At 38.9% G+C, this 144179-nt stretch overlaps 1 pseudogene; it reads left to right on the forward strand.

Moving 5' to 3' along the window:
- Nucleotides 1-8997: 8997 nt before the first annotated feature.
- LOC137205531 (myosin-9 pseudogene) lies at nt 8998-93808 on the forward strand (annotated as a pseudogene).
- The last annotated feature ends 50371 nt before the right edge of the window (nt 93809-144179 follow it).

Genomic DNA, 144179 nt, shown 5'->3' on the forward strand with positions numbered 1-144179 from the left:
AACAGTAACAAATCAAAGCAGTAAGGTGAAAAGTGATGGTATCAGCAACAGCAGTGGCTATTAGCATGTGTACCTGCTGTGAGACAAAGCAACACAGGGAGATGCTTGGGAAAAAATTCCGATGTTAGACCAAAAGCAAAGATGTAATTTTGAAATGGGTGAGAGTAGAAGCATAGGTTCCGGATATTTTAACATTTTTGCAAGGTCAGGATGGAAAACTGAACTGCCCAGGAGGACAAATGGACTCCAGGTAGTATTTCTACAGGCAAGTTGGTCAGGATCTTCTGAGGATTCCTAATGGAGTGGGCTAACTGTTTGACTGCTCCTCTTGGTTTTGTTGCTATCTGGTGATTCAGGAGAGTTAAGGTCATAGAATTACCCCTGGAGATTCTTTTGACAAGAGTTAATAAAATGTAGATTGTGGTTCTAATAAATATTGGGACATTAAATTATTGGCTATTTGTTACCAATAAGGTTTGGCTTTAAATAACATGGTGAAATATTTGTAAAATATTCAATTTTCCAGTACCCCACACACACTAAAATCAGTTCAAACTCATCTTCCAGCAAAAAAAAAAAAGAACAAGCTTAATAATGGCAAAGCCTCTTAAATAACACAGGTAGACATATTTGCAGCTCACATTGGGTTGGTGGAAGCTCTTTCTGAATTCTGGCAAAAAAAAAAAAATGTTTAGCATATAGCCAGGAATAACAATAGCTAACATTTATTAAGGATTTACTGTGTGCCAAGTTCAGTAGTATTCTTATGATCCCCAGATGAATAACTGAAAGAAAGTGAAAGCACTGAAAAGGCAGCAGCATGTCCCAAATCCAAGAGTCATGAGAAAATAAAGCATGTTCATTTGAGAAATGAGTCTGATCTACTTTATAACTTGGAAACATGATTTCCCCATAAATGCCATTTCTTTGGCTGTTACTTCCATATAAGAGTCAGGCTGGGCACTGAAGAAAACAGTATGGAGGTTCCTCAAAAAACTAAAAATAGAGTTTCATATGATCCAGCAGTCCCACTCCTGGGCATATATCTGGAGAAAACTATAATTTAAAAAGATACTTGCATCCCTATGTTCACAGCAACACTATTTATAATAGCCAAGACATGGAAACAACCTAAATGTCCATTGACAGATGAATGGATAAAGAAGATGTTGTACATACATACAATGGAATATTGCTCAGCCATAAAAAAGAATGAAATAATGCCATTTGCAGAAACATGGATGGACCTAGAGACCATCATACTAAGTGAAGTCAGACTGAGAAAGACAAATACCATATGATATCACTTATATGTGGAATCTAATCAAATGAACTTATCTATGAAACAGAAAGATTCACAGACATAGAGAACAGACTAGTGGTTGCCAAGGAGGGGGGGTGGGTGGGAGTGGGAAGGATTGGTAGCTTGAGATTAGCAGATCCAAATTATTATATAAAGGATAAACAACAAGGTCCTGCTGTATAGCACAGGGAACTGTATTCAGTACCCTGTGACAAACCATAATAGAAAAGAATACGAAAAAGAATGTATATATTATGTATAACTGAATCACTCCGCTGTACAGCAGAAATTAATACAACCTTGTAAATCAACTATACTTCAATAAGATAATTTTTTTAAAAAAGTCAGGCTGGGGCTTATGTCTAATATCTACAGCATCGCTTCCTTTCACCAGCTGTTCACTAGTCCCTAGGGATGCCTTTTGTCCATCCTGAACAGATAGGTTCAAAACCTACTGAGATAGATTACTTTCTTTCAGTTCTTCTCTTCTCCCGTCTGGCTGCTAATCTGATCTTCACCTCACCTCCTTGCCCCTCGCTGCCGCTGCTTTGATCCTGGAGCCCTTTCACCCTGGCCACTTCGCAACAACCACAATAACAACAATGACACAACAGACTGGCTAGAATGCGTGGTTTGGTTCCAGGCAGTTTTCAAAGAACAAAACATAAACAAATAGGTAATGAACAGAGTCTCTTCATGGTGATTAAACTTAGCCGTCAGGGATTTCCTACATGCGAACCACAGTGCTAGAAAATAAAGTACAGGAGTGGAACATAAATATCAAAAAAATTACTTAATGAATACTGTGAAGAAGCTGAGACATCAGCTGAATCAGGAGAAAGCATTGCTGATTGCAAATCATTAGACTGCTACTCAGCTGAGCAAATTATTATATAAGCCATAACTCACAGTGGGGAGTACCTGCAGTGCCCAACTCCTGCATTTACACCCCGAAGGGGCCGAGGTTTCAGAGGTGATGTATTGCCTGACGAAGGTCCACCTATGGTTAAGCAGTGCACGTACACGTGTGTGTGTGTGTGCATGTATATGTATATTTCTGTGTATACTTATAAATATTATACTTATCCCTTAGTAAAAACATTTACATGGCTCATTGAAAGCAAAGTTGAATATTGTTACTTAAACAGCACTATTCAAATTGCTAATAGCAGATTTCTGCTTTCATTGATGATATTTAATTTTAGCAGTAAGAGCTCAGAGCCTTGGGTATACACTTAGGGAATCTAACACTCAATAAGAAAATTGCTAACCTAAATAAATCAATGAGAGGAGAAGAATCTCCCTTTTATTTAAAATTTGAAAGTTCTGTTTCTATTTGAGATTCACCGCATGTTATGACTCCTATCAGGGGTTCAACTCTTTGCAGGGAATGGGTGTGTTCTCTGCTACAACCAAATAGTGAGTAGATGTGAAAGGGACCCAGGGATTCAGGAATGCACATCTCTTGTCTGGATCTGCAGCTCACAAGTATGTATGATGTGGGGCTTAGAGCTTGTGTTGCCCTTGGACCTCATTCCCCAGGCATATATGATGGTGATGTTAGGACCAAAGGGAGATGTGTGTAAGATGAGAGAGGAGTTACCAGTGGACTGAATATATCAAGGCATACAGGATGGCATTTAATTAAAACAAAACAAAAAAATCTCAAAAAGCAATTCTACATTCCTCTTTGGAAAGAGGGTTCCACAAAGCCAACTGCCATGTATATTAGATCCTACCAAGGAGAGGGAAGACAGGCTCCCCATACCTTTTGGAACCGAACATAGGAGAGGTTTAAACAGGGACTTGGAAGAAGCTGACGAGACATATTTGGATGTCTAACAGAGCCCATCTTTTTACACATTTTTTTGCTAGATGAAGGACATCAGAGCAGATGCTTCAGTGTCAGTCACTTACAGGACATGTGCTTGGGAGAAAATCATGGCTTGCAGATGCTGGCTGGAGCTATTAATTGACAACAGCCTACACTGATCGAGTGTTCACTATATGCTGGGCGCTGTGATTGATGATTTATAAGGAACATCTCATTTAACCTATTTACTTTTTAATTGAAGTATAGTTGATTTACAGTGTTGTGTTAATTTCTGCTGTACAGCAAAGTGATTCAGTTATACATACATATACATTCCTTTTTATATTCTTTTCCATTATGGTTTATCACAGGATATTGAATATAGTTCCCTGTGCTATAGCGTAGGACTTTGTTGTTTTTCCATTCTTCATTTAATCTATATAACAACACTATGAAGTAGTTTCCATTATTATTTTTATTTTTAGGAAGGAAAATTAATCCAGCAAACTGCTAGAGCTGGGGTTCTCACATAAGCAGTTTGATAGTACAGCTGACCCCCATAAGCAAAAAACTGCCCTGCCTCCTGGATTAGGGTGTGGCTATGATCTTTTGGCGGGTAGAATGATACTATCCCTTGTTAGTCTATGGCATGATCTTTCAGGCTTCCCCTACTATCTACTTTATGCTTATAGTCACAGTATTATTATCTCCTACATATGCCCTGGTGTCTTCCACCCATTGTTATTATTTTTACTGATTTCACAGCTCTAGCTGCACGAGGGGGTAATATGTGGGCACTCAGTTGCCTCTGGCCAAGGGACTTAGTATATGGGGGCACAGTGACAAAATGCTCTAGGAAGATCATTCAGAAGAGAAAAAGCTATGGAATTGTGTAAAAAGATCTGCTGCCTAGGAAACAAGAGACAAGGGGATGGACAAAAACCAGCGATTTGTTCTCAGATAAGCAGAGCAGATAGGCAGCCTGTTGAAAGGGGGGAGCAGTAAGTTCCCATTATAGTTTCAAAAAGTGTTAGATCTGTCTGATAAGCCTTGTGCCACATATTACTTTAACCATCATCACATCATCTGTTATTGAAATCCAGTAAGTACTAGTCTCTCCTCTTCCCTTGAGATAGGGTAATACACTCTTTTAAGCCAATTTGAATCAAACACACACACACACACACACACACACACACACACACACACACACACACACACACACACACTACATCTCCACTGAAGGAAAGACAGTAATACAACATATTCAAGTCACTCCGTATATCAACGTAACTTACATTCAGACAGGAAAAAAAAACACTTGTGAAAGCAACATTCTTTAAGGGGTCTGGGGACTTTACAGAGTTGGACCTGCTTGTCCCCAGCTCCTCTACACTGTGTCCCAGAGTTTCCCAATGGATCGAATTCCACTAGCTCACAGAGGAAGCTGGCTGATAACCCAGCTTGGATTGGCTCCCTTCATTTTCTCAATTCCCCACTCCTTGACTGGGTTTCCTGTGATCATTTCCAAAATAAACTACTTACATTCAAATTCTTGTTCTGGGGTCTGCCTCTGGGATACCAATCTGAAAGAACATCAGAGACACGTACTTGAAATATGTCGATATGTAAGTGGATAATGAAAGCATGGATATCAAGGAGATCACCTACGGAAAGAATATGAAGGAAGAAGAGAAGAAAGTAAAGAATCTTTCTTGAAGAGCACCAACATTTAAGGGTCAGGAAGTAGATACATCAGCAGAAGGAGAGTCAGAGGGAGTTGCAGAGAGAAAGGAGGAAAAACCAGGGGAAGGGTTTCCAGTGAAGATTTTTTTAAGACCAAAAGAGACTTTTGAAATTGCTTAAATGTTGATAGAAAGAATGTGGTAGAAGAGTTTGAAATGCAGGTAAGTGAAAGGATGAATATAGTCAGTCACTGGGGTCAGATTCCCAAGGGAGTAAGATAAAATTGGATCCAGATCTCAAGTAGAGTGATAAAGTCTGTAATGGACTTGGTGGGTTTGGTCATGGAAAACAGAGGAAATTTCTATCCGATGTTTTGGATGATTGGGTATTTGGGAACAAGAAGATAATAAATTGACTTTCTCTCCTAGTTTTATCTGAACATTTTACAAAATAAAGATCATTGGCTTGACCAAAACTCAGAACAAAATGAATTTCGTTTTTTTCCTGCTAGACTGCTCTGTCATTTAAAAGAACAAATTAGATGGACATGGAATTTGAGGAGAAGGTTTGTTTTATTTAATATTAAATTAAACTCCCTTTCTCTGTTCATCAAATTGAATTGGAATAAGGGTCTCTAATTACGGATTCCCAAATAGGGAAATTGTTTAGTCATTCTAACAGGTTTCACGTCCTATGTGGGTATAGAAAATTTCAGATGAATCTTATTGAATTATATTATTTTAAAATATTTACCTGAAGCCTAAAATATTTTGATTGGAACTTTTTTTTTTTTGGTCCAACTAAAAATGACATCTGATCTATATGACTGTAATGGATATTCTTGCAACCCTAATAGAACTCTTGATCTCTGGTCATTATTGAAACTAAAATTACTGTGAATATACAATGATTATTTACCTCTTAGTTCCAGATTTTTCTTAAATATCCAAATCTTTCTGTTAATGTTACATTCCTTTCTATTACACAGACTCAATCTATGTTGAGCAGGATAATTGTAGGGCTACTTAAACTCTGGTCCATTAGCCATGGTCCATTAGCATCCATATCATGGTGCTAGGGGTTAATATGATCCTGGCTGGGGGATTAGATTAAAAATTAAATTTTTAAATGTAGTATGAAACACTAAAAATTGTTAGAAGCATTAAAAATATAAGTTCCTGTATATGGGTTAGAAGACTATGGCCTTTACTTTGATCCTTGGGCCTGCTAGGCAGTAGCAAAATATATGCAAGGAGAAGAAAGTGTGATCGTGGTCTCTTTCTCTAAGATACTTGTAATTAACTCCAATAGCCTCTCCATAATAAAAGGATGGGCCTTAATTATTCTAGTATAAGCACTGCAATATTATAAAGATTGAAGATCTATCAATACAATCAAATTTATAAAAGGAAACTATTTGAAGTGGCTTGAAATTTCACATAGAAATCTAGTTCTTTATTATTTCATCAACAGAGTTTAGGAAAATCAGATGGCAGAACATTGTAATAATTCAATTATTGAAACAAATGGATTTTGGAAAGGTTTTTTTCTCTCATGTGGCATGTGTATGTGAGAGAGAGAGAGAGAGGGATTGAGATTGAGAGATTGAGAAGATTATAAAAGCAAAAGGGAGGAGGTAGGTGGGGAGGAAATCTGAATTGTTTAAACTGTATAAAAATGCTAGAATAAAATGAACATTCAAAACTCCGGTTGAATTTAATCTTTTGTTCAACTCATTCGCCAAGAAAATCTGTCTTCAAATGGTTCACATTGCAGAATATGATGACACCAATCACCTATCCTAGAGTCTACATTTGCTATAAAGACTATTGCAGCTTGACGATAGATGAGGAAATTTACTCCTATCGTCTGCATGGGAGTGACGTGCCAATAATTTAAGACTTTCGGTGATACGGTACTAACTTTATATTCTAAGCAATCACAACCTGTATTTATCCACCTGCTGTTTTTATGGCTTAGAAATCACACTTTCAGTTTGCGATCGTAATTTATTATATTTATATTATAGAAGAAGATTTTCAAATTATAGACTTGCATTGAGTTAGGGAAGGAATTAAAATACTTTGCCCCACTCCTGTTGATTAATAAAAATAGTCCATTCGATAGATGGAGTGTTCTCAAGGAAATGGACTCCTGGTCATCTTTAGAGTTTTCATTTGGGAACAAAATCTGTGGGAACATATTTAAGTTTTAGACAAGAGAAGTATGGAAATCAGTTTTTAGTAAGTAGAGAAGGGTAGTACCTACAACTCTTTGAAGGATTTTATCATGTGTAATATCTTCTCATTGGATTTTTCAAAATAATGTTTGCTAACTACCGTTAAAACAATATTTCTCTTACTTTAGGCATCTGACAGCTATCTGTATAATTTCAACCAGTCTGTGTTACATATATACTATTATTTGCCTGATTTTTCTTCATATACACCCACTTTATAATTATTTATTGTAGAAGCCAATACTACTAGTGATATATCTCCTACACTTTGGAAAACACCGCATTAAAACATAATTTGCAGCTAAATTCATTGGCACTGTTCTATCCCCATTTTGCCAGAATTTGATAAGACCTAAAAATGTTTTGCTTCTTTTTTTCTCAATATCTCAGTGATGGCTGATTTCAACTGAATACTGTTTGAAATGTATTTGAATCATTCTGCCATCAGTAATATGGATCCATCCATAGCTAAACTATACGTTGCTCATAAATTTCTCTCCATCTTCCTTTAATTTAAATAGTTTTTTATAATTTTGTTGAACTCTATGCCCAATTGCCAGATATACTTAAATGTCTGTGAACATACATTTTTCTCTTTCGGTGATATTACTTACATAAAAAAAATAGATGGCACACTTCACAGTTTTTTTTTAAAATACCCCCATGTAAGTGGATATAAGGGTGTTCACTGTAAAATCATTTCAACTTTTCTGTATTTTTGAAAATTTTAATAAAAAAAAACATTGGGGAAAAAAACCCAACTTCTACTCCATGAGAACCGAAAACATGCACCTTTGAATTTGTTCTGTAGTGGTTAAAAGCAAGTGAAATATGCAGTAGCTAAATGAGAATATTACCAAATTTTCTTCATATAGGTTGTGGGTCCTTAAAGTCTTGGTTTAAGGAAGGTCAGAAACACCTACGGATGGTTATGAATTCCTTGAGGTACTGACAGTTATCCATAAGTGAATATATTTGGTTCATTTCCTCTATCAATAGCTGAAGGTAAGGAACTTCAAATATTAAACTCCCTTTTTTTATTTTTTCTTTTGATATTTGTGCAGGATATTTATTATAGTGTTAGTCACATTGAACAAAAATGGAAGACAAATTTATTTATTTTATTTTTTTGTATTTTTTTAAATTGTTATGTATTTCACAGTTGATACCATCACCATTTTATTTTATTTGAATTATACTTGATTTATGATATATTAGTTTCAGGTATACAGCATAGTGATTCAGTATTTTTATAGATTATACTCCATTAAAGTTTATTATAAAATAAAGGCTATAATTCCCTGCATTGTACAATGTATTCTTGTTGGTTATCTATTTTATACATAGTAGATCGTACCTCTTAATCCCATACTCCTCTCTTGCTCCTCCCCAGCTCCCTCTCCCACTGGTAACCACTAGTTTGTTTTCTACATATGTGAGTCTGTTTCTGTTTCACTATATACATTGTCTGTTTTATCTTTTAGATTCCACATATAAGTGATATCATACAGTATTTGTCTTGTTCTAACATTTCACTAAGCATAATATTCTCTAGGTCCATCCACATTGCTGCAAATGGCAGAATTTCATTGTTTATGGCTGAGTAATATTCCATTGTTATATGTATGTATGTATATATATGTGTGTGTGTGTGTGTGTGTGTGTCTATATATCACCATTATATATGTAAGCATATATATACCACATATATGTATTGGGTTGGCCAAGAGGTTTGTTCAGTTCTTTCTGTAAGATGGCTCTAGTAGCACTTAGTTGTCTTTAACTTCATTGGAAACAATTTTGATAGATTGTATGTGACAGCTGTCATATCAGTGTGCATTTTAAAAAAAGACATCAAAATTGGTGAATTTTTGTGTAGCCATTTTAATATTGAAGATGGAAGGAAAAAGCAACATCTTCAGCATATTATGCTTTGTTATTTCAAGGAAGGTGAAAATGCAACTGAAACGCAAGAAAATGATCTGTGCAGTGTATGGAGAAGGTGCTGTGACTGATCGAACATGTCAAAAGTGGTTTGCGAAGTTTTGTGCTGGAGATTTCTCGCTGGGCAATGATCCATGGTCGGGTAGACCAGTTGAAGTTGATAGCGATCAAATTGAGACATTAATTGAGAACAATCAACGTTATACCACATGGGAGACAGCCGACATACTCAGAATATCCAAATCAAGTGCTGAAAATCATTTGCACCAGCTTGGTTATGTTCATCACTTTGATGTTTGGGTTCCACATAAGTTAAGTGAAAAAAACCTTTTTGACTGTATTTCCACATGCTATTCTCAACTTAAACGTAATGAAAACATTCCGTTTTTAAAACAAATTGTGACAGGCGATGAAAAGTGCATACTGTACAATAATGTGGAACAGAAGAGATCGTGGGGCAAGAGAAATGAACCACCACTAACCACACCAAAGGCCAGTCTTCATCCAAAGAAGGTGATGTTTTGTATACGGTGGGATTGGTAGGGAGTCCTCTATTATGAGCTCCTTCCGGAAAACCAAACAATTAATTCCAACAAGTACTGCTCCCAATTAGACCTGATTGCAGCACATGATGAAAAGCGTACAGAATTAGTCAACAGAAAACACATAATCTTCCATCAGGATAACGCAAGACCTCATGTTTCTTTGTTGATCAGGCAAACTGTTACAGCTTGTCTGGGAAGTTCTGATTCATCCGCTGTATTCACCAGACATGGCACCTTTGGATTTCCATTTATTTAGGTCTTTACAAAATTCTCTTAATGGAAAAAAATTTCAATTCCCTGGAAGACTGTAAAAGGCACCTGGACCAGTTCTTTGCTCAAAAAGATAAAAAGTTTTGTGAAGGTGGAATTATGAAGTTGCCTGAAAAAAGGCAGAAGGTAGTGGAACAAAAGGGTGAATACGTTGTTCAATAAAGTTCTTGGTGAAAATGAAAGATGTGTCTTTATTTTTACTTAAAAACCGAAGGCACTTTTTGGCCAACCCAATATATATATATGTATATATGTACCACATCTTCTTTATCCATTTGTCTGTTGATGGGTACTTGGGTTGAGTACACATCTTGGCTATTGTAAAGAGTGCTGCTATGAATGCTGAGGTACATGTATCTTTTCAAATTAATGTTTTGTTTTGTTTCAGATATATACTCAGGACTTGAATTGCTGGATCATATGGTAGTTGTATTTTTAGTTTTATGAGGAACCTCCACACTGTTTTTCCATAGTGGCTATATCAATTTACATTCCCACCAACAGTGTACTAGGGCTCCCTTTTTCTCCATTTGTCATTTGTGGTCTTTTTGATAATGGCCATTCTGATAGGTGTGAGGTGATATCTTATTGCGGTTTTGATTTGAGTTTCTTTGATGACTAGCTATGTTGAACATCTTTTCATGTGCCTGATGACCATCTGTGTGTGCTCTTTGGAAAAATATCTATTCAGTTCTTCTGCACATTTTTAAAAATCAGGTTGTTTTTTATTTGTATATGTTTTTATATTGAGATGTATGAGTTGTTTATATATTTTTGGATATTAACACCTTTTCAGTCATATCATTTGCAAATATTTTCCCAGATTCAGTAGGTTGTCTTTTCATTTTGTCGATGGTTTCCTTTGCTGTGAAAAAGATTTTAAGTTTAATTAGGTCCCATTTGCTTATTTTTGCTTTTGTTTTCTTTGCCTCAGCAGATTGATCCAAAAAACCATAAATCGGTACAATTTATGTCAAAGAGGGTGCTGCCTGTTTTATCCAAGGAGTTTTATGGGTTTTGGTCTTACATTTAGGTCTTTTGAGTTTATTTTGTATATGGTGTGAGGAAATGTCCTAATGTCATTTTTTTACATGTGGCTGTCCAGTTTTCCCAGCACCACTTATTGAAGAGATTGTCTTTCCTTCATTGTATATTTGTGCCTTCTTTGTCATAGATCAATTGGCCATAGGTGTGTGGGTTTATTTCTGGGCTGTGCATTCTGTTCTATTGATCTGTGTGTCTGATTTTGTGCCAGTACCATGCTGTTTTGATTACTGTAGCTTTGTAATACAGTCTGAAGACAGGAAGTGTGATACCTTCAGGTTTGTTCTTTTTTTCTCAAGATTGCTTTGGGAATTTGGGGGGTTTTGTAGTTACATATAAATTTTGGGAATTTTTCTTCTAGTTCTGTGAAAAACATCATGGGTATTCTGCTAGAAATTGCATTAAATCTGTAGATTGCTTTGCGTAGTATGGCCATTTTAACGATACTAATTCCTCCAATCCAAGAGCTTGAAAGATATCTTTGGAAAGGGATATCCTTCCATTTCTTTGTATCATCTTCAATTTCATTCATCAGTGTTTTACAGTTTTCAGAGTATAGATCTTTTACCTCCTCGGTTAATTTTATTCCTAGATATTTTATTCTTTCTGAAGCAATTTTTAAATGGGATAGTTTTCTTGATTTCTCTTTCTGATAGTTCATTATTAGTGTACAGAAAAGCAACAGATTTCTGTATATTAATTTTGAATCCTGCAACTTTACTGAATTCATTTATTAGTTCGAATCATTTTCTGGTGGAGACTTTAGGGTTTTCTATATATAGTATCATGTCATCTGCAAATAGTGACAGCTTTACTTCTGCTGTTCTAATTTGCATGCCTTTTTTTTTTTTTCTTGACTGATTGATGTGGCTAGGACTTCCAATACTGTGTTATTTAGAAGTGGCAAGAGTGGGCATCCTTGTCTTGTTCCTGATTTTAGAAGAAAAGCTTTTAGCTTTTCACCATTAAGTATGATGTTAGATGTGGACTTGTCATAAATGGCTTTTATTATGTTGAGATATGTTCTCTCTATACCCAACTTTGATGAGAGTTTTTATCATGAATGGATGTTGAGTTTTCTCAAATTCTTTTTCTGCATCAATTGAGATGATCACGTAATTTTTATCCTTCCTTTTGTTAATGTGGTATATCACATTGATTAATGTGTGAATATTGAAATATCCTTGCATCTCCTGGAATAAATCCTGCTTGATCATGGTGTATAATACTTTTTATATATTGATGGATTTAGTTTGCTAATGCTTTGTTAAGGACTTTATTCCCTATATATTCAACAAAGTATTGGCCTGTGCTTTTCTTTCTTTCTTTCTTTCTTTTTTTTTTGGTATTATCTTTCTCTGGTTTTGGTATCAGGATAATGTTGGCCTCATAGAATGAATTTAGGAGTGTTTCATCCTCTTAGATTTTTTGGAATAGTTTCAGAAGAAAAGGTATTAGTTCTCCATTTATGTTTGGTAAATTCCTCTGTGAAGCCTATCAGGGACTGTGTCTGATCCCAAGTTGCTGGAGCAGAAGCCCCGAGAGTCAGGCCAGATTCTGTTCCCTCGAAGTGTGTGTTTCACCCTCTCCCAGCACTGGGACCTTTTCCCCAGAGTAGGGGAGTGGTGAAGCAAGGTGGGCCTATACAGGCTTTCAGCTCATGTTGGCTACAGACAGAGGTCCAAACTGTCTCCAATGTGCTGTCTATGCAGGTGCCCACAGTTATTTCCCTTGCTCTGCTCAGAAGCAGTCTTAGGTGCAAATCACCTTTCTCCCTCAGAGCCAATCAGTGCCCCAACCCTCCACTGCCCCTGGCTTGCTGTGGAGCCACACCACAGGGCAGGTGACGCCCACATGGCCTCTTGGAGTATATCAATCAGACAGCTGTGATGGACCAGCTGCCGTCAGAGTTCTGGGCTCCTTCTGATGCACTGCTTGAGTGAGCACCAACAATGGCCAGTCTGCCCCACTCAGAGGCTGTCCTGGGACCTAGTCACCTCTGCATCCCATGGCTGAGCTTTCTCCCCAGTTGTGGCAGCTCTAAATCCAGTTCCACACTGTGATGTGGAGTGAGTAGGGCTGTAGTGTTCACTTGGCTCGGGCTGGGGCACACATCAAGGCAGTCACGGGAAACCTAGCAGCTGCCAGAGCAGACTTCCCTCTGCCCTCTCCACACTGCCTGGGGGAGAGCCAGCATGTGTTCCTCATGAGCAGAGTCCAGGCTTCCCATAGCCCTCCTGTTTGTCCCAGCGGTCCTCCAACCAGCCAAGGGGATTCATCTCCCCTTTGTAGGACCCCTGGACTAGGGTACCCAGTCTCGAACTGCTCACTCCCTAGGGTAGGTCTCCACCTGTATTTTTCCTTTTCCTCTAAGTCCTCTCCCAGGGGCACAGGTCCAGACCTGATTGCTTCACTTCCCTTCCTACCTGATTACATGTGTATCTTTCTCACAGCCTGGTTGTACAGGTGTCTTTCTGCCAGTTTCCTGTTAGTTTTCAGTGAGACTGCTCCACGTGTAAATGTATGTTTGATGTGTTCATTGGGGGAGCTGAGTTCTGCATCCTCCTACTCTGTCATCTTGATCAATTCCTTGCTATCAAGGAGTCAGATTTGAGCTAGCCTCCTGTATCCTGCTCAGCCACCTTGCAATAATCTTTTTTTTCTTTTTAAAATCTATGGTCCACATTTTTGTTATAACAAAATTTTCCTGATTTTATTATTGGAAAGATACAAAAGGTAATAGTCAGATATACGAGAACATGGACTTTACCTAGTATATAAGCATTAGCAGTTCATCCCTCTCTGTTCCTTCTGTCTCAATTTACTTGACATATCCTCACAAGGAAATATTTCAATCAGTTTATTACTTGATAAATTTTTACCGTAATTTCTAGTGGTAAAGTTTCACCCAAACTCATATACAACTGTATATGGGGAACATTTAAAAATCTTTGTGGTGATTTTTTTTGAGACATTTTTAGTATGATATGGAATATTCTAATACATAGCAAGCAGTTTCCTGAATACAGAATAATACATATGACAGTTCTGTGGTGTGAAGAGTCCTCATTATCTTTCAGCAAATAATAGTGAGTCATCAAATAAAAATTAATGACTTTAGTGAAGAATCATTGGAACTCACTGTTGTTAAAGAAAGACAGATGAAGTGATTGATGCACGTGGTCACATGCCTTGAAATATGACTACACTAGGGCTTTAGTCTTCTCGACTGATATGCAAGCTGTAATAAAGCTTTACTGTTATTCCATACCAGCAATGGCATTAACAATACAATTTGAGTTGCTTGGTGGAGAACAAGCCAAAACAAAGATCACTGAATATTGTTTAATTTCAAGTTTTAAGACCTTAACTTCATTCAACTCGGTCACATCAAATTCCTAGAGTGAGAAAAGCAACTGAACAAAGGGAAAGAAGCAGAATATGTGAAATATATTCACATGCATTTTTATACTCACAACAGCTTTTCAGAAACTGAGATCTCACTTAATTATTTGCAGCAGGGCAAGCACAGAACATTCTCTGACAAGTATTTTAAGTCTAGTACTAAAAAAGCCTATTTAGACAGGTGGGTCATGCAGCATCCTTTAAATTTTATTTCATGTTTTTTTCATTATAATGATTAATCACAATTGCTATGGTTAAAACAAACAAACAAACAAAAAAACAGCACCTGCTTTTTCTAATACCCAGTACCTTAAACCAGCATTGTGTAGTATATATAAATAAAGATTGCAGATGCTTGCTGGGACAGCACATCCTTCCTCACCCCTGAAATTTCTAATCCTTGACTCCTGGTGTAAAATGATCCACTGTCCACCTGGCACACGGATTGCACCATATCTTGAATTTTAAAGTTTCATGGAATTAGCTTAACCCACAAAGGTTCTCAAATGTTTGAACTTCAGCTGACATCCTTGAGGATGGATGGTTTTAAGGAAGTAAGGTCATGGTCAACGCCAGAACACACTGAATTTGTCTGTACCTAAGCCATTTGTCTCCAGATTTTTGTTTTTAATTGAGAAAAGTCCCAACCATATAATCTATGGGTCACCTACCTGAAGGTGTTGTATCTGTTTACCACAGTTATTTTTACTCCCAAACAGTACAGTTCAACATGCACAAATAACTTCTTTAAATGTATACCTTCTTTTTTAAAATATTCTGTCCCATTATGGTTTATCACAGGATATTGAATATAGTTCCCTGGGCTATACAGTAAGACCTCGTTGTTTACCATTCGCTATATAATAGTTTGCATCTGCTAATCTCAAACTCCCAATCCACCCCTCCCCCAACATGCACAAATAACTTGGTACTCATTAAGTCAAATGAATTTTGAAGCAAATAAAAAGCAATATGGCTTACGATGTGCACTGATAAATGCCATTGATAACCCTTAAAATCCTTATGCCCATTTGAGGACAACATTACAACATATTCCAGAATTGTTTACAGCTTTTACAAATAACCAGGGAAGTTGGTTATTAACCAACTGCATTATAAAAGTGTAGATGGAAAATGAGGAAGTTTTGCAAGACTGAGAATAGTTACCATAGAATTCTAGACTCATAGAACTAAAAGGAATATAATAGAAATCATAATAATGCCTGGCTCTTCATCTCTTTCTCCAATCCACAAACATTTATTAAGCATCTACTGTATGCCAGATGTTGATGATAAAAAGATATGCTTAAGAGCACAGAGTTGAGGAGGAGAGATACGTACACAAGGACACAATAAAACAGGGAAACTGACAGGAGCTTTGTGGACACAGACAAGAATACAAATCTGTTTGAGGGCTGGAAGTCACTCCTTCCTCTAAGGTCTATTTATTTCCTTCTCTTGGTCACATCTAAAGAGTACGTGTGATCTACTTAATTTTTATATGATTATAAGTCGTTGACGAAGGCATTGGATAGGAGCTTGCTATTTATGGTAAAGAAAGACAGAAACTTCTCATCGTGTGGTAATTCACATTAAAACATATGCATTTGACAATTTTTAACGGGAAATTCTTGACAAGGAATGTATTAAGGATAAAAGTACATGTACTGTCTCTAATTAACTAGATGATTATTTTGAGTTAGACTGTTGTCGTCCATCATGGCTGCACATTAGATTCATCTGCAGAACTTAAGAAAAAAGAAAAAACAGTGGTTCTCACCCCAGACAGTCTGATTTAATTGGTTTGAGATGGACTGAGAGCATCATTATTTTTACATAGTTCTGCAGTTGATTTTGTTCTGCCAAGAGCTGAGAGACTTTGGTTTAGAGTAATAGCCTTTCTCAACCCATTCTCAACTCGATTTGAGTAAATCCTTACACTTTCCAGTACCACATTAGTGGGACACACTTCTTATTTACTAAGATACTCAAGATACACAGCCTGAATTAACCACCTCTGCTGTTTCTGGCGCCTCAGAAGAGCTGGTATTCTCCTGTTCTACTGTCCTTTCCTTGAACAGCCTGTCATAATTCTTCCAGTTTCTAGTGTACTTGCCTTATTCTTAGCAAGTTGCCTCATCTAGTTTTTTTTTTTTTTTCTTTTTTTGCGGTACGCGGGCCTCTCACCGTTGTGGCCTCTCCCGTTGCGGAGCACAGGCTCTGGACGCGCAGGCTCAGCGGCCATGGCTCACAAGCCCAGCCGCTCCGCGGCATGTGGGATCCTCCCGGACCGGGGCACGAGCCCGTGTCCCCTGCATCGGCAGGCAGACTCTCAACCAGTGCGCCACCAGGGAAGCCCTCGTCTGGTTTTTAGATGCCTTTTGGTTGTGAACTGCCTGCAATTTTCTCTTTTTTTTGAAAATAATGTAACTTTTATTATAAATTATGTTTTTATAGAAAATTTATAAAATATAAGCCACAAAATTAAGAACAAAGATTTTCCCCAGTACTACAAGAATAGGCAACACTACAGTGGCACATATTTTCTTTTTTGTGTTAATAGACATAGTAACACTTTATTTATAAATTTAGAATCCTACTGTATCAAAATATCTTTTGTAATCAATGCTTCACCTAAAAAAATCTTATCTTGAAGTATTTCAATATTTCTAAATTATCTGGTAGATTGTAATTTTTAATAGTTGCTTGGCATTCCATTGACTATATAATAACATATTTTTTTAAATTTATTATTTTTTTGCGGTACGCAGGCCTCTCACTGTTGTGGCCTCTCCCATTGCGGAGCACAGGCTCCGGATGCACAGGCTCAGCGGCCATGGCTCACGGGCCCAGCCGCTCCGCGGCACGTGGGATCTTCCCGGACCGGGGCACGAACTCGTGTCCCTTGCATCGGCAGGCGGACTCTCAACCACTGCGCCACCAGGGAAGCCCTAATAACGTATTTTTAAGCAGTCTCCTAAGTCTCCTATTTGGGGCATTGAATTGGTGTCATTTTTTCTTTTTACTTGAAAGGGTCCACAGTTGGATTTTGGGTTTTGGTGCCAGGTTCGAATCTTTGGAGATTTTAATCCATTCATGCCAATTTTAGTATTTTGCAATTTTAGTGTGCTTTTATGTCATTTCCTCTTTTCTCCCTCTTTTTAAGAAGCTATCTTCCCTGATTTCCTTTTCGTCTCCCTCATCATTTGGCCATCAGTGATGAGGTGATTTGGGCTGGGAGCAAACACCATTGGCAAGCTCCTTGCTCACTGCTGGATTATCCTTTGCGTCCAACTCACCTTATTCCAGGAAATATTGAGAATATTCTTCTGTCTGTATTTCTTCCTCCCTTTTCATAGGCCATATGCTCTTTCCCGTACAGGTCAGAACTGGATTTACTTCAATGTGGTCTATATCTTGCAGAATTCTTAGAAGTTTCTGCTGTTTGTGTACCATATCCCTGGTTCTGACTGCTGATATAGGTTTTCCTGTATCCCATGAAGTGTCTATTATGTCAGTCATTAAAAGTAGTGCTATGTAGAGATTCCAGACTGAGACATAAATGAATACAAATCAAGTGTCCCTAGTTTATTCATTTTAGATGTTCATGAAATAATTTAACTCTCTAAGTCTTAGTTTTCTTATTTATAATAGGTAATAGGACTTGTACTTAGCTCATAAAATTATTACAGGGATTAAACAAAATAGTGCTGGTGGTGTGTGTAGCACAATTGTGTGTGTAGCACAATTGTGTGTGCTTAATAAATGTTAGTTTGTTGGTGAGGATGATAATGATGAAGATGATGATGAGAATGAGGATTTCAGTGAACACTTCAGGTTGCCATTGTGCCCAGAACCCATTAATGAGGAATGAGTAAAAAGTAATCTGATTCTTTTATTGAAAGCACATTGTTTTGAATGAGAATGAACACGTGTTAAATTACAAAATCAATTAATAAGCTATTGAAAGCAGATTTTTTTTTTTTTTTGGCGGTACGACGCGCAGGCTCAGCGGCCATGGCTCACGGGACCAGCCGCTCCGCGGCATGTGGGATCTTCCCGGACTGGGGCACAAACCCGTGTCCCCTGCATTGGCAGGCAGACTCTCAACCACTGCGCCACCAGGGAAGTCCGAAAGCAGATTTTTTAATTGTTTGTTTTAAAGTTGAATCACTCTGTACCTGAAAAGTTTTCTTTTTTATTTCTTAAATACAAGTATGTTTCTAATATTTATAATCCCCAAACTTATGCTACAGCTTAAACCACCTTATGGGCTGAGTTGTGTCCCCCCCAAGCTCAATTCACATGTAGTTCTAACTCCTCATACCACAAAATGTGACATATTTGGAGACAGGATCTTTAAAGAGGTGTAATTAAGGTTAAATGAGGTCATCCAGGTGGGCCATAACCCAACGTGACTAGTGTCTTTACAAAAAAAGATTAGGACACAGACACATACAGAGAAAGCCCACATAAAGACACCAGAAGACAGCCATTTACAAGCTAAGGAGAGACGGCTTAGTAGACTCCAACCGTACTAACACATTGATCTTGGCCTTCCAGCCTCCAGAACTAGAAAAAAAAAATTTCTGTTGGTTAATCTGTGGTTCTTTGTTATGGCAGCCCTAGCAAACTAATACAGATTTAATTTTTGCCCTCTGTAGAGTTTAAAAATTTGTGGGCTAACCTGGCTTTTTAGAACATATCATTATCATCATCATCATCACCATATTGCTTTTCAGCAAAATAGCCTTAGTTTATATGTTTCTCATAAATTCTACTTTTTAAGTATTTTGGCAAAAGCTACAAAGATACAGAAAAGAGTTGCTTCAGTCTAGATATTTATTTTCTTAAAAACAGTATTTCTTGTTTAAGTCTTACTGAATATCTTACTAAGATACTCGTATGCTGAAAAGTTGATCCCAAAGCTTTTTTGTCAGTTTACCTTTCCTGGTTAGACCACAGAAGGATCTATTAAAGTGACCAAAATATACATATCAATGCATTTTTTCCCTTAGAATCTCTTCTAAGAGCTCATTGTCTCTCTTAAATCTATAGAGATAGTGTATCTGAGCGCTCAATAAAATTCACTCGTTTAAGTGAATGTATAGAAGAGATTCAATGAGCAGATGAAGTTGCAGCTGTGCAAGGCCAAAAGCGCCAAAGAAGGATTATACCTGATTGTTCAGTGCTCTATAGTCCACAAAGCTGAATTTTTGTATTTTGTTGGAACTTATCTCAGTTAGCAGCCTCTGAAAGATAAACTAGCTTTATTTACTTATTTACTCATCTCTTCACCTAGCAATGAAAAGGAGTCAAGGAAGCACTATCTCTCTTTTCTCATTAAAAGCGAGCTCTTTGAGATTAAAAAAAGTACACACTGCTATATTTAAAATTGATAGCCAACAAGGACCTACGGTATAGCACAGGGAATGTGCTATACAGTACAATGTTACGAGGCAGCCTGGATGGGAGGGGGGTCTGGGGGAGAACGGATACATGTATGGCTGAGTCCCTTTGCTGTGCACCTGAAACTATCACAACATTTTTAATCGGCTATACCCCAATATAAAATAAAAAGTAAAAAAAAAATTAGGCCAATTAATAAACCTACAGTGGCCTCTACGTGTTCAAATAAAATAAAATAAGTAATAATATATCCCAGTAACTATCCAGAATTCAGACCATGGAGGGTGTCCATTAGTGGGTTTTCTTTTTCTTTTTTCCTGGTTGAGAGATTTGCCAAATGTGAGAGGCTACTGTCAAGAACTGAAAAAAGTATGGCCATTATAAGATAATGTCTCGGCTTATATATACTACCAAATGTAAAATAGATAGCTAGTGGGAAGCAGCCGCATAGCACAGGGAGATCAGTTGGGTGCTTTGTGACCACCTAGAGGGGTGGGAGAGGAAGGGTGGGAGGGAGACGCCAGAGGGAGGGGATATGGGAACATATGTATATTTATGGCTGATTCACTTTGTTATAAAGCAGAAACTAACACACCATCATAAAGCAATTATACTCCAATAAAGATGTTAAATAAAAATAAAAGAGATGATTAGTTAAAACAAATAAATAAATAAAAAATAAGATAACGTCTTGGGAATCTCCTGGCGGTATGGTGGTTAGGAGTTGGTGCTTTCACTGCTGAGGGCCCAGGTTCCATCCCTGGTTGGGGAACTGAGATCCCACAAGCCACACAGCATGGCCAAAAATAAATAAGATAATGTCTCTCTTCATCTGACTAATTGTTAATAAAGTTTCTGAAAATGAGGGGTGAGTATTCTTGAGACTTTCATGCTTAGCAGTTTCCTCCTTAGAATCAGAAAATAGGTGTAAACTTCCAATTAACTTAAATATTTCCTATTTTACAGTGTTTTCCAAGGAAGGTGTTTTAGAAGTATAGAATAATTAGATAACTAGATGCTTTCTTAAGAGCCAATTTTGTCTATTTTCCAAAGTTTTAGGAAATATAACCAGATCATCTTGGATGAATTCTTATCTATAAGTTTTAAAAGAACTTCATAAACAGTGATTCTACAACCATCCATAAATTTTCGTTTCATGTCTGTACTTGAATTATGGGAGGAACTGGGAAACATTACATTGCTAGAGTCTTAAAAATGTTAGAAAAAGAAATCCATATAGGAGGTGTCTGCCCCCTAGTTTTTTCCTTTTTTTCCCTCTACATATGTGAATATAGCATTTAAAAAAATTTTTATTTTATATTGGACTATAGTTGATTTACAATGTTGTGTTAGCTTCAGATGTACAGCAAATTGTACACCTGAACTGTGTGTATAGGTATACATATACACATATGTATTCTTTTTCAGATTCTTTTCCCATATAGGTTATTACAGATTATTGAGTAGATTTCCCTGTGCTACACAGTAGATCCTTGTTGATTATCTATTTTTATATATAGTAGTGTGTATATGTTAATTCCAACCTTCTAATTTATCTCCCCCCCACACCATAGTTTTTCTATTCAGGAGATCTCATTCCCTGAGTATGGTATATAGTATTTTATGTTTTCTTCCTCCTGTCTCCCAATTGCAAGATAATTATTCTTAATTTGTTTTATTGCATGACAACATGTCTGAGTAAAAATTAATATCCCAGTTTTAACTGTTTCTTATCAATACCATACATCCTTCCCCATCAATTTTACTCCTACTACTGGAGGCTCTGCAGTTGGGTATGTACTTCTATCTTATCAAAATTTAACATACTGGCCCACTTCTTTATCATATTTGAAGCTTACTGTGTTCTGGGGTGTTCTCACCGCCATGTTCACTAGATGCCTTTCCTTTAGTGTAAATTAAGTCACTGAATTCAGTTATATTCATTTCCTGGCAGAGAGAGGCAATTAAACTGTGTGGGTCCAAAGCTGGTAATGACTTCACAATTTTAAAGCAACCACAGACCATGGTTTCCATATAAATGATCACAGTAGACCAACATGGCTTTTCATGTAAAAGCCTGTACCCAAAAATGTACAGCAAAACTCTTATAGCTGACTGCATCATTTTAGCTTATGTCTCTTGACATTGGAATCCTCTTTGTTAAATTTACGAGCAAGGTTCCTCTTCATTGGAGCACTACAGAGTATTTTAATTCTAACCGCATATTGATTCATCTAATTTCATACTTGAATAGTCATAATTTATCAAATTTATAGAGTTTTAGATATTCAGTTTGTGTTGTTTACTTGTTTTTGTGGTTGGATTCTTTTCCTCTTTTTGAATGGAATTTCTAACTAAAATCTCAGTTCATATGTCCTGACACTGCCACAGGACACTCTGTGTGCAGCAGCTTTGGGTGGTTTTGATTTAATCAAGAGGAAGAGGAGAGTGGGTGTCCATTTCCTTCAACTCCTCAGTTCTTTCGCCATCCATTAAGATGTGTGGTTACTCAGGACACTGCATTAATGATAGCTGTCAAAATAATATTCTGTGGGTTACAGGTCAAGAAAAATATGTAAAAGACTTCAGGGTGAACTGATGATAAAGTAATTAATTCATTTAGTCATTTAAATGCTAGACTAGCCTGGCCTTGGTGGGATCAGGAGTTAGTGGGAGCAAGGAGAATAAATGCGGACATCTCCAACTAGTTTACTCTTGTTAAAAGGAAGAAAAAAAGATGATAATAGCATTACCCAACAAGCACGCTAGAGGCAATTTTCTTAATTATAGTGCTGACCCAGCAGCGTACACAGAGTGGTCTTGGCATGAAAGCTTTTACTTTCAAATATTAACCCTTCATGGTACTGTATGTCTAATTAAGATAATTCCTGGAAGTGCTGCCAGCGTCAGCAGTTTTCTGTTTCTGTCGGTGTTTATAAACCAACTTTTTTGAATGAATCTAAGAGAAAAGTTCACAACATTCTATTAGATTAGTTAGTTAATAGCACAGTACACAAATTCCTGAGAGAGAGATGAATTGTTGTCTTGGTCCTGTAAAATCTTCTGAAACAGCCAAAACCATGCCACATGATCCATACAAAAAATACATTATTTGATTTTAAATATAAAATTGGCATTTATAGTCTTGCAGTTCAATTGTTGGGTATAATGAATTATAATACATTCTTATTTATAGTGTATAAAAGTACTAGAGGGCTTCCCTGGTGGCGTAGTGGTTGAGAGTCCGCCTGCCGATGCAGGGGACACAGGTTCGTGCCCCGGTCCGGGAAGATCCCACATGCCGCGGAGCGGCTGGGCCCGTGAGCCATGGCCGCTGAGCCTGCGCGTCCGGAGCCTGTGCTCCGCAACGGGAGAGGCCACAACAGTGAGAGGCCCGTGTACCGCAAAAAAAAAAAAGAAAAAGTACTAGAGCAATTGTAGTAAATTATACAAGGAAGAATCACTGAAATCTCATTCTAACATCGGAGAAACACTGGACTGATATAAATTTTAACACATTCTTTAAATACATTTCTTTATCACTGCAGGGCTGCAGGAAGGAACCTTTGACATTCCTCATAGAAGCACTGTAGTTGATTCATGGGCACTTGAAGAATTGCTTTTGAAAAGAGAACTGTGATGTGTAATGTCTCTCCGAAGTATGTTTTTCTGATTTCTCTACATGGAAATGTGAAATTTGGCCTCTGAGAGAACTCGTGGTTCATGTAAATAGTAGGCACATCAAGAATCAAACAAAAGAGAAACTGAACACTGTTTGACAAATTTGAGTTCCTGAGTGTTCTAGAGTGGGGAGGTATGCGTTAACTACTCTATGGACCATAGCCAAGTCCTCATGTTACTTGACTTTCATTAGAAAGAGGGATAAAATTTTCCCACGGGTTGATTTAGAGAGACTAGACCTATTCCGTTTTATAAATTTTTCTTTTATAAATTTATTTAGTTTTTATTTACTTATTTTTGGCTGCGTTGGGTCTTCACTGCTGTGCGCGGGGCTTTCTCTAGTTGCTGGGAGCAGGGGCTACTCCTGATTGCGGTGCGCGGGCTTCTCATTGTGGTGGCTTCTCTTGTTGCGGAGCACGGGCTGTAGGCGCGCGGGCTTCAGTAGTTGTGGCTCTAGGGCTCTAGAGCACAGGCTCAGTAGTTGTAGCACATGGGCTTAGTTGCTCGTGGCATGTGTGATCTTCCTGGAGCAGGGATCGAACCTGTGTTCCCTGAGTTGGCAGGCAGATTCTTAACCACTGAGCCACCAGGGAAGTCCCTATAAATTTTTACTATGGTTTCTTTAGATCTCTATTATCTTATAGTGATGATATTACACTACATTGAGTGCAAGCCTATTTTCAAACTCTTGTTCAGTTTATCAGTTTTTTTCAAACTTAACATGCCAAATATATCAGCAAATCTTTTTTTTTTTACAGTCTATGTTATGAGAATATGAGATGATGCAAAAATACATCAATTATTCTGTTGAAATGAATTTCTAGGCCAAATTGGAGCTACTTCTGCTTATGGGTGCCAAGTTGGCAAACTGAGCCTTAGATAACTTATATGTCCCTGTAAATGCTCCTCTGGACCAGAAATTGAAAATATCCAGTCAGCCAGTCTCCAAATGTCAAGCCAACTCTGGGCTCTGTACTTATTTCTTTGTCCCTTCTCACCCCAAACAAGGTTGACTAGGTGGCCCCAGCCAATCAGATATTTTGTTTCTCTACCTTATTCTTTGTTCTTTATCCTAGAAAAGCTTCCTGACTTCTGCCCTTTTTTTCAATTCTCAGGCGAGTCTCCACTTCGTGAAGTGTTAAGTAAAGTTTGTTTGTATCACCTAAGTTGTCTTCCTTAATAATTTAAAATAATTCTTTTAGTTGTTTTATGTACAGAAAATGCCTACTATAAAACAATGTTTTTCAGCTTCATAAAAATGATTTTCCTTTGGTAATTTTTTCCATAGGGCACTAAGACTCAAGTATTGTCCTATGAGTCTCCCTTTGAGAATTCCTTCTTTCAAGAGATGACTTGATGCCTCTGGCTCTCTAGTAACTTTTGCAAATGACATTAGAGCCATGGGAGACCTGCATTGGCTCTTAATTGTATAAGGTTCCCAGAAGCCAGGAATGACTACAGATTTTGGTAATTGAAAATAATGAAAACTTTCCCCTTAGTGTAAATATTCTCACTTACAAAAATCCCCAAATAAATGAATTATAATAAAAGAATAAGTTCTTTATAGTTTTTAAGACTATGATTTTTGTCCATATTCTAGAAAAATCTTGGTAGTGTAGACAGTTTACATTACATAGGTGGGAAAAAAATCAATAGTACATTTTTTTTTGAAATCCAAATAAAATAAATAGCATGGTTGTTAACCACACTTAGCCATAACTTTTGAAAACCAGTCAGTAGTAAGACGTGCTTCCACCTGCTTTTTTTTTCCCATTTCTTATTGATGTAGGAAGTATTACAGTATCTTATAGCATCAGAATTCCAAAGGGAAAAAAAAATCTACATTTCTCTTAGTAGAGGTGAGCAGGAGAAGGCTAAGCAGATGTGATTATAATTATCATTTAAAAAATGAATACTATAGTAATGGGTTAAGTACAAAAACAAGGTCAAATGTCTCCAAAGATGATAATCCAAATAAATTTAGGGCCTCTGTGGACTATTTGAACAGTAGCAAAAATAAAATCTTATTTCCATTTCATAAGACATAGGGTGATTTAAATCACGTGGACAGTGTTTCAGTGAAATGTAACGATCTCAGGGGGATGAAATTTTAGTGGAATGGGATGGAATGTGAGAAAGGGTCAAATGTAAGAATGAGGGAATAGGAAATGACTTAGAAACATTAAAACATGCATCTAGTAATGAATTTGTAGTTAGTAGCAAAAGTCATCTTTCTCTTCTTCAATTATTTATTCTCCTATTCATTTCTTCAGTTAGAATTTACAGAAATTCTATTCTATTTCTAAGTTTTGTATTTTGGAAAAAAATGCTTCATGTTTATAATTAACAGAACCTCAAATGTTTCTAAAATGTTTCTTTAGGTAGAAAAGAAGAAAGAAAGATTTTAGCAATAAAAAATATGGAGAAACAGTTAATAGTTAATCAATGTATTAAATATATGTTCTTGAGCAAGTAATAACCTCTCTGGATCTAAGTTTCTTCCTCTGTAAAAATGAAGTAGAAGTAGATGAAATTTACTATCCATTTAAGCTGCATTTGTCAACTATGAGAGGAGCCGGACTTGCTGGTAGGCTGGCCCCCTTTCTGAAAGTTGCAAATTCTCCATTTTTCTGGACAAATTATATCTCAACATGTCTACTGCTCTGTGAAGCTGTTAGAATAGCCATAGTCTCAAACCTTAGAACAACCTCCAGAAATCTTAATAGAAACTACACCTTGAGCGAAGTCTTCCTCTTCCAAATTGTAGCTTGCCAAATTGATGAACTTGACTCATTCTGACTCAGCTAAGGGACCCAAGATCTCAAGCCTGTTTTCTCTTCCATCCAGAGAGTGACTGGGAAACACTGGGAGTCTCTGTCTACATGTGTGGTGGAGGAGGACAGCAGACACCTCCTTTTCTGGCTTCAGGTTGAAGGACAGAGAATCATGAATAAATGACCGTGGGGACAAATACACACTCTGATTTGGGGACGCTGGAAAAGGCTGCAAAATAGCTGGACTGTGACTGTGCTATAAATGACCTGGTTAAGGATAGCTTAAATGTGAGAAACACCAGACCTGTCGAGGGACCCTGGATTTTCTGAATGAAAATATGAGTTACTATGAAATGTTACTGTTTTGTACCAGAACGTTGGGTCCAATAGACAAAATCATAAAGCCTTTTGGAGCCCCAAACAGACAAAATTCTCTTTAAAGAATTAAATTTGGGGCTATGAATAAAAAGTAGTGAAAATCTCTTCTCTGTGATTGTATGTCCAGATTCCTGTAGTCCTTCCCTGTGATTATGCTTTTATCTTCATCTTTTAGTCACTAAATTCCTTTACATCCTCCCCCTCATACTTCCATTCTGCCTCCTTGACATGGAGCTAAGGACTTGATCTGGTTTCCCCCACTCCCAGACTTTCTTGCCTGTCCCCAAATGTGATCTATCGCAGTTTGGGACTCATAGAGCCAAAAACAGGACTAGAAGCGTTGACAGAAATGGTATTTTCCAGAAACTGGAAAAGGAAACTAATTTGGCAAGGGTCTCAAAGCTAGTTTATTGGCAAAATGATAACTAGGACTCAGATCTCATTTCTAGTTCAGTCATAGCTACTCTTACTCTGCCTCTCTGACATCTGGCAACTTCCAGAAAATTGCATGACTCCCTATATCCTGGGTTAGCTTTGTAGGGTTACTATAACAAAGTACTGCAGACCTTGTAGCTAAAACAATGGAAAAGTCTTCTCTTATCCCACAGTTCTGGAGGCTGGAAATCCAAAATCAAGTTGTTAGCAATCCCTGCTCCTTCTGAAGCCCACAGGAAGAATCCTTCCTTGCCTCTTCCTAGCTTTTGGTGGCAGTTGGCCATTCTTGTGGTTCCTTGTCTTGTAGCTACATCACTCCAGTCTCTGCCTCTGCTGTCATATGACCTTCCCTGTGTACTGGTCTTCACATCACCTTTCCTCTTCTCATAAAGACAACAATCAGATCAAAAGCCCATCCTACTCCAGTATCTCCTTATCTTAACTACTTACATCTGCAATGACCTTATTTCCAAATAAGTTCACATTTGGAGGTACTGGGGGTTAGGGATTCATCATCTTTTCCTTGGGGGGTGGGTACACAACTCAACTCATACCATACCCCATAGCATGTAGGTTGAGACCTACAGAGGTCCAGAAGGGCAATGGAGAGGCAAGGAAAGCGAGTTCTTCTGGGTGTCTCTCATTTGCTTTCCTTGGTTCCATTTGACATTCAACTTGTGTTCTGTTAACAAGCACTGGCAGGAAATTTGTAACCAAGAAAATGGATGGATGCTCATCTCTGTTTCTCTCTTATTCTTTCATTGCAAAGCAGTTTATAGTCTCTGTTTGGAAAAACCAAGGCAGTCTTTGCCCACTGCTTCCTATCTTCCCATCACAAAAGGCAAGCCTCACTTCCTCAGCCTGGTTCCCAGTCATTACCCGCCGACCAGGCAGAGAGCATCACAATGGCTAATGGAAACTTTCTCCTCAACATAAACTGTGCAGTTCTCTAATTTGTTTAGCTAAACTGCATTAGTCATACTGAAAGTTTTATTATCAGAGTCAAATACAGGAAGCTGAAGTGGACATGCTGTATTTAAAAAAAAGTTAAAGCATTTTAAAAAATAAGCTTGGCATATTGATTAGGTAATTTTCTAAACAAGAGGCTCATTCCTTTTAATCCTCAGCATTACTGTAAATTCTATTTCCGCCTTTTAGATCATACTGTTCAAAATGGGATTTAAAAAAAGAAAACCTCCAACAACAACAACACACACGTATTTCATGTTAGGTTTGCTCTAAAGTATTATTGAATTGGGTGGAAAGAGGTATGGCTCTGGGTTTCTACCATTGTAAATTTAGGAGAACAAACTGTGATTCTTTGCCTGAGTTGAAACTAACACTTTATGTCCATAAATGTGATGTTTTCCCAGTGGTCTAAGGCAAGCAATTTTGGGCAATTATTCTGTCATTTCTATAGCGGTCACTTCATTTGACCTGGTTTTTAAAAATTTCTCCCAGCCTTTTGTAGGAGTGGGCCCTTAAGTACATCTTTTCTTCCCCTTATTAATTGTCCTTGTTGTTTGTTTATAACAGATAAAGAACACATATCCTTTGTTAAGGACTCAATCAAGGCTACTGGATAAGTCCTAGTATTACCATGTCAGATATATTACTAGTGGACTAGATCCTGTTAGGTGAGTGAGTTTTTCATCACAGCGCACAATGTTTCATAGGGACTATTATTCAGATCTTGTGGATACACATCCTACAAAGCCCTTCCAGTATGATATCATATTGTGAGCCCACTTGAAATCTTTCCTTCCAAATGAGCCTGACTGATGGCAGTCTTCATTTCATCAGGTTCACTATGACTGTTTTCAATGCCTAGCATGGAGCTCATGTCGTAGTTAAGTCTAAATAATCTGTTCATAACAGTGAAGACAACTGTTTCTTAGTCTACATTAAAAAAAACAGAATTTCTTATTCTTGGTCTTGAATTAAGTCACTCCTACAATAAAGGTTTTCCTAGATCCCCATGTTGAATCAAACTGCTTATATAAACAGAGCAGAGGAAAAGTCCATGATTTGAAAATTCTCAATAAATCATCTTACAGGTAAATGTTTTAGGTTCAGTGGATTTAGTAGATGCAAAACAGAAAGAAATTCACTTGAAAGAAAATGGTGAAGAGGTTTATGTATTTTCTTCCAAAAGTTTAACTAAAGTAATTAGATTAGGAAACCAATAACTTTATGTTTGCTTCTGGAGTTTATTTGGGATAAGCAATTTATTTAGTAGATTCTGCATTGCCAAGTTAATTTTTTTATGACATTTGCAAATGGATCAGACAGTGTAACATTTCCTCTTTTTCCTTGCAAAAAGAGAAAAAAAGCAGCACCAAAAATAGGTGTCCTAGGCATATCTCTCACATAACTCAAGTTACCCAATGCAGTGTTTGAAGCCAATCTAAATGGCTTTACCCATCCCTACCACTGCCCTCCCACACTGGAAATATGCCCCCCTGTAAGATGTCTTCATGATGAATGAGCTAATGTTTATAAAGTACTTGAGAGGTCCGTGGGCAAGACACTATCTAATTACAAAGTATAGTTCTCTTTATTAAATGGAAGCTATTTTCCCTGTGTTTTTCATTATCCGTACCATTTCCATGCCTTACCTTCCTGATGGTTTCCATTGCAAAGTGGAATCAGTTTCTTAAAAAAAATGGGGGGGGGGGCTCAATAATTTTAAGTCACAGTGCATTGCACATACCCAGAAAAACCTAGATCACTTCCAAATTCAAGGACTAATAAAAATTGGAAGCACTCCAGTAATTTTAAATTGATTTGCACATTGAAGAGTGATTTAAAATCACTGAAGTGATTCAATTTTTTTTATATATGCACTTCAATTTAGAAGTGAGTCAGACAGACAGCATCATAGTGTAGAATAGACGTCCAAGACATCGAGTTAATGTTTAAAAAGTTAGGAATTAGACTAAAACATAACTGGAGGAACCAAGATCAAACAATCACTGGAGTCAATTGAGCCATTAAGCTGAGGGACCATGGTGAATGTCTGGACGCATTTTCCAAGGCCTGGCTTCACCTGGTCCATGGCCATCTCTTCTTCTTAACTGATGATATTTACAATCTTTGTTGCTAATTTATAAATGTACTACATATGCCTTTTAACATTTCTCAGAGGTGTTTTTCAGTATTGTTTATTATTTTTGTTTTGTGAGTGACAATTTAAGTCGAAATATAATGTGAGAAGTATAATTGTACAGATGCAATCAACGTATATAATTTAAATTTTCTAAAGTCACATTAAAAAAAGAAAACTAAAACTAATTTTAATAATATATTTCATTTAAGCTAATAGCTCCAAAATACTGTCATTTCAATGTGTAATTAATATACAAATTATTGAGATATTTTACTTTTTTCTTTTTTTTTTTTTGGTCTTTGAAGTTTGGTGTGTATTTTACACTCACAGTATGTCTCAAATTGGAGTGGCTGCCCTTCAAATGTTCAATAGCCTCATGTTGCTAGTGGCTACCATATTGGACAGTGAAGCTATAGTCTTGAAGGTCTGAACTGTGTTTTCTACTTTGAAACTTCAGTTATGCTTCCAGTTTGCATTTTTCATTGCATTTACCATCTCACTTTACTTTGTGGCTATTGTAGTCAACAGTGCAGGTTTATTAGCATAAAAAGAAAACCAAATAAAGCAAGACCAAACAATCCAGTGATTCTTCTTCGGGCCACATGCAATTTGACAGCACGTATTCTACCTGAGCTGCATATAGCATTGAAACAGAAAGCTGACATATGGAGCTTGCTGAAGGCCTAGGGCTAAATTTCAGCATCTATGCATTTATGCATAAAATTCAAATATGGCCAAGGAAGAGGCTCTCTATTAACCATGACAGAAAGAAGAAAAAGAAAACACAAAAATAACTTTCAGTGGTGAAATTGAACAAGAGTTTATTAACAGCTACCAAAGAAGGAACATCATTTTCCCAGTAAAGGCTCTGGCCAGTAATTGTTTACGATCTCTAGTCTCTGCTGGAAAAGGCATTCCATGCTCAAGGGACAGATTTTTCAGAGCCTCCAGGGCAGCACATGAGGATATGAGTATAGGTAAAAAAGATGGCACCACACAGTGGATGCATTGTCGGGAAAGCAAATGATTTTACATGACTCAGAGCAAAGAAAGGACGTAAAAGGCCACAAATGACAGTTTGATGGATAGAGATGGATGGCCAGAGAGAAACCTCACTTAAAATTCTTCCTTTGAACATTCCTCCACTGAGGAATTTCATAGAACTACAGTGTAGTTTTTCTCCTTTTAATTTTTTATTTGCCTGATTCTGAAAGTAATGTATATTCTTTATAACAATGTTGAAAGTATGAAAAAGAAAAAAGAACAATAAAAGATGACCTCTCTTCCCACCAGCCAGAGGAAATCATTAACATTTTGACTTATTTCCCTCTAGTCTTTCTTTTTATAGATTTTATATAATTGAGATATTATTGTGCTTTCTTCATTTTACATTTTAATGTGAACATTTTCTTTTAGAATTAAAAGTTTCTTAGACCACAATTGACTTTGTCACTCTGATAACACTTTTTCCATGATAAATGATGCTGTGATGAGCATCTTTTCACCTAAATCTTTTTCTGCATTTCAAACTTTTTGTTTAAAGTAGATGGCAAAGAGAAATTACTGGGTCAAAAATATAAACTTTTGTAAGGGTTTTGAAATTATATTGCTATGTTCTCTTCAAAAAAGGTTAAATTTTCCTTCTGAGAGCTATTTCCTACCATGTTTGGCACACAATATAAAACCAGATCACTTGACACCTTTATTTCTAGTTTTGTTCCAAAATCATTGTTTTAATTCTCCTTTTGTAGTTTTGTTGATAATATTCCATAAGTTGTTGTCAATAACTTGGTGAAATATCCTCACCCAGCAGCAACTTGTCTTTAGCACCTACTCAAGCTATTTGTGAACAGACGGTATAGAGAGGAGAAGCTTTGGAGATACTTGCTTCCATTAAAAGTATTACTGCTTTAATTTTAGCAGATAGATTAGTAGGAAAAGATTTTGGGGAAAGATTTCCTTTCCATGTATTCTAAGAGAGCACCATTTGGTAAATCTCACTCTTGTTGCCTGGTGAACTAATACCTTTTAAAATTGGTAATAGCCTACATTTATTGAGAATTTACTATACTCCAAATATTTTATATTTTGGATTTTGTCATTTCATCCTCAAAATAACTCTATAAGGAAGACACCATTATCAGTCCCTTTTTACCATAAAGGGTCCTTATCCTTAGATTGTCACTAACTTAAATTACAATGCTATTAAATAGCAGAGTCAAGATTCAAACCCAGAATCTAGAGAGTCTATTTTGAGAAGCGTTGCCTGTTCTTAAATACTACCACTATCCAGCCTCAAATTTTTGGAGAAATTTCCCAGTTTGTCCTATAACTTCTCTTTTATTTGCACCTGCAACTCTTCATTGCACATATCTGTTTACTAGTTGACTGTAAGCTCCTTGAGGGCAGATTGGTGCCCTGTTCATTGTCATAAGTCTACCGTTTAACACAGTGCCAGGCACTTCATAGGTACTCAGGAAACATTTATTGGATACGTAGTGTGAGTCAAAACGCTTAGAAGTGAGACACAACATGATAATTTGTGACGTTATTCTTTTTTTAAAATTTTAAAATTGAAGTATAGTCAATTTACAATGTTGTGTTAGTTTCAAGTGTATAGCAAAGTGATTCATTTATACATAGATAGATATATTCTTTTTCAGATTATTTTCCATTATACATTATTACAAGATACTGAGTATAGTTCCCTGTGCTATACAGTAGGTCCTTGTTTTTTACCTATTTTATATATAGTAGTATGTATGTGTTAATCCCCAAATCCTAATTTATGTCTCCCCTACCTCCTGCTATCCCCTCTGGTAACCATAAGTTTGTTTTCTACTCTTTTAAACGTTTTCCAGAGTAGATGGTCTTGTTCATATGAGTGCAATTTAAAATAATCACCCAAAAAGAGGAACTGAATTGTTCAGTAATGTGAGAACTTTTAGCTACTAAAATGACATTTAGGGTACTCTGGGTTATATTTGGCCTGTAACACAGAGCAAAAATTTATCCAATACTCTTTCAAAGATTCCCTAACTGTTGTAAACTGAAAGCCTATTTTTTTTAAACAAGTCTAAATTGATGTGTAATAACTTAGTTAGAAGTCATGTGAAGTTTCACGGTTTCAATTGTTTTACTTTGATTTTCCTGCAAAGTGCAGCTCAGTGGGTGTGAACCCACACAAACCAAAACAGAAAGAAGGGGGTTTGCACAGAATCTTCAGAAACGGAGATGCATGGTACTCACAGCTTTATTCAGCAACTTAAGGGGGACAGCATGTCCAGCATTGCAATCTATCAATCACATTAACAAAAATGATGACTCCTCAGGGAGGTGGAATAAAATGTTTAATAACGAAATGGTGAGGAAACCATTTAACGACTCTTGTTTGTGTTTATGACTTCTGTGTTTACAACTTCTGTGTGGTTTTTTTAACAAGGATGGATGTGTTCTTTGTAAAGAAAAAAAGTTGTGTAAAACCCCAAATGCTCAGGTTAAGACCCAAGGATGAGAAAAATGTCTTCCTCACAGAGCATTCTTACATTTAAAAAAATGATTTTGAGTACAATGACTGAGAAACAAGTTTCCACTTGTCTAGATAATGCAGTGTTGGATGGAATGATACATCTTTAGCAGAGTGTCTATTTAACTCTTGTTATTTGTTTAATATTTTTAAAAGGGCCACTTTGGAGGTTTTGTATACATTGTGTTTGATTTTATGTCTGTTTCAGGGACAATGAAATTTGCCCTATTATTTGCACTTAGTACGTTTCATTTATACATGCAACCTGGCTACACCCAAGTAAAGAAACATTTATTGAATTAGGGGTATGGTTAGGGTTAGGAACTTTGTATGTATGTATTATAGAAGCACATTTTATATACATATATGTATATTCTTTATATATGTTTATGCATATATGTGTTACGTATATGTATGCCTGTATCTCTATCTCTATAGCTTTAGTGTACTTAAAAGCATACTTATGAAAATTTTCTGAATCATCTCCATGTAGAACTTCCCTCATCTTCTGTCATAACTCCACTGCATCCTATACCTCCTGTTTTCAGAAGTATACTGATAACTATCTTCATAATATACTTAGACGAAGAATAATTTTTTTTCTCATACCATTTTTCATGGACTGTTGTTGATATGCTGGCAATAAGAGAAATCAGCTTTTGTAGAAATATGAAGTATTTTTCTAATCATTCATCATAGGAATGCTCCACAATGACATAATTTGAATGCTTGGGGTAGTTTAATGAGGTGTCTGTGCAGAGATGGGGAATGTATGGGGTCAGTCCTAGATAAAAGGTGAATGGCCAGCAGATACAATTTGTGCCTAAGTAGCAACATTCAGGAAAAAAAAAGTGACAACTGATATCACAAGTTCACGAAATGGCACCAAGAAGATGTTCTAAAAATTGTAGTTCCATGACAAATTGAAACTGAAAGACAAAATCTTGGTTGAATATTAGGGAACTGGCGTCAGACACCCCATGAATTTTTTTCTTAAAGACTTTCTGTTGTTATTGCACTGTTTTTATCCAGATTTCACTACTTTGATTGGTTTGACTGTACACACATGTTACAATTGGGTCTCAGGGTAAAATCTCTCCAAATATACTGTGAATTTAAGGTCTAGCTTGGCACCGTGAGAAGTCTAGTTTAATTCACCTCAGGGTAGTGTGGGCTCAGGAGCCTGGTTTTTAATGGAGAGCAGGATCCCACCCTGATGCAGGGTGTGTGCTGTAGGTGAGGTGGGGATAGGACACTAGGAGAGCAAAATCCAAGATGGAAAACCATGGACAGTAACAACAGTGGAGCAAATGGTTTCTAGGTATCTTTGTTCTTCTGGGATAGACAGATGAACCAGAGATAATTCCATCATCAGACTTGGTATTCCCCCTGAGGAGGTATTGCTTATAGATAGTAAATATTTCACCAGAATTCATCTGCTGAAGTAGAGTCAGGAAGGTCAACTGGAGCTTCAAGCAATGCTAGACCAGACCTAAAGTTTCTTGAAGTGCCCCCAGGGTATCTCTAGCAAGGGGTGCATTGGGGCAGGAGGATAAGAACCCAGAGGAAGTGCTCTGCATCCTGCATCCCTTCTTCAACTAGAGGAACTCCACATAATATTGCACTTGAATAAAAGGCTTTACCATTAAAAGTACTCTAAGGACTTCTGCTTTAGATACCTATTTATGTGGACATGGAAGCAGTGCCACATCCCTTACTGATAATAAAACCCGTCATTGCTGATTACTGCTTTGAGATTTCACAGGTCTGTTGTAGAAGAATTGTATGCTGGTTATTAAGAATGATCAGCATCTCCTGTGGTTGTCAGCAGAACTGTCCCTGTGGAACACAAATCTTGTTGGACCCTGGTATCATCTTTGTGAGCAACTGTGACTCAGTCAAGGTTAAAATGAAATGACAGTGCAGGCTGTTAAAAGAGGCGGTAGTGGGCTTCCCTGGTGGCGCAGTGGTTGCGAGTCCGCCTGCCGGTGCGGGGGGCGCGGGTTCGTGCCCCGGTCCGGGAGGATCCTACGTGCCGCGGAGCGGCTGCGCCCATGAGCCGTGGCCGCTGAGCCTGCACGTCCGGAGTCTGTGCTCCGTAACCGGAGGGGCCACAGCGGTGAGAAGCCCGCGTACCACAAAAAAAAAAAAAAAAAGAGGCGGTAGTCACTGAGGATTGCAGTTGTTAAGGGGGTACAGGTATTGAAAAGCATGCAGTGAAGCCGAACTATAATCCAAGCAAGTTGGGTGGTGCTGCACTTTCATATTCCAGGAAGCTTTAACCATTTTATAACATTGAACTAAGTAGAAGATATCTGGATTTCTACAGCACAGTGATGTGCTCTAGGATATTGATTTAGCCCAAACTCAAATTCCTCAAGCTGCTTACATTTGAAAGTTTTGGTACTGCTTCCCTGAATGAATTGGTAGTTTGAGGCTGGGTTAAAAAAATAGGCCCAGATATTATGTAGGAATATTCTCTCCAGTCAGAAATAAAGAAAACTCTATTCTAGTACTTCTGGAAGAGAATGGGATAGTGGCATCACAGGATACTAGTATTACGTCTGTTATATCAACTTATACTCACGTAGTAAGTTTGTGGGTCTTGAGTCATTCAGGGGATACCTAGTCCTTGAGTGCTGGATCATCAACTTAATGTGAAACTGTGCTTCTAAGAGGCTAATCAGACTAATTGGGTCAGAGTTTCTTGTTGCCATACCCCAGCAGCATAAGTTCGCCTTGAATAGGGTGATGGGTGCCGTGGTAGAGTGGTCAAAAAAAGCCCAAATCATTGGACCAAATCTTGGTTTAGATTTCAGAAGGCTGATCATTTTATACATTACTGCTAAGTATATAGTGAAAAGCATGGAAAAGTATTCTGTATTGCTGATGGGTAATTTTAGTGTTCATAATTCTATTTTCCAAAATGTTTTGCAGTGACTTTGGATTACCTCTGTGATCAGAAGCATAATAAAATAAAAGTGTTAAGCTCTCCTCTTGGCTCAGGTTTTAAACAGAACCTGGGTCTCTTCTAAGTGATACAAGAATACAAGGACGCTCCATTGGCAACTTACTGAATGAGAAAACTGCCTGAGAAGTTTTGGACAATTCTCGTAAAACTTCTCTGGTTACCCCAGGAAAACCAGCAAAGACGTGGATCAGCTGTTACGATGAACTTATCCTCCTGAGTCAGGAGCTGTATCTGTTTGCTCTAGTCCAGATTATTGGCCAAAAGGAGCAATTTTTTTGTAAGCAGATCAAAAGCATAGTGAACTAGCTGGGAAGGGGAAGGTTTGGGTAGTCAGAAATATGATGGCATGCTTAGTCAGCACCACATAATTCAGCAATAATGTTAGGGACACTGTCAATAATCTCTCACCAGCAGTAAACAGATACATTTTGTGATCTGAAAAAACAGAACTAGACAGAAAATGGGAAGTGAGTACTGAACCTACTGAAATCTAATGCAAAGAAAGCATTGAGGTCAATGAAAGGACTGTGTATTCATGGTCATCATCAAAAAATCTACAAACCGTAAATGCTGGAGAGGGTGTGGAGAAAAGGGAACCCTCTTGTCCTGTTGGTGGGAATGTAAATTGATACAGCCACTATGGAGGTTCCTTAAAAAAACTAAAAATAGAACTACCATATGACCCAGCAATCCCACTACTGGGCATATACCCTGAGAAAACCGTAATTCAAAAAGACACATGCACCCCAAAGTTCACTGCAGCACTATTTACAATAGCCAGGACATGGAAGCAACCTAAGTGTCCACTGACAGATGAATGGATAAAGAAGATGTGGGGGAAGGCGGAAGATGGCGGAAGAGTAAGACGCGGAGATCACCTTCCTCCCCACAGATACACCAGAAATACATCTACACGTGGAACAACTCCTACAGAACACCTACTGAAGGCTGGCAGAAGACCTCAGACCTCCCAAAAGGCAAGAAACTCCCCACGTACCTGGGTAGGGCAAAAGAAAAAAAGAAAAAACAGAGACAAAAGAATAGGGACGGCACCTGCACCAGTGGGAGGGAGCTGTGAAGGAGGAAAAGTTTCCACACACTAGGAAGCCCCTTCGCGGGCGGAGACTGCGGGGGGCGGAGGGGGGAGCTTCGGAGCCGCGGAGGAGTGCACAGGAACGGATGCGGAGGGCAAAGCAGGGAGATTCCCGCACAGAGGATCGGTGCCAACCGGCACTCACCAGCCCGAGTGGCTTGTCTGCTCACCCGCCGGGGCGGGCGGGGCTGCGAGCTGAGGCTCTGAGGCTCGGGTTTCGGTTTCGGACGGAGCGCAGGGAGAGGACTGGGGTTGGCGGCTTGATCATAGCCTGAAGGTGTTAGTGCACCACAGCTAGCCGGGAGGGAGTCCGGGGAAAAGTCTGCACCTGCCGAAGAGGCAGGAGACTTTTCCTTCCCTCTTTGTTTCCTGGGGCGTGAGGAGAGGGGTTTAAGAACGCTGCTTAAAGGAACTCCAGAGACGGGCGCGAGCCGCGGCTAAAAGCGCGAACCCCAGAGACGGGCGCGAGCCGCGGCTGAAAGCGCGGACCCCAGAGACGGGCGCGAGCCGCGGCTGAAAGTGCGGAATCCAGAGACGGGCGCGAGCCGCGGCTAAAAGCGCGGACCCCAGAGGCGGGCGGGAGACGTTAAGGCTGCTGCTGCCGCTACCAAGGGGCCTGTGTGCGAGCACAGGTCACTCTCCACACCCCTCTTCCGCAGAGCCTGTGCAGCCTGCCACTGCCAGGTTCCCGGGATCCAGGGACAACTTCCCCGGGAGAACGCACAGCGCGCCTCAGGCTGGTGCAAAGTCACGCCGGCCTTTGCCACCGCATGCCCGCCCCGCACTCCGTGCCCCTCCCTCCCCGCCGGCCTGAGTGCGCCAGAGCCCCCGAATCAGCGGCTCTTTTAACCGCATCCTGTCTGAGCAAAAAACAGACGCCCTCCAGCGACCTACACGCAGTGGCAGGGCCAAATCCAAAGCTGAGCCCTGGGAGCTGTGAGAACAAAGAAGAGAAAGGGAAATCTCTCCCAGCAGCCTCAGAAGCAGCGGATTAAAGCTCCACAATCAACTTGATATACCCTGCATCTGTGGAATACCTGAGTAGACAACCAATCATCCCAAATTAAGGAAGTGGACTTTAGGAGCAAGATCTATGATTTTTTCCCTTTTCCTCTTTTTGTGAATGTGTATGTGTATGCTTCTGTGTGAGATCTTGTCTGTATAGTCTTGCTTCCACCATTTGTCCTAGGGTTCTATCCGTCCATGTTTTTTTTTTTTAATTTTCTTTTCTTAATAATTAATTTTAATAACGTTATTATACTTTACCTTCGTTCTTTCTTTCTTTCTTTCTTTCCTTCCTTCCTGCCCTCCTTTAGACAACGAATCATCCCAAATTGAGGAGGTGGTCTCTGACAGCAAGATTTATGATTTTTCCCCCTTTACCTCTTTTAGTGAGGGTGTATGTGTATGCTTCTGTGTAAGATTTTGTCTGTATAGCTTTGCTTCCAACATTTGTCCTAAGGTTCTATCCGTCCCTTTTTTTTTTCTAAATAAGAATTTTTTAATTCAATAACTTTATTATACTTTATTTTATTTTTACTGTATCTTCTTTCTTTCTTTTTTCCTTCTTTCCCTCCTTCCTTCCTTCCTCCCTCCCTCCTTTCTTTGCTTCTTGCCTTCTTTGCTTTCTTTCTTTCTTCTTTCCTTCCTACCCTCCTTTCCTTCTTTCTTTCCTCATACTTCTACTAATGCCCTCTACTTTTTCTCCCTTTCATCCTGAGCCATGTGGATGAAAAGCTCTTGGTGCTCCAGCCAGGAGGCAGGGCTCTGCCTCTGAAGTAGGAGAGCCAACTTCAGGACACTGGTCAACAAGAGACCTCCCAGCTCCACATAATATCAAATGGCGAAAATCTCCCAGAGACCTCCATCTTAACACCAGCACCCAGCTTCACTCAACGACCAGCAAGCCACAGTGCTGGAAAACCTATGCCAAACAACTAGCACAACAGGAACACAACCCCACCCATTAGCAGAGAGGCTGCCTAAAATCATAATAAGGCCACAGACACCCCAGAACACACCACCAGACGTGAACCTGCCCACTAGAGAGACAAGATCCAGCCTCATCCACCACAACACAGGCACTAGTCCCCTCCACCAGGAAGCCTACACAACCCACTGAACCAACCTTAGCCACTGGAGACAGACATCAAAAACAGGAGGAACTACGAACCTGCAGCCTGCAAAAAGGAGACCCCAAACACAGTAAGATAAGCAAAATGAGAAGACAGAAAAACACACAGCAGATAAAGGAGCAAGATAAAAAAGCACCAGACCTAACAAATGAAGAGGAAATAGACAGTCTACCTGAAAAAGAATTCAGAATAATGATAGTAAGGTTGATCCGAAATCTTGGAGATAGAATGGACAATAGAATGGACAAAATGCAAGAATCAGTTAACAAGGACCTATAAGAACTAAAGATGAAACAAGCAACAATGAACACCACAATAAATGAAATTAAAAGTACTCTAGATGGGATCAATAGCAGAATAACTGAGGCAGAAGAACGGATAAGTGACCTGGAAGATAAAATAGTGGAAATAACTACTGCAGAGCAGAATAAAGAAAAAAGAATGAAAAGAACTGAGGACAGTCTCAGAGACCTCTGGGACAACATTAAATGCACCAACATTCGAATTATAGCGGTTCCAGAAGAAGAAGAGAAAAAGAAAGGGACTGAGAAAATATTTGAAGAGATTATAGTTGAAAACTTCCCTAATATGGGAAAGGAAATAGTTAATCAAGTCCAGGAAGCACAGAGGGTCCCATACAGGATAAATACAAGGAGAAATACGCCAAGACACATATTAATCAAACTGTCAAAAATTAAATACAAAGAAAGCATATTAAAAGCAGCAAGGGAAAAACAACAAATAACACATAAGGGAATCCCCATAAGGTTAACAGCTGATCTCTCAGCAGAAACCCTACAGGCCAGAAGGGAGTGGCAGGACATACTGAAAGTGATGAAGGAGAAAAACCTGCAGCCAAGACTACTCTACCCAGCAAGGATCTCATTCAGATTTGATGGAGAAATTAAAACCTTTACAGACAAGCAAAAGCTGAGAGAGTTCAGCACCACCAAACCAGCTTTACAACAAATGCTAAAGGATCTTCTCTAGGCAAGAAACACAAGAGAAGGAAAAGACCTATAATAACGAACCCAAAACAATTTAGAAAATGGGAATAGGAACATACATATCGATAATTAGCTTAAATGTAAATGGACCAAATGCTCCCACCAAAAGACACAGATTAGCTGAATGGATACAAAAACAAGACCCTTATATATGCTGTCTACAACAGACCCACTTCAGACCTAGAGACACATACAGACTGAAAGTAAGGGGATGGAAAAAGATATTCCATGCAAATGGAAACCAAAAGAAAGCTGGAGTAGCAATTCTCATATCAGACAAAATAGACTTTAAAATAAGGACTATTAAAAGAGACAAAGAAGGACACTACATAATGATCAAGGGATCGATCCAAGAAGAAGATATAACAGTTGTAAATATTTATGCACCCAACATAGGAGCACCTCAATACATAAGGCAAATACTAACAGCCATAAAAGGGGAAATCGACAGTAACACATTCATAGTAGGGGACTTAAACACCCCACTTTCACCCATGGACAGATCATCCAAGATGAAAATAAATAAGGAAACACAATCTTTAAATGATACATTAAACAAGATGGACTTAATTGATATTTATAGGACACTCCATCCAAAAACAACAGAATACACATTTTTCTCAAGTGCTCATGGAACATTCTCCAGGATAGATCATATCTTAGGTCACAAATCAAGCCTCGGTAAATTTAAGAAAATTGAAATTGTATCAAGTATCTTTTCTGACCACAACGCCATGAGACTAGATATCAATTACAGGAAAAGATCTGTAAAAAATACAAACACATGGAGGCTAAACAATACACTACTTAATAATGAAGTGATCACTGAAGAAATCAAAGAGGAAATCAAAAAATACCTAGAAACAAATGACAATGGAGACACAACGACCCAAAACCTGTGGGATGCAGCAAAAGCAGTTCTAAGGGGGAAGTTTATAGCAATGCAAGCCCACCTGAAGAAGCAGGAAACATCTCGAATAAACAACCTAACCTTGCACCTCAAGCAATTAGAGAAAGAAGAACAAAAAAACCCCAAAGCTAGCAGAAGGAAAGAAATCATAAAAATCAGATGAGAAATAAATGAAAAAGAAATGAAGGAAACAATAGCAAAGATCAATAAAACTAAAAGCTGGTTCTTTGAGAAGATAAACAAAATAGATAAACCACTAGCCAGACTCATCAAGAAAAAAATGGAGAAGACTCAAATCAATAGAATTAGAAATGAAAAAGGAGAGGTAACAACCTCTCCTCTTTTATTTATGCAGAAATAAAAGAGATCATGAGAGATTACTACAAGCAACTCTATGCCAATAAAATGGACAACCTGGAAGAAATGGACAAATTCTTAGAAATGCACAACCTGCCAAGACTGAATCAGGAAGAAATAGAAAATATGAACAGACCAATCACAAGCACTGAAATTGAAACTGTGATTAAAAATCTTCCAACAAAGAAAAGCCCAGGACCAGATGGCTTCACAGGCGAATTCTATCAAACATTTAGAGAAGAGCTAACACCTATCCTTCTCAAACTCTTCCAAAATATAGCAGAGGGAGGAACACTCCCAAACTCATTCTACGAGGCCACCATCACCTTGATACCAAAACCAGACAAGGATGTCACAAAGAAAGAAAACTACAGGCCAATATCACTGATGAACATAGATGCAAAAATCCTCAACAAAATACTAGCAAACAGAATCCAACAGCACATTAAAAGGATCATACACCATGATCAAGTGGGGTTTATTCCAGGAATGCAAGGATTCTTCAATATACGCAAATCTATCAATGTGATAAACCATATTAACAAATTGAAGGAGAAAAACCATATGATCATCTCAATAGATGCAGAGAAAGCTTTTGACAAAATTCAACACCCATTTATGATAAAAACCCTCCAGAAAGTAGGCATAGAGGGAACTTTCCTCAACATAATAAAGGCCATATATGACAAGCCCACAGCAAACATCATCCTCAATGGTGAAAAACTGAAAGCATTTCCACTAAGATCAGGAACAAGACAAGGTTGCCCACTCTCACCACTCTTATTCAACATAGTTTTGGAAGTTTTAGCCACAGCAATCAGAGAAGAAAAGGAAATAAAAGGAATCCAAATTGGAAAAGAAGAAGTAAAGCTGTCACTGTTTGCAGATGACATGATCCTATACATAGAGAATCCTAAAGATGCTACCAGAAAACTACTAGAGCTAATCAATGAATTTGGTAAAGTGGCAGGATACAAAATTAATGCACAGAAATCTCTGGCATTCCTATATACTAATGATGAAATATCTGAAAGTGAAATCAAGAAAACACTCCCATTTACCATTGCAACAAAAAGAATAAAATATCTAGGAATAAACCTACCTAAGGAGACAAAAGACCTGTATGCAGAAAATTATAAGACACTGATGAAAGAAATTAAAGATGATACAAATAGATGGAGAGATATACCATGTTCTTGGATTGGAAGAATCAACATTGTGAAAATGACTCTACTACCCAAAGCAATCTATAGATTCAATGCAATCCCTATCAAACTACCACTGGCATTTTTCACAGAACTAGAACAAAAAATTTTGCAATTTGTATGGAAACACAAAAGACCCCGAATAGCCAAAGCAATCTTGAGAACGAAAGAAGGAACTGGAGGAATCAGGCTCCCTGACTTCAGACTATACTACAAAGCTACAGTTATCAAGATGGTATGGTACTGGCACAAAAACAGAAAGATAGATCAATGGAACAGGATAGAAAGCCCAGAGATAAACCCAAGCACATATGGACACCTTATCTTTGATAAAGGTGGCAGTAATGTACAGTGGAGAAAGGACAGCCTCTTCAATAAGTGGTGCTGGGAAAACTGGACAGGTACATGTAAAAGTATGAGATTAGATCACTCCCTAACACCATACACAAAAATAAACTCAAAATGGATTAAAGACCTAAATGTAAGGCCAGAAACTATCAAACTCTTAGAGGAAAACATAGGCAGAACACTCTATGACATAAATCACAGCAAGATCCTTTCTGATCCACCTCCTAGAGTAATGGAAATAAAAACAAAAATAAACAAATGGGACCTAATGAAACTTCAAAGCTTTTGCACAGCAAAGGAAACCATAAAGAAGACCAAAAGACAACCCTCAGAATGGGAGAAAATATTTGCAAATGAAGCAACCGACAAAGGATTAATCTCCAAAATTTACAAGCAGCTCATGCAGCTCAATAACAAGAAAACAAACAACCCAGTCCAAAAATGGGCAGAAGATCTAAATAGACATTTCTCCAAAGAAGATATACAGACTGCCAACAAACACATGAAAGAATGCTCAACATCATTAATCATTAGAGAAATGCAAATCAAAACTACAATGAGATATCATCTCACACCAGTCAGAATGGCCATCATCAAAAAATCTAGAAACAATAAATGCTGGAGAGGGTGTGGAGAAAAGGGAACACTCTTGCACTGCTGGTGGGAATGTGAATTGGTTCAGCCACTATGGAGAACAGTATGGAGGTTCCTTAAAAAACTACAAATAGAACTACCATATGACCCAGCAATCCCACTACTGGGCATATACCCTGAGAAAACCAAAATTCAAAAAGAGTCATGTACCAAAATGTTCATTGCAGCTCTATTTACAATAGCCCGGAGATGGAAACAACCTAAGTGCCCATCATCGGATGAATGGATAAAGAAGATGTGGCACATATATACAATGGAATATTACTCAGCCATAAAAAGAAACGAAATTGAGCTATTTGTAATGAGGTGGATAGACCTAGAGTCTGTCATACAGAGTGAAGTAAGTCAGAAAGAAAAAGACAAATACCGTATGCTAACACATATATATGGAATTTAAGGAAAAAAATGTCATGGAGAACCTAGGGGTAAAGCAGGAATAAAGACGCAGACCTCCTAGAGAATGGACTTGAGGTTATGGGGAGGGGGAAGGGTGAGCTGTGACAGGGCGAGAGAGAGTCATGGGCATATACACACTAACAAACTTAGTAAGGTAGATAGCTAGTGGGAAGCAGCTGCATGGCACAGGGATATTGGCTCGGTGCTTTGTCACAGCCTGGAGGGGTGGGATAAGGAGGGTGGGAGGGAGGGAGACGCAAGAGGGAAGAGATATGGGAACATATGTATATGTATAACTGATTCACTTTGTTATAAAGCAGAAACTAACACACCATTGTAAAGCAATTATACCCCAATAAAGATGTTAAAAAAAAAAAAACTATAAAAAAAAAAAAGAGGGAAGACATATGGGAACATATGCTTATGTATGACTGATTCACTTTGTTATAAAGCAGAAACTAACACACCATTGTAAAGCAATTATACCCCAATAAAGATGTTAAAAAAAATAAATAAATAAAAAATTAAAAAAAAAAGATGTGGTACGTATATACAATGGAATATTACTGAGCCGTAAAACGGAACGAAATTGGGTCATTTGTAGAGATGTGGATGGACCTAGAGTCTGTCATACAGAGTGAAGTAAGTCAGAAAGAGAAAAACAAATATGTTTATTAACTCCTATATGTAGAATTTAGAAAAATGGTACAGATCAACCCATTTGCAGGGCAGGAATAGAGATGCAGGCATAGAGAATGGATGGGTGGACACAGAGGGGAAAGGGAAGGGTGGGATGAATTGGGAGATTAGGATTGACATAAATACACTATCATGTGTAAAATAGTTAGTGGGAACCTGCTGTATAGCACAGGGAGCTCAGCTCAGTGCTCTGTGATGACCTAGATGGGTGGGAGGGAGGTCAAAGACAGAGGGGATATATGTATACATATAGCTGATTCACTTTGTTGTACAGCAGAAACTAACATAACATTGTAAAGGAATTATATTCCAATTAAAAAAAAGGATGGAAGCATGAGTTCTTTACAGAAACATCTCAGCAAATTCTGCCACGTTACTTTCTGCTTCCATGGGATTATCATTATTCGATTTCTCTCATGCACAGAAAACTTTTGTCCCATGGCATTGCTTTTGTCCCCAAACACTCCTTAACCTCAGACACCTATAATCATACATGTCCCAGGATCACCAAATTAAGGGATTTTGATGCAGTCACAGTGAATACAGCCATGCTCAAATATGTCCTATCATGTATGTTTATAAATACTGTTGTATATTTCCTGTCACTCTCAGAGTCCCAAAGGCTTTTATGATATCTTTTTTTCCTTTATATCATATTACAAAAGAATTGCCTCTCAAATACTATCATAATTATTGACTTCCCTAATGGCCACTTTAATTGAAATCATTTGGGATTTCCCAGTGGTATTCATTCAAGTGCCATATAAAAAAATGACCTATTAGCAGGTTTAGAATGCTACCCATTATTAACAAGGGGAATTCCCCTTTCATCCATCTTCTATCCTAAGGATTATATCATTTCAACAAGAACAGATCTGTTTCCCATCAGGATTCCATCAATTAACACCTACTACACACTGTATTAATACACACCTCATGCCAGGGTTCTTATTAATTCAGAGAGTTTGTGAGCTTGGTTATTATTCACAATAAGAAGATTAATTATTCTTAGAATAGGAGATTGTTAATGAGCCCTAAAATTCTTATCTAAATCCCTTACTTCACACATAACCCGATGAATTGGCAAGCATTGTGATCCTAAGTGTGATGTTATAAAAACATTCTTTCTTCGGTAGGGAGGATTTAGAGCTAATTACCTTAAAATACCATTAGCTAGAAGTTTACTAACAAGGATAATAATTAACTGCTTTTGTATTCAATTTATATGGAGAAGCAATACTTAATAATGCATTCATTCTCTCAACATATTTATCAAAAAAGTTTTTTTTTATGTAAAGTACTGTTCTAGATCCTAAGATCAGGACAATTTTTATAAAGAAATAATTTCAATATATGTCCTAGTATTTGGTACACATCTATTTATATTCTCTCTCTCACTAAGTGAAGATATTAAGCTGATTTATATTTAGAAAGAATTTCAGTGACAATATTGAAACAGAAAGTGATTACTCTGAATTAAAAACAGCAACAACAAAAATAACCAGAATTCCTGATGACCAAAGTGTTCCATCTTGGATTGTGATTTTACTTTATTTGGTACCATAAGACCTAAAATTATCTGTGGACTAATTGCAAGACTTACAGTAGCTAAGTAAAATGAAAGAGATGACACTGGAGTTGGTAGATACTGAAGTAAGCTACTCAAACCTCCAGAGATATCGGAATTGTTATAATATAAAATACATTACTCATTATTCAATTCACGGATCTTCTACTTCATCAGGTTCTTCAGTGCTAGAATGTCTTCATATGCACAATTCCTACTGCTCAATATATTGCTAAAATAAGCCTTTCTAGAGCTTAGGTGAGGTTTTAAACTGCATAACATGAATGAACAAAGTGTCTTTTAGACATTTACTGTGTGATATATTATTTAGGACCCTATTTAACAATTCAGGAATTTATTTTATTTTTGAGTATGTGTTCAGCTGAATTGGCCACTCAATCACAAGGGGCTTATACACAATGTATATTTGTCACCACCACTCTCTATACAATAAATAATTTGCGAAGTCGAACCAAGTTGACCAATGTCTTCAAAATAGTGCATACGTGCTCCTAAATATTTACGTCTACTAAATCATCTATTACTCAAAGATCTTAAAGTTTCAGACATGTTTACCAGACAGAAAATCATAAAAAACTTGAACTCTAAATTTTCCAAGATTTATCAGCATAAACTCACTTTGTGACACTATTTCAATTTAATTTTCTGAATGTAATATGTATTAGTTTTACCCACTTGAGACTGGAACTATATTCCTTGATCCATTGTGAGTATATTTTTTAAAACAGTAATAGATAAAAACTCTCACCAAATAAGAAGGAGAAGCTTTAAACCTATATTAGTTTATTGTACTGTTATTTTGTGTTTACCTCTCATTAGCTCTTGCTATTCCTATGGTTGTTGATTATTCTTTTCAAGTAGCACAGACTTATGCTTAAGTTTCTGGCAGTGTTAACAATGAGGGAAGGAATTACCTCCAAATGATCATTTGTAGCGGGTTGCGCAAAACATTACATTCATGTTAACAATATATATGCCCAAGCTTTACACATTTCCTGTAGCTCTAATATTGATTCTGACTTTATGCAGGGGACGGGGAGAATGATAGAATAATTTTTTAAAATATAAAATATGAGTCTTCCTAAAGACCTTCTTAGAAGAAATAAGCAAACATTACACAAGCCCGTATATAATCTTCCTTTGCAGACTGGGTCAGGAAATGGGTGTTTCATTTCAAAAAGGAACACTTAAATTTGGAGAGAAGGATGAATATGCAAAAATTAACACAAAGCTTCTTTCAAAATGTTTTGATTATGTGCCAGAAGAGAACAGTATTAGAAGTTTCAATTGAATAAAAGGGAGTAAAATGTACTTTTTACATCAAATGCCAAATTTAAAAGCACATTCTAGGCAAAGCATCCAATTCAAATCAAAAGAGTTTTCTTAGAAAAAACGGTGGCAGCCTGAATCTGTGGCTCTCTACACATCCTCCCTCCAAAATGAGTAAGATAAACAGGAGTACAAATCAGACAACACAGGACCCATACTTTCAGCATTATTACTAGGAAACTGAGAATATTATGAACTTTGCATAGAATAGAAAAAGTGTGTGACCCTTAGAAATATGGCAGTGAAGAGAAAGAATAAAGTAGGAGGAAAATTAAAGACCCTGATGATAAGACAGAGAACCTTAAGATATGACAAACTTTCCCTTTCTCCCTAACCAACAAAAACATCCATTTAAAAATTGCATTTTTTCATACTGACAGAAGAGGGAGCTTTTGAATGAGGGCCCCTGTCCAACTACCTAGAAATAGGAACCAACTTTATACAAAGCTATGTTAAGATGAAAAACAAAAGCTAAGAATTGGGATATTTCAGAAGATGAAAATTTCACCTTCTAAAATCATGAAGCAAGGGAGACCTACTGTAACACAATACTCCCAACTTAAATATTCTCAAACATGCAGTTGGAGATATATATGTAAATAATATATGGGAAAGAAATTAAACAAAATAATCTTAGCATCATAAAAATGAAGAATGAATTACAAGGTAATCAAGGGAGAAGAGATTCAAATAAAAATCATGTAATAGACATTGAAGAATAGCAGAAAAGTTATGAAGACAATGAAAATAACATGAAGTAAAAAAGGTCATAGAAAAAGTGCTTGAAATGGAAGACAAAAAGAAAAGATAACATCTGTATAATTGAATCCTGGAGAAAGAAAAACAAAACAATGGCACAAAAATAATTAAAGTATAATCTCCCCAGTAAGAAAGCAGACGTGCATATTAAAAGGACCCACCATGCATGTGGGAAAACCTATCTGATGTGATCAACTCTAAGACATATCCTGGTAAAACTGCTAGAATTTAAAGACAGAAAAAAATATCCTCAGGGTCTTCAGGACAAAGAAAAAATTATTTAAAACTTTAAACAGTTAGGCTGATTTCAGATTTCTCAAGAGTAGCATACAAACATCACAGCAATGGAGCAGCATGTAAGACATTCAAATAAAGAAATTCATATCAAGGATTTTATATACTGCTAAGCTGTCTTTCAAGTACCAATATTATAGAAAAAAGAAGTTTTAAACATGTAAGAATGAGGTAATAATTTACCCATAAACTCTTCCTAAAGAATCTGCTGGAGTTAGAGCTTTATCTGACCAAGAAAAGACTGGGCAAGCTTAGGTAAAAGGACAAATGGTGATTATTTAATATACACAATTGTAGATGCAACCATAAAATAAGAGTGGGAACATCTCTGGAATAATAGCATGTAAATGTTATATGCTCTAAAAATAGAAAGAATGCAAATTTAAAATGTGAAGAAAAGGGAGAAAGAAAGAGGAAAGTAGAATAAGGTCATTAATTCTCCTTTATGGAAAATAAGTGGAGTCAGAGGAAACAATTTAAAACTGAGAAACTATTTAGAAAAGGGTTAAGATGGGGGGTTAAAGGCACTGTAAAAGGTACAAATACAAAAGTAACCAATAGAAGAAAATTAAATCCTTTCTTAATGACAAAAGAAATAAAAAGGAAAAGAAGAAGAGAAAAAATTAATACCACATAGAGAAAAAAACCCACAATAAATATAATAATATGCACAGTAATTATGACACAAAATAGTATGACAAAGTTTAAATAAAACATAAAAGTCATATAAAGAAAGAGAATGGGTTGTATTAGCCCACTAAAAGGAAAAGACATACAAGTTGGTTCATAAGGCAAAACCTAACTCTATGCTGACACAAACCTAAATAGAATGATTCAAAAAGGAGGGGAAAAAAAGCAAAAAAGTGTAACTGGCAAAGGAAACAAGAAGAAAGCAGGGGTTGTAATCCTGACATCAGATAAAGAGAAATCATATAAAGAGAATCAGGCCAAAAAACATGAAACATGACATCTTTGTAGTCCAAAAAGCTGTAATTCATAATGTAGATTTAACACTTATGAGTATCTCTGAATCAAACAAAAATAGAAACATTGATAATAGAATATCCTGACACACCATCCTTATTGTAAAACAGGTCAACTGGATTAAAAAATAAGTAAGAATATAACATAAGTAAGCAAAGTAATCAATAATAAGATCTTAACGGATTTGTATCAAACACTACACTCTGATAATGGAAAACGTACCCTGTTGTCAACTGCACACAAAAATCGATCATAAAGCATAGGGAAGTGTCTTTATATAATTTAGGTTTAGGGGAAAGCTTCAGAACTATGATTCAAAAATCCAGCAATAAAAGATTAAAAATAATTAAAACATTTGTATGCATCTGTCTAAAGACAAGTGACACATTCAGAAACAATACTGCAAGACATATTTTAGCTAAAGGGCTAATGTTTTACTATACAAAGAACGTTTTAATTTTCTTTTTGGCTGCACCTTGTGGCTTGTGGGATCTTACACCCCCAACCAGGGATTGAACCTGCGGCCACGACAGTGAAAGCACCGAGTCCTAACCACTGGACCACCAGGGAATTCCCCAAAGAATATTTTAAGAATGAAACGTCCATTGACGGATGGATAAAGAAGATGTGGTACATATATACAATGAAATAATACTCATAAAAAAAGAAATAATGTCATTTGCAGCAACATGGATGGACCTAGAGTTTATCATTCTAAGTGCAGTAAGTCGGAAAGAGAAAGACAAATATCATATGATATCACTTATATGTGGAATCTAAAATATGATACAAACTTATTTACAAAACAGAAATAGATTCACAGACATAGAAAATAAACTTATGCTTACCAAAGGGCAAAGGGGGGGAGGATAAATTAGGAGTTTGGGATTAACAGATACACACTACTATATATAAAATAGATAACCAACAAGGACCTACTGTACAACACAGGGAACAATACTTAATATTTTGTAATAACTTATAGGGAAAAGAATCTCAAGAAGAATATATATATATTCAGTTATGCATATAACTGAATCACTTTGCAGTATACCTGAAACTAACAAAACATTGTAAATCAACTACATTTCAATAAAAAGAAAGAATGAGGGAAAAAATTCAAGATGAGCAAAGCACCTAAACAATTTTTTTTTAAAAAAAGACATTAAAATGGCCCTCAAATCTATTAAAAGATGCTTAACTTCTTTCATAAAAGGAAAATACAAATTTAAAACTACACAGAGTACTATTTTTACCTGGTTAGATAGGCACCAATTTAAAAGGTTGACAATATACTGTTGGAAAACAGCCTTTCTCATTCACCACTGGTGGCAATGCAAAATGGGACAACCCTTTGAAAGGGGGATCTGACAGTATCTAACAAATTTACAAATGTCTTAGACCCTCAAATCCCAGTTTTAGGAATTTAGCCTGAAGATACACTTCTAACAAGCACCAATTGTAATTATAAACTACTGACAATTCTAAATTGCCTAAGAAGACTGATTGAATAAACTATGGTACATCCACACAGCAGAGTACAATACAACTCTAAAAAAGGATGAAGACAATCTCTATGAACTGATAGAGACTTATTTGAATATATATTAAGGGGAGAAAAGCAAAGTGCAAAAAAGTTTCTATAGCATGCTACTCTTCATGTAGGAAAGGAGAAATAAGAAAACATACTTATTTTTGTTAAAAGAAACATAGGAAAGGATAAACCAGAAATTTATGGGACTGATTTCTTATGGGAGAAAGTAATTTTCTCTGAGTAGATTTTTTTGTATAATTTTGACGTTTGGAATCAAGTAAATATTCTGCATATTCAAAAGAAATAAAATAACATGAAACTAAGAGTAGGGGATAAATCCCTAAAACTGAATGCAAGGAGAAATTTTAAAATTCAACTTCTGTTTTTAAAAACAGCTACACCTGGGGGCTTACCTGGTGGCGCAGTGGTTGAGAGTCTGCCTGCCGATGCAGGGGACGTGGGTTCATGCCTCGGTCTGGGAGGATCCCACATGCCGCGGAGCGGCTGGGCCCGTGGGTCATGGCCGCTGAGCCTGCACGTCCGGAGCTTGTGCTCTGCAACGGGAGAGGCCACAACAGTGAGAGGCCCGCGTACCGCAAAAAAACAAAAACAAAAACAAAACAGCTACACTTAAGGGGGAAAGAACTAATGTAGGTAACTTTTGAATGTAGTACTTTGACTATACACCCTTAGTCTCAATAAAAAAGAAAAAAAATTAAAAAAAACAACCCTGCAGACAAATCTTGAACTCTTGTAATACGAAAGTTTGCTGCAGAGGTACCTTAGCCAAGGAATCAAATTAACATCATTGATAAAGGGCACCCAGCCATCATATCCCTCCTGATAGAATAATCTGGATGGAAACATTGCTTATGTAGTATTCCAGCTAAAACTCACAAGAAGGACACATCAGGAAAACCCAAATAATGAGATTTTCTGTAAAACATTCTGTATTTTTAAAGTATTTTTAATGTCAAAGGCATAAAAGACAGAAAAAGTCTGATGGACTATTCTAGATTAAAAGATACTAAAGAGAGGGCTTCCCTGGTGGCGCAGTGGTTGAGAGTCCGCCTGCCGATGCAGGGGACGCGGGTTCGTGCCCCGGTCCGGGAGGATCCCACATGCCGCGGAGCGGCTGGGCCTGTGAGCCATGGCCGCTGAGCCTGCGCATCCAGAGCCTGTTGCTCCGCAACGGGAGAGGCCGCAGCAGTAAGAGGCCCGCGTACCGCAAAAAAAAAAAAAAAAAAAAAAAAAAAAAAAGATACTAAAGAGATCCTGGATTGCATCCTGTACTGGGAAAGATTGATATAAAGGACATTACTGGGACAATTCAAGAAACTGAAATATAGACTGTATATTAGATAACAGCATTATATCAGTATGAAAATTTCTGGATTCAAAACTTGTTTTGAGGAAACAAACACTAACAGATTAGGGGTTAAAGGGCATGATGTATGCAGCTACTCCCATATAGTTCAGAAAAAATTAGGATATATTACAGAGAGAATGATAAAGCAATGTGGCAAAGTGTTAAACCTTGGAAAATCTGGATGAGAACATTCAGAAGTTCTTTAAACTATTCTTAGAATTTTTCTGTGAGTTTGAAATTAATTTGAAGAAAAAGTTTAAAAAAACAGCAGAGAAAATAAACTGTGTGTGCATCCTTCACTCAGGCAATATTTTCTGTAGTATTGTTACTGATAGTAAAGATTAATATTTGGATGGAGAGAACTATAAAGTTTTCAAAGTCATCCTAAAAATTGTTGCTTCTACTGTGATTTGGGTGTTTCAAAACAGTTGACCTAAACATGATCCTTTACTGTCCTCCCACCTTAATGTGAATAGTTCACTCATGACTAATATTGAGGATTTCTTTTATAAATTTCCACATGCATAGCATTAAATTGTGAAACAATTTGAAAGGTATTTTAAAAGATTATACATGTAGGTATCCCTCCAATTTTAGAAGTAAAATATACTTTCTTAGAAAACTTGGAAACACAGGGTTGTGGCTCAGTGGTTAAGGTAATGGACTAAAAAACCTGAAAAATGTAGAAAAGTATATACAATAGAAAGGAAAAATCACTGAGTAATGATTTCATGAGGAAGAGAGTTTAAAAATGTTTTGCATATTGTTTAAAAAAGGGTCACAGGCCTTTGCAAAAAAAGACATATAGGAAAGATCAGAGTAGATGAAACATTGGTTTCTTAATGAAAATAAATCCACTGCATTCCAAAAATAGGAAATTTGCACTTGAATTCACTAAATTTTCCTTCCAGAAAGTGATCTCCCTTATAAAAAATGAAAAAGAAATTGCTGATATTCAGTTTCATTAGGTAGAGAAATCAATAACTGCATAAAGCCTGAGTAGCTTGTTGGCACAAACTTGCGTGACCTTATTTTCACTTAAATGTATCAAGATTTGTTCTGGCATTTAAAAAGAAACACTTTTAAGTTGTCAACAACAAAAAATCTATACAAACAAGTGAATAATTGAATTATTCACTTTCTTATGCATATAATGATAAAAGAGGGGGCATAAAAGAGAGAAAGAAATAGATGAGAATTTTCCAGGGAGCTAGTCAAAGCTGAAGACGACGGCAACTGGGAAACAACACAGCACTGTGTCAAGATCTAAAAACGTGCCTCATCTTAAATCAGGCCTACGGCCAACTCCGGATTTAAGTGTAGAGGACAACCAGGTCACTTTCCCTTGAGCTCCTTTCCTGTCAGACCCTTTCCCTGGTGTTCACGCTTTTACTGCCATGGGGTGAATTGGAAAAGGGGCCAGGACTTCCCTGCCCAGGGCCTCCTAAGAAGTACATCTGTCATGGATCATGTTATAGAACAGAAATGTTTGGTTTTGATCCTATTCATTTCAACTGGCAGGCGGTTATTATTAGAATGAAAAATTAAGCCATTATGCTGTCGAAGCCTTGCTGGCTCTAAAAAATTTATGGAGTTAATACAACAAAATTATCTTTTATAGCTGATAAAACAGCTGTATGTAGACGGCTGGGCTTTTCTTAAATAGGAAGAAACACAAAATGGCAGTCTTGTTGGGATGGACCACACCAAGACGGAGGTGTCAGTGATATTTGCTGGTCTGGCAACACATGAAAAGGTACACCATGAATGATGGCAGTCTATCCCAAGAGAGGGTTTTATTTTTATTAGTCTTCCTGTAGGAAGGAACCAAAAACCATACCTTCATGTTTTCTAAAAATAAGCCCCTGCAGTCCTTAAAGTAGCATTGTTATTTATAGGCCTGCTATTTTTCTGTTATTTAGTGAATGTTTCAATTAATATTTCTGCTACGCAGATATTCATGTAGCAATTACAATTTTTCCGAAACCAATGAATTGCAAGTATGGCTACTTCCTATTTATAAACCACTCTTCTAATATCTTTAGAAGCTGCTCATCTCTGGTAAAAGATTTGAGTCATAAAAAATGCAAAGCACAGTAAGCACTGATGGGGTGCTTTTCATTCCAAGAGCTTTATAGTGATGACTTATTCAGGCCACCTCTGTAAAGGTCACATTGATGATGGTACACACTAGACCAGAACAGTATTGCATCCTTTGGGGGAGGGGGGGCAGGTCTCTGGGGCACGCTTGACTGAACCAGCACATTAACACCTGGGTATTTTTCAAACCAAATTCTTGAATCTTTTCTTACCACATGTAATAATACCCAAATGCCAACAAGAGCAATATTTTAACCTTATCCTAAAGACTTAGGTTAAATGTGTCATAGAGTCTCTTAATATCTGTGTGTGTGTATTATATATGAATGTCTATTGTTTTATTATTTGTTGAATTTTTTGAGTTGTTTCTTTTCCAGGTTCCATTAAAATGATTTTATTGAAACACAGCTTTCCTTGGTTGTCAGAAACTTGCTTAGCTTTTTGGAGAGAGGACCTAAGTTCTGTTTTGTCCAGATTGTGTATATGAATGGCCATTTTTGGCCTTTCCACTGAGGTTAGAATTAAAAGGTAAGTACATTGACGCAATTACTAAGTCCTGATGCAAATCTAACTGGCCTACCCTTTCTTTCTTCTTAAAGATGTAATAGATTTGGCTAATTGAGAATAACAGTCTTAAAGTACAGGGCCATGAAGTAGGAGGGAGGATCTTTTGCATGTATGCTTTTTTTTTCCTTCAAAGATGAACTTACCACCAGAAAAGGAGCAAAGGTGCTAGTCCTAGAGGCAGTGGAAAGGCTTTTTTAATAACAAAAATAGGTAGTGGTTTTAGAATTGTCTTCTGTGCTATACTTCATTCTTCATATTCCATACACATCACTTCATTTCAGTGTTTCATGCCCATGCACAGGTAAGGAAACTGAGGCACTCATTAAAGGTACTTGCAAATGTCATGCAGATAATAAGTGATGGATTGAAATTCAGATCCAAGCAGCCTGGCTCCAGACACCTCATCTGTAAACACTATGAAACTGCGTTCCCAGGACCAGGGAACCTGTTGAAAGGAGCCCTCACTTTGAGGTGGCCAGTTGGCAGGCCAAGGTCTTAGCCAGGGCAATGTGCTGGTCTCTCATAAGAGGACCGGCTCCATAAGCTCCACCTTTATTCCTTCCCTTGCCCCTCTGCTTCTTCCATCAATCTTGGGCCTGTGTTGCCCTGTGGCACTATGGGAACATTTCTGCAGTGGCTCTTGTTCCAGTTGGAGCATGTCACTGTAGCAGCTTCTCTGCCTGGAGGTCCCCCCTGATCCAACACTTTATTGATTAATTTCACCGATGCATCATTTCACTCCCCATGGGCTTACAAACCTAGTAAATGTAAAAGTGCTAAGGTCAGTAAATGAATAAAGAAGTGATCATATCAAAAGCATTCTTCTGATCAGAAATTGTTTATGATTACTCTTGATATGGTAAAGAGATCTGTGGAAGCCATTTTATATGTATGGTGTTTAAAAGATTTTAAGGCTGATTGATTTTTTAATCTTAATTAGAGATTTGAATTCTGGTTATGCCACTTTCTAGTTGCATGACTTTAGGAAACTTATTTTAACTTTTCTAAGCCTCAATTGTATCATCTGTGAAAAGGGGATGATAAGAATTGCATGGAGTTGTTAAATCTGTTCTGATGTTAGGTAAAGATTAATTCTCTCCCCTCAGATAATCCTCAAATGAATACAGATGTTTAGGTAGAACATAGACAAGAGAAGGAAAATATTAAAAAATACTAAATTAAATTAAAAATATTAAATCTAGACTTAAATTCTTGGGGATCGTGTATTTTTTTAAAATTTTGTTGACATATAGTTGATTTATGATGCTGTGTTAGTTTCAGGTATACAGTAAAGTGATTCAATTATATATATACATATATATATAGTGTATTATTTTTACATACAGGGTAAACATTAGGATTGCTGACAAGAGTAATGTTTAAAATTTGAGCTGAGCGTTCCATCCAACAATTGATTTGTCTTATGAATTAAAAAGGATTTCCCCATTCAGTCTTGGAAGACATTATGGAAGAAGCAGGAATTGGGGAGTCATTTAAATGACTCTCTGGAACTTTTATTCAGGCTAGAAAATTCCAATTGAGTCTCAATCCTGGTTTTAAAAATATGAGTTTTAAAAAGCTGATATAGCATCACCTATTAAAGGTAATTATTTTTACTTCCAATGAGGCACGGTATGATTAAACTTAACATTTTTTTCCCAATGAGTGTTGACTGGGTATAAATGAGAACATGATGTCCCAGCAAATGATAACTTTACATTTAAAATGGGTACAGCATCTTCACACTGTATATAATGGATAATGGTAACAAACAGTGGTGAGCAATTACTCTATTTTTAAATAAAATATAGAAGCAGTTGAAATGAAAAGTGGCATTACTATACTTAACTAACATTCTCTGTGTTCCTAAAAGATACACTAAATCTATGGAAATAATATATAATCTAGAAAAAACATGGTTTCTGTTTTCAGGCAATTAATACATACACACACAGACACAGAGACTGCATATCTCCATGAACTGGAAATTAGGTCAGTCCCCACAGCAACAACAAAATTCAAGAACTTAGGTGTATATAAAAATAGGTTGGAAAAACTCAGAATTTAAACACTAAAGGACATTGTACAAAATGGTTCTGTTTTCAAAGACAAAATCAACTCTCTGCATTCAATATGAGAATCAATTTCATTTAAAAAGCCACACTTTGATTATTTATATCCTGCCAAGAGCTGGTATGAACAAACTTTGTACTTGTCAACCTTATTTTGTATTTGTTAGGTACAAATATGTGTATATTCATAATATATATGTCCATGTATGTGTGTGTATATATATATATATCTGACTATACACATACACACATGGGCACGTGTAAGCAGAGCCACTGTTTTAGTCTATACATCCATACCATCCAGGGTAAACAATAATCCTTGCTAATACCAAGTGTCAACAGAAAGTGATTTAAGAAGGGGGCTAACATGAGAAAAGCTTGCTTTTACAGTAAAATTTTAACAACACAACTCTTTGGTCGCACCGTGGAAATATGTGGCTTTGTTTCCATGCACACTGTACTGAGAGATTCCATCTGGTCAGCAACGCTCATGTGTATACTTTGGAAGTTTTGTTCAAGTTTCATAAATCTTGTCATATATCAGGTTATCCTCAGTACCAGCCAAAGTAAATAATCTACAGCCAGAAGAGTGAAAGATCATTTATGCCCTAATTACGGATCAACGTTCTTCCTCAGCCAATGCCACGGCTCTCCTTTCATTAATCTGGCTTTTGGTGACTAACATCAATTGATGTTAGAAGGAGTATTCTGTGAACAAGTTTCAGAACATAAACTCTTCTGGAATTACAATATTTAATTGTTTGAGTGACAGTCAAAATAACCCTTGTGTGGCTATTTCTTTTTAATAATTGCAATATTGAGAAATGAGGGAAACCTAAGAAACTTCTGAAAGAAATGTCAATCTCGGGATCTTGGGAATGCTTGTAAATCCTCTTGCCCCCGTTACCCCTGGCTAAACACGATCCAGCTTCATGCTCGAGTTTGATGGGCCCCCCCACCTGCCATTTTCAACAAATCAATCTCATTGTGCTTCTCTGTCTTGACACTAAACCACTCAAAACTTAACATTACTCAGACTCTAGAAACACAGATTCTTTGTGTTTTTGTGTGAAAGCTGCTTTAATCTAGACATTTCCTTTACAAGCCTGTAAAACTGAGATGGAATTATGACCTCCTATAGGATGGCTTTAGGGCTCTGATGTGTTCAGTGACTCCCGTAGGCTCCATCTACACACTGGTTTGGCATTTCAACTGCATCTACTTCTTGTACCTGGGATGTGTTTAGTGGTACTCACATCCCAGGTTTTGCTTCTATGGCCGTTTCTTTCTCATTACCCTCATCCAGGAAATGTGTCCGAGGCCAGCACGTGTGTCCCTCTTTGGCTAGTTCCTGTTTCTTGAATTCCCGGGGAGAAGAGCTTGCTTGTTCCTCATGGCCTGTATCACCTTGTTTGAACAAAATTCACTTTTTTTTTTTTTTTTTCTTGCGGTACGTGAGCCTCTCTCTGTTGTGGCCTCTCCCGTTGCGGAGCACAGGCTCCGGACGCGCAGGCTCAGCGGCCATGGCTCACGGGCCCAGCCGCTCTGCGGCATGTGGGATCCTCCCGGACCGGGGCACGAACCCGTGTCCCCTGCATCGGCAGGCGGACTCCCAACCACTGCGCCACCAGGGAAGCCCCAGAACAAAATTCACTTTAAGCGATATGATAATGAGAGTAAACAAGCCTGATGTAAACAGACTTGAGGTTTTATACAAATTCATTCATTCATTCAGTAAATATATATTGGGTCCCTACCACCTGCCAGCATTAATGCAGTGGTGACTGAGACAGTGTGCTTGTTCTCCTGGAAATTATATTCCAGTGGGGAATGATAGGTAATAGACACATCTATACATAACATAGTTTCTGATATTGGTGAGTACCATGGAGAGAATAAAACAGAGTGTGTTTATTGAGAGAAAGGGTTTGGAGAGCGACAGTTTAATACGAGGTAGAATGATTGGGGAAGACCACTCTGAGAATATGACATTTGAATTGAGTGATAAGAAAGATCTAGGTGTGTGAGGGTGTGGGGACATTGTAACCACAGGGAACAGCAAGTACAAAGGCCTGGCATCAGGAAATTGGGGTATTAAAGAAAACTCTATAAAAGCCAGTGTGGATTTTGCACTGTAAACATAAACTCGCTGGATAGCAGCTTTGGCATTTCCACTAGTGGAGACCTTTGATGCGGAGCGTGTGGGCACACCAGTGTTTTGAAGGCAACATCTAGACCCTGTGACATCTAATTCTGACTCTCAGAGTAGCCAGGGTCCAGCTAGCCAGGTACTTAGCTATTGGCTTTCTCTGATTACTTCCCCTGCATCTCACCCAGGACCCAATCATCAAGAAAGCTAAAATCAAAACTGAGCTTCTCCCAGATACAATCTATGAGTCAGAAGTCAATGGTTCATTTATCTCCTATAGCAAAAGACCAATATATGGTGGAAAGAAAGGAGCTGGTTTCCTGGTAGCAGTTTTTCTTCCAATCCTTTCCATCCCAACCCTTCCCCCAGCTCCCTGCCTTCTAATAATTTGTCTTTTTGTCATAATTTGGTACTTTCTTTCCCTGTCAATGCTGTTCTTTGTGCTTTTAAAAAATATTGTCTACTGGTATAAAATGATTGAATTAATACAATAATAGAGTTATTTTCCATTGACGTCTCTAACACTCCTAGTTTGTGTCTCTAATTTGGGAACACAAGGACTACTCCTGTTGATCCAATCTTTGACTAAAATTGACAGAGAATTGTGCCTTTAAAAAAAATTAACATTGCATTACTCATCCTTTCATTGGGGCTGCCAAAGTTTCAGTTCCTGGGCTACATGAAGAGGGATGAACCCACTGTGGTCCTTACCATCATGGCTCTCATGACATACAGGGGACAGACACACAGAAAGTGACTGCATGGTAGTGTAAAGAGGTATGTGTGAAATCTTAGGACAGCTAAAAGTCAAGTCATCAACCCTGGAGAAATGGGAAGGCAAGTTAGAGAGGAGAATTAGAGAGCAGCTAGAGTAGCTGACTAGCTTCCAGCCCCTCAGACACTTCTGGTTCTGGCTCACTACCAGGAGTTCATTATTAGATCCAACCTAACCTTGCAAGCTTATGGGAAGATGCCACATTCTTTGGTATTTACATTAATTCCGTATCAGTCACATAATTGATGCCCTTGCTTTCTTGAACCACTGAATGATCTATGGCTGCAGTTACTCAATTATTATTTTCAACACAACTGATAACACTACTTTATAATTTCGTAGTCCTTCAACATGAAGCCTGGCTCCGGGTTATGACACAAATTGATGTCACAAGTTTTATTATCTTTGCTTTCTGACTAAGCCGTCAAGGACAGGTGAAGAAAGACTCCTAAAGATTTAGTTGATGTTTATGATGGGCAGCTGAAACATGAATGCTGGAAAACGAAAAGGCAATTACAGACAAGGTTTCTAGGGGTCCGATGTGGAAAAGAAGCCAGAAATTTATTTAAATCCTTCTCACTCAATACCTGTTTTCACCTAAGGGGTTCATTTGAAGAATGAGAGGAGGTTTCATCTGGTTAGTACAGACTTTGTTCGTAGTCTCTAAATATCACAGTGTTAATTTTGAACCAAGAAAATAAAAAGATGATATCAATACATTTAGGGTCTGTAATTTTGCCAACCCACGACAACAACAGAAAAAGCAGCTAAAAAAAGCCATTTGTAAAGCTTTTTTCAAAACATTTAATTGCATTCAGCATGTTAGTAGCTAGTATAAGTAGTGAATAACAAAATCCACTTCTGTGTGTAGATGCAACCATGGGAAGTAAACAACATCACAGAACATTTGTAGAAAAATAGTAAGCTAAAAGGTATGTATTTGTAGTGCATATCCTTTCATCTAAGCATTCCACTTACGAAAACATATCCCTCAGCAGGGGAAGGTGGAAGTGTGTGGGACAGATTTAGCTATAAGAAGGTTTAGGGAAGCAATATTAGTAACGGGAAAAAAATGAAAATCTAAATGTCCAATAAGAAAGGATCAGTTAATAAATTCCACATAATGGAAAATTATGCAGATATTATAGCAATTTATTATGGAAATATATGCATGATATATTTTTAAAAGGAAAAGAAACAGACTGAAGTATAGGATGTATGGATTGTACCCTATGAAATTCTTGTTTTTGTAGTTTAAGGTGGTTGAATATAAGTAATCTGTTATCAAACTAAAATATGATCCCATTTTCGTAAATAATAAAAATAAAACTATTGAATATATGTGTGTGCATGCACGTAATTCTGAAAATATATTTGCCAAGGTTTACAATAGTTATCTTCAGGATAATAGGCTTAATAGGTTTATTATAATTATTAATTTTTATTATAATTATTATAATCTTTACTCTTTCATTTTTTTCAGACCTTTCTTTAAAAGGAATAGTCTTTTATAATAAGAAAAAAACAACGAAATACACTCCAATTTGAAAAAATTGACAAAGGAAGAATTTGCTGCCACAAATTTGTATCCTTTTCATTCAGTGATAACTCCTTCTGCTATTATCTTTCATTCAGCCTTGATTCCTCTTCATTTTACGATAGTAAAAGGACACATCCTTCATCCTAGTGAAGGTATTCTAAAAAATAGCCAGCCAGCAAAATGTGAACAAAGAAGAAAGAATGCATGGTCTGAAGCCAGTTAGCTGACTTGTACCTTCAGTGAACCAAAATATTCTCTTCCCAAGCAATATCAAGAATTTGGTTAACACACACACACACAGCACCCACACATTGGTCAAGTGCATGTTCTGAGTTATTTTTAGATAATTGCTAGTTGGTATAGTGTATAGAAGTGCTGGGTGTCTTCTAGGAACAAGGACAAAAAATAATCTATTTATATTCCAAATTAGTGGGAAACTGGGTTCAGCTCCCAAGTGCCATGGCATCCTTGCTCTCACCTTTTCTTCCACCTCGTTCTATGACTTGACAGCTTTGGGGCTTGCATATCTTGGCAGAAGCTCTGTGTAGCCCCATCCACATACTCTATGGTTGTGGAAATTCAGACTGCAACTCAAATCAACTCTTTTGATACCTACTATTACCTCCCTGAAGCCATTTGCTCTCTAAGAACACTACAGACTTCAATTTACATTTAGCCCAATTCCTAGTGTACTTACACCTACTGTTATGACCACTGACAAATGTAAAATGATGATCACAATTATGGCCTCAAGAAAGTGCAAGATCTTCAATCAGCGAGGAAAAATTAGATTATCTTCACTTGACTGTTCGTCCTACCAAAATAGTAGGTTCATATTAGAGAAAATTTGTTTAAAACATGAACCAAAATATTTTTTGTAATTCTGATGACAATTTCCTTTTGACCACATGGGCTGATTGTTTGGGTACCATAAAAATTAGTCAGCAGAACTCAATTATTTCACTGATTTCCACAAGAAACCCTTGCCCATCTAGCATTTCATAATTTGAGTCAACTTTATTGAAGATACTGATATAGTCACATTGTTCCAGTGTACCTATTTCTTTTCTCAAATTCCCACCTGACATCTCTGTTTTTCTGATTCTAGTAGTTATCAAACGTTTTTTTAAAGTATAGTAATCACCTGTGAAGTTTGTCGAAAATGAAAATTGGAAGATTCATGTCTTGAGATGTTGGTCCAATAGGTCTGGGGTAAGTTGAATAACTTGCATTTTGATCAGGCACCCCAGAGATTTTGATGCCTTGTCAAACCGGGAAAAGAATGCTTACAGTCCTTCCTCTACCAAATGGCCCAATGACATTTTCTGCCCTCTTTCACCCTGCCTCCAAGTTACCAACCCTTCTGGACCCTTTAGGACACTAGATATCCCTCCATATCCCCCAATATTAATTCTTATTCCTTTTATTATGAAGGGCAAGTTCACAATCACCTTGGTTTTCTGAGAGTTTTCTTAGCCACTGTCCCAAGAACTTTAAGGGGCAAACCCTTTCCAAGAGAGTGTTTCGGTTCCTTACATGAAGTTACAAGCTCCCTTAATCAGATAATTAACAGATATTCTAATTCAATGAGTAATGGATGTATTGGGATTTTTAACCTCAAAGGCTAATTTCAGTGATGTTCACTAATACCTGTGACTATATCCTTAGAAACCAAGAATTAGTTTCATCAGTTTTGTATTCAGTGTATTTTTTGTCAGTATTTACTCCAAGACATAAACAGGTAATATCAGAAATCTAAACTCTCTGCTTAAGATTTTTTATGCACTTAGAAAAGAATAGCTGTGGCAATTCCCTCCACCCCCTACTGCTTAATGAAGAATTTGGCTCTATGAGTAAAAAAATGCAGAACATGGAGTCCACCTGCTTCCACCTCTCAGCCAGAGAACTTTCCCTCTATTAAAGTTGAACTACAGAGTTCTCTGTTTCCCAGGATTCAGAGATCACTGGCCCAGCTGTGATATGCAGTCTCAAAACACAAAACGTCTGGAGAGAAGATATGAATAGTTCATCTTTACTTATTTATGTTTGAAAGCTGAGGCAATGTTTATGGAATAAAGAATTTGTTTAAATGAATGTCCGAACATTATGAATTCCTTGTCACACTTTATCTGGCTTCACAACTGATGTAGTGAACCAGAACCTCTCTATACATACACTCATAGATATATGCATATACATAGGCATATAGCCATAGAGCTATATAGCCATGTATGCATGTATATATCAAGAGAGAGACTGACTTTCCTCTGTTATATACTTAGGGAAATCTCTGAACACATTAAGGTCACTGTATTCATTTTTCTCAAATCTAAGGGTAGACTGGAAGAATGGGATATGAGTACAACATGAAAGTAATATTTTTACAACATCATGGCTATTAAGAACCTCACATTCTTTGAGTGGAATGTACAATTTGAAATTAAAGTCTTAGAACTGAATAATCTTCTTACAAGAAAAAATGTTCTCATAACTTTGTTACCCAAAATGCTTTTGACATTCTGTGTAAATAAATTTGGTGCCTTTAATTTAAAAAATTCTTTGGAGGAAAATTATTGTTCTCTAAACAAATTTCAAGCTTAACTTTTAAACTTATTCTGTATTCACATCTTAAGTATCTAGAATAATTTTAATTATGGTTGAGTAAATACATAAATTTTAGACCAATAATTAGAATGTAACTATAAATAACTAGGCCTATCTGTTTAGACTTATATTAATTTATTGTCTAATTAGCTTAAGTAACAACCAGTAACCTTTCAATAAATATTTATTAGACACAAAAAATGCTTTTGAAAGACAATTCACCATTTTTTGTTCAACTTAAAATCATAATTGCGAGGGAAGCTCTGTGCAGAGCAGTTTGGGATACATATTGATGAAAATATAGAGAACTGTGTTATGTTCCTGGAAAATTGTGGGCAAACAGCTTTGACCAAATTATTGTCTTGACCTCTCTCAATCTGGTTTATCAAAATAACTGAACATTCTTTGTAAACTGTATTCCTAGCCTCTGAATTAATCATGACTTGTTCAGAGAAATAATCTGCAATCCTGACTGTGTCCTGACTGAAATTTGGACCATCAGAAGCCTCACAGCTTCAGTGCATTTGGTTCCTGGTAGTCTTTGATGTACCTTCCCTCCATGCAACGTTTGGGTGGTGGGGAGGTTCACTTATTGACCAGCCATTGACTGACTTTGGGCCAGTGAAATACACAGATGCAAGGGTGGTCTGCAGAGGACCAAATCCTCAGCTCTCAAGGCCATTCATCAGTGTCAATAGATTATTTCTTGAGAGTCATATCAAATTTATTTGTATTTCTTTTCATCCAATTAAAAAAATAATTGAAATAGTCTTAAGATATGTGTCTTAAAACTTTGATTTTAAAAATGCTAAACTCTCTATTCCTAAGTTTCATAGGTATTTACTTCAGTATCTCATGTGACATCAAGAGATCCAGTAACCAGTTCCTTTTGTGACTCCTATTTGTGTATCTTTGTTCCCCTGTTTAACTCTAAATTAACATATTTATGAGTATCTGTGTATATGCATGTGTGCACACGTTTGTGTGAGTTCACAGTGATTACTTTGATGAATGTTAATTTATATCAATTGAGGTGAAATAAAATGAGAAAAATCACATTTTGTTTTCCCATTTAAAGTTTTTTTTTTGGTACTAACTACTGCATATGTTTGTGCATTAATTTATTCTAGGTTTCTGAGTTTTATTTGAGTGATCTTCGCTACCTTAGGGTTTAGAACATTGCAGGCATTAAACATTTTCATGTTATATAAAGAAATTAATTAGTCAAAAAAATGAAAGCTATACCTTATAAGATTATTTGCATCTTACAAGTCTAATTTTGCTCAAGGACATTCAAGTTAGGGCAACAATTTGATTTGATTGGATTTATTAATGGCTCTATATCTACAAATAACAAAAGTTTGCCTTGACAACTAAAGTGCAAGGAATATTTTAACCTTATATATTCTTTGGCATTTAAGTGCCTTTAACATTATTAAGATACACAGTGTTTTTATATACATATCTCTACCCCAATTAATTATAACTTTTTAGAATTAGCCCTTAAAAATCTACATGAATAGGAACAAAGTCTTCTATCATTTTATAACTCTCACATTGCTTTAGATAATGCCTTACACACAGTTTTTATTAAACGAGTGTGTGTCGAACTTCTCCAGCCATGGTTGGAAAGATCAGTCAATGATTTAGAGATTATAGCAAGAGTTCGGTAGATGGTAAAATGCATAATGAAGATAAAAAATTCATTGCACAATAACAATTTCTGCTTCCAGCAATGGTGGACTAGTTCATCTTAGTCCAAAACTGCTTATGGCAATAAAAATGCTGGAAAAAAAAATACTAAAAAAATCTAGCTGAAGACATCAGAGAGATACCAAGGCAGGATAGACTTGCTAACATGCAGGAAAGAGTGAATCTCTGAGTTTTTTATGGCTGGGAAGGAACCCTGATTTAAGACTCAAATTTCTGACTATGATAGAGTAACAGAGACTAGATTTATCTATCTACCTAAAGCAATCAAAAACTATGAAAATATATAGTACAGTGATTTTCAAGACACTGGATACAGGCAAAAATATCAGTAATCCCTGAGTGATGAGAAACAGACAAGGTGAACTCTACAAGTGCCCAACTTTCTGCCTCGAGAAAATTTCCAGTCTGTGGGACAGGAAGGAGAAACAGGCAAATCCTGGTGGACTCCCTGAGTTGGGGAAATAGAGCTGAGAGTGTAGGGAGACCAAGGCAGCTAGATTTCAGAGAATAATGGAGAGAAGAAACATGCATAAAGAGAGAGCCATAAATAAATAAAAATGCATCCCATGTTCTTGAATTGGAAGATTTAATATTGTTAAGATGTCAATAGTACCCCAAATGATCTACAGACTCAGTGCAATCTCTATCAAAATCCCAACGATGCTTTATGCAGAAATAGAAAATCCATCCTAAAATTCATATGGAGTCTCAAGGAATAGCCAAAATAATCTTGAAAAAGAACATAAAACTGGAACTCACACTTTCTCATTTCAAAACTTACTACAAAGCTACAGCAATCAAAACAATGCAGTACTGACATAAAGAGAGACATATAGACACACAGAATAGAATAGACAGCCCAGAATTAAGTCCTCACAAATAAAAAACCACAGTGAGATAACACTACACACCTAGTGTAACTGCAAAAAAGAAAAGAAAAACATGCAATACCAAGTGCTGATGAAGTTGTAAAGCCAGGGGGAATTTCATACATAGCTGGTGGAAATATGTATAGGAAAAATGTTCACTATGTACAAAAGTACAGTATAAAGTGTACTGTGGACAAATGTGGCAACTTTTGAAATGAAGTTAGACATGCATTTATAATTTTACCCAGAATTTTCACTCATAGTTGATTACCTTGGAGAAAAAAATAACTTAGGTTCACAAAAGTACCTGAATGTGAATGCTTAGCTGTAATTGCCAAGAAACTACTCAGATGTCTTTCAACTGGCGAATGGATAAAAGCACTGTGGTGCATCCAAACAACTGAATCCTAACTACTTAGCAATAAAATGGAACAAAATATTGATTCACACAACAGTGGATGAACCCCAAATTCACTTTGTTTAGTGAAAGAATTGAGGGCCAAAAGGTTACATATTATGTAATTTGATTTGTTTGGCATTCTGGAAAAGGCAAAACTATAGTGAAATTACAAAGCAGTGGTTGCTAGGAGTTAGATGTTGCATAAAAGTTGATTACAAAGGAGTAGTTGGAAAAAAGTTAGGGAATAATAAAACTGTTCTATATCATTATGGTGGTGGATAAAACTTTATGCAATTATCAAACCCATAGAACTATCACACTGTTTTCCAAATGACTGCACCATTTTATGTTCCTACAAGCAGTCTATGAATTCTGATTTCTCCATATCCCGATCAACACTGGTTATTATCTGACTTCTTTATTATAGCCATCCTAATGAATATAAAGTTGTATCTCACTGCGGCTTTGATTTGTATTTTCTTGATAACTAACGATGTTGGAAATTTTTTATGTGCTTATTGCCAATTGTACATACATACGAGAGATATGTGTATTTGAGTGACTAATAATAAAACTTATTCTCTTTCCCATAAATATACTGTACCAACTTCCTATCATGATATTAAAGATCTAGTAAGAAAGAACTAAATATTTATTCTGATCATCACACTCTTCCAAGGCATTGTTGGAAGACATTTCAAGATTAAAGGATATATAGGGGGAAAACTATACATAAAAGCTTCTAATCACACTAAAGTCTTTACGTGAAAGCATAGGGAATGGAGAAAACAATATTGTCAATACTCAGAACTTGTTACATTAAGACACAAACTGGAAGATACAAACAAATTCAACAATATGGAAAGTATTTCTATTACTGAAGACACTTTATTCAAATGTTGATCAGTCCCCCTTGAAATAGTATTTATTTACTTAGTTTATCAGCGTATGTGAAGTGGTTGGGATCTCGATTTTTGCTGAAGTTTGAATAGAATTATTATGCAGACAAAGGTTCACAGAAGTGTGCTTTATGTTGGCTAAAAGCTTATTTGCATATTATGCATTTTCTAATAATGTCTCCTATTGAAAACAGATTCTTGTTTTCTCAAGGCAATATTTAGAAGTCATATCTTCAGCTTTTAATACAAAATCATTAAGCCACTCAAATAATTTAATATTTTCAGTCCTCCCATTTCAGACCAAAGGATGGGAGGAGAAACAAATAACACTGAGAAGGGTTATGATCAAATTCTTTTTCCCCCTCAATGTAAATAAAAAGTCCAAGTCACACAGAGGGAAGTTCTGGTAGAGACATTCTAATATGTCACTCTTTTGACTGCCAAAAGGAACAACTAATTCTTCTGATAAATGAAGGTCGGCTTTAAAAAGATTATTTATAACTAAATAAAGACTTAAAACATATACTAAGTGTCTCATGGGATCAATTTTTTTTTTTTTTTCGGTACGCGGGCCTCTCACTGTTGTGGCCTCTCCGATTGCGGAGCACAGGCTCCGGATGCGCAGGCTCAGTGGCCATGGCTCATGGGCCCAGCCGCTCCGCGGCATGTGGGGTCTTCCCAGACCGGGGCACGAACCCGTGTCCCCTGCATCGGCAGGGCTACTCTCAACCACTGCGCAACCAGGGAAGCCCCGGGATCAATTTTTTTTTAAAGGAAAAGCAGGTAGAAGATTTTTTTGAAGGTTACAAGTAAAGCAGTAGGATGTTTCCAGGAACCGCCATAACGCTTAAAATCACTATTTGGAGTTAGAAGAAACATACCCTAAAAAGTTACACAATGCCTTATGGCTATCTTTGGGTTGGAAACTTTTATGTTTCTGAGTGCATATTGCAGGCAAAGAGTTAAGTCCAAGGTCCCTTTCAGCTTCCTCCAAAGTTCAAACAGGCTTACCTTGTGCTAGTATTAGCCTTCCATTATTCACAAATATCTCAATGGAAATTAATAGACAGAGACTTCCTGGTGGTCCAGGGGTTCGGACTCCATGCTTTCACTGACAAGGGCTCGGGTTCAATCCCTGGCCAGGGAACTGAGATCCCACAAGCTGCGTGGCACAGCCAAAAAAAAAAATCGATGGACGTCCAACAAAATGAGGATAATGGTGAGATGTTTACTGCCGAATGATCTTTGGATAGCAAATAGCCAAGATTTCTCTAATTTGTTTTAAAACCTATCTGTTCTATATAACTTTTGGTAAATGATCTAATGTACATCTAAAGTATAAACCAGCTTAAATAGTTCTCTTAAGGACAAATATAGAATTTCTTTCAAGAAGGAAAACAAACAAAACCTCGTTCAGTAAATAAATAAAAACATTTCTCTCAAAGTAATAAATACTTTTTGTAGAAATATAGTCATTGAAACAGCATGATACTGGCATAAAGACAGACAAATAGATCAGTGGAACAGAATAGAGAGCCTAGAAATAAATGCACCTATGGTCAATTAATTTACAACAAAGGAGGCAAGAATACACAGTAAAGAAAAGACAGTCCCTTCAGTAAGTGGCGCTGGGAAATCTGGATGGCTACATGTAAAAACAAATGAGATTAGAACATTTCCTCACGCCATATACAAAAATAAACTCAATATGGTTTAAAGGCCTAAATGTAAGACCTGAAACCATAAAACTCCTAGATGAGAACAAAGGCAGAAATCTCCCTGACATCAATCATAACTATAATTTTTTTGGACCTGTCTCTTAAGGCAACAGAAGTAAAAGCAAAAATAAACAATGGGACCTAATTAAACTTAAAATGTTTTGCACAGCAAAGGAAATGATTGACAAAAGGAAAAGACGACCTACTGAATGGGAATAACTATTTGCAAATGATAAGTGGTCAATATCCAAAATATATAACTAGCTCATACAACTCAATATCAAAAAACCAAACAACCCAATTAAAAAAGTGGGCAGAAGACCTGAATAAACATTTTTCCAAAGAAGACACACAGATGGCCAACAGGCAAATGAAAAGATGCTCAACATCACTAATCATTAGAGAAATGCAAATCAAAACTACAGTCAGGTATCACTTCACACCTGCTAGAATGGCTAACATCAAAAAGGCCACAAATAACAAATGTTGACAAGGATGTGGAGAAAAGGGAACCTTAGTATACCAATGTAAATTGGTATAGGCACTATGGGAAATAACATGGAGGTTCCTCAAAAAACTAAAAATAGAAATACCATATGATGCAGCAATTTCACTCCTGAGTACATATCAGGAAAAAATAAAAACACTAATTTGAAAAGATACATGCACCTCAATGTTCATAGCAGCATTATGTCCAAAAACTAAGATAGGGAAGCAAGCTAAGTGTCCATCAACAGATGAATGGATAAATAAGATGTGGTCATATATATACAATAGAATATTACTCACTCATAAAAAAAGAATGAAATTCTGGCATTTGCAGCAATGTAGATGGACCTAGAAAGTATCGTGCTTAGTGAAATAAGTCAGAGAAAGACAAACACTGTATGCTGTCATTTATATGTGGAATCTAAAAAGTAAAACAAATGAAAGTATATAACAAAACAGAAACAGACTCAGATATAGAGAACAAACTCATGGTTACCAGTGGGGAGAGGGAACAAGGGAGGGGCATGATGTGGGTACAGAATTAAGATGTATAAATTACTGTGTATAAAATAGATAAGTGAAAGGATATATTGTACAGCATAGGGAAAATAGCCATTGTTTTGCAACAACTTTAAATGGAGTATAATCTATAAAGTTGTCAAATTCCTATCTTGCAAACTTGAAATTAATACAATCTTGTAAATCAACTATACTTCAATAAAGAAATAATAATTCTGAAGTTTTGGTAGAGATCAACATGATTTCTAAGTATATCTTGGAAGGGAGAGTGAAAGAAAATAAAGGAGAGTGAAAGAAAATAGATTGAACAGTGAAAGAGGGTGATTTGAATTAGTATGATAGTCTCTCAATGTAAATGTAATATGTTCTTTTCCAGAGACCAACTCAAAAGTCCTCTTATGGCTCCACAGTTCAAAGGTTCTATTCTGGTTTTCCTTCAGCAATTTCTGCTTTTGATACTCACACTTCTAGTAAGGCTGAGGCTAAAAGTGTTGGCCCTGGGTAGCTTCTTCTATTTCACTTTATGTCTCTCTTTTTTTCTCTGTGTCTGTCTCTTTATCTCTCTCTTTTATATTATTGCTCACTTTTTTTCTTTACTTCATTGAGAGGTAAAGTCTTGCCCATTTTATACTAATAAGAACTAAACCATTACTATCTACCATTCCTCCCAGCTCAGATGTTTGTGATGGCATACAGAATCCTATTTAGAAATATTTCCTTTCTTCTTTCTTCCTACTCTTTCTTCCCTCCCACCATCACTTCCTTCCTTCTTTCCTTCCTTCCTTTCTTCCTTCCTTTTTAATCAAAAACTTATAGACCCAAGAGAGATGGAAAGGTAGCATTATGGCACTCAAGCAAGGAAGCACTCAACAGATTCAGATGTTTGCTACATGCAGGGACTTGTACATATAAATAATTATGTTGAGGATACCAGGAGTCAGTGTTCTCACTGTCAGAGATAAGAGATACAAATACAGAAAGGGGGAAGTTAAAATAAACCCTGTGGTTTTGTATTGGTAATGAAGAGATTAGTATAAACTGTATATACTATGTATAATTTCCTAGTGCTGTCCACTAAGGGAGACTAAGGTAGTGGCAACCCAGTAGCAATAGCAACACTTATCACCCAACTATTGTTTTCTATTTACCATTCTCCACTAGAGGAACTAGGACTCCTTGGAAAAATGGCTGTCTCCAGGGAAAAACAAGATGGACTGAAATAACTTTGGGGGCCAGAATGTAAGGAAGGGCCTAAAAAAATGATAGAATCATGTCAAAAGAATACAGATATTTTCTTGAAGGAATTCTCATTGCCTAAATCTGGGACAATTTTAGCATTACAATAAATTCTGATAGTAGTGGACAATAATAATTGTAACAAAATAGGATTCTGCCGGTTTACACTGATATAAATGATAAATAGCTTCACCTTACAATAAAATGTCAACTAATAAATGAGATCAATATTATTATTTCAATTTTACAGCTAAGGAAACTGAAGCAACCTGTGCCTTGGAGAGGTTAATCAACTTTCTCTTTGTCATACAACTAGTAAGTGTTATAGTCAGGCCTAAACTCAAATCTGTCTGACTCTAGACTCCAAGTTCTTAACCAGTACATTTAGTTTTCTATTTCTAATCTTATGACTTTCAAAGCAAGTCTAGACCTCTTGGCATGATTGCTGGCTTTCTCTGAAGGTTTGGCAACAAGCTCTGTAGTTGTAAGCATGTAATGAAGCTGTGGGTCCAGTAGCCATCATTATAAACTAAACCCACCTTTCATGTTTCCCCAAACACTCCTTTGTGTCCTACTCTTTACACAACCTTCCCCAATTTGTGACCCAAATGCTGTGACTGAACATTCATACCCATAACATTTTCCAGGTTTGGATTTTGCTTTTAGGAGTTGGAATTACTGTTGATATAATTTCTTTTTTAAGAGCTCAACAAAACCTTTTTTTGAGAGAACTCAGTTAGCAGAGACCAAATTCATTCCCTACTCTCCCTCGGCTCCAAAAGAGTAGAACCAGCCAGCAACTCAGACGAGAGAACATATTTTGTAACAGACCCTCAGCAAGCTTTGTATAAGACACCAGATGCCAGCCAAAGACAACCTCTCCTCATGTCTCCCATGCTAGAACTTTCCTTTCTAATTACAGTAAAAGGTTTGCAGGCATACAGATGTTAAAAATAAAATTAGACTTGTTCGAAACAGGTTCACTCTTGAAATAGGGCAAATTAGATGTAGTCTGGGTTTTTGATACCATTTAACTGGCTGGCTAGCTAAGACTTGGTGCCTACACAGCACAATAGCGCTGACATTTAAGAAAAGGTCTTTTCGTTTGATCACATGATCCTTAAACCCACTAATTGACACGCAGCCATATGCCATTCTCCATAACACAACTTGGCAATAGCCTGCATTTCCTGCTCTGAAATATTGAGATTCTAAGCCAAATACGTGAGAGAATTAGTCATGGACTTTGTTCCTCTTTGACTTCATAAGTTAAAGGTAAGTCTATGAATGTTAATAATCACAATTACAGGTCTTGGTGCACAACATTAATGATACAGTATCGTATAGCCTAGCTTTATAACATTACAAGGTAGAGTTCTCAGCCAAAACCCACCACCACTGGATTAAGAAACTGTGGGGTGCTGAGCACTTAGGAATTTGCCAGTTTCCCCTTCCTCTATTCCTCTTTTCAACTACATAATAGATTCATTTTTTGTTTCTTAATTTTTATTGGGGTGTAGTTGATTTACAATGTTGTGTTAGTTTCAGGTGTATAGCAAAGTGAATCTATTATACATATACATAATATCCACTCTTTTTTAGATTCTTTTCCCATATAGGTCATTACGAAGTACTGAGTAAGGTTCCCTGTACAATACAGTAGGTCCTTATTAGTTATTTTATATATAGTAGTGTGTCTGTGTCAATCCTAATCTTCAAATTTATCCCTCCCCCGCCCTTATCCCCAGTAACCATAAGCTTATTTTCTACATCTGTAACTCTATTTGTTTTGTAGATAAGTTCATTTGTAGTCACTTTTTAGATTCTACATATATGATATCATATGCTATTTGTCTTTCTCTGTCTGACTTACTTCACTCCCATAATAGATAATTCTTAAAAGAAAAAAAAATATTTACCATTCACAGTGTAAAACCAAAATAAATACAATGCAAGTAAAGTGTAAATCACAAATCAGAGTGAAGTAGGTCAGAAAGAGAAAAACAAATACCGTATGCTAACACATATATATGGAATCTAAAAAAAAAAAAGGTCATGAAGAACCTAGGGGCAGGATGGGAATAAAGACGCAGACCTACTACAGAATGGACTTGAGGACACGGGGAGGGGGAAGGGTAAGCTGGGACAAAGTGAGAGAGTGTCATGGACATATATACGCTACCAAATGTAAAATAGATAGCTAGTGGGAAGCAGCCACATTGCACAGGGAGATCAGCTCGGTGCTTTGTGGCCACCTAGAGGGGTGGGATAGGGAGGGTGGGAGGGAGAGAGACGCAAAAGGGAAGAGATATGAGGATACATGTATATGTAGAGCTGATTCACTTTGTTATAAAGCAGAAACTAACACACCATTGTAAAGCAATTATACTCCAATAAAGATGTTAAAAATAAATAAATAAATAAAGCCCTATTCAGCTTTAAAAAAAGAAAAAGAAAGACGTATTTCATTTTAAGCTCTACTGATTCTTATCTTTAAGGTTTTTCAAAAATGCATTTCAAAAGGCATTTCTTAAACTGTAATAAAAAAATCAAATATAATTCTTCCACAGAAGATCTAAAATGAACATAAGTGATGCATATCTTAGAATGTAAAGTTTGTTTATGGGTTAAATAGAAAATTTTGGTTTTTCACTTGAACCGGAATACTATAAATATCTATCTCAAATAAGTGTGACTTGTAAGTTAAGGTGATATTCTTTTTTCACACCTGATGGGAAGGTGACCTAGATGATGATTTCTATCTCTTTTGTGTATTGTGACACACGGGACCTAGAACACGTGAGCTTCGGTAGTTGCGGAGTGAGGGCTCAATAGTTGTGGCTCACGGGCTTAGTTGCTCCATGGCATGTGGGATCTTCCTGGACCAGGGATATAACCCATGTCCCCTGCATTGGCAGGCAGATTCTTAACCACTGTGCCACCAGGGAAGTCCATGTCTCTTAGATTTAACATTTATAAAATGAGAAGGCATCAAGATTTCAACTGCCATATCATTTATTTGTTATATTAGTAAATACACTAGGAATTACTCTTTTAGGAACTGATCCTTAAATATACTTGCACACATGGTGTATGTATAAAGTTATTTATTGCAGTGTTATTTTTTAAGACATAAAGATGGGAGAAAACATGAGAGCCCATTAAAAAGGGACAGTCGAATAATGTACATTTATACACTGGAATTGTGTGCAGGCATCATAAAACAACTCAGGAAAAAATTGAGGAAAAAATTGATGTTGAAATGATAAGATTTCCAAGGTATTCTATTAAGTGAGAAACCAAGGCACAGAAGAGTTTACATAGTCTGTCATCATTTGTAAAATATATATATAAATTTTTGCTTTCATGTACACAAAATAGCTCTCTGGAAGAGTAAGCAAGAAATTAATAACAATGGTTTAGAGATGAAAGTTTGTTGGACCTTTATGGGGTGGATCAGATCCATATATATTAAATTTTATGCCCTAAAAACAGAGAAAACACATTTTAGTTTCCTCTAATACCTATGAAAAAAGTGACTATGGGATAGCATTTAAGAATAGTAAAAATTAATGCATATAAACTATTTTTATGAAGCAAATATATCACATCGAAGCCTTAAAATGCATAAAAAGAACAGAGCAGATCAATATGCCTATGAATATAAAAGTAAACCCTAAGTAATACATTATTAGAGGGAATCTAACAGTACGTGAAAAGAATACATATACCTGACCAAGTGGGGTTGATTGCAGGGGTGAAACAATACTGCTCTGTATTAGTACATTAAAAGGGAAAAATGATAAGCATGTCTACAGGTGCTGACAAGGCATTTGAAAAAGTTTTATATGAACTTTTGACTGAAAAAATGAACCTGGAATAAGAAAAGAAATACACAAATATTTTAAATAAAATAGGGAAAAGTAATACTTCCTAACAAAATGAGAATTGACACATATAAAATTTCAACTCTAAAGTCAATATATGCCTAATGGAAAAATACTAGATTCATTACCAGTAATATCCAGAACGCCACCAAGTGGTCAATACCACCATTATTATCTGTCACTGTTTTTGAGGCACTAGCCATTGTAATGAGGAAGGAAAACAGAGGTAAAATTGTTCAAGTTGGAAAACAGAAGGTAAAATTATTATTTTTGATGTTGTGATTGTACACATGGAAAATCTCAAAGACTTAACGATATATTGCAAACAGTAAGATAATGTACAAATGTGGATGAGTACAAAACTAATATCCCGGGACTTCCCTAATGGTCCAGTGGTAAAGAATCCACTTTCCAATGCAGGGCATGTGGGTTCGATCCCTGGTCAGGGAACTAAGATCCCACATGCCACGGGGCAACTAAGCCCGTGCACCACAACTACTGAGCCCAGGCGCCTCAACTAGAGAAAGAAAACCTGCACGCCACAACTAGAGAGAAGCTAACGTGCCGCAACTAAGATCCCGCATGCCTCAACTAAGACCTGACGCAGCCAAAAATAAAAATAAATAAATATTTTAAAAATCTGATATCCCAAATCCAGGACCTTCCTATACAAGAAGAGCAACAAATTACAAGATATCATGGAAGAAAAGATCCCAATTACAATAGCAAAATAGTAACAATAGAAGATATAAGGAAAAAGCTAGATAAGCAGAATCTGTGATATTATAATCTATAAAAGGAAAACATTAAAAATAACACTGAAAAGCAAAAGGAAGACTTTAATAATTAGAAAAGATATATTTATTCAATAATTTATGTCAAGGCTACTGAAAAGCTATTTTAAAAAACTGGATCCCTAACTTATACCATATGCCAAAATAAATGCCAAGTGGATCAAATATTTTATCATAAAAGATTAACAAAGAGGTAATAAAAAGAAAACATGGAAGGTTTAAAAACCTGATAAAAAATATCTAAAATATATATCATAGGCAATGTGATAAGTTCTTATCTATATAAAGAGCTCCTATTATCAAATAAGGAAAAAACAAGCCAATAGAAAACTAGGCGAGCAGCATGATCAGATAATTGTTAACAAAGAAGAACCACATGTCTTTTAAAACATGTAAAGTTAACCCCACTCAATATAAGAGTAACATAAAACTTACAACATAAGATGTCAATTTTTTTCACCTAAAAGTTTGACAAAATCTGAATGATTGTACACAATGAGTCTGGCAAAAGTGGCATTCTCATACAAGGCTGGTGGAAATATACATTTGCACAACCTCTATAGAATACAATCTGTCAAAATCTATCGAAATTTAAAATGCTTATTTGCTTTGACCCTGTAATTTGACGTCTAGGAACTTATCTTGCAGATACATTGACATATATGCATATACTTGTATGAATGATTGATGCTGCACTGTCATTAACAAAAATACAAAAATTAAAACTAAAATAAAACAACCAAAATCTCCATTAATAAAGAGCTATCAGTTAAGTAAATTATGGCAAATTCAAATGATATAAAACCATCCAAGTGTAAACAAGAATGAGTTAATTATATGCACTGAAATGGAAGGATTTCCTAGATAGAGTATTAGGTGAAAAAAATAAGGTATAAAAATATTTATCGGGCTTCTCTGGTGGCGCAGTGGTTAAGAATCTGCCTGCCAATGCAGGGGACATGGGTTCGAGCCCTGGTCTGGAAAGATCCCACATGCCGCGGAGCAACTAAGCCCGTGCGCCACAACTACTGAGCCTGTGAGCCACAACTACTGAGCCCACGTGCCACAACTACTGAGCCTGCGCTCTAGAACCCACGAGGCACAACTATGGAAGCCACGCGCCTAGAGCCCATGCTCCGCAACGAGAAGCCACCGCAATGAGAAGCCCGTGCAACGCAACGAAGAGTAGCCCCCGCTCCCTGCAACTAGAGAAAGCCCACGTGCAGCAACAAAGACCCAACGCAGCCAAAAATAAATAAATTAAATAAAATAAATAACTACCAGGAATCGCTTGCAATGAATAAAAATATTTTTAAAAAAATTTATCATTTGGGTAAACAAATACATAATGTTATATGAAAGTGTATGAATGTATGTTGGCAGATAATGTATGAAAGATACATAAGAAACTGATATGAGTGCTAGCCACTAGGAAGAGGAACCAGGAAACTTACTTTTCATTATTTTGAGTTTTAAGAATTATGTACCATTTACATGTTTTACCACTCCATAAATATAATTCTTTTAAAAATTTATCAGTCAAGAGACAGAACAGTGAGTCAGTTGTGGCATGGTTGTCATGGAAGCAATCTGTTCATACCATTCTTACTTCAGCTGAGTTATCCTGTATTGGGGACATTAATGTTTACTTCAAGTATATTCAAAATATTACACTGTAATCCAATATTGAAAGCAAAGATGATTGTAATAGCAAAACAAAAATAGGCATAAGACAATTAAAACTAGTAGAAATTGCTGAATCTTTTGAAATAGAACCTAGGATTTCCCAAGGTGGAGAGTTTGATGTGACTGATATAAATTTCACAAGGACCATCACTTAAGTACTCAACAACAGTCTGCCAAAAGCTTCTGACTGATATTCAAGAAAAGCTATTTAACTTTTGCATAAACCAGAGTAGTTTTCAATGTACATTGAAATCACACTGCCTGAAAGGTGCTAAGGAGGTCAAGACTTCCAGGACGAGGTATGAGGAGCAGACTGCCACCCAGACATAACAAACACTGGTGATAGAAAGTGATAGTGAAGATTAGGAGGAAGGTTTATACACCAACTTAATCCGTGCTACTGAAGAATTAGTATGTAAATTTTGGGGGAAAAAAGTGCATGTTTTGTGAGCTTTTTTGGCCAGCTGGCTACAGATCTTTGGACTGCTGCACACTGTCTGGTCTCTTGCACCTTTGGGGAAGAACCGTGGTCTCTAATTCTCTCTTTAAGCATTTGCCTTGTGCACTTATTACATCATCTCTTGAATTCTTCTCTTCCTTCTTACATTTTCTTATCAGTCCCTTGACCCAACCCATCCTCTGACCCATACCCACTGCTCCCATATCACCTCAGAGGTAGAGAATAGGCTTCCAAACCTTATTAAGTCAAGTTTCTAGAAAACCAGAGCACCTTATTCAACACTATGAATAAAATGAAAATGTTTATCAGTGATCACTGTGTTACAGATACAGTCAGACCAATACTGGGACAACAAAGAGCAAAAATAGACTTGGAGAGGAAAAAACTGTGAAATACATACATACACACACACACACACACACACACACACACACACACGAACACTCGGGGAAGGACTTCCTCTCAATCATGCCTCCTTAAACGATAATTATTCACCACCAAAAATAATTTACTATTGGTTATTATTTTTTGTTTTAACTCTTTCAGAGGTCCTTAAACCCATTCTCACTTCCTAGCAAAACCCCCTAAGAAAAAGATGTAAACTCAAATCAGATTTCCTTTATCCAATCACTGTCTGAATTTCTTCATTGTTTTATTACATCAAATAAGTCCAAGTGTCTCCAACAAGGTTGTTTCTGCACCCTTTGACTGCACAGGCTTCAAATTCCCTATAAAGATGGCTTCCTATTTAATTCTGCTTTAGTTTCCTAGCATGGCGTACCCTCATTTAGGTAAATAGCTTAATATAGAGGTGTCTCCTGTTACTATAAACTAAGAATCCTTCTCAATATTATATAACATTTATCTCCACTAAGACCTAATGAGCATTTATTTCCTATTTGCAATGTCATACATTTGAGAAAAAAACTTTTAAAAAATATTCCTAAGCCTGGGAATTTCCTAATATCTCAATATTTGATATGATACTTAAAAACCTAAAACATTTGTCTGCCGCTGCTTTTATTTGAATTTGGGATCCCATCTTTTTATGGAGATGCTTCAAATGGTCCTTTGAAGGTAAACAGATGATATGATTAACTATTTCCATTATGGAGTGGTTAAAGGCAGGGGAAGTGAGAACTAGAATCTCTCTCCAGAACTCCAGACCTGAATGTACACCGTCTACAAGGTATTTTCACCTGGTTGCCCCCAAGGGTTCTGACTTCACAGGAATTCCTCACAAACCAGTTCCTTCTCCTGACAGATTCCATTCAAGGACTGGCATCCATCTTGTAACTCCTCTGGTCTTTTTTAGCTCTTTCCTCTCTTGCCTAATAAATCCAGTAAATCATCAGTCTTGTTTGAAAAATGGTACAATGCACACATCCACCCCTCACACACTTCCACCCTACCACATACACATCCCTCTGTCTCTTTCCAATGAGATATTCATAGTCAGCCCAACAGCTCTCAGCTTAATTAATGATTTAATTTCCCTCTCAGACTCGAAGTTGCCCCCTCCAAGTTATTCTCTACATTACAACAGTCATCTTTCTTTCTGAATACATGCTTGTAATAAAAATAAAGCAGTACATTCTCTACGTTTGAAATCTGATCACGTAACTCCCCCACTTAAAATCTCTAATACAATGCATTGTCTTCAAGAGCTGAGTGAAAATTCCAGCAGCTTTAAGGCTGTTCCTGAACAAGGCCCTGCTTACATCTCCAGCCTCATGTTTTATCCCTCTGAGTCCCAGACACATCCAGCTACATTAAGTCCCTCTCAATAGTCCAGACACTCTCTCCTGCCTCTAACCCTTTGCACATGCAGATACTCCTGTTTAACTGTCTGTTACTCAACATTCAGGTCTCAACTTGGATTTCATGTCTTCCAATGGCTTTTTCCAGACCCTCCCAGCCTGACATCTCTTTCAAGACTGGGTCAATAGGTCAAGGTCCCACCTATATGCTTCTGTAATAACCTATGTTTACCTGCGTCATATGAGATATTACCTGTATTACAAATTTCTTCTTTCTTACTCTGATTCACTCAGTAAATAACGAACAACTTGAACATAAAAAATAGCCACAAACCCAGCGGAATTCTTAGCTTATAGTAGAACAACAGTCTCCTCCTCACTGATGACCACAGTCTTGACAGGCACCTTACAAAGGAAAATATCCCTTCACTGATGCCAAAGGGGTTGGTAGGCAGTAAAATTCAATGACTCCTAAGCCTTGTACTAGGATCTTCACTCAGTATCTCTGGAAATGCAATGCCACAGGTCTGCGTGTAATGAACAGAAGGCAATCAGTGGGTGTCCTTGTCAAAAGGACTATTTCCAGCAAAGACAAGAAATGACGAAGGGGCATCCGCTTGCATATTTGCAGCCTCTGGTCACAGAGGAGTGAGGCAAGTACCCAAACAGGCCATGTTTCACGATATCTAAGGTGGGCTCTCAGTTGCATTAAATATTTATCAGCCAGCGTCTGCCCACTGAGTACTTAGGTATGTTTAATTTTTTTAGTGTTATTTTCTGTCTGGAATTCAAATAGTGGCTTTAGCCAAAGATAACAAAAGGACTTATACCATAAATGTATATAGCAGAGCATCCTGGAATCACCTATTCTCAACTCACCCCGTTGACGCAAGGTTAGGAAAGTGCTCCAAGGCTCAGAAACGTTCTGAGCATCTGTCTGTTTCATTCTGCATCAGGAAAACGAAAAAGATAAGAAAGGAAGAGTTGGTAACTGTGGTATGAATCATTTGGTCTTAAAGGCTGATTCACCCCTAAAAAGAAAAGGAATTCAGCCTCAGGCCCATCTGACGGGGTGGTGGGGGGAGGACATCAAGTTTATTGACACTGTTCATTGGCGGAAGGACTGGGATGGACTTAAGAGGGTGTCTAGCTCCTCATTTTCCTAGGGCAGCTGAAGCCCCTAAAATGGCACCAGTAATAAGATGATGTACTTTCAGTCAATGATGTGGGTGGTTTCCCTCTCCTCCTCCCAGCTATTAAAGCTGTATTCGGTGGGAGACACATGGTAATTTGCTGAAAATCACGATTTGCTAAGAAACTCTCACAAAACCCCAAGAGCCCATTATATTAACAGAAGTGACAAGAAAATAAATATTTTTGACAAGGGAGTGCTCCTATCCGGGGAAGATGGCTGCAATGTCGGTGATTATTCAGCAAATCAAACTTACTTAAACACACTGTCTCTAATACTTAATAAATGTTATAGTGTGGCTTTCTGTGGCTAATAAAACTTGGTTTACATTCCACCCCGTGCCTTCTATGATTCGCCTCCCTGGGCTCACTTAAAGTGCATTAAGAGGCAGCAAGCAAGATGAGGGCGATTTGCTGCAAAACTTAAATAATTCATTTATGCACCACTGCTTTCAGACTGTGTTTTTACAAATGCTGTAATGAGACAAGCTGTGAAATGTTCTACATGGGGTAAAAGGCAGGAAAGTCCCTGGAAGAAAACCCCCTTTCCATGCCTTATTCCTTTGAGGTGCAGGACAGAAACAAGGGAATCATCCTTACAGAAACGTCTGTGCTATTTACCTACTTCTCATAAATAGGGCATCAACTAGCTATCACTTATACTTTTCCATTAACTAGAATTAAAGTCATACCATATTGGAGAGTCTTAATTCCTGAGTTAATTTGTAAAATTGATATGTCTAATTAAACTCCCAAAAGGATATTTGGGGAGAAAGTCTTGACAAAAATTTTTTAAGTTTCTCTGAATAAATAACTGGGCAAAAATATCCAATATACATTGTAACAAAAAAAATGATATACACTTGAACTGTTAAGATAATAAAGCATATGATAAAGCAATGATATTTAAAAGAGTACGGCCCCAATCACAGAATAAGTAGGCAACCAATGAAACAGTCTAAAAAGAAACAGGTGAATGAGATAAAATAGTCTAGAAGCAAGTGAAGAATCACAATTCAATTTACAATAAATGTAGCACTGCACATCAGTGAGAAAAGAATATATATATATATATATATATATATATAAAATTCAACATTTCCTAGTTTCTTACTTGAAAAAGAAATTGTATTCAAAGAACTTACCAACTGACATTCCAAATAGAGCGATGACATTCATTACAAGTGCTATTGAAAAGATCTATAAAGTACTTATAAAGGATCTAGAAAAAATATAAATGAACATTTATATAATTTTGGAGGAGGAAAGATCATTCTAAGGTAAAACAAAGAGATAAACTGCAAATAAAGAGGCTACTATATTTTGTTACTGAGAAATATAAAAATGGACAACTGTACATAAGAACACTATTAACAAAATTAAAAGACAAATAACAAATTTCTAAAATATCTGAAATGTATTGGAAAAGGGTTAATATCACTATTACATAGGTTTCTTACATATCAAAAAGAACTAATATTTTTGAAAATGAGCAAAGAATATGGTTAGAGAAGACAGAATATGAGATATATAAAATAACAAAACACCCCTCGTTTGCTTTTGCTTGTCACAATAGCAGAGATAAAACGTTCTGCTAATGGTGAGGGAATGGGAAAAATGTCATTCTCCTAAACCGCTGATGAAAGTGTTAGTTGGTTCAATTTTTTTCTACTGGGAATATTCTCCAGTGACTACGTATCGCAAAATGTTTTTAAAATACATCTTTTGAACCACAAATTTTTCTTCTAGGAATTTATACCAGAAATCAACCAAAGAAACTTACAAAGATGTATGTATAAAGAAGCTCATCACAAGGTTCTTTCATAATGGTAAAACTTTGAGGAAAACAAAACTCTTTTCAAAGCAGGATGCTTACGTGTTTTGGGATACTATGTAGCTAGTAATAATATTCATGTCAGGCAAACTAGTCTCTAAGGGAAAAGCATCACTAGAGATTAAAAAACAAAATAAAGAAACAGACTCACTACATCTAGATAATGTTGAAGTCACCATGAAGTGTCAACAATGGAGATGGGCAGAAATAATAAGAAGGTAAGGAATGAACCAGGGAAATAAGAGTCTAAGACCTGGGAGTAGAGACTTTAATGAAAAGGGTAGTTGACAGCATCATATGCTAAAGAGGGGTCAAGATAATGAGGATGGGAAAGAATCCATTAGATTTTATATATGAGGCATAATTGACAACTTTGATAAAATAATTTTAGGCGAGGGCTCAGGATAGAAGCCTGTGGGGACTTGAGATGTAAGTCTGAAGCAGCGAAACACTAGCTCTAGTTGCATTGGGGCTGGGAGACGAACCAGGAGACTGTGGGAAAATACAGGCAATAAACTAAGAAAATCTGCACTAAGGCTGCAGCAGTGACAGTGGGAGAGCATGGATTGTCAAGTACTGAGGCGCATATCTGAGGGGGGAACAAAGGGATTCGTTAAGTGACTAGATTGTAGGGCTTAAGGCTGAGGGAGCCAAGGAGAGAGACAAGCTGAACGTGTCTTTGAGGTGTCTATCTAGTTGAGAAATGGGGATAGATGATGCATTAAACAGAGTCTTGAATACATGAGGGAGAATGGTTTGGGGGGAAATACAGTGAATTCCATTTTGGATATGGGATGTATGAGATGACTGATGTGTAATATTCTATTAGAAATATCTAGAAGGCACTTGGATTTACGGATCTTGAACTTATGAAAAAGATAGAGATGAAAATATAGATTTGTGATTTATCTACGCACAGAAAGATAAATTCATATGACTAAAATAGTGTAGTAGCAGTATATAAGAAAATCCTTAGAGCTAAAACAGAGGAGAATACAGCAGAAAGGCTGAAAAACCCACGCATGAAACATAACGGTAAAGGAGCCAGGGAAGAAGATACAATGCAGAAAATAAAGAATCCAATTCCTTATGAAAGGGATGCTTCTGTTCTTATAAACATAGAAGCCTGAAAATCTTCTGTCTTCTTTCAAACCAGGATGGAAATAGTTGCAAGGAAAGTGGAAAAATTCTGGCTGGAAAGTCCTCCTGCAGATCCAAAGTCCATAGCTATAAATGAACCACAAGATAGGGCCAGACGTGCATTTTGTAAACAAGAAGAAACAGTTCTCAGACCAAAAAAAAAAAAAAACCACTTGCATTTGGCTCTAAAATTAACATTCATGAGTTTGATAAATTAACTTTTTTTTCTAGGCCAGTCTATCTGGCTTTCTCTGCTTTTGTATGTTGCCTCTGAGTACAGCATTCCATTAAGTGTCTTCTATATCCCACTTCACCTATGCTACCTCTCTTGAGCCCTCAGGCCATCTCTCCTCTGCTCTTCATAAAAGCAGACTGGAACGTGATTTTTTGGTTCTGCTCCTCTAATGCAAGAAACTGGCTTGGCTGAACTAGATACCAGATACATTTTGATAGGCTTATATTCTTTTGCTTGGGCTGCCATAACAAAATACCATAGACTGGATGGCTTAATATCAGAAATTTATTTTCTCACTGTTCTGGGGGCTAGAAGTCGTGATCAAGGTCCAGCCAAGTTGGTTTCTGATGAGAACTCTCTTCCTGGCTTAAAGACAGCTGACTTCTAGCTGTGTCCTCACGTGGCTTTTCCTCCGTGGCACATGAAAGGAAGAGTGGGGGTGGGGGGAAGAGCTCTTTGCTGTCTCTTCATAGAAGGACACTAATCCCATTAGATCAGGGCTCCACCCTTACGACCTCATCTAATTTACTTACCTCCTAAAAATCCTATCTCCAAATATTACATTGGGGGTTAGGGCTTCAATATATAAATTGGATGGGGTGGGGTGGGGGTGGGCACAATTCCATCCATACCAGGGCTTATTTTGCTGAGATAATTCAAAAGGCAGAATATTCCAGAGCCAAATGGCTGTGGGTTTTGAGTACCTGTTTAAGCTGTTAAAAGAGTTCTAGAGAATCTCATGAGAACTGAAGATTGCTGGTTGAGTTTTCTTTTCTTGATATTCAAGAGAGTTGGTCTCTGTAAACACTCTAAAATTGTAATACCTAATTTTTTTTTAGTTACTGTAAGTAAATATTTATAATTTACTGATATAAGTAATTAACTTGTAAATTTATGTAAGGCTGACCATCTCTCCATCATGGTGAGCTCTGAGTAAGAATATGGAACCATGATAAGGAATATTTACATGGAATGGATGCAAGAGTAACAGCTTAAGCTATAAAATCATTTGAAATTGGGCATATCAGAGTGTGGAGGATTATTTCGGCAGGCTCTTGGAGTTTGTGGCTCATCTCCAGAGAAGATCCCCAGAGAATCATATGATAACTCTCTGGACACCCTGTCATTGGGAAGGTGGAGGCCACTGGATTGTGGTGGGAGGTTCAATAGGAGAGTTGATATTGGCCACAGCCATAGCCCTGGCCTTGCTGCTTGAATTTTGTCCCAATCGCACCATCTGGCATTAGTGATTAACCCCAAGAAGAAGGGAAAGGACACAGAAAGCTGAAAGAAGGAAACAATAAAAGGTACTTGCCTCTAAGAGTACTAAAGAGGCTGAAAGCACACAGCTTCCCTGTTTGCACTTCAACAGTAAAGATGAAACACCAGTGGGAAGAGGGTTTTTCTCTTGCCTCCATGCAGCAGCTATAGGAGAACGTCCAGTGAGATTATACCAGTGTTGCTGAAGTCATGAGAAAAATAGGGATGTACCCATAGCCAGCAATGTCAGGCAGTGGCAGAGGCTAGGAACAATGAGGGGCGGCAACTAAGGGAGGCCCACAGAGTCCCCGGGAAGACTCAAGTGAGATCTCAGGGGTGCTTGCAGCCAAACAGAAGAATTAATATAGCTGAGCTCTTCATTGTTTCCCCAGTGGGCTGTATGCCTGCAACTACTGCTAACATGGCCTAGAGTGTTCAATTTCCTTAAGGTGGCAAGGGCAAGGATGTAAGGAATGCAGCTGCCTTGTGTCTGCGTAGCTGACTGCAATGTTGGTGCTATGGAGGGGCATAAGTCTCGAGAAGGCAGGCTACATCAGTTTAACTGTCCATCCACAGTGCCTAAAAAGTACACCACCCAGCACAGCAGGAAGATTAGGGAGCAACTCTTTGATGGCCTGAGCTAATCGATAGTGGCAAGGCTGTGACTCTTGAAGGCCGTAGAAAGAGAGAAGGCTGTGATCAGCCCCTGAAGCAATGAAAAGGTCTTGCTATTCATATGAATGCAATCATCTAATAACACAAGTCACTCCCCCTACACACACACACACACACACACACACACACACACACACACGCAAAGTCGTGCCCTTCTTCTTTTAACTGCATCTTTCACCTACCCACTCACCCCCCGCCAATACGTACACAAACTGTGGTTGTAAACCATCTCTGTTCTTTTAAGGTTGATTTTCACTTCAGCCTTACTTCACTTGGAAGTTGATATTAGGGTGAGGAGAAATCCTCACACATATGGAGAAGGGTCAAGGAAGGAGGAAGTTGGGTCACACGATAATGCACCCCAGTCCTAACACCTCATCCCCACCCTCTCTCACCACCAACAGAAGAATATACTTTTTGCAGATGAAACCTCGATGAAAACTCCCAAGTCAGGATTCAATTTGGTTTCCAGTGTGGGAAAATGAGTGAACTCCTGTGGGTTCTTCCTGAGCATGAGGGGAAAAATACAATAGAAAATAAACATGTAGACACTCTCAGGGCACCCGTCTAAAAATGTCATGATTGGAGCCCAGCCTGAAAGCTGCATCAGCTGCTTTACCTCAACTTTTTGCCCTTTTCCCAACATGCACATATTTATAACCTGGGTTTCCCAAACAGATTACTCTGTATTTCCGCCATCTGGTTTATGGATTTTTTTCTAAACATGCTACAGGCTGCCAAACGGTAAAGCTAGTAAGATTCTTGTTGGAGAGAAAGCAGCTCTGGCAGAGTGTTGTAAAATAACATCACATTAGCTACTTGGAAGCAGTAGCAGAGCTCCAGAGATTTGAGAACTCTGGAAGACTTTGTGAGGCTTTAATGAGGATGCTACCAGACCACTTATGTTTTTTGGCAGAATATTAAAATATTCTCTTCTATACGGATACGGAGAATCTTACCAAAGAGTAAAAGGTGAAATGTTGTTTTAATTTTGCCATCATTTTATGACTGTGTCTCCACTGTAGAAAAATGGTGTAGTGGATGGACCTAGAGATGATCATACTAAGTGAAGTAAGTCAGATAGAGCAAAGACAAATATCATATGATATCACTTATATGTGAATCTAAAAAAAGGTACAAATGAACTTATTTACAAAACAGAAACAGACTCATAGACATAGAAAACAAACTTATGGCTACCAAAGGGGAAAGGTGGTAGGGGGAGGGATAAATTAGGAATATGGAATTAACAGATACACACCACTATATATAAAATAAATAATCAACAAGGGCCTACTGTAGAGCACAGGGAACTCTACTTGGTATTCTGTAATAACCTATATGGGAAAAGAATCTGAAAAAGAACATATATGTATATATTTATGTTTATATATACATGTGAATCACTTTGCTGTACACTTGAAATTAACACAACATGGTAAATCAACTATACTTCAATTAAAAAAATAAATTATTTTAAAAAAGAGAAGAAAAAGAAAAATGGTGTGGCTTCATTTATGCAGAGACCCAGCTATTGCGTTTTTTGCTTCCATTTCTGCCATGAAATAGCAACCAGACAATGTTAAAACAGGCCTCCCTTGTTCAATGGAAGGTCCCATAAAGTTCATGTCACAGCAGCATTTTTGTTAAGTGAATCCTATTACACTGTTCAATTCCATTATAAACGTCATAGTTTCAGTCTACGGGAAAGCAGCTGGCCCTGAGTACAATGAAATCACAGGTCAGAATGTGAAAAATATCCTCAAAACACTTGTTTAAAGGAACAAATCATAACGGTTGGAAGATATTATCATTCAAGATATGTTTAAAAGTATTCCGCACTCAAATAATAACATAAGAGAGGCTTCCCGGGTGGCGCAGTGGTTGAGAGTCCGCCTGCTGATTCAGGGCACCCGGGTTCGTGCCCCGGTCCGGGAAGATCCCACATGCCGCAGAGCGGCTGGGCCTGTAAGCCATGGCTGCTGAGCCTGCGCATCCGGAGCCTGTTGCTCCGCAAAGGGAGAGGCCACAACAGTAAGAGGCCCACGTACCACAAAAAAATAATAATAATAATAACAATAATAACATAAGAAATAAAAATACAAGGGTGAGAAATTCTGGTAGCTTTCTCATCTTCTTCAATCTGACTTCTACATTTCAACTAGTGTTAAGAAAGCAATTCCTAATGATCAGAACATTTGGCTAAGGATGTTTTATTTTGTTTTAATCCACTTTAATTACCTGAAAATTTCTAAATTGATATTCTAGGTCTTTGTTGTTGTTGTTGTTGTTGCGGTACGCGGGCCTCTCACTGTTGTGGCCTCTCCCGCTGCGGAGCACAGGCTCCGGACGTGCAAGCTCAGCAGCCATGGCTCACGGGCCCAGCCGCTCCGCGGCATGTGGGATCTTCCCGGGCCAGGGCACGAACCCGTGTCCCCTGCATCAGCAGGCAGACTCTCAACCACTGCGCTACCAGGGAAGCCCTCTAGGTCTTTTTTTTTTTTTTTTTTTACAGGGGGTGGTGATGAGGTGGAGTACACTTTTTCCATTTTTATGTTAATCTCTCTGAATATCTTTATCCTTATACTAGGGCAACAAAGAGGACAGTGTAAAATACAATACCCGAAGTGTGCATTTCTTGTTTCCCTGGGGAGTTCTGCTCTAGTGTGTGCAAAAACAGGTGTTATTTAGCAAATGGCTTTGTGGCTTTGACAAGGCAATGGTTGGTTGTAGATTTTGTGATTGTTTGGGACTTAACGTCAGAGCTGTTTCATTTAGTGGATAAAGTTTTTCTCATTTGGTGCTGTTAGCATATCAAGTGCTATTTTTTGAGTTTAGAAAAATTTTGAACACTGACTAGATAGATGTATTCATTCACTCATCCATTCATTCACTTATTTTTTTAATATATATTTATTGGAGTATAATTGCTTATACTGTGTTAGTTTCTGTTGTACAACAAAGAGAATCAGCCATATGCATACATATGTCCCCATATCCCCTCCCTCTTGAGCCTCCCTCCCACCCTCCCTATCCCACGTCTCTAGGTCATCGCAAAGCACCGAGCTGATCTCCCTGTGCTATGTTGCTGCTTCCCACTAGCTAACTATTTTACATTCAGTAGTGTATATATGTCGATGCTACCCTCACTTCGCCCCAGCTTCCCCTTCCCAACTCGTGTCCTCAAGTCCATTCTCTATGTCTACAATCCCACTACTGGGCATATACCCTGAGAAAACCATAATTCAAAAAGAGACATGTACCACAATGTTCACTGCAGCACTATTTACAATAGCCAGGACATGGAACCAACCTAAATGCCCATCGACAGATGAATGGATAAAGAAGATGTGACACATATATACAATGGAATATCACTTATTTCTTAATACAAGATCAGATACAAGGTGACTTCCCTAAAGATGCCCATAGTGCCAGAAAAGATTGAATGTCTCTAAAATGTTGAGCACAGTATGTGCAACCTGTCATTTAATCACCACTCTTAAAAATATAGGAATTATTCTCCCCATTGTAGAAACGTGTAAACTGAGATTCAGAAGGGGCATGTAATTTGCCCAAGGTTATACTAGTATTAAGTGACAGAGTCCAGATTTCAACCTGGGGTTCTTTGATGTAAAACCCCAATGCAACTTCCACTACAACACCCTGCTGTTTAAGAATGTTTAGCAGTTTAAGAATGAGATCATCAAATTATAATGATGAAACGGGACTCCTAAGTTTTGCAACCATAACCGTATGCTGTTCCCAGAATGAAGATGTTTTCATTCAAGAATTCCTTCAGTTTAGAGGTCTAGGAGGCAACTGTTCTATAAAGGAGAGGAATACCAGTACTATTTAAAATAAATTTCCAGCCCTTCACAGCCTTTTGATAACATATTTACTGACAGTTGGAGATCCTCCTGACATTAGTTTTATGGGATAAAATCTACCATCCCCCCAGCTGCAGGAGCTGCAGGTCAAGCTCACCGAGAGAGAGCGCGTGCTCACGGAGCTAGCCGACAAGGTCTCCAAGCTGCAGGTCGAGCTGGACAATGTGACGGGTCTTCTCACGCAGTCAGACAGCAAGTCCAGCAAGCTCACCAAGGACTTCTCCGCTCCGGAGTCACAGCTGCATGACACGCAGGAGCTCCTGCAGGAGGAGAACCGGCAGAAGCTGAGTCTGAGCCCCAAGCTGAAGTAGGTGGAGGATGAGAAAACTCCTTAAAAGAGCAGCTGGTGGAGGAGAAAGAGGCCAAGCGGAACCTCGAGAGGCAGATCGCCACCCTGCACGTCCAGGTCACCGACACGAGGAAGAAGATGGAGGACGGCGTGGGTGCCTGGAGACAGCCAAGGAGGCCAAGAGGAAGCTCCAGAAGTACCTGGAGGGGCTGAGGCAGCGCTATGCGGAGAAGGTGGCCGCCTACGACCAGCTGGAGAAGACCAAGACGCGGCTGCAGCAGGAGCTGGACAACCTGCTTGTGGACCTGGACCACCAGTGGCAGAGCGTCTCCAACCTGGAGAAGAAGCAGAAGTTGTTCGACCAGCTCCTGGCCGAGGAGAAGACCATCTCCGACAAGGACGCGGGAGGCGGAGGCCCGGGAGAAGGAGACCAAGGCGCCATCTCTGGCCCGGGCTCTGGAGGAGGCCATGGGGCAGAAGGCGGAGCCAGAGAGGCTCAAGCGGATCTGCACGGAGATGGAGGACCTCATGAGCTCCCAGGACGACATCGGCAAGAGCGTCCAAGAGCTGGAGAAGTCCAGGCGGGCCCTGGAGTGGCAGGGGGAGGAGATGAAGACCCAGCTCAAGGAGCTGGGGGACGAGCTGCAGGCCGCCGAGGATGCCAAGCTGTGGCTGGAGGTGAACCTGTAGGCCATGAAGGCCCAGTTGGAGCGGGACCTGCAGGGCTGCGACGAGAAGAGCGAGGAGCTGGTCAGACAGGTGCAGGAGATGGAAGCCTAGCTGGACGATGAGAGGAAGCAGCGCTCTATGGCCGTGGCCGCTCGGAAGAAGCTGGAGATGCACCTGAAGGACCTGGAGGCCCACATCGACTCGGCCAACAAGAACCGGGACAAAGCCACACAACGGACCGGGACGAAGCTGCAGGCCCAGATGAAGGACTAGCCTGTGGGAGCTGGAGGACACTGGCGCCTCCCGCCAGGAGATCCTGGCGCAGGCCAAGGAGAATGAGAAGAAACAGCAGAGCATGGAGACCGAGATGATCCAGCTGCAGGGGAAGCTGGCAGCTGCCGAGCGTGCCAAGCACCAGGCCCAGCAGGAGCGGGGCCAGCTGGCTGACCAGGGGGCCAACAGCAGCGGCGAAGGTGCCCTGGCGTTGGAAGGGAAGCGGTGCCCGGAGGCCTGCATCGCGCAGCTGGCGGAGGAGCAGGGCAGCGCGGAGCTGGTGAGCGACAGGCTGAAAAAGGCGAACCTGCACAGCGACCAGATCAGCCCCCGTCTGAACGAGAACGCGCGGCGGCGGCTGCAGCGCCAGAACACGGAGCTCAAGGTCAAGCTGCAGGACATGGAGGGCACTGGCAAGTCCAAGGCCTCCATCGCCGCCCTCGAGGCCAAGATCGCACAGCTGGAGCAGCAGCTGGACAACGAGACCAAGGAGCGCCAGGCGGCCTGCAAGCAGGTGCATGGGGCCGAGAAGAAGCTGGAGGATGCGTTGCTGCAGGTGGATGATGAGCAGAGGAACGCCGAGCAGCGCAAGCACCGGGCGGACAAGGCGTCCCCCCCCCCCCCCCCCCCCCCCGTCTGAAGCGGCTCAAGCGGCAGCTGGAGGAGGCCCAGCGGGCTAATGCCTCGCGCCGGAAACTGCAGCGCGAGCTGGAGGATGCCACGGAGACCTTGGACGCCATGAACCGCGAGGTCAGCTCGCTCAAGAACGAGCTCAGGCGTGGGGACCTGCCGTTTGTCGTGCCCCGCCGAATGGCCCGGAAAGGGGCCGGCGACCGCTCGGACGAGGAGGTGCACGGCAGAGCCGATGGGGCTGAGGCCAAAGCTGCCGAATAAACACCTCTTCTCCTGCTGCCCGAGCCAGAGGACAACGACGACTCCACCTCCCCTTCCCAGCCTCCGCAGCGTCCCTTCCTCCCTGCCGGGCGGCGCCACTATCACCTTCCTGATTCTGAAATGTCTCAAGTGCAGTGATGACCCCTTTCTGTCCTTTGCCGAGGGCAGCCCGCCCCTGCCGCAACGGGACTGTCTTCTCAGCCTGTTGGACTGAGAAGACAGGGCCCAGGGGCCAAGCTGGAAAGGCCAACACCTCTCCCAACACCCTCGGGGACCAAATATATTTAATAGTTAAGGAACTTGCCTCGAGTCTGACAGCCAGAGCAGTGGAAAGGGCCAGGTGATCTCGAACCTACTCCAGGACTGGGGCCCGAGGGTTGCTGATCTGCACTGTTGACAGATCAGTATAATTCAAGACTCTGCCATCTGCACAGATATTTTTAAAAAAAAAAAAAGTTGTCTTTTCTCCCTCTAACTGTAATAAATGGTAAAATTCCAAGTCTTTATCACTGCCTTTCCTTTGTAACCATGTCTAGAAGAGAGTAGCTTGTCCTACACTGGTCTACACTGGTGCCTGAATTTCCCTGTATTCCTAACTGCTTTGTATATGCTGCATTTGGACTTACTTATGGCAAAGAAGGTTTATTTTTAAGGAAACAAACTCTCAAGAAATCATGAAGATATATAAAAGCTACATATGCCTAAGAAGCTCTGAACTCAGGTCCCAGTTGCTGTCACAAAGGGGTGAACAGAACTCCCACCACGCCCGTTTTTTATATAAAGAACGTGCCTTAGCATGGTTGCAGCTGTCAACACTACAGTGAGCTGGTTTACAGATGTTTTCCACTGAGCATCACAATAAAGAGAACCTTGTGCTATGAAAAAAAAAAAGAAAAAAGCTACCATTCTGGGATCTAACATGTTGCTGTCATCTGCACAAATCTGGAGAGGAAGGGGAAGATGGGAGGGAGGTGACCAGGCTAAAATCTCCTTGGGGACAGTCTCAGAATGCAGGAGAGGTAGGGGGTGGGAATGAAACATTTCAAGGAGTCCTCTTGCTTCTCCTTTTTTCTCGCTTGGGACCAATTTTAGCCCGCAGGTTTTAGAGGAGAGAGAGGAGAGAAATTAAGCAGGGAGAGGGAAAGAGAAGGAAGGAGTATAGGTGAAAAACAGGGTAGAGAAACTCACAAGAAAGGTTATCTATGCACTCAGAAATACCAAAATGAAATAAAGTCCTCAAAAATGTCAGGAATATGATTTCATATTTTTTCAATGAATTTCGAAGTCCTGGATGGGGGAAATTTCCTCCTTAATATGAGTACATAAAGAACGGAGGCTCTCCAGTGGGTCAGCATGCTACACTTGAAGTGGCCTCTGTGGTCATTGAAATCAGCACAGCATTCAAATACAGTTTTATGGTGTACTGACATCAACACTTTAAAAATATATATTTTAAAAAACCTTGTATTGAAATATCAATATATTTGACACATAACATTGAATAAATTTAAGATGTACAACATGTTAATTTGATACATTTATATATTATAATATGATTGTCATTGTAGGGATAACTAGCTTCTGCATCACATTAGGTAATTATCCTTCATTTTTAGTGGTTGGAATAATGAAGTTCTAGTCTCTTAGCAAGTCTGATGTTTGTAATACAATATTGTTGTCTACGTTCACAATACTGTGCATTAGATCTCTAGGGCTTATTTACCACTGGTTGTAAGTTTCTACCCTTAAACAACATCTTTATTATTCCCCACCCTCCATCCCCTGGTAGCCACCATTTTATCCTCTGTTTTCACAAGTTTGGCCTTTTTAAGTTCTACATATACGTGATATCATACAGTTCTTGTCTATCTCTGTCTGACTGACATCAACTCTTCTGGCTTAGAAAACTCTGGTTGAATCCTCAGGGGGTTCCCTTAGAGGGTACCTCAAGTCTCTGATTCGGTCTGTGGTCTCTAACATACTTAAAGGGACCCAGGTAAGTTGATTTATTTTGGAAATCCATCTCACCTTCTCACTCATTCTCAGACATGGAACCTAATTTGAACTCTGTTCTACTGCAGAAAGGTGAAGTGAGCTAAGCAGAGGATTTGTGAGATCTTTCATAAGCAGACTTAGTAAACATTCAGCAAACCGTGAGAGAGTGGATTTCCAGAAATATTGCACCTGCATCTCTTACAATGATGAGCATTGCTGAAGGAGAATGAATTGATTATAGTTCGTTTTAGGATGGGGGTGAGGGAGCATTCAGAGGTAAACTGTGGAGACAGTTACTGGTTTGCACATGAGGCTTATGAGAGAAGGACGCTGACAGCTAGTGAGGAGATGAGAAGACCGAAGGTCAATTTATTCTTTCCTGTAAATGATGGGTGATCATCATGAAGATACTGTTTTTCTGTTTCAGTTCAATTAAAGCAGTCTTCAGTATTGTGTCAATAAATGCTGAAGGACAGTTCTAGTTATCAACAGAGAGAGAAGTGTGTCAATCACTTTCTTCTCTGTGCTTTCCTCTCTTCTTAATCTTTTTTTTCCAGTTTTATTGAGATATAGTTGACATACTGCACTGTACAAGTTCAAGGTGTACAGCATAATGATTCGACTTACATGTATTGTGACATGATTGCCACAATAACCTTAGTTAACATGCATCCTCTTGCACAGGTACAAAAACAAAAAGTAGAAAAAAAAATTCCCGTGCTGAGTGACGAGTACTCTTAGGATTTATTCTCTTAACGACTGTTGTATATATCATACTGCAGCGTTAACTATCGTCATCAGGTTCTACATTACATCCCAGTACCTAATTATCTTATAACTGGAATTTTGTACCATTTGACTACCTTCTTATGAGTCTTAAGTTTGTGCCAAAATGAATACTGAATTCAGAGAAGCCCTAGGAGGGAACCGGTAGGCACTGAGAAGCAAGATGTAGGATAACTCTGGGAAAAGTTTCTGTAGCGCTATGACATTTATCACTGAGACAGGGAGAGCCACCATTCACCAAAATGCACATTCTTCTCTTCTTTCTAAGCACATAGCCACAGCCATGTTCTCCATCCTCCCTTGCAGCTAGGTTCACCATGGGACGGAGTCCTAGGCAATGCTATGCAAGGGGAAGTGATAGAAACCACTTTCAGGCAGAGTTTGTTGAAATCTTCTGCACATGCTTCTCCAAGCTCTTCTGGATGACTAGGATGAAACAGACCACAGACGCTTCAGAGAACTTGTGTTGACAATGTTAGAACCGCATTCAGCCTTGGTTGTTGAACCACCAAGTGGTTCCACGGTTGGAGGAACATCACCGTCATGAACAAAGAACATCTGCCTTGTCTGTTATGTGAGCAAGAAAGAATCTTCTAGTGTATCTCAGTTGTTCTACACTTCAGGTTCTGTTTGTTTCAGCAGTTGTTTCCCTGATAGTCACTAAACACAGTTTCATAGGAGAATATATGTGTAATTTAATTTTATAATTTAAAAAAGAACAAACTGTTAAAAACCACTCTGCAGGTGTCTAACATTTTTTTTCCTGTGTCTGGACTTGTTGACAGGAGACCTGCAAAGGGGAGCGGGATGGGTGCTTACAGTTTTCCGGGTTCCCATAACACCACAATTCCAAGATCCCATGACAGTTGGGGGCCAGAGCACGAATTGTTTAGATTTCTAAAATGGATCTGGAAATTTTATGTTTTTCCTGTTGGGGAACTTCTCTTGATTTATGATCACCATGTTTATATGTACTAAATCATACTGAAGTGTATTAACTATTTTGTTTTTTAATTTTGGTTGAGCAGGGTACTGGTCATCCAAATGAATGAGTGTTCACGAGTGGCATAAATTCCGAGAGGCATTTACAGTGGGTGTGCGTTATTTGAATGGCAGAGGCAGACTGATGGTCTCTGGATCCCACGTGAGCATCAGGCAGTGCAGCAACAGCTCAGCAGGATCGCTCTCCAACCATAAACCTGAGTTGTTATGATTGTTGATAACAGTTGTACTTTAAAGCATGAAGAAGGGTTGTTTTAAAATTATGATCCATATTGTTCCCTGATCACTATTTTGAAAGGCCTTGATGTTTCTATGATGTCATGGTTAGAGCCAATGCATGCCCATGTAACTGATGGAAACGCTTCAGTGCCACATTAATATCTATCTGCATGACCATCAGAGTAAATTCATTTATTATTTGAATATCTTAGCTGTCACCTGGTTAAAAATAACCGTTTACTATTCTTTTTGAAAAATGTTATTCCAAGGTTGCTGTTATATTGTTTTCACACAAACGAGAAGCCCTCTACCCTCAATCATTTATCGATTTTACTCTACTCTCAGGACAGTGTTATGTACCAGAAATGTGGGGAAGAAAGAAGAGATGTGTAACATGGGTTCTACAGTCTTAGGATGGACACACTTAACATAAGAAACATTTTTGAACAGATGTAGAATTTCATATTAGATTTGCTCAAGAGGACCTTGAGTGTGGATTTGAATCACGTCCCTGGTATCTTCTAGCTGTATAACACTGAACAGATTATTTAATCCGTAGGGGCTCAGTTTTTCCATCTGCAAGACAGTTATGCTACTATCTTCAAACACTGTAGGTCAGATGAAGGAGTAGAGCATCTCATATGGTCCTAACACCAGTCCTGGGAGAATAAGAAAATGCTCACAGTTATCAGCCAATTCATCCAGCAGTAGATGAGGGGTCTTCACAGCAAAGGGAAGGCTTAAAAAGCAGAAAATTATTAAGGAAGACTCAAAAGAGGCAAGAAATAAGGACTCTAAACCTACAAGTGTAGGTGAGGGCCAACCAGGTCTAAGTTAAGTAGGATTAAGAAAATAGAAGTGTGGCGGTTTGAACATGATTCTGTACTATGTTCTGCATCTGCCGGAGCATCTTATATATGTGTTATGTCTCACCTCTGGCTTAGGAGGACACTCATACATCGGCCACTGATTGCCAGTTCTTGTGAATTGAGTTACACTTTTAAGATCACTAGATTTCACAAAACACTTTCTGTCACTCAACTGACTTATTTGTTTGTTGTATACCATCTCCCCCTCCCCGGGACTGTAAGCTCCAAGAGAACAGGAACATATTGTTTTACCACTGATAATTTTTTTCACTTATAAATCCTTAGTCCTGAGATCTGGAAAAGAATAGGCACTTGATATACATTTTAAATAAATGACTGAATTAACTAAATAACTGGGTATCCATTATGGACAAATCACAGTGTTTTGGTCTGAGGCACCTACAAAAGATGCTTAAGGCAGGTCCCTGCCATCAAGAGATGGGTTCTGTTGGGTCAAAGCCAATTATGCAATGTTTTTGCTTGCAACTGACTTAGGGATGGGCTGAATTAAGGCAATACTGGCCAGTAAAACAAATGAATTTGGCTTCCAGAAGTTCTGAGGGAAAAAATTCTGGACTCTTGAGAGAAATCCAAGTCCCCCCCCCGCTCTCTCTCATCTGTCTCTCTCTGTCTCTCCCTCTCTTCCCCCCTCCACTCCTTTCCCCACCTTAGCCCTTGATGACCACAGTCATCTTGAGACCACAAGACAAGACGAGCAGCATAGGAAGCAGAGTAGAGCTGAAAGAGTGGAGAGAAATGAAGGTGGGAGGCCCATCACTTGATACTCCACCCAATTTTGGACTCTCAGTTCTGTGAGTCCTTGAGCATCCTTATTGCATAAGCCACCGGGAGCTGGCTTTTGTTACTTCAGCCAAAGCATCACAACTGATACCACCGGTTACAATTTCTCCCAGAGAATTGAGTAAAAAATATGTGGTCAACAAGAACCTGCCCAGTAGTCTCGCAAATAATCTTTCAAAATACTCCATGCCAAGAAGCATCATCTAAGGCTTCCTCAGATACAGGAAGACAGTAAGAAAGCCCAGTTTGATGGAATTAAGACTAGAACCTAAATCTTGCTGCTTTCGCTAAGAGAAAAAAAAAAAAAGAACTATTGTACAGAAAAGGGAGTAGGAGTGCCTTGTATCCTTTGAGACTCTTAGTAACTGACGTGCACATGGTAGTACAATATTTTCATCTATACGCACTTATCAGTTTTGTTTTTAAGAGGTGCTGGGTAATGGGTAGTGAAATAGGCTGACCTGGTCACTCAACATCATCTTGGTTATCCTGGACTGTTGGCCATTCTGCAGCTCTGTCCACTCTCAGGTAGAAAAGAGCGCAGCAAAGAGATGAGATACAAATGGATCACTTCCAGTTCTAGTTGTTATCATGGCTAAAAGGTGTGAGAGAGAAATTTAAAACTATTGACCACTGGGAAATATTTCAAATTTAAATAATTTATAAACTCCTCCCACCCCCCCCATACTCAGTCCAGCACTCTCTAGACCCTTCCCTGCTTATTTCCTCCATAGCATTTATTGTCTCGGCAGACTACATATTGTAGTTACTTAGTTGTTATTGTTCATATCCTCCTACTAAACTGTAGGCTCCACGAAGGAAGGGATTGCTGTTATCTAGTACACTGCTAATTGCCAGCATCTATGAGAGTACCTGCTACATAATAACTAACTAATCAATTTTCGTTGAAAGAATGAATGGATTTTTCATTTGTACAAGTATAAAGCAACTGACATATTTTATAAATATGACATATTTTATAAATAAATTACAAATGCAAGCTTAAAACGACCTTCTCTGGTGTCTTCTTTTAGCTAACGAACAATTTTTAAACATGAAGTGACTTCTTTTAAAACTCAGATCCACTCAAAACATATTTAACTCAGGGAAGAGTATGTTAAGGAAAATGCAGATTCACTCCATCAGGGAGCAAGGAGAGAATGTGAAGACTTTTGGAGTACTGACTTGCTTTACATATCTGAAAATTACAAAGATATATTGTTTTCCTATGCACTTTTAACTAGAGATGACCCATCCTCTATTGAGACTAGGATTACATATATATTAATTTTGAAAGTGCTGCAGTAAAAAAAGTCAGTGTTTTCAAACTTTTCCCTGGAAGAAATATGAGACAGAAATATACCACCTCTTAGGGTAATGCATGGTAATTTTTGCTTCTCTTCACCAGGTGGTTCTTTCTTTGCCTGGCAAGGTTGCGCTGCCTTCCCTGGGCTGCAGCAACTTCCTTGGTTTCTCACCTCTCTGTTCCCCTTGCTTCTGCCTCCTCCCTGCCCTATTCTTTGAGAAGCCATTGTGGTCCAGTGATCTGCAAAACGTTAACAAGTGCTGAACAAGTGTGGAATCCGTATGATCCCTTGGGTCCATTTGTTCCCCTAGAGTTAAATATACAGTTTCTTTCAACAAGTACCATCCACTTGTTGTTCTAGGAGGAGATGCTTGTGAGTAAAACTCACTTCTGCATGGCTCACCATCAAAGATGGGCTTGTTAAATAGGTCATCAGAGGGCTTCCAGCTCTTGGTTGCTGGGGTACCATATTTCCTAAACAGAAGCAGGTAGTCAACCAGGGCATTTATTCACTGAAGGTCAGGCTTTTGTATTATAAAGCTTCTAGCAGATGTGATAAGCAGTAAATTGCAGATCTATCACTTTTTTTTTTCACCCCAGAAAGTGCGGGTGTATGAAATCAGCAGAATCCTGCCTCTCTGTGATTTATAACCCACCTTTGACCACATCTTATCAGGTTCCCACAAGCCCCTTTCTGAGGCAGCTTGTGTCTGAACGACAATAGACAAACCAGCACCATTATGCACCCAAATCTCTCTCTGCATTCTAGACACCAAGATTACATCTGGAGTATTGATTTATTGCTGCTTTCCCCCCACCCCACCCCAGGGACCAGTTTGTTCAGCCTGAATGAGATCTACTATTATTAAACAGAGTCAACAACTCTATGTGAACTTGGGAAAGAAATTATCATTGGCTCTCACCTTTCTAGCAACCCGGGCATATAAGGAAAAGCTTGCATTTATTTATTTATTTTTTCTTATAAATGTATTTATTTTGTTTATTTTTATTTTTGGCTGCGTTGGGTTTTCTTTGCTGCGTGCGGACTTTCTCTAGTTATGGTGATCAGGGGCTACTCTTCGTTGTGGTACGCAGGCTTCTCGTTGCGGTAGCTTCTCTTGTTGCAGAGCACTGGCTCTAGATGCTCAGGCTTCATTAGTTGTGGCTCACGGGATCTAGAGCACAGGCTCAGTAGTTGTGGCGCACGGGCTTAGTTGCTCCACGGCATGTGGGATCCTCCTAGACCAGGGCTCGAACCCATGTCCCCTGCATTGGCAGACGGATTCTTAACCACTGTGTCACCAGGGAAGCCCAAAAGCTTTCATTTAAATATGTAGACTGTTTGCTTGCCTCTTCTTTTCTCTTTTTTAAGTATGTAAAATGAGATAAAACAGGCCTTGGGAAGAAGGGAATATTTGTCCTTTCTCAGATGTTGAAACACAATGTGCTTTCTTTTACGAACCACCCTGAAATGATTACAAATCCCTGCTTTGGTGTGTACTTCCGAAGCACCTACTGTATCTGTAGCAATGAGGTTTTATGACAGCTTTAACATTTTCTGAAAAATATATATGTTCTACCAGTAGATCATTTGGGGGAGCGATATAAATTTAACAGCACATCACAGTTTTATATCACTTACAAACGCCTGGTGTAGGATTCACATTAAGCGAGCCCCACATCCACGCACAGCTTTCTATTCTTCAGGGTATTTATGTTTGCCAGGCAAAAGGGCCTTTCAACGCTTTTCTCTTTACAAATGATCATTCCTACTCCCTGGTCACCTCTCAGTCTAACATCATTGGATCTGACTATTTGTCTATGGGAGATTCACCCCCATTCTCTGCATTACCTCTGCTCTCTAACTCCCACAGATGGGGGTGGGTGGCCCCTCTGGGCTTGCTAGAATCTCTGAAGACCTGAGTAAGCTACATGAAAACCAAAGAAGAAAATCTTTTCTATAGGGCTCTTACTTTCTGAACCCCCAGTTGGTTCCTGTGGTCTGACATATGCTAGAGAACTTAAAAGTGGCCGCGGGACAGAGTATTTTCAACCATAACTGCCTCAAGAGGTCTGGGCCCATTATTGCTAAATCTGTGGGAAAATTCTGGGGCCACGATCCCAAGGATTTAGACACATTGAAATTAGGAAAGAAGAGAATCAAATTCAGGTTCAAAGTGGTAGCCAGTCCTTTTGTTGCGGTTCTTACCAGAATGCCATTTTTGGAGAATTCTCTGCCATCTTTGTTCATTGGGTCAGGAACTGGCTGTCTTTAATATTTCTCATTTATATGAGGCCCATTCTTGGTGCTTGAATACCTGGAAGTTTCTCATGGAGGTATTTATCACAATGGATGAAGAAAAGTATTTGTGTTTAGAGGCATAGTGGGCATATAGAGTTTGTCTGTCTCACTGGGAAATTATATTCCTCCCTCCCAACTTCCACACTCACACCAAAAAAAAAAAAAAAAATTCCTGCTCAGTCCACTTGGTTTGAGTAGAAATGGACTTAGAACTTCAACTCAAGGTGGTAGATTTGCAACTCAGGCCCAGCCAATTAGAAAGATTCTCTTTGTGTCTATGGGATCATGAGCTACATAAATGATGCAGGCTCAGGGCTACCAGAGGTCATCATGGAGCCACACGGAGAAAACCTGTCTGAGACTGAAACGAAGCAGATGCAAACAGAGCCCAGAGTTGGAGACAAAGTTCTAAGACCTCAACTGCTCTGCCTACAGTCTCCTTCACCTCTTGGACTATTCATTTAGGTCAGTCAGTAAATCCCCCCTTTCAACTTAAGCCAATGCAAAGGGAAGGGTAAACAACAACACAGAAGGAGTCCGTTCAGATAAACCACATTATACATTGGGTACTTCATGGTCTATGTTTTTCACACAACAAACAGGGTCATTTGTCTTCTTATGTCCTGTACTATGGTCATTCATAATTTATGACATTGTTTGGAACAAGAAGTTGAAAAGTATAGGGTTCTACTAAAGCAAAGCGTTGCTCCATCCTGGTGCCAATTTCTATTATAATTGGTCCAAGGACCAGTCCGGACAAGGAGGACAGACCAGAGGTAACTGGACTTAATCCCCAAGCAATAGGGAGCCAAAATAAGTGTTTGAACAAAGGAGTGACAATTACAGATTTGCTTTCCAAGAAGCTAAAACTGGCAGCTGTGTAAAAAGGGAAGACAGTGGGGAGAGATTTGTAGAAGGTATAGCTTTTAGGCCAAGCAGAGAGTAGCTGAGGCAGTGCCAGCAAAAGGGGAAAAGAGAGAGTGAGTTTGGGGAAAGTTTCTGAGGCTGATGGGCAGGACTCAGTGATTGAATACATGGGTGTAGGAATGGAGGTGTCATAATTCTAGTAAAGATACAGGTAGATAGTGATGATGTTACTGATCTTGAGGAGGAAAAGAAGCATTATTAACAGGTAGAAGGAAGAAGAGGTGTTAGTTTTCCATGGTAATTTCAGCTTTGGTTGTAGTTTTACTGCCTTTGGGATAATCAGATGAGTTTGGAAGTGTAGAGTGATATTAAGGCTGAAAACATTAGTGGTAGGAGATTTCTACATCTGATGGCAGTAGAGTCATGAAAATGAATGCATTTATTCATAGAAAACAAGCACATGGAGCTAAGGGAGAGAGAAAACCAGGCCCACAGGGGCCACCACCATTCAGGGGCAGATTCAGTCTAAGGAGCCAGGGAAGGAGACTGAGAAGAAGCCATCAGACGTGAGGCAGGAGAGACAGGTCCTCAGGGCTTAATGTGGAGGACGTTTTCACAGAGGAGAGTAGTCTACATTCACTTAATTTACAAAAGTCATGGACATCCCTGGACTTCTCAATTTACTTACAAATGAGGTGAAAACATCATTTACTGGAGAGCTCAGATGGGAAATGGCGTTGCCACAGCACTGGCTTTTGTTGAGAGGAAATGTCCCTTCCCAGTGATAGCGGTAAAGGTGAGAGCTTATTCAACATCAGCTGAAGAAACCTTATGTCTTTCCAGTTTGAGAACGTTCTTTTTCCTTCCCATGCAAACGTGATTCACCCTCTTGATCATGCTGCATTTCTGATCACCCAATACCTCTTTTTTTCCCCTCGTATACATATACATGTCCTTTCTGAACAACTAATACTACTGTATATTAATGCTGACACTCTTTACATGCCGGGCACTGTTCCAAGCACATTATACAATTATTATACATATTAATTATTATATTATTATTATATGTTAATTATAGAATATATAATAATTATATGTTTATTAATTGACTTAATCAACCCCAAAAGTCTGTGACATAGATACTATTATAGTATTTGAGAGCGCTGAGATACTGAGATGTTAAATAACTTTTCCAAGCTCATACCACTTGAAAGTGCGAGAGCCGGGATTTGAACGTGGGCTCTATGGCTTTATGGGTCACATATCTGTGACACATATCTGTGTTCTGTTTTGTGGATGTGCATGTGTGTATGTCTTTGTGTTTTGTTGTTGTTTGGTTGTGTTATTTAGTGACTTTCCAAATAGCTTGCAAACCTTTTGATGGCAGTGCCAAGACCTTATGCTTATTTGAATTTTTCTTGGAATTTAGTAATAATAGCTCATGCTTACTAAGCACTGACTAGGTTCCCAGCTCTTGCTAAGCACGTGTACTGTTGGTCCTTGAACAACGAGGGGGTTGGGGGGGCCGAAACTTTGCATTGTTGAAAATACTCGTATAACTTATACTGGGCCCTCTGTGTATACCTGGTTCCTTGGCACCCAAGTTTCTGCCACATCCGTGGAATCAACCAACCACAGGTCATTTAGGACTGTAGTATTTACTATTGAAAAAAGAAATCCACAAATAACTGGACCCTTGCAGTTAACCTGTGTTGTTCAAGCATCCATTGTATTTCATTTATTCAGTCAACTCAATGACATGGATGAGGTTATTATTATTTTTTAATTTACAGACGGGGAATTTGAAGCTTGAGGAGATTAAATAACTTGCTTAAGGTCACACAGTAGGTGCAGCAGCTAGGGTTTCAACGCACACGAACACTAACCTCTAGACGATATTCGTTCACATACACTTGCTTCTATGAGTAAGTTCAATAAATAGAGGACTTACTGATTGGCTGTAATCATGCATGAGACTGCAGGGCTGGAAATTCACTGTCTTCATGCAGTCCTGCTTGCTGGCCATGTCCTATTTCCTGTCTATTTTCCACCTGATGGAGAACCTCTAAGCAGGGCCATCGTCAGGTGTTAGATTCAAAATTATATGGGGATCTCAATTATCCAAACAAATCAGAGCTCAGAAGTGTTCAGTTTGACTAATAAAGGTTGAAGATTTATAAAAAAAAAAAGGAACAATGAGTGAAATTTTCAATTTCAGCATGTCAGAGCATACAAGGTAAAGGAAATTGGCTTCAGGGAGTCGTTTGAATAATGGGACAGTTCAAATAAAGGTTGTTCAGATTACTGAGTTTGCACTGTACTTAATCTACCATACAGAGTGCAGCCCTCCAGAGCATTTGCTTCGGCACTAGGCAACTCTCTCAAGATTCAGCTCAGCCATGCTCCCCTCTCCAGCTCGTCATCAGCCCTTGGAAAGTCTTGGATTTTTTAAAACTCACTTTTCAGTGAGGAAATTCCTTGAGCTGTTATTATTATTTTTGTAACATGTTAAATTGTACAATAGCCAAAAATAAATTCCTTCCAGCTGATCTTCTCTAGGTTGGGACCATATTGTCACCTTCTTTCAACAGCAGTCCTAGGAACGGTAACAGCAAGACGAATGGAAAGGTTGGCTTCCAAGTCCTCTCTCAAAGCCTTAGTATCCCATTGGGTATTTTGCCTGGAGCACAGTCCAGACATTTGATCTGACCCAGGTCTATCAAGGGAGATTCATCAGGAGGAGAGAGGCAAAAGAAGTGCTCTGGCTTTCCTGCTGAGGAAATCTAAGATTTGATTTATTCCTGTCCTGTGAATGCCCCACCTCCAGGGAATGTCATATACCACACTCAGGGTAGCAGAAGAGGGAGTTTGATCAGTCCTCACTTGAAGAACCATGTTGATTATTCAGACACTCTTCTAGTAGAAGATCATTTGTCAGGATGACATGTCTGATTGTCCTGTGAATGCTCCAACTGCAGGATCTGAATAGTCCCCCCATCAGCCATCACCCAAATAAAATGGAATGGCTGAAACCTAGGAGAAGAAGAACAAACCCTGAAAAGAAGGGAAGGGAGAAAGGAAAACAACTCAAGGAGGAGCCAAAGAGACAGAGGATGGCAGGTGAGCAGGGAAGGTCCAAAGAAAAGGGAATTGTTCTTTGCTCATCCCAGCAATATTGGCTACTTGGGGCTTCTTAGGTCATAGGACCAACCCACATACACTGAGGAGCAGAAGGGGCCAGTTGAAGTGGACCCATTTTCATTCCTTCATCTCTACCCTGCTTATTGTAGATTCTATGGCTTAGAAGACATGAAGAAGGGAAGGGAAGGGAAGGGAAGAGAAGGAAGGGAGAGAAGGAAAGGGAAGGGAAGGGAAGGGAAGGGAAGGGAAGGGAAGGGAAGGGAAAGGGAGGGGAGGGGAGGGGAGGGGAGGGGAGGGGAGGGGAGGGGAGGGGAGGGGAGGGGAGGGGAGGGGAGGGAAGGGGAGGGAAGGGAAGGGAAGGGAAGGGAAGGGAAGGGAAGGGAAGGGAAGGGAAGGGAAGGGAAGGGAAGGGAATGGGAGAGAAAGGAAAGAAAAGAAAAGAAAAGGAAAGGAAAGAATGATTTGACCCTGGAGTTTGCTCTGCACACAGATAAAATGCATTTTTCTTTCCCCTTTCATTTAGAGAGATTACTCAACATTGTTCTAAGATATTCAAAGCCTTTAAAGAAAAAATGTAATTCAAAAGCTTCTCCTGATTGTTTACGTTACTAGAGGTGGGATTTTGAGCAGAGACTGCTCTTGAATTTAGGAAACATGTCGATAGCCCTTTTAGTTGGGAAGGACTGTGCAGGAGTAGAAACTGGAGAACAGTCTCTGAAGAGCACAGGAGAAAGAGGGTGGGGCACTTGGGCCTTGAAGAAGTGTGAAAAGATGGATAGAAAGTTGAGCAGCCTCACCTGGGCAGTGTGTCAGCCAGCTGGTTCCTAAGAGAAACGGCCAGCCATGGAAAAAGAGTTGATTAACTTCAGGAATAGTGATGTTTATTGTTGCCCCACGTGCCACAAAACAAGCTCCCTTTGTTATCCTCATCCCCTCATTGACAATGTGTTTCTTACAAAGGACCGTGTTAGTGACAGTGAGAGGAGTTAGTGGGTATGAAGTGCTCACTGCTGGGATGGGACAAGAAAGAGAATTGTGGCTTCCACAGAGCACACCTGCTTTGAGGTTAGCAAGGTGCCAGCAGCGTCACTTTGAGGGAAAGCAGTAGTCCTGCATTTCCAGGGGGTACCCAGCAGTCAGATTCACTGAAACCCAAGGTAACCTGGCTGGGACCATTGGGAGGCAGTGAGAACAGAGTGGCAGGACCTGTGTGAACTGACTCTATGAGGAGAGGCAAGATAAACTCCCCTTTCCCTAAACACAAAGGCAGATGGAAGGATGGAATAGGGGAGCAGTAGGCTAGATCCTGCTAATATGTGGCTTTGGACAAAGCAGATGGCAGATAATTGAGTTATAATTCATCCAATAAGTGTTTATTGAGCACCTGTTACATGACGGGCACTGTGCCAGGTGCTGGGATATAAAATCTAATTACACAGACAGTATCCTCAAGAAGTGTACATCTAGAAAAAAGACATGCACATGGGTTGACAGTTACCCAACAGTGAGATGAATAGGATGATAACTGGAACACTGATAACAGCCATCACTTCTCTGCTGTTTACTCTGCACCTGGCATTGAGCCAAGTGCTTTTCATGTTCTACAACATTTACCCTTCCCAAGGACTCAATGTGGAAAATCTTAGTCGACCCATCTTACTGATGAGGACATTGAGACTTAGATAATCTTTTTTCCATCCAAGTCCATAATGCTTATATATTTCCTAATTAGGGTGTGAAACCTCAGGTCTAATCCCAGAGCTTGTCCTCTTCCTAGGGTACTGTCTGGGGGATGGGCAGAGGCACCAGTCAGTCCTTAAGGCTTTACAGCAAGAGACGAGATAATATTGGATTTGATATTAAAATATAAGTAATAGCTTCATAAAAGATGTTGGGGGTGGGAGTGGTGGAAGTGTGAGTATGCAAGTTGCAAGAAGGAGAGACATGTGTTGCTTCATGGAGATGTGGAGCACCATACTATGCTGACAGCACTTAGGTTTGGTTACAGTATAAGGATGAAGGTGGGTGTGGGGTGGGAGAGGAAGAGGGGAACCATGGTACGTGGACCTAGACAGGTCGGTGGGTTCTAATCATGGAGGGCATGGTACGCCAAGTCAAGGAGTGTGAATACAAAGGTTTGAAATCCATGGACATGTCTTAAGGAGTAGGATGATCTCATCCGACTTTGAAGGCAGGGGTCACATGGGGATGGGAGTGTGTGGGGAGGAAGAGTGAGGGAGTCTAGTTAGGAAGGTGATGCTCCTATTGGTTTGACCCACTTCGTCGCACCCAAGAAATGAGATAGAAGGCAATTTAAGAGAAAGTAAGAAAATAGACCAAGAGGACACTTATAGGAAGTGATTCACAGAGAGCCCCACAATCTGTATGTGCCTCCATGCCTTCCTTTACCACTTCCGAGACCAGACAACCAAGGTCCTAGGAAATTATAAAGTTGTGTATCATCCTTGAAGCACACCCTGTGATCTGGCTTACTTCCTAGCATATCTCCTAGTTGTTCCAACAAACCCAATCTGGATGCCAGGGAGGGAAAATGGACCCAGGCAGTTGCAGTGCAGATGCTCTGGAGTCAAACTTCCTGCCTTTACAAAGATTGAAGTACAGTTGCTGTACAATATTATATAAGTTATAGGTATATAATACAGTGATTCACAATTTTTAAAGGTTATACTCCATTTATAGTTATTATAAAATATTTGCTATATTCCTGTGTTATACAATATATCCTTGTAGCTTAATTTATACTTGATAGTTTATACCTCTTAATCCCTTATGCCTATAATGCTCCTTCCTCCCTCCCCACTGGTAACTACTAGTTTTCCCTTTATATCTGTGAGTCTGCTTCTTTTTTGTTATAATCACTACCTTGTTGTATTTTTTAGATTACACATAAATGTCTTGCATTTAAATCCTATCTCTAGTTCTCACTATCTGTGTGCTACTGGACAGTTTTTTTAAATCCCCTCTACTTCAGTTTTCTTACCTATAAAATGGAGTTTAAATAATAATAATAATAAAAATAGCACCCACTTCATAAGATGGGTGAGAATTTTATGAAGCAGTACATACAAAATACATAGACCACTGGCTGGTGGACGGAAAATGTTAGCAATTATTTTCCAGATAACCACAGGCCTGATTTCTGGGGGGTTCTCCTTTTCTTGCCAAGCAGGAAAGTGGCTGTCTGAGTCCAAAGCCAAGGCCTTTTGGCTTGAGGAAACATTTTCCAAGAGTTCTTTAGGCCCTCCAGCTCTATTGCGGGGGCCTCTGCATCCTTCCTGTAGAACAGGAAGCTGTCCCTCGGCCCCAGTAGGCCCCAGTGCACTCACTATTCAGGATGACTTCTCACTCCCGATGAATCCCAGGTTCCTGGACAAATTTCACAGAGCCTCCTTTTTCCATGAAGCTTAACAGTCAGGCTAAATACAAGCTCATTCTGATTTTTATAAAGGGAAGGCAGATGGAAGCCTGTATTCTAGATGTGTCTTGGGCCATGAGAAGTTGTTTTATGGGCCAGGAAATTCCTGTTGGCTTTCTATGCTACTAAACAAAATCAAAGAGGACCTCTAATCTGAAGCATCCTAGTTTGTGATCTCCTAACTTACTCAACAGCTCAGGGTTTGCCCTCATCCACCATTCAGAAAGTCCTGAATGGAATGGGTCAAACAAAAAGATGGGTTTGAAACCTTGGATGGGGGACTTTGTACAGCCATAGAGTCTCCAGGCTAAGGCAAGGAATGTAGAGATTTGGAACTGGAATCCCCGAGTATGATTAAAGGGGTGCTTGGAGTCCCATCAGGCCCACTGTGTCTTTGCACCAATTACCAGTCTTCTCAGGGATATGTCCAATCTGAAGCTATTGAAAGGACATCCTCATCCTTGAGGGTCTAGGTCTACCCCAAACCTCCTCCAACTCAATTTTACATCCCTGAGATCTCCAACACCACTATGAGCTCTTATTTCACTAGAAGATTTTGACACAGGCAACTCAGCTCTCTACCTATTTCCCTAAGACTTAGGCTTCTATCCAAAATCATTGACATGATTTGTCATTTACAAATAGTTAATGATGCTTGAATTAACAAAAGTCACTGATCCACAGAAGCTAACTCAGCTGAGAAGATAAGCTTCACTCTACAGCCAGGAGTAGCTGAGTCAAAATTAGAAGCTAAGCCCACATGCACTTGAGCATGCACTTGAAATGCTATCACTTCCATTATCTCTGCTTCTACCTTATATATACTTTAGGCAGCAGAACCAGAGGGGAGAAGCTCTGAAACACGTTGGCAGAGGCCACGCCAACAGAGACACCTCTGCCCAAATTGTTAGCGCCAACACACGACAGCCGGAGCTAAACCGAACTTGGATAAGCAGAAGACAGATGCCTGTTCTCATCAATGTCTGACTAAGTTCCAGAACTCCCAGGGGATATTCATTGTTCCAAAGTGACTCTATTTCCCAGTAGGAGAGACCAGCACCCCACTGTAATACCCCAGCTGCCCAGCGCAGTCCATTCAAGTCTCAGAGTGTTCATCAGATTCATCATGTGCCCTGAATTTCACCAGTCACTTTTAACATCTGCTTCCAGAACATGAATTAGCCTAGAAGCCCTAAAGATCACTGCTTATAACTATCTCTAACTTCAGTGACACCGTCACCTCCCATAGTCACAGCCCCATTCATGTGGGAAGGACACCTTATTAGCGGTTCTTCTTATGCTTGGTGTTGCTGTTCCATCTCGTCAACTGCCATCATACTGCTTATTAACAAGTTTATCTCTAAGGCTCCCCAGCACTAGACCTCTAACTACAGTTCTGTGTCACATTCCAGCTCTGAAAAATACTTCCAAATTCTGCATGGCCATATCTACCCCTGTACTGCCTGCCACGCCCAGGAAAAGTGCTATAGGAATGAGCACATCAGTAAGTCTTAGACAACAACTTCCATTTCTGAATACCCGAGAGTCAGAACCTGTCCATCCATACAGACGCGGCAGACTCCCTATACAGATTGCTATAATCTATTCAAAGCACTCTGTTTCACAGCTCTCCCTCTATTTTCACTGTTTCTCTGAGATCCCAAGTCCACTGCCATTTCAGCATGTGGACCATAATTAGTAAAGCCATAAGCCTCTCAAGAGGACCTACTGGATAGTATTCATTATGCAAGAGAAGAGCCTAAGCATATGACAGGTAACCTGAGACACTTTGAAATGACATCCAGGGGAGTACATTTCTATACATCACCAAACTCGACTGAGAACCAAAATATGGACCCCCCAAATAAGCAAACAACCCAAAAAACCAGAATTCATCTGTAGCTGCCAGTCTGTAGCCCCTAATTTAACCAAACTGCTTCATTTTACACATTAGCATAAAAAGTTATGGAACTTCCCTAAAGTATTCTAAATGATAATTAACATTGACTTTTTTCTCCAGCTCTATTGAGGTATAATTGACAAATAAAAATTGTATATATTTAAGGTATATAATGTAATGTTTGATATACATAAACATTGTGAAATGCTTACCACAACCAAGCTAACTGACATATCTACCACCTCACAGTCATCATTCTTTTTAGTGAGAACAGTTAAGGCCTACTCTCTTAGCAAATTTCAGGAGTACCTACGGTACTAACTACAGTTACCAGGCTGTACATTAGATCTCCAGAACTTATTCATCCTGCATACCTAAAACTTTGTACCCTTTGACCAACATCTGTCCCACCCCTAAGGCCCTGGTAGCCAACATTCCACTCTCTGCTTCTATGAGTTTGATTTTTTTTAGATTCTACACATAAGTGAGATCATGCAGTATTTGTCTTTCTGTGTCTGGCTCATTTCACTTAGCTTAATGTGTTCCAGATTCATTCATGTTATTGCAAATGACAGGATTTCCTTCTTTTTTAAGGCTAAAGAATATTCCTCTGTGTGTGTGTGCGTGTGTGTGTGTGTCTCACATTTCTTTATACATCTATCTGCTGATGGATACCTAGATTGTTTCCATATCTTTGCTATTGTGACTAATGCTGAAACAAACATGGAAATCTCTTCAAGATAACTTATTTTATTTCCTTTGTACCTATACCCAGAAGTGGGAAGGACATTGATTTTTTTTTTTTTTTTTTTTTTTTTTTTGCGGTACGCGGGCCTCTCACTGTTGTGGCCTCTCCTGTTGCAGAGCACAGGCTCCGGACACGCAGGCTCAGCGGCCATGGCTCACGGGCCTAGCCGCTCCACGGCATGTGGGATCTTCCCGGACCGGGGCACGAACCCGCGTCCCCTGCATCGGCAGGTGGACTCTCAACCACTGCGTCACCAGGGAAGCCCCACATTGACTTTTAAAGTTATTTAAAAGCAGCCTATGAAATCTATGAAGTGTACAACTTAAAAATGACTACAGCAACTTATCATCATCATCATCATTACTGTTATTTGCTATTGTTTTTATTATTGCTATAGTAGTTATTCTTTCAACCAATGTGCTTTGAGGACCCAGGTTCTAGAAGGGCATCTCCCTTCATCTTGAGAAACTTAATGGCCTAATTGGAAAGACATGACACAGCAAACTCTCCGGAATCCACTGTGCTAGGAATTTAATAAGAAACTATGAAAAATTCTGCATTCATATAGGGGAGTCAGAGGGAGGATTATATGATCTGTCCCTAGATGGTCACGAGATAGTTAAGGACATTCCAGGAAGAGACAATAACGGAAACAAAGATGCAGAGACTGGAAAGAGGAAGGTATATGTTAGTTAGGGCATCGAGCTAAGCTGTCGTAATAAAGAGACAGAAATATAGTGACTCAAACAAGATAGCAGTGTATTTATTTCTCTGTCCAGATGTAGGTGGGCAGACTGGAGCCAGTAGACAGCTCTGCTCCATGAGGTCAGCTGGGTTTCAGGTTCCTTCCTTCTTTGTTTGCCATTTGCCAACAGTCGCCAGCACGAGGGTCATGTCCCAGCCCACAGGAAAGGAGGAAGAGAGATGGAACATAGTCATTTCCTCTTTGCAGGACATGACCTACAAGTTGTACACATCGCTTCCACTCGCATCCCACTGGCTGAACTTAAGAGCATGGAATTACAAGGAAATCTGGGAAATGTAGTTTCTAAGAGGGCCATGGCAGCCAGCTGAAACTCAAGGGATTTTATTATGAAAAGGAGGGAGGGAAGCGTGGATAATGAGGGAAAATTCCTAGCATCTACTGCAGTGTTTGAGAAACTTTATGTAACCCTTGCCTGAATAGGGAGGATTAGCAGGAAATGAAGTTTTCCATGATATCTGGTTTCATGAAAACACAGTAGATAATCAAAGCAGAGGGAGCAGAATATGCAAAAAAACAGAGATGTGTCCCTTAAAAACGGATACAACCTATGAGTATTATTGTTAGGTCAGTACTGTATGAACTTTTGATACAATGGCTTCATTGGCATAGAGAGATTGCCAACTCTCTGCTCTTGTCTTATGTCCTATCAAAGTAATTCCTCATGAAAGAGATCAGATCGGAAGATTTATATAAATTTCTGTGAAGTAAAGGGAAGCACCATCTCAGTCAAGAAGGAACAAGGGATGCGTTTTTGAATGTGCTTCATAATGTGTATTCGTCATTAATAGAAAACAAGACATCTTGTTAATTACGGTATACAAATTCTGTGTTTTATTTCAATCATTGATTGACCCAGTTTGGATGGGATAACTGTATTATGAAGTTTTAGGAGAGAAATCCTTAAGCAGGAGAGGGTGGTAAGGAGGATGAGATGTGAAACGTGTAATGGGTGTGCTATGTAATTTTGTTTTCCTGCAGCACACATAGATCTTACACTTACACCATATTACACTGAGATTTAAGCTAATTATTTAAACCTAGAAAATCCGACTTCTTTCAAAGAACCACAATTACCTCTACAAAGGCAAATCATCACTTTGGAGGTCTCCAGATTTCTCATATTTGACAAGAGCATAACCTCTGGAGTTTCTTTAGCAATTGGATGGTACATCCTTGTAAAAGAGGCCACAGCTAAGAAAATCAGATTGATGTTGATGGTGGGATCACTGCAGGGACATCACAGTGAGCGTAACAGCCCTCTTGGTGGCTGAAGACTTTTTCTGGACATCGAGGTGCTCAGGAATAATGTATGAACTTTCCTACCTTGCTCCCTCCTGTTAAGTTAGGACCTACTGGGACATTAGTTAGCAGGTGACAGTTGGGAAGTGCTAGTGACAGATTTTTAGCTTCCTATCCACAAGACCAGCTGCTCCATGGTGACCCCACTTTGGCAAGCTCCACTGGCAGCTGGTGAAATGTACTGCTCTTGGCAAGTACCTACCAGCTGTTCCCACCTGTGGTCATAGGCAGGATCTGTCAATTATGCTTATTAGATCTGTAAATCCGAGGGATAATCCAACCTGTTACAAAGAGCCTCATTCATAGTATATGGGTATCAAATTTAGTGAATCCCCTTTTAGTGTGTGATTATTTCACACATGGCTTTTGAATCTCATTCTCTTATACCCTCACAACTACACAGTCTTTGATTGAGAAACGAATTAATTGGGAAGTCATTCTGCTGTAGGATAACAAATTCTTAAGACATCAGAGCTCAATCCACCACTGAGAATATACCTTTGCTCCTACCATGAATTTAAGAATCCATTACTTTTATTCCCTCACTTCTTACCTTCTCCTGCATGGCAGTTTAAGCCATATAATTTGCCATCTGAAAGAGTTACGTAAGCACAGAGCATGAAATACTCTGAGAAGTCACCGTATTAATTAGACCCTCACATCATAGAATCATAAAAATTAGAAGTGTAGAGGGTCTGCAGCAGGAGGTCATTTTTGCCCGTCTTCCTCCTCTGTGCCTTCTGCCCAAATAGGATGATTTTGTCCACTTAAGCAGGAAAGAGATTAAATATGGCACATTCTCAGTGGTCTATCCAGTGTTATCACAAAAGATCCCAAAGTAATTGACACTACCTCCCTTAAACCTGTGTGCTGAATCCTCACTCAGTGGCTTTTCCTCTATAAATACAAGGACCCGTCCCAGCTGACATGCTTGTATTATTGGACAGACTCTAATCTCAGCATTATACAGGCCCACATTCTTCCTCCGCCAAACGCTATTTGCAGTTCTGTCCCAGATGTAACAACCTAATCAAAACAGAATTTCATAGAGCACCACACAGACGATTGGTTTCTAGGAGACTGTGCAACAGGTACCTGTATGTTTACTGCCTTCTTTTATGAAACTTGATACAATGCAATTGGCAGATTACACATTGATTACTGGGACTTGACTCATAAGAAATGAATTGTAAATAATAAGGTTTAGTAGTAGCCAAAAACATTTTCAAGTCCTCATAATGCTAGCCTTCTCAACTATAACATCATGGACATCAAATTAATACTGTATATTTCTACCTTTTCTACATGGTCCTTCTCGCAGACCCCTATTGTCAACTGAATTGCATCCATGACAACGAATGCTGCCATGTTCAATGACCTATAGGAACAAGAATCCCTTTCAGAGCGCTCTGCCACAGAAATGGTCAAAAGCCAAAGGAATCCATTAGAAATAGAGAAGTTTGGAGCTGAAAGAGCTTTTGGAAACCACCTACTTAGAAAACGTGCATTCGAAACATGCTCTCTAATTAGAAAAACAATGTTACCTGAAGGTAAAAAAAACCAAATAAACCGCCCAAAATGGAATGCCTGAATTTCAATCCTTGGTCTGTGACCCATTAGTGCTATGAATGCACATAAGTATCTTGATTCTTCTGAGCCTCATGACCCTCAAAAATTGTCAGACTGGCGTTTGCAAGACTTACCTTCACTCCCTACCTTTTAGATGGATTTTTAAATAAGTTAAATATTGTAACCAAAATCACTTTTTAAATAATAAAAATCTATATAATGTAAGGTATTATTAACATTCCTACCAGGATAAGCACCCAATTCAACTTCTTCATTTTACAACTGCAGAAACTGAGGCTCAAAGACACTAGAAAATTCCTCCAAGGCACTAGATGGTATGCACCAAGGCTAATAAGCCAATAACCAAAGTCTGTCCTCGCCTACTGGGTACACTTCCTTTTATGTAACACAGAAGATTCACAAAATTCCAATTTGCGGGCTTCCCTGGTGGCGCAGTGGTTTCGAGTCCGCCTGCCGATGCAGGGGACACGGGTTCGTGCCCCGGTCCGGGAAGATCCCACATGCCGCAGAGCGGCTGGGCCCGTGAGCCATGGCCGCTGAGCCTGCGCGTCCGGAGCCTGTGCTCTGCAATGGGAGAGGCCACAACAGTGAGAGGCCCGCGTACCACAAAAAAAAAAAAAAAAATTCCAATTTGCTTGAAGGTAAGTGCAAGGCAAAAGTGTGATAGACTCTTTCAAGAAAAAATCCAACCTTGCTCACACACCCAGCTGCCCCTTCCATGTTAGCACTTCTATAATATATTATACTTGTAAACTGAGATATGACAATTAGTTAATTGAATCTTTGTAGCAGATGGTAGAAGTTTATGAATTGCATCAATTAATGAATAAATAAAAATAAACTGTTGCCCTCACTAGTGCCCCTAAAAAAATATGTAAATAGCATACATTCATTTTCCTAGTTCACAGATGGAGATTTTGAGGCCCATCGAGGTTCCATTTGCTCCTGGGCAGGTGGATAATAGACAGATACTCAGTCTAAAAAAAAAAAATTCAGACAGGCTATCATTAACTTATTTTTTTTTTCCTTTCTTATCCAGATCAAAACTTAGTAGAGGCTGTTTACAGTCTTTTCTTCCTGTCTCCTTATCACCATTTTGTAATCCAACCTGGCCTTGGCCTAGGACAGCTAGTTACACAAGCTGTGAGTAGCCTGGATATCAGTCAAGCCTTGTCCTTTTCCTTCTGAATGGTCTCACACCCAGAGGGCCAGAGAAAAGAGAGAATGGAGGCCTTGGAACAAGCGCCTGAGAGGGAACAATGTAATCTTCCATCGTGTAAAGCTTTAGTAATGTTTGAGATGCTCCTGTTTCTAGCAGACAGTCTATGTAGCAGGGAAGGAGGGAAACCATTGAGTTGGGCAATGGCTTGGTGTTTCCAACAATCCTAACATCTGGGGGTCTTTGCTTCTATCCAGGAGTAGCCTCTGCAATCCTCCCACGGCCACTCCAGTCCCATAGGCCACCTCGGTGGTCCTGATGCAGTGTCAGAACTTCCAAAACATTTTGTGAGGCAGCATCATGCTATGCAGCATTTCACTGTTGGTTAGGACCACATTAAAATGTCATTTCAGGCAATTAATATTTTATTTATAAACACTTATAAATATTTATTATAAAGGACTAATAGCAGCTCATGAGAAAACAAATCTATTTCATTTGTATTAAAACATCATCAGATGCTTAATTATAGGAATATTTAGACAAACCATTAAAAATTTATGCTGACTTTCCTGAGAAGTCTGGGACAATCTCCCTTAGACTTCCCCATTTAACTGAGGGGGCAAATTTGATAGGATGCCACAAAAACAAGGGAAAGAAATCCATCTTCAGTTCCCCTTTCTAGTAGCAGGCACAGATTCTGCCTTCATGCGAAAGAAGTCAAAAGACATCTTTCCTTTTAAGAAAAATATTTTCTAAAATATTTTCAGAAAAGATGGACTCATTATGGACAAATGTCCCAGGCATACTTGGAAGCAAAACATGCCACACCTTTAAATGTATCTGATTAAGCATCTTGCTGCTATTTTAATCAGTTCCCAAACATGCAATCGGCAGTCCTATTTTTCAGCCAGAAAGAAAAATGGTTATTGTCAACATTGATCTGTTGTAGAACACATCACCTTACCCTACTAAGTTCTGAAAATATAATTAAAACATTATATTTTGAAACCAGTGACTCACCAAAGTATATAAGGATCTAGGTGTACATTTTGCTTTTTTATGGCTCTTAAGTTTAGGCTGAAAAGAGAGTAAATGAGACTGAATCTCCTTAATTGGCTGTAACCGATTTATTTCTGTTGAAATGCACTGCCATTTCCATATAGCACATATTTCTGCCTCAGTTACTACACTATTTGATTGGACCTTAACTTTCTTCTTGTATTTGCATTATAGCTATTGTGCAAACACCTTATAAGACTTGCATACTTTGGGAGATTTAAAAGTACAATGACCGATTTGATAGGAAAGTTGCAGTTTCTCCATGTTATTTCCAAAAATTGCTCTTTGGAACATTGTGCTATTGTCACAACATGCCTCTCAGTTATGCTTACTTTAGCTGCTCTTGGATTTTGGTACGAGACAGGTTTACTCCAATACATTACCAAGTGGTCTGAAATAGCATCATAATTCATAAAGGTCATCTTGTGAATTTTAAGACCATCCAACCCCTTTATCTACTTTTAATGACTGGAAATATATTTTTGAAAACTGACATTATCATTTGTAGTGGAGAATATCATATAACATAAAAAATATGGACTGGAGATTTTGCATAATCAAATCAAGATCGAGATGGGCAAGCACTGTAGAGTAGAAATGAGAAATCTGGAAAAACATGCTGGATGGCCATATCTGATGGGCACAGCTTTGAAATAAAATCCTAATAACATAAGGAAATCATTTTAAAGACTTTCAGAAAAACCCAGACATAGTAGAACAGCTAGTTCTTTGCTTGGCATTTTTTCCCCAAAGCCACAGTAAACAATCTTGAGTGCACTTAAAATGTTGACAACATTGTTTTGAAATATTTGCCATAAGGTCATATGCCATCGTGGATTGTCCACTGGAAGTGCACGATATGATGTTATTAAAAAGCACAACTTCTACATGCCTAACTCCAATTAACCACTTGTAACCTGGTTACGAATACGAATTTGAGTCACTTGTCCAGTTTTCTCTCTTTCTTCTGCAAGCAAAATCATGATCCAGGGTTATTGCGTTTTACCCCAGTAACAGAAAATGCTATAATTCTCAAAGCAATGAGACCTATCAACCTATTCCAAAAACACCTAGCTGTCATTCTATGAAGAGTGTGATGTTTTGTTTATTTGTTTGGGGTCTGCTCTTTTATTCCAGAAGCAGTGGCTGCTTTTGGAATTCAACTTTTGATTCTCCCTTTAATCACACACAGAATGCAATGCTTGTAAACTGTCCCATCGTGTCACCGTTCCTCTATTTATTACATCTTATGCTTTAAATATCACCTCTGACAAACAAAAGAAAAGCAAATGTCCCTAAATTTCCTGAAGGGCTGAAATATCAAGCCCGGATTATTATTGTTTATGTCTCAGCTTTAGCAGCTCCAGTGTCTCCATGGTCTGCTGTGTGCCGAGCTGGCAATGATGGATGGCCATTACGGCAGCTTATTGGAAATGGCTTGATTTATAACCTGTTCTCCTGCCTCAGTCTAATGGCTTCATTTCTTTCCTCCAGCGCGTGATGCCACAGCCAAGGTCATTGCGCCAATGGCCTTTTGTTGTTCGCCTGCTGATGACCAGTGTGCCTAGCAGTCAGCATGGGAAAGCGTGAAGGGGGGGAGGCAACAGGAAGGGGGGCCACCATGGGGGTGGGGAAGCTCCAACCTTTACATTTTAATTTTTTTTTCCATCTCAGTCCCTGATAACTGCGGTAGAACAGTAGATTAAATGCTGTCTTCTATTTGCTTCCCGTACTTGCCAGACAAGGAGCTGCTTTATGATCCTCAGTGGGGAAGTCTATTACTCACCTCTACTTTAAATGACCAACATCAAATATATACAGCTCCCATTAAAGCTGAGATCAATAAAAATGCCATTAAGATAGTAAAAGTTGCTGATATTAGTGAAGCCCCCAAACAAAATATTTGATTTTCTTTCAGGTTGTTAGTGAGATGGCATAGGAACATATAAGTGAAAGGAGAACTAGCCATGCCTATGGTCAATAATTTATCTCAGAGATTCATTCAGCCTCTCACCCAATATTTCCCTGCTGTCTATTGATTCCTCATCATTATTTGTCATAAGCTGTCCTAACTCAAGGAGAAAATATGCCCTGCTGGTCCGAGGGGAGTCATACCTGGAGAAATAGAAAGGAATTTCATTAAAAGCAAGAAAGAACGGCTGTGGCTTTGAGAAACTCCAACAGCAAGTTGCCTAGACTTTTGTTAGAGTCTTAAAGCAAGTCGTAAGCAGCTCAGCAACATTGCACAAGATACTGTGAACCCTGGGCTGGAGTTGTTCTGACTGGGGTTCAGGGAAGCTCAGAGGCCTTCCCTGTGTATGAGTCCAGCTTCCAAAAATTGTGTGTGCCTGTGAGTGTGTGTATACTTTTCCTTTCATATTTTCCCTTTCCCTAGAATCTTCCAAGTTGATTTTCCCAACTGGGCTCTCATGGATACCGGAGACAAGTCAATGGTTAAAGAGACACATTAGTAAAGAGTATACAGGGTTATGTCTATGTCATTAAGTCAAACTAAAACCCAAAGGTAAAGGCATTACTTTGGAAATAGGATTAATTTTTTAAAGTATGACTATTTGCTTAAGGGCAGTTTTTAATAAGTGGTCTATATTTTATTTTCATGAGATATGTGTTTGTGACGTGGCATTCAATGGTAATCTTTGAAACTGGTTTTGAACAATGGCTTGAAATTTGCTTTATGCATATCCAAAAATCAATGTCAGAGAATTTTTTTTAAGTTCAGTCTACTTGGAGTGGGCTAATTCCCCTCAAAAAATGATCTTATTTAAATTTTCTCAAATCTTAAGTCAGTTTAGTCTGGAACATAAATCCATAGCATTTTAACACTGAAAGGGACCTGCAGGAATACCTACTCTCGTTCCTTTGCACTAAGCCACTTACATCCTCACCACATCTTTATGAAGTGAGTGATATTCCCATTGCATAGAAGGAGACAGAGATCAGATAGCTTGCCCAAGATCACATATCTCACAGTGGTAGAGTCCAGATACACACCCAACTCTATTAGATTTTGCAACTAACAATAAATGGAATATTTAAAATCAACTAGAAGCGGGCTTCCCTGGTGGCACAGTGGTTGAGAGTCTGCCTGCCGATGCAGGGGACACGGGTTTGTGCCCCGGTCCGGGAAGATCCCACATGCCGCGTAGCGGCTAGGCCCGTGAGCCATGGCCGCTGAGCCTGCACGTCCGGAGCCTGTGCTCTGCAACGGGAGAGGCCGCAGAGGTGGGAGGCCCGCGTACCGCAAAAAAACAAAACAAAACAAAACAAAAACCAAAGATCGGAAGGGAGTTTTCTTAAAGCAACTTCTGCTCTCTGCCACCAACACAAATCCCACCCCCGCTCTCCCTGGCCCCTGTCAGTGGAGCAGAAAGACCTGCTACCTACTTGGAATAGGAGCTGAGAAGAATATCCAGGGCCAGGACTCAAACTAACAGCCCCGTGTATTTTCCGGCCAGCTTATTATAAATCCTTTCCACCAAAAGCCTTTGCTGACATCCTACAGGACCGGGGACTGGTCTCTTCTGTTTGTTTATTCATAAAAGGCAACATATATTTCTCCACCGTCAGAGACGTCTCCTTGAAGAATTACACTGAAGGGATAGCACTGGAGTTTTCCCACGATTGGTAAATCACAAACAGGAGGAACAGTCCTGGCTGGACCAGATGAGAGTGGAGATCCCAGTCCAACGGTGGGAGGCTGGACCCTGCCATGTGTCACCAGGACACTGGTCATCAGAGTACAGTTCTGCATCTGCTCAGCCTACCTCATGCTTTTGTGAAATACAGGGACATGTGGACCCAAGGTAGGTTGCAGGGAGACCCCAAACACCATCCTGGAGTCAAGAGATGGATGTCTGGACGGTTGAACAATAGGGCTGTCAAAGCCAAAACAAACATGGTCTCTGTTTTCCTTGTTTCTTTCCCTACATCCCATCTCCATTAATCACCACACATTCATCAAACTAGTTAAAAACACAACCAGAAAACTGAAACCAAATTCGTAACCTGAAAGAGTTAACATGTATTAAATAAGCATAAATATGTTTCAAACAAAAGTCACTGGTCAGGGTTAGTTAACTGCGGGTATTTCAACAAAATTATTTAGCCTTTCCATTGAGACTATCTCTTTATACCCTGGATAAGAATTTTGAAAACAAATGCCAGGCATGGATATGGGATCTGGAGGGTTTCGGTAAGCCTCCCCTTGACAGTTTATCAGTGACAATGACATATCTCACCAGTTTATGGTAAAGGCAAACTTCATGAGGTAACGCACACATTTAATGAATGAGCCTATAATGAAAAAAACACTGGCAATGGTAGGCTGGTGGGAAAATGGGTTTGAAATAACATGTACAAACCACTCACTGAGCTGGGATTATGAGAATTAGATAGAGCATGTTTTTGGAGCAAAAATGCAATACCACTGATGTGATTACCCAGAAGAATAAAGCTAAACGAAAGTCTGTTTTGAGAGGCACAGAATACCGGAGAGCCAGAAATCCATCCAATCAAATTCACCAAGTCCTGAGCAAAGAGCCTGTAGGTGACTGCTGTCATTATGGACTCAGTACCTGGGTGTACTTTTCCCCTTTACCTAGAGCTCCACACAGTTGAGAGGTCAAGATGGTACTTGATACACTTTCTAAAGCCAGAACTCCTTGCCTTTTTACTGGTTGTGATTAGTGAGTTTCAGCTACTAGTTGTATGTACTTTCTGGATGGCAAATGAAAGAAAAGCCCTGTGCAAGAATCATGTGTTCAGGATCTCCAGGCACTTGGCAAATGTCAGTTCCTTGATCCTTACAGCGCCTGTAGCATAAAAAAGCACTTGAGACCTTAGGAAGTGAGCCATCAAGCATTAAACAGGGCCTGCAAATAGGTGGTTAAAATGTTCTCTGGGGGCTTCCCTGGTGGCGCAGTGGTTGAGAGTCCGCCTGCCGATGCAGGGGACACAGGTTCGTGCTCCGGTCCGGGAAGATCCCACGTGCCGCGGAGCGGCTGGGCCCCGTGAGCCATGGCCGCTGAGCCTGCGCGTCCGGAGCCTGTGCTCCGCTACGGGAGAAGCCACAGCAGTGAGAGGCCCGTGTACCGCAAAAAAAAAAAAAATCTCTGGGTGTGACAAAGTTAAGCTTCCCCCAAATCCCAGGTAGAAACAACTTTAAAGAGTTTTTCACAATCCCTAGCCTCTCTGAAGGAGACATTGATGCGTGTGAACTGATGTTAAGTCTTCCAGTGATCTTGGCTCCAGAAATGCAAAATCTTCTACCGGCCAATGGGCAGCCAAAGACTGTGAAACTGCCAGAAGTATCTTGGGCAACTTGGTAGGACTACAGATGTTAAAAGAGATGATCGCTCTGTGACATACAGAGGGGTGGTTGAGAGCTCAGACTCTACAGACAAGATTTAAACCCCAAGTTTTACCCTTGATAGCTGTCTGAACTTGGGCAAATACTCAATCCCTTTAAGCCTCAGTTTCCTCATATACAAAAAAAGGTTAGCAAGTGTGCCTCCCTCCTAGGGCAGTGGTTCTCAGCTGAGGCCATTTTGTCCTCCAAGGGACATTAGGCAAGGTCTGGAGACAATTTTGGTTGTCACAGCTGGGGTGGGTGTTGGGAGATGTTACTGGAATCTTGGGGGTAGAGACCAGAAATGCTGCTAAACATCCTACAGTGCGCAGGACAGCCTCACAACAAAAGACTATTAGGACAAAAGTAGTCAATAGTGCTAAAGCTGAAAAGGTCTGCCCCTGAGTTACTTTGAAAATTCAATACAATACTCCATGTAGAGGGTGTGGAGAAAAGGGAACCTTCCTACATTGTTGGTGGGAATGTAAATTGGTGCAGCCACTATGGAAAACACTATGGAGGTTCCTCAAAAAACTAAAAGTAGAGTTTCCATATGATCCAGCGATCCAACTCCTGGGCACATATCCAGACAAAACTCTAATTCGAAAAGATACAGGCACCCCTATGTTCATAGCAGCACTAGTCACATTAGCCAAGACATGGAAACGACCTAAAATGTCCATCGACAGATGAATGCATAAAGAAGATGTGGTACATATACACAGTGGAATACTACTCAGCCATAAAAAAAGAATAAAATAATGCCATTTGCAGCAACATGGATGGACCTAGAGATGATCACACTAAATGAAGTAAGTCAGACAGAGAAAAACAAATACCATATGATATCACTTATATGTGGAATCTAAAATATGACACAGATGAACTTATCTGTGAAAATAACTCACAGACATAGAGAACAGACTTGTGGTTGCCAAGAGGAAGAGATGGATTGGGAGTTTGGGATTAGCAGTTGCAAACTACTATATATAGAATGGATGGACAACAAGGTCCTACTGTATAGCACAGGGAACTATATTCAATATCCTGTGATAAACCATAATGGAAAAGAATATGAAAAAGAACGTGTATGTGTGTGTATATATATAAATATATAATATATCTCTGAATCACTTTGCTGTACAGCAGAAATTAGCACGACATTGTAAATCAACTATACTTGAATAAAATAAATTTTTAAAAATACAGTACTCCACGTAGAAGCTCTTAAAAGAGGACCAATATCACAGTATCATAGTAAGTCTTCTATTATTATTATGTTTCCTTTCATTAGACATTACACAGTCTACTTCTAGGTGAGTCAATTAACTGTAATAGATACATATACAATTTGTTAACGAACTTAAATAATTTACACTCTAAAGGCATTATTTGTCATGCATACACTAATGTCAGGAGGTTGCTCTAGGAGCAAAAGTCTGCTCTGTCTGTGACAGGCCTACCGTGGGCAGAGCTGGGGATATTGAGCTGAATTCCAAGGCTCCCTCCAGACTAGAGCTGATCTGAGAAACCAGTGCTGATGGAAGCAGCAGCTGCAGCAGCAGGGCTGTAAGCTATGTGTTCTGTCCTCTGGGTGCTTGACGGGGAAGAGAGAGTGCCTCTCTCTCTAGGCCTCAGCTTAACTGGCCTATTTCATGGCTGGACAAACACAGGCTCCTTAGCCACTTTTCTATCCTTGACTGAGCTGTAAGTGTCCATAGTGTGACATAAAGCAAAGCTGGAATGCTCCTGCAAGGGCAGTGTGTAAAAAGAGCTTGGCCTCCCAGACAGCGGGGCTGAGGTCCCTGATACGACCAATGGTGGAGCAGCAGATCTCCTGAGGCCCAGAGGGTGTTGATGTTGATGGAGCATTTCTATGGATCTGTTGACTCTCAGACTTCATTCCAGCCCCTGCTCCCAGACACTCTTCCCAGCCAGGAGTGAGGCCTAAAGTTCTCTGAAGACTAAAGGCCCAAAGACTGAAGGTGTCTGAAGAGAGTGTTGCTGTCACGGGGTGTGTTTCTGTGGTGCCACGGCCTCCCGGATGTCCTGCTTCATCCTTAGTGAGAAATAAAGTCCAGTACATCTTCTCAGGTCCAGAGAGTGCTGTTGCCATGGGGTGCATTTCTATGGAGACGCTGCCTTCCATGGGTCCCTCCAGTCTATCACGAGGTTTATAGTACAGCAAGCCTCAGGCTCAGAAAACTCTGACCTTGAGGGCTACACTTCTGTGGGTTCTGCCTCCAAATCATTATTCCAAATCTTTGTCAGGGCCTAAAGTCAAGCACCGAATCATCTCAGGCTCAGAGAGCGCTGATATTAAAGAGGAGATTACTCAGAAGCTACTGCCTAGAAGGTGCCCTTCCAGTCCTTGGGGAGCGCTAAAGGCGAGCAAGAAGTCTCCTCAGGTTTGGGGAGTGCTCCTGAGGAGGGGAGCCATTGTAGGGCGTAGCTGCCTCCCAGACCCCTTTCCCAGGCCTTGAAGGGACCTGAATACCACCAAGACATCTCCTCAATGTCAGAGATCTCTGCTGAAGAACAGAAGAGTTCTGAAGAGCAGCTGCCTCGCACAGGCCCTCTCCCGGCTTCAAGAAACCCTCAGGGTCAGCAACAGGTCTCTTCTGCTTTAAGCCAACATTGGGCTCACCATTTTCTGGCTAATAATTGTGATTCTTATGGGTTAAATGTTCCTCAGGATATACTCTATGGACCATCAGAATCACATGCACATTTTTAAAAAAACAAACAAATTTCTGTTCCCCACTCAAGACCTACTGAATCAAACTCCTAGTGTGGGATGGAGCCTAGGAATCTGAATTTTTAGCAAGTTCTCCTGATTCTGATGTTCTGCAAAATTTGAGAGTTACTGATATATGCCTTAAATGTTAGCTCAAAATATATTAGTTTTATATTGTTATTCCATGTATTATATTACCTTGTCAAATTGAGAACTTTTTAAAGTGTTGCTCAGTATAAGATACAGTCTTTGAAAACATTTAAAAATTCTAAATCGATGAACTTATTATTATTATTATATTTTCCCAAAAAGTAGACAATCACCTTGAGGTCAGTTTCTCTACATATTGTTGTTGCCTACAAGACCTACCAGATATGGGGGTGGGTCTAAATTAGGAATTTGGAATTAAGAGATACACACTACTATATATAAAATAAACAACAAGGATCTACTGTACAGCTCAGGGAACTCTATTCAATATTCTGTAATAACCTAAGTGGGAAAAGAATCTGAAAAAGAAGAGATATCTGAATCACTTCGGGGTACACCTGAAACATTGTAAATCAACTATACTTCAATAAAAAATAAATTTAAAAAAGTAAATAAAAGAAACAGTAATAGAAATTGAAAATAAAAAGACCTACCAGATAGCTGAGCACAAATTCAACAAACATTTGTTTATTAAAAATGTTCCACATGTGATGTGGAAAAAACACACTGGAAAGATGCTAACTTGAGAGCCAGTATAGTAAGTTCATGCAGGTGTCCGAGGAACCTAGATCTCCATATGCCTCTGAAAAGTAGCATGAATGGGCAAGACGTGGTTTTCCTTTGCAGTTTTCCAGGAGAAAATACCTTTTCAGAAAGTCTTATTAGGGAGGGCTACCTAAGGAGCCCTTGCCCAAAAAACAAACTTAGGACTCACAGTTTAGGAAATCAAGAGTCTGAGGTGACAGGAGTCCTCTTCGCTGAAATTCTACCCAAAATATGTTGAGGGTGCGTGTGTAGTTTTGTAGGGATCAAAGAACACCGAACACCATTCAATCCATCTCTTCCGTGGAGTCTGGTGTTTTGTCTCCCTGAGGATGCTTTTGGTTGCAGGCAGTAGACCAAGAGTTTTTACATAGAAAAAGGACTTATTATTTCACAAAATAAGAAATGTAGAGTGAGGACAGTTACAGGAAATTCAGTAGCTCAACAATCCCCAAGGATGCAGATGTTTTCTCCCTGTCCACTCCATGTTATTCTGCCCCAGACGCAGTGCTGATGGATTGGAGAGGCACGTGGGAGAGAGGGTTCATCATCCCTCCCTACCTGAGGAAAATACAGATGGGAGCCTCTCACTGGCTTGACCAGTGAGAGGTTAACAGAGAGAGACAAGCCTCCTCCCAGGCTATCCCAATCTCCTAAGAGCTTCTGGAACTCTTAAGCCAAGCCAGGTGGAGCCCCAGAGCCAGAGTTTGGCCCAAGTGTTTCTCTGGAAGGCTCTTCCCTTCCCCAACCCCATCAGTCCCTGAGCCTTTAGACTCCGCTGCCCCATAAGCTACCTTCTCAGGGACCACTGAGGGAAGTGAGGCAGGCCAGGGGGTGAGATGCAGGAACGAGCCATGCCTTAGGAGATGGCTTTTCCCAACACCCAGCTCCCCATCCGGCAGCTCTGCCCTGTCACATGACTCTGTGTAGTGCCACCTGAGCTTATCACATCTCATTAAGGAAAAAGAATACAATAAAACCAAGCCTCTGGGGAAAAAGAAGTCACTGGGGAGTTCTCCCTTCCTGTATAAGTGCCTGCAGTCGTCCCAAGAATGATGTTTAGACAATTATAGGCATGCAGAGGAGAAAAGCATTTTCACCACGTACACAGTGCTATTAGCAAGAAAAATCTTTTCCAGCAACTTCTTGCGTACTTCCTTTCAAATCCCATTGGCCAGGAAGGGGACATATATTGATGCCTAAACCAATCACTTGATAACAATTCATTGCAGGAGACCATTTCCCTGCACACACGTGTGGCTAGGCAGGGGCACCCCTAAAACTGGGGTCTTCCAGCAAGGAAGAAATAAGGCAATGGGAATGGCAATTGGGTAAGTGACTAAGAGTGCCTACCATATTGGTCTTCAAATGCCCTAAGTCTAAAATATTGAATTTAAACACTGAGTTTGATTCCTGAAGCAGAGTCACAGAAACTCTCTCTTTAAAACTTAGCAGCATGGTCACTAAGTAAATGGGAGAAAATTACTCAACTCTCTGGGCCTTGTGTTCTTATCTATACAATGATAACAAACACAAGGTACAGGACACCCAGTGAAATATGAGTTTCTGTTAAACCATGTCTTAAATATTACATGGGACTTATACTACAAAATTATTTGTTGTTTATCTGAAATTCTGACTTCACTAGGTGTCCTGTATTTTTGTTAAATCTGGCAATCCTAGATGGATGGATTGTGGCTGGAGGGTGGGTAGGTGGACTGATGGGATGGATGGGATGGGTAGGTATAGTGATAGAACTCTTTGGGACAATTTTTCAATGGTCAAGGGCTGTGTGCCTCTGTGTATATGGGTGAGTGGGTGTGGGTGTGGGTGTGTGTGAACATGCGTGTATTTTCCTCAGAAACAGACCAGCAAGGGAAGGCGTATGATGAGAATTTGAAGAGCTAGTCCAGCCCAGAGAACAAAATATCTACTGCCAGGGAGATGAGAACGTGAACCTTTGCACTATGATTACACCAGTGACTCCCTGTGTGATTTTTGATAAATCACACAACCTCTCTGTTATGCAGGGTTTCACATTAATGTAGATGAGATAATAATATCAGCTTTATTTCCACCTCACATGAGATCAAGGTCACCTGAGCATTACTTATAAATTCCAGAATTGAAAAAGAGGCAAGGAATGGGTATTTTTTTACATTACATCAATGAGAAGGGGGAATCAGAAAGCCCGGGTAGGCTTGGGATTCTTTTCTAATTTCTTTGGGAAGCACTCACTAAATAATGATTCGAACCTAATATAGGATGCACTGATTACAACCCACACTTTGTTTCCAAGCCTTAATTCACATACCTGAATGTTTCCCTCGTTAGCTGCGCGCATCACCCTCTCACTCAATCAGCAGAATTTAGCAAATTCAGACATCAGCTGTTTCTTTCCTGTATTTGACAGGAAACCTATTGCAACCCAGTGATTTCCCAGGGTTTATTTTTTCACAAGTGCCAGAGCAGCACCACACCAGTGGGATCCGTGTTGGGAGCATGTGCCCATAAAAACTGGTTTCTTTTTGTGGTCACATTTATGTTGAATCGGCAAGTGAATGGGGCTCTCATTATCTTTGGAGGTAGAAGTCCATTACATTTCACTGGGCCTGTGTTATTTTGCTAATAAAACTAATACAGCCCAAGAAACAAGAACGGTGGAGGGTGGTAGGGTTAGTGCTTTCAGTGATATTCCCAGAGGCCTCCGAATCATCCTCCTATAAGCGACCAAATGGCCAGAATCCAAGGCAAGCATGGGGTCGGAGTACAAAAACGGGAGAACCACCAGAGAGGGCAAAAGTAGAGAAGACTCTGGCCAGGGGGTGAAAGCAGGTAGGAGAATGTGTGAACCTAGTGACCCAGCTTGAAAACAGGGCATCCCGTGTCACTCTTAAGGCAGGAAGCTTTACAGTGAGTGTCACGAAAATCACAACATAATCATGCCTTCTCGGTCATCTGCAAAGGACTTTTACATACAGTAGCTCAGTTCATCCTTACTGAATCGGTGAGAAAACTGAAGCTCATAAAGGTAAAACAACTTCCTCTAATGCATATCAGAGGCACTATTCGAAATCAGGGCTACTGAACACAGGACCGGGACTTTTCCCACCAGCCCCAGCAGTATTTTACAAATGGTGTAAATTAATACCTGCCAAAACGTGGCCTTCACCCTCTTATCTACAGCCGTTGAAGTTCCCACCATTGGCATCCCCTTCGGGGTTAAAGAGGGAAGGAAACAAACTCTGTATTGTATAACCCAGGTTAGGCAGTGACAGCGAAACAAAATAGGGACCAATTTTTTCTGGAACTTTCATCCTGGTTGTCATCTTGGAAAGCCACATTACCGTCACGGAAAGTGTGATTTATTGGCATTCAATCATTTGTTCATGCACTCATTCGTTCAAAAAGTGTATATTAAATTTCTATTTGCCAAACACTGTACTAGCTACTGTGTGTTCAGCGGTGAATAAAAGAGAGGTGGTACTTGCTCTTGTGTGACTAAAAACATGGCGAAAGGGACAGACGTTCAAGAAGGAGACAAAGGCCTAAGCATCTAATGACTGATTGTGAAAAGTGCTGCGATAAAGATAGGGTGTTTTACAAACAAAATACTGAGGTGGCTTCTCCAATTTGAGCAGGCCACTCTAAAGTGATGGGTGACCTGACCAGTGAGAAGGGATGCTCTATGTGAAGAGTGAGAAGAAAGAGCTTGAATAGAGCCCTGGAAGGGAGAGAGCTCTGTCCGCTCCAGGAGCTGGACCAAGGCCCCTGGAATTGGAAAGAGGTGAGGGAACAGTGAGAGAGAGGGTGGCAGGGATGCAAAGGAGGCAGGAGCACCAAGAACCATCCTGGGCTACTTGGTATAGCCAACAGCAACAGGTGGGTCTGGCCTCTTGCTGGAGAAGGGAGCCACCAGATGGGCAGGAGACACCAAAAGGATGAAGGTGAACTTCAACTTTGCCCTGTTCCCAGGTGTGCAATTCCAGGTGCTCATGGTGAGACTGACGCCTCCATTGGTAGTTTATTCCCCTACTTTGAATCCTCTGTCCACCACTAACCCAACTCAAGGTGCCCAATGCCACCTCCATATCTACGTTATGGTAAATGGCCTTCAGTTCCACATGGAAACAGAGGAAAAACACAGGCTGCCAACTAGGTGTGTCAAAAATATTTTCCCAAGCGCCAGATGGAGACTGTGCCCTAAACTGGAAAGTTTCTGGCCACCTGTGAAGGCTGTTCTCTGGTGCCAATCCCACTTTCTCCCACCGGCTCTTTGGGGCTGAGGAAATGCTTCATCAGTGCTGGGCGGAATCATTAGAAGTAACTGATTAACAGCGTGGCTATCGAAGTTCTGGAGTTTGTTTTTCTGCAACCTGAAAGGGTGCTTGCTTTATGATTTTTTAATTAGAGTGTAAATATTGCAGGCCCATAAACCTCTTGATTGATTGCTGACAGGTGTGAAAGTTTGCATTTGATGGAAAAGGCCCCGAGTCTTCTGTTATCTCCAGCTTCTGTTTTCTCAGGCTCCCCTGGCAGCTGGCTGGGTTGACACACAGGGCAGCACCCAGGAAAACTGCCAGATGGAGGGCTTATCCTCTGAATTCCCCAATATCACCTTGGGAGCTTCTTCCTCCCTATCACATCCCCCCTCATCTTCTTTCAAAACTCACAGTGGGACCTCAGCCTGGTGAAGAAATCCCCACAATGTCTCCACTGTTGAAGTCATGCCCCACGTTCTGATTTTCCTTCTGACCTTATCACGCATTCTATGGCCCTCACTTCTTGAACTACCAAGAAACAGAAATTAATTTAAATACTTATTCATGGGTTCGTTCAGTGAACAAATATCAAGTGTATCCACGGCTACGGTACACACATTATTTCAGGTGCCCGACAGACAGCATGGAGCACACTAAAGTCCTTGCCATCACAGAATACCTTTTACAAGCGGGAATAAAAAATACACACATGAAAAAGTAAGTTTAAAAGATCATTTCGAACACTGATAAGTGTGATGGAGATGATAAAATTGGGACACATGGAAGAGAGTCATTGGGAAGATGCTTTGGCCAGAAGAGCAGGAGATTCAATTATTTTTCTCCATCTTTCCAGCATGAGCCCCCCGCTTCTGTTTGTCTGGGAAGATCTGTTTTATTCTTCTTGTTCTCACACCATATTGACTTCCCCATCCATATGACCAAAAATGACCATCTTATCTCTCTTTTCACGTTGATTCAGTACAAGCAATCAATGAAGACCAGTCATCCTCCCAGGGTCCCTACTCCTAAAAAGTATTTAGGATCTGATTGGTCCAGTTTGGGTCAGGGTTCCTCTTGGTGAAAATCATCTTTGAGCAATCTAAGCTGTGTCACATATGAGTGTGACCTAAGTCCCCACTGTTGTGGGTAGAGGGGCATTTATTATAGAGAAGAGAGAGAGCATGGCCTGGGAATATACCAACTACTAGTAATCTTGCTTACAGATAGTTGTTGTATTGCAGACCTATCCATTCCTACAGAGAGGCAGTAATCCAGGAAAGAAGAGATGGAGTCCTCAACTGAAGAGGGAGAATACGTGAAATGAAGAAACAGTGGGGTTTTTAGAACAAACATGTTCTGATATGCTGAACTAAATAATACAACTGTCTTGGCAAGCTTAGAATTTGAAACCTGGGCATCTAGAGAAAACTCCTGAAATAAAATCCCATGGCTATTTAATATACTCTTAAAGTCCTCCAGAAGAGGAAGCCATACTGCTTTTCAAACTATTTTGAATTTTAAGACTTCTCAGTTTCTATAATCATGAATTGTTTCATGTCTAAGGCAAATGCTCTAATGTTAGGTGACAGCATTTACCTGCACCTGCAGTGTAATCATTCATAGTGCACCTTTCACTCAAATTACGGTCCAGTTTGGACAATAAATGAAAAGTCATCTTACTCCTAGGGCAAGCTGGATAAAGGAAATTATGTCCATTATTATTGCAAACATCACGAAACAAGATAGGACAACTTTAAAAACCATCTGAGGTAAAAGTTTCTAGGTGATCTGGAATTTGTGATATTAAGTCACGTGTAAGTTTCTAGGTGATGACAGTCACTCCTTATAGATTTTGAAGATATTAAAAAACTCATTTTGTACAGTGTTGGTGGTACAGTGGTGAGCATAACTGCCTTCCAAAATTCTTCTTATATTATTATGCTTCCTCTGATTCTTGCTCTGTCAAGTAAGTGGCCCGATCTTGATGCTTAAGTTTCTATTCCCAAAGCAAAAAAAGGAAATAAAAATGCACCATGGCCTTTTGGTAAAATGACAGTTATTACTATCTTTGGCCAGAAAAAACATATTTTTGACAGCAAACCAAAGACTGAGCAGGGTATTATCAGCTTTTCAAACACTAAAGTGAAAAAATAAATGGGTAGAGGATTTGTGTGTCATTCAGCAGAGTTTTAGTGTCAGTCATGACAGTTCCTACTGGAAAAATGTTTAATACCATCTACTTAATCAAAACTAAATTCCTCATAAATGACTGTTTGATAAAAGGAAAGAATTATCTGTGAGTAACTTATCCTACAATGTAGAATTGCTCCCCAATTCCAAAGAATGAAGTAAAGCTGATTGAGAATATTCTAAGTACAGTGTTAGGGTTTTGATAAACACAATAAAATCTCAAATACTGAATTGCTCAGCCAGGAACAACAATTGGATAACCTTGGATAAGTTGATCCCCACTGATTATTTTTTCCCAGAAGCTTAAAGTGTGAATAAAATGTTCTGGCATTGCACTATCTCATCAATTTTTACATACTGGGGTTTTCAAGTTTCTCATATCCTTCTATCCTATTATCCTCCTTTATCTTCTTGGAATCTATTCCAGGAATTACTCATGCATAAAATTATGTGAGAAGCCTTCATCTCTAACACCTTTTTCTAATTGTCAAATTTACAGTAAAAAGATAATAACTATTGAGTATCGATTGATCCAAGTTTTCATAAATGCTATGGCAATTTCTAGACACCAGGAGCAATCGTAACATATTTTGCAGTAGACTGCCCTGATTAACGACTAGGTGCTTTCCAAATTTTTCAAGAAAAAAAGGAGCATATCTAATTCTGTTCATTTTGATAATGGAGGGCAGGAAAAAATGTGTCTCATTGGAAATGCAAAGCTAGTCTTCAGTGGAAACAATTTCTTCATTCTCTTCATTGATTTAAGCTTTGTCTCCTCTTTTGAGTCACAGGCCACTCCTGAGGTTAGAGGTGATGGCATAGCTTAATGGTTAAGAGTGAATATAACAAAAAAGAAGCAGACTCACAGATATAGAGAACAAACTAGTGGTTACCAGTGGGAAGAGGGGAGTGGGGAGGAGCAGTATAGGGGTAGAAGATTAAGAGGTACACACTATTATGTATAAAATAAATAAGCTACAAGGATATATTGTACAACACAGGGAATATAGCCAATATTTTATAATAACTGTAAATGAAACATAACCTTTAAGAATTGTGAATCACTATATTGTACACCTGTAATTTATATACTATGGTACTGCAACTATATTTCAATAAAAATAAATCAAAAAATATAAATAAATAAATAGGAAAAAGTTTTTAAAAATACACGAGTTAGAGTTACAATGCCTAAGTTCTAAATCCTAAGCTTTGCCACTTGCTATATGGGCCAATTTCAACAGGATTCTTAATATCTCTTAGTCCCAAATTTTAATTTGTAGTATAGAGTATCCATTGTACCTATTCCTGTGAGTAAAATGCATATTAAGCATTAGCACAGACTCTGGCATAGAGTAGAACCTTAATAAAATATCCTATTACATGAAAGAAAAAAATAACTAGACGATAAACAAAGAGCTTAGATAAACAGCTCCTAAATAATCACAGACTAAGCATTTCTCCTCCAGCAGATCTTGGTATCTGCTGACAACCTCTCTTTAATTCGTGGTACATTCTCCATCTACAAGCTTAAAATTCTCTATCTTTTTGGCACAGACCGAATATCAATCAACAAGGAGATTGTTAATTCATTCAGGCCAATGGAAAGCAATCATTATAAACAATTCAAAGTTCCCTTCGGACTTCCTCTGGGATGTGGATACAACCACTCCTTTATTATTTCCTAGATAAGGGCGACATCAACCCTGGTAACATATTAGGGTTGACCCGCAGTCAGAAGGAAATGTTTTCACAGTTACATTTATGACCACTATATTCATATCAGAAAGCTTTTCAGACACAGTTCCTTATGGTTCACTTTACCATGTATCTAACAGACAAGACTGGTTTGTGGCGCAATGGTTCATCAAGCTCTACACTCCAGAATCACATTCTAGAATGTGTTCTTTTGATTCATTGAAGGTGATTGCTAACTCAGTTATACACAAGTAAACTTGTGGAGACACAAATCTTGATCTATTTACATTGACTTTCAGTCCGGCAAGTTCTTTCCAATGTGGTACTGGCAGAGTTCTGGTTTTTACAAGCATTTCTGGGTTCAAGTCAGTTTTAGACTTAGAATTCTTAAAATTTTGCCCCAATGAAAAAGAATATCAGTCGCTCTCCAGAGCATGAATTCTTCTGTAGATATAACAGCTACTGAAATCTAAGAGGAATTCATGCTTTTTTAAATTTATGGCATGACAGTGCTATGACATTGGTAGTTTTCGACAGATAGCATTTTCCATCTAGCTTCTAAGAATACTTTCTTATTACAGTTGCTCTTCTCTACAAACCCATCAAATTCCTCTCTGAAAAGCCAGATCTCCTTGTTCCTCTTGGGCAAACACTGTTTTATAGATAATGCAGGAAAGGCCTGAGTGATAACTGCCCTCCCCAAAACTGTGACGTGGTCAAATGTCTATTTGGGGTCTTTTTTTCACAAAGTCTATCAAAACTTCCTTTAAAAGTGTGGCTTTGTCCATTTTGCCTAGTTTGCAAGAGGTCTCTTTCCTAGAAAGACTTCCAAAGTTACTCTAGCCTTTGAAAACATGAATACTATTCTTCCCCTACCATTTTAGTTCTATTCAACAGAATCAAGACTTTGGAGAGAAACATGAATATGTCTAAGAAGATTAGTGCAAGATTCTCTCCATGAGTATCAGTCACACACTAGGATCATTGAGATAGTAGGTAGAAGACACTATTTTCAACGTGTCTTTATTTCATAAAGAAAGAAGAGAGCTGTAAAGTGATCGTGTACTTCTATTCCATTTTCCTGAAATCACTCATAAAAAAAGAGAGAAAACATTAGATCAAGCCTCTCAGGATGTTCTAAGTGAAAAGAAAGGGTTTTTTTTGTTGTTGCTGTTTTAATCTTTCTGCTGACTGCCAGAAGAGTCACTTGATAGGGCACAATTGCTACCAGTAATAAGACTGTGCATGAGAAAGCTCATTTTTGGCACTACACTAAAGATGAAAGTAGAACAAGGGTTGGGGGGGATCACCTTTGTCAGACAGAAGGTTAGATGTATTAGAATAAAATCTTAATGGAACCAAAGTGAAGACCTGTATCATGTCCAAGATTTCTGGTGGAAAATTTCAGCAGTAACGAGCAACTTCCCAAATGGGATAATTAATGACCAGTGCAATATTTCACAATAGAAACAATATACTTTTGATAGACCCAGAGAGACACGGGAATATCCTTCACACCAACTCAAAGTGGTCAAGGTTTGTATTTGTTTGTTGCTTTAACTCCTTAATCTACTCCATCAACCTGGGAATGTCCAAGGAAGGAAACGGTGCAGGGTCTGAGAAGTTAACTGAAGAAATGACTTTTCTCTTTGTTACTTAAGTGCATATCGTGAAAAATTGCCTAACTCAGGGGGTTGTTTCTGTGTATTTCATTGAAATAAATCAAAACCACTTGCTTTTTCTACTTCTTTATTTCCTATTCACTGGACAAATCTTTTGAGTTTATTTTCAATCCCCCTGAACTGAATTTCCCCCTGTCAAGATTATCAACTTCATCCATGTGGCCAAAGACAGTGGTAGCCTTCAAGTTCTCATCCTAGTCAACATCTCAGAGGTAGTCAATACATCTGATCATTTCTTCCTTCTGGAAGCATGTGTCCTTTTGTCTTTTCTGTCTCTACTTTCTCCTGGCTTCCGTTTAATTTATCAAGTTGTTCCAATTCAAGCTCATCCTCCTCTGCCCTCTTCTATGTGTTCATTGCCCCAGGATCAATCTTGACCTGAACTCCTCTTTATCTATACTAAGTCCCTATGCAAATTCACCCCACTCTGTGACTTAATCTATATGCTATTCATTCAACTTTAGCCCTGATCACTTCCTTGAGTTTCAGGTTCATATATCCAACTGCTCCTTAACCTCTCCAGTTGTATGTTAATAGGGATCTCATCTTTGACTTTTTCCAAACATATCTATTCTTTCCCTCCTACTCACCTTTTAACATACACATTCACACCCTACTTCTCCAAATGTGCTTCTGTCCTCAGTCTTCTCCTACCTCAATCAAAAGTGTACCATCCATTCAGCAGTTCAAACAAAAGCCTTAGGAGTCATATTCAATTCTTATCATATTGTCCTCAATGACTTGGCCCACCATGATCCCAATGCAAACCACCATCATGTCTTTTCTGATCCTGTAATGGCCTTGTTTTTAATCTTATTCTGCACATAGCATACAAAATGATCTGTTTTAATGTAACTCAAATAATGTTACCCTTCTGTTTAAAATCCTACCGTGCCTCTGATCACAGAGTAAAATCCAAAGTTCACTGTGGCCTATAGAGCTTTTCATGATCTAGCTGGTGTCTAACTCTCCTCCCTTAACTCATACAATGTCCTATACCACTTATTCTACTATACCAAGCTTTTCCTTCAACACAGCGAACTTATTCCTGTTTCAGGGCCTGTGCACTTACACCTTTCCTTTGCCTCTTTGAATGGCTGTGTCTTGTTCCTTTAGATCTCATTATGAGTGTTACTTTCTAAAGTAGTCAACCCCACTCCACTCCCTCTGTTACCATCAGAATAATGGTTACCTCTGGGAAGATGAGAACAGAGAGTGCCTAGAAAGGTGAATGAGAGAACTTTGGGGGTAATCAGCTTCTGTCACCATGTTTGTGCATTTGTCAAAACTCAGTGAAGATCTGTATATTTCATTGTATGTAAATTTAATTTCAAAAGAAATATGTAAACAAATATAGAACTCTAAAGCCATAAATGATGAAGTCTATAGGAGAAAATGTACTGATATCTGCACATCCTTTAGAAATATTTCAAAATTCAATGTACATTGATAAGTGGAAAAAATGTATAGGTGAAAAAATATGTGATAAAGCAAGTATAGTACAGTGTTAATGGTAGACTGTAATGGTTAATCTAGACTGTAGGTATATAGATGTTAACTCTAAAATTCACCTCTGCTATATGCTTGAAAATGTTATAATTAAACCTTGAAAAATTATTTTCTTAAAAAATTTAAAGATAAATCAACTAAAAATGATTGGATCTGATAAGATAGTTCAAAATGTGGCTAGATAAAACATAAATAAACAAACAAAAGCTTTCCTTTATAAAAACTAAATGGAAAGTTAAGACTATTCCCAATAGTAACAAAAGCTATAATATACATAGGAATACATTTGACAATGTGTGAGAACAATATGAAGAAAATTATAATACTTTACTGAACTGTATAAAACCTGACCTGACATCTCATACATCTCATTGTAAAATAAGAGATATTTATGATAGAATATAAATGTAACCCAGACTACTATAAATTCAATGCAATTTCAATGAAAAAATCTAGTGAAACACTTATTAATATGAAAAATTGATTCCTAACTATATTTGGAAAAGCAAATGGGTAGGAATTGTCAAAATTTGGAATAAAAATTAAAATGGGAGGGAGAACACTTTTGGATGTTAAAGTAAATCATAACATTTTAGTAATTAAAACAATGTTGATTAACCAAATAGATCAATGGGACAAAATAGGCAGTGCAGACTCTTATAAATATGACAATTTAATATGTCATAAAGATGTCATTTTAAATCAGGAGGCACAGGATTTAATAAAAAAGTGTTGGCACAATTACATGTATACGGAATATTATAAGGTTTAATCTCTAAAATACATTCTGGATGGATTAAATTTCTAATAAACAGTACAAAATAATAAACTTACTAGAAAAAAGGAGAATATTTTCTATTATTGTGGTAGATTATGTCTTTCTTAAGAAAAAATGGATGAGCATAAGCCATAAAAAATAAAACTGACAAGTCTGACCATGTACAAAGTAAAAATCTCTCTAAGTAAACAGACATTATAAACAAAGAAGAAAACAAAGCACAGAGTGAGAAATTTATCTGTGACATAGATATATAACATAAATAGGGTATAAATAGATGAAGCAAAGGAATAGAGCTATTTATTGCATATGTAGCCAAGTTTTATCCCTAATATGTTAGGAGTGATTTATAAATGAATAATAAACAAGAATAGATGCTAAGTCTCATTAGAAAATCAGGAAAATACACATTGGGACAACAGACTATCTCTTTTATTACATTTAGTCTATAAAAATAAGGAAAATGAAATCTGAAAGAGATTTGATAACAATTTGTGTTAGGAAAATTGAGGAGAAAAACATTTTTTCATATATAGGTGGTAGGAATATAAAAGAGTTCTGAAAGGATATTTTGTAAATCTATCAAATTTTAAAATTTTCTTTTAATCACATGCTCCAAGTCTAGGCATACATCTTCTATACACAAGTACATAAAGATGAATGTGCAAGTATATTTATTGCAGCATATTTAATAATACCAAAAATTGGAGAAAACCTACATTTGCAATTATCAGTAATGGTTAAATAAATGATACATTCATAATATAAAATACTATATATAAGTTAAAAGTTCTGACATGGAAAGAGATTCACTATTTATTGCTGAATGGAAAACAAATAAATTATAAAACAGTATGTGTCTGATTACTTACAATTGTTTAAAAAATATGTACTTTTGAAATGTGTAGAAAATGGCCCAGAAATATAAAAATTAAAATCTCAACAGTAGTTTCCTCTAGGAAATATGTGTATTGGAGGAGTGTAAAGGGAGGGAACGCTTTCACTTTTTTATATTCCATTTGGGAATTTTATATATTCCCCATCCCCAACTCCCAACACACAAACATTTTAGAAACAGTGTGCAATGTATTTCTTGAGAAAAGTTTATTTTAAAAAGAGGTATTACAATGAAAGAAAAGGGAAGAAAGGAAAGGGAGTGGGAAAAACAAGGAAGAAAAGAAGGAGGTTTTAAAAGAAAGATGGATGGGAAGAAGGAATCAGTGTACCATGGAGAGGAGGAGAAATAGTGGATGTTAGAAAGATTTGGAGAAGGAATGGTAAGGCAGCTGAGTAATGAGATGCGAAGATGGCCAAACCTTCCTAGCTAGTATGCTTGGACCCTGGAAAGAGGGCCTTACCCTGAGCTCCACACTTAAGAAGGACAAGCATATCACAAACACACACATATCAAATATGTTGAGGGACTCATGGGCATTCTGCTGCTCGGGATCCGATGTCCAGTACTGGCCCAGCATGACCCTAAACACCCAATATTGCAACTACCATCGCTGAAGCCCTGGGGCGGGGAACAGTTCTCCACATCTATTCCTGTGTCTTCAAAACAAAAAGCAGCTTGCATCTGAACGCCAGGAAGGTTTGTGGGCAATACTGTTGCTGACCTCAGAGGAGATACTGCATCAGATGCAGGACTATTTGAGCAACTAAAGCATTTAGTGAAGAGAAGATTAAGTCAACTAATTTGTCATGTCCTTCTTCTTAGACAGGATGAATGGCATATGTTCTCACATAACAATGTATCATTTTCAAGCATCCATTTTCTTATTTTTCTTCATTTTCCAATTTCCAATTCTTTCAACTTAACAATTTTAGAAAAAGAGTGCAGCATTTGGAAGCTTTTGCACATCGTGATGGCTGAAGGAACACTTTTCAGCATTAAATAATTCACAATTTTCTTAAATATGTGTATGTGTGTGTATGTTCCTACATGTACCACACATGAGATATTATACCAATTCCTTCTATTAGTGTGTAAATCTAGGTAATGTTTTAAAAAGTGATGAAAATTGCAATATGTGTTAATAATCTGTGTGAAGAAGCTAAGATAATTTATAACTTTTGATAATAATAATTTATCATAAGCAATCCATTTAAATGTTCAAACATGATATACAAAATTCTTATTTTATTTATAAATCTAAGTGTTGATGTAAGAATTTTATTGGCAACTTAAGATGCTATTGCCACAGGAGAGCAAAATTTCTAAAACTGAAATAAATGGAACACTGAGATTAATAAACTGAAATCAACTGAAATGAATAAAGCTACAATGAACCACAAAAGGCTGTCAAATTTGGCATTAGTACATAAATTATGAAAAATTATTGATTATAGGAACATAATCAGTGATTTTGCTGAAATGAAGGTAAAATATATATTTTATGAAAAATATATAATAATTTATGAATTATGTGTTAGTATCATTGCTTATCCAATATCACTGTTGCATCGATAGAAGAGCTAGACATTAAACAATGATTGAATACACTAGCCTCTTCTATTTTGCCAACTTTCAATGCTATAAAAACTTTAGCTTTACATCTTTGTTTTGTGTTATAAATGAATATAGTCAAAGATGGAGAGGTTTAGAAGAAATATATCTTTTTTAACAGTCTGCTAACTTGATTCAGATCCTTTAACTATTTACTCATAAAGTATATGGTTCTCCATTTGTAGTCCTGCCCAGGCCCTGCAGATTTTAGGTGTGGACCCCTTGCTAGTTTCTTCACAGTTGAAGCCCCCCAACCAGCCTTCTTCCTTTCCTCTGCCATTGTACATTGCACACAACCAACTGAATCATTAATCTACTAATGCTACAACCACTGGGCTGGATGATTTACAATTCTATCTCCTATTACCATACTAACTGCTGCAATGCGTAGGCATGGCAAGATCGTGACATCAGGCAGATAAAGTCCTTTGAGAAGATAACTGAGGTTTCTTTTCTGGACTACAGATTCATTGCGGGAGAAGTTGAGCTCTTTTCCCCTTAGCTTCCCCAGAAAGACAAACAGGAATTTGTATTCTGTTTATCTGGGATTTTTCCCAAGGAAAAGTTAATAGGCTATTGTTTTTAAGGTCTAATATCACTTAGAAAAACTATTTTCTAAACGTGGTCCTGTTGCCCGTATTCTTCTGCAATGTGATTGCTTTAACTACTGAATCTGGTGGAAGTGACACCGTGCCATTTCCACACAAGAGACCTTAACTGGCCTGGCAGCCATTGCACTGGTTGGTCTCCTGTCTCTTGGAATATTCAATCTCAGAACAAAGCCCCCATGCCGTGAGCAGCCCAAACCACGTGGAGAAGCCACACGTTGGCAGTCTGGTTGACAGCCCCAAGTGAACTCCCAGCTGACAGCCAGTATCAACTACCAGACAGGGGGGTGAGTCATCTTGGACATACAGTTCAGCCCAGCTGAGCCCTCAGTGATAACAGCTTTGTCACCTTTTGAGGGCAACCACATGAAAGACACCAAGCAGGAATTGTTCATGGGCCTCGTCAACCCACAGAACCGTGAAAGAAATGAACATGTTGCTTTTTTAAGTTTTGGAGTGGTTTAAGCCATGCCAATAGATCATCGTATCACGAGGTTTTAACTGAGTATTGGAGTTAACCTGCAAGATGGGTTAATATTGAGTGCAATGGAAGGAAAGACTTGAGCCTGTTTCAATGGAACAATTCTGATGGCAAACCATTGGAAGCGATATGTACACAAGAGGCCAAACTATGTCAGTCTTAGGAAGGTAATGAGGTTTTTATCAGCACAATGATGGGAAGAGAAAGCTTAGGTGGGTGATGGCTGGAAATAGGCGTGGCTCAAGAGCTGACCAGGAGCACCTCAATTGCAGAATGAGCTTTTGGTTTCACTTGCTGAAGGCAGAGCCTGGGATAGTTGGGTCTGACCCCCTGTTCCCTGTCTGCCGCACAATTTTGCCAAAGGCACAGCTTACCCGGAGAGAAAGGCTGAAACCCACAGTGGAAAGAAAAGATGAAAAAGAATGAGTTCATCACATGGGCATGTGCCTGAGGCTTGTCATTCAAGGATAATTAGACCTTGGTGAGGGGGAATGAAAGGCAGGATCCTTATCGGACTGCTGTGGGTTTTTCACTAGAATTTGGTTTAGGGAAGAAATGTGTCCTCTTCAAACT

The sequence above is a fragment of the Pseudorca crassidens genome, chromosome 14 (assembly GCF_039906515.1).
Source record: "Pseudorca crassidens isolate mPseCra1 chromosome 14, mPseCra1.hap1, whole genome shotgun sequence".
NCBI classification, from domain to species: domain Eukaryota; kingdom Metazoa; phylum Chordata; class Mammalia; order Artiodactyla; family Delphinidae; genus Pseudorca; species Pseudorca crassidens.